General features: G+C 37.2%; 8 protein-coding genes, 1 long non-coding RNA gene, 6 other non-coding genes and 6 pseudogenes across 21 annotated transcripts; 14 read left to right on the top strand and 7 right to left on the bottom strand.

The window, feature by feature from the left end:
- Positions 1 to 9,794: 9,794 nt before the first annotated feature.
- LOC149028292 (ethylene-responsive transcription factor ERF098 pseudogene) lies at positions 9,795 to 10,265 on the top strand (annotated as a pseudogene).
- Positions 10,266 to 18,320: 8,055 nt separating this feature from the next.
- LOC149028293 (ethylene-responsive transcription factor ERF098 pseudogene) lies at positions 18,321 to 18,803 on the top strand (annotated as a pseudogene).
- Positions 18,804 to 22,348: 3,545 nt separating this feature from the next.
- On the bottom strand, positions 22,349 to 22,890 carry LOC149028294 (ethylene-responsive transcription factor ERF096-like). The gene has a single exon (XM_089148100.1). The coding sequence runs from the start codon at positions 22,883 to 22,885 to the stop codon at positions 22,463 to 22,465; it is 423 nt and encodes a 140-aa protein (XP_089004226.1). The 5' UTR covers positions 22,886 to 22,890; the 3' UTR covers positions 22,349 to 22,462.
- Positions 22,891 to 30,391: 7,501 nt separating this feature from the next.
- LOC149028295 (RING-H2 finger protein ATL16 pseudogene) lies at positions 30,392 to 31,954 on the bottom strand (annotated as a pseudogene).
- A 7,149-nt stretch (positions 31,955 to 39,103) lies between these two features.
- LOC149028296 (LEAF RUST 10 DISEASE-RESISTANCE LOCUS RECEPTOR-LIKE PROTEIN KINASE-like 1.3) lies at positions 39,104 to 41,526 on the top strand. The gene is given in 3 exon segments (XM_089150434.1): positions 39,104 to 39,419; positions 40,178 to 40,480; positions 40,610 to 41,526. Coding segments are annotated over 3 exon segments (1,536 nt in total).
- A 469-nt stretch (positions 41,527 to 41,995) lies between these two features.
- TRNAT-UGU (transfer RNA threonine (anticodon UGU)) lies at positions 41,996 to 42,067 on the top strand. Its single transcript has one exon. It is a non-coding gene; the product is annotated as a tRNA-Thr (tRNA).
- A 295-nt stretch (positions 42,068 to 42,362) lies between these two features.
- On the top strand, positions 42,363 to 42,434 carry TRNAT-UGU (transfer RNA threonine (anticodon UGU)). The gene has a single exon. It is a non-coding gene; the product is annotated as a tRNA-Thr (tRNA).
- Positions 42,435 to 42,608: 174 nt separating this feature from the next.
- Positions 42,609 to 42,685, top strand: TRNAT-UGU (transfer RNA threonine (anticodon UGU)). Its single transcript has one exon. It is a non-coding gene; the product is annotated as a tRNA-Thr (tRNA).
- Positions 42,686 to 42,859: 174 nt separating this feature from the next.
- On the top strand, positions 42,860 to 42,931 carry TRNAT-UGU (transfer RNA threonine (anticodon UGU)). The gene has a single exon. It is a non-coding gene; the product is annotated as a tRNA-Thr (tRNA).
- A 172-nt stretch (positions 42,932 to 43,103) lies between these two features.
- TRNAT-UGU (transfer RNA threonine (anticodon UGU)) lies at positions 43,104 to 43,175 on the top strand. Its single transcript has one exon. It is a non-coding gene; the product is annotated as a tRNA-Thr (tRNA).
- Positions 43,176 to 43,350: 175 nt separating this feature from the next.
- Positions 43,351 to 43,422, top strand: TRNAT-UGU (transfer RNA threonine (anticodon UGU)). Its single transcript has one exon. It is a non-coding gene; the product is annotated as a tRNA-Thr (tRNA).
- Positions 43,423 to 54,979: 11,557 nt separating this feature from the next.
- LOC149028303 (transcription factor ILR3-like) lies at positions 54,980 to 63,673 on the top strand. The gene is made up of 5 exons (XM_089135781.1): positions 54,980 to 55,323; positions 55,855 to 55,923; positions 58,183 to 58,260; positions 61,549 to 61,711; positions 63,052 to 63,673. The coding sequence occupies exons 1-5, from the start codon at positions 55,232 to 55,234 to the stop codon at positions 63,298 to 63,300; spliced, it is 651 nt and encodes a 216-aa protein (XP_088991907.1). The 5' UTR covers positions 54,980 to 55,231; the 3' UTR covers positions 63,301 to 63,673.
- Positions 63,674 to 64,815: 1,142 nt separating this feature from the next.
- Positions 64,816 to 70,490, top strand: LOC149028304 (uncharacterized; annotated as a pseudogene). The gene is made up of 2 exons (XR_016169947.1): positions 64,816 to 65,311; positions 69,938 to 70,490. The product of XR_016169947.1 is annotated as an uncharacterized LOC149028304 (transcript).
- A 94-nt stretch (positions 70,491 to 70,584) lies between these two features.
- On the bottom strand, positions 70,585 to 75,399 carry LOC149028305 (CASP-like protein 5B3). The gene is made up of 3 exons (XM_089135784.1): positions 74,851 to 75,399; positions 71,083 to 71,215; positions 70,585 to 70,991 (listed from the first exon to the last, which is right to left on the bottom strand). Exons 1-3 carry the CDS (start codon positions 74,979 to 74,981, stop codon positions 70,800 to 70,802), a joined length of 456 nt encoding a protein of 151 aa, XP_088991910.1. The 5' UTR covers positions 74,982 to 75,399; the 3' UTR covers positions 70,585 to 70,799.
- A 5,006-nt stretch (positions 75,400 to 80,405) lies between these two features.
- Positions 80,406 to 81,067, top strand: LOC149028306 (uncharacterized). The gene is made up of 3 exons (XR_016169949.1): positions 80,406 to 80,501; positions 80,575 to 80,686; positions 80,940 to 81,067. It is a non-coding gene; the product is annotated as an uncharacterized LOC149028306 (long non-coding RNA).
- A 91-nt stretch (positions 81,068 to 81,158) lies between these two features.
- LOC149028307 (transcription factor EMB1444-like) lies at positions 81,159 to 90,216 on the top strand. Of its 6 annotated transcripts, XM_089135799.1 has the most exons (13): positions 81,159 to 81,348; positions 82,382 to 82,552; positions 82,944 to 83,028; positions 83,158 to 83,199; positions 84,151 to 84,210; positions 87,046 to 87,165; positions 87,241 to 87,423; positions 87,523 to 88,081; positions 88,178 to 88,446; positions 88,548 to 88,649; positions 88,941 to 89,078; positions 89,176 to 89,301; positions 89,677 to 90,216. In XM_089135799.1, exons 1-13 carry the CDS (start codon positions 81,254 to 81,256, stop codon positions 89,749 to 89,751), a joined length of 2,025 nt encoding a protein of 674 aa, XP_088991925.1. In that variant the 5' UTR covers positions 81,159 to 81,253; the 3' UTR covers positions 89,752 to 90,216. The 6 variants fall into 6 exon arrangements, with proteins under 6 accessions (XP_088991925.1, XP_088991923.1, XP_088991927.1 ...); XM_089135797.1 differs by having other exon boundaries at positions 82,412 to 82,552; positions 87,523 to 88,446; XM_089135801.1 differs by having other exon boundaries at positions 87,046 to 87,066; positions 87,523 to 88,446; positions 89,677 to 90,214.
- Positions 90,134 to 91,440, bottom strand: LOC149028308 (1-aminocyclopropane-1-carboxylate oxidase homolog 1 pseudogene; annotated as a pseudogene).
- Positions 91,441 to 91,843: 403 nt separating this feature from the next.
- LOC149028309 (1-aminocyclopropane-1-carboxylate oxidase homolog 1-like) lies at positions 91,844 to 93,519 on the bottom strand. The gene is made up of 3 exons (XM_089135805.1): positions 92,866 to 93,519; positions 92,452 to 92,773; positions 91,844 to 92,316 (listed from the first exon to the last, which is right to left on the bottom strand). Exons 1-3 carry the CDS (start codon positions 93,417 to 93,419, stop codon positions 92,044 to 92,046), a joined length of 1,149 nt encoding a protein of 382 aa, XP_088991931.1. The 5' UTR covers positions 93,420 to 93,519; the 3' UTR covers positions 91,844 to 92,043.
- An 11,979-nt stretch (positions 93,520 to 105,498) lies between these two features.
- On the bottom strand, positions 105,499 to 106,922 carry LOC149028310 (1-aminocyclopropane-1-carboxylate oxidase homolog 1 pseudogene; annotated as a pseudogene).
- Positions 106,923 to 108,291: 1,369 nt separating this feature from the next.
- Positions 108,292 to 110,054, bottom strand: LOC149028311 (1-aminocyclopropane-1-carboxylate oxidase homolog 1-like). The gene is made up of 3 exons (XM_089148122.1): positions 109,375 to 110,054; positions 108,963 to 109,284; positions 108,292 to 108,829 (listed from the first exon to the last, which is right to left on the bottom strand). The coding sequence occupies exons 1-3, from the start codon at positions 109,926 to 109,928 to the stop codon at positions 108,551 to 108,553; spliced, it is 1,155 nt and encodes a 384-aa protein (XP_089004248.1). The 5' UTR covers positions 109,929 to 110,054; the 3' UTR covers positions 108,292 to 108,550.
- A 9,833-nt stretch (positions 110,055 to 119,887) lies between these two features.
- LOC149028312 (1-aminocyclopropane-1-carboxylate oxidase homolog 11-like) lies at positions 119,888 to 121,560 on the top strand. The gene is made up of 3 exons (XM_089135812.1): positions 119,888 to 120,453; positions 120,587 to 120,908; positions 121,011 to 121,560. The coding sequence occupies exons 1-3, from the start codon at positions 119,903 to 119,905 to the stop codon at positions 121,260 to 121,262; spliced, it is 1,125 nt and encodes a 374-aa protein (XP_088991938.1). The 5' UTR covers positions 119,888 to 119,902; the 3' UTR covers positions 121,263 to 121,560.
- Positions 121,561 to 137,724: the final 16,164 nt, after the last annotated feature.

The raw sequence follows: 137,724 nt of genomic DNA on the forward strand, positions 1-137,724 counted from the left end.
ATTATAGACAAAGTGGTCATTTTAGTTTCAAACTAACAAAAAAGTCAACCATGGGTAAGTTGCAATTTTACAAAAAATGTAAAATGAGTGTCCTATAATTTAGCTCACTTAAGTAGACACTCATGAATTATAAGCCCACTTAAGTGGACACCCTGCAAAAATACTCAAAAAATAATAATAAAATTTAAACTTTTAAGAAATGAAGGGGAAAAAATGCAAATGTATCTCAAATGGTACATAACTTTTCCAACCAACCCAACCACATTGGGGGGACAAGGGGTTCCATGTTACAATTTTTCCATGGAAAACATTAAAGTCTATCCCTTTCATTTTCGTTTATGGTAAGTCTATCCCTTCCATTTTCATGCTTCTATTAATACCTTCATCGAAAGTACAATTTGTTTTTGCCAAAAAAGGAAAGAAAGAAAAAAAGTATAAAGCTTCACATAGATAGTATAGTACCTCCTAAAATGATTTTGTTTGATAAAGTCAACTATAACTTTCATTGCAATACCAACTTGTGGAAGCTGGTTGTGATTATGGAGGATTTTGTTGTCCCTCGATATGAATGAAGGGAACGGCATGTATGCGATGAATCTTTTGCATGGGTCCCTGTTTGGAGTTTAAAATGAAAAAAATAAAAATAAAAATTGAAATTAGTGCTCAAAACAAATTTGCATTTTGCCAAATGAATACTGCTGTGCCTGTTTGAATGCATTATACGAACAATTTATTTCGAATTATAGAAAAACAGGTTGATAGGCCCTGATGAATGTGGCCACTCAATGCTTAGAAGGGATACCTTGTCTGAAATTGAACAGTGGCAAAGCCTTTGGTCATTATATCAGTAAACTGATCCTTGACCATAGATGATTTGAACTTGTCTCTCCTCTTTTCCAACCTTACCACCTCACATATTGATAGGAGATGTTACCTTTTTGTTTTTTGCATTAACTAAAAGGAGAGAAGGCCAAGGGGAGGGAAAAGAGTACAATAAGAAAGTGAAGCGTAAAGCCTAACTTAGCCAACAAAGCCCATGGCAAAACAAATCTGCACATAGAAAGAACTAGGCACTAAGCTGAGACCAATACAGACTCAAGTAATGAAACTAGTGTTTGCTATTCTTATCTTTTTTTCTTTCTTTTTCTTGAAGAGTTGAGCTCATCGATGAAGTCTTTGTCAAGATGGTGACGCTCTTTATTAGTGCGGCTGCATCTCTCGCTACCTTGAAGTGGAGGAGAGGGGATCTCAAAGACAGAAGTACCCTAGGACTCGGAGTTACAAGAGACCTCCTGCCCATTGTCAATGCACTTGCAGTCACCGAAGTGGGAACAATTAAAGGTTCAGCTGTGGGATCATGAAGAAAGAGGCGGGGAAGTAAGGGACGGGATGAGGGAAGGCAGTAGATGTTACTTGATTATCTATTCTTACAGGCTTATCCTGTCCTGCTGGACCCAAATCCTCTGTTCCTTCCATTGGAACAAAATGAAGAAAAGAATTTGAGAATGGAAGGCTGCAGCTTGATTAAAAAACAAAAATAGAGAATACTGTGAAGACTTTTATGGGGAAGGCCCATTTTACTCTTCAAGAACATTCGGGGATATATGCCATTAAGATAGCTCAGTCTGAAGGATTTGGGCTGTTCAAACTCTTTTGATGCTGTATAGCTTTCACTGGGGAGATGAAGATGCTTTGAGCATTAAGAATGCTTCCTTAGTCTCACTATGGCTTGATTATCACTCTCAATTGGTATGCGTGGTACGTGAAAGTCTATTGCCTAGAGAAGAGCTCTACAGATAGCTAGTGTTTCTGTGATAATAGATTCTTGGATGCCTACAACTTGGCTGAAAGAGAAAAGTATATGGCTTTTGTGATCCCGTGCTATACCACCAAGACTTGCATGTTGTGATGCATGTTAGAGGAGCCATCAACGTTGATTTTTACCCAGCCTTGACCTGGAAGTTGCCAACGCAGTAGTAGAGGTTTAGGGTTGCTGTTGGGAGGATGGGTATCAGTTGCATATTCAGCTACTACTCTGTGGATGTGAGGGACTTCCGACACTGATTTCATAGGAGATAGAGGATCAATAAGAGAAGGGTATTAAGTCCATGGTATCCATAATGAGATCAGAAGGTGAGATTGGTGTAAAAAGGGCGATTTTGTGACCCAATGATTGTAGATGACCCTTGTGATGATTTGAAAACTCTCATAGATTGTAAGAGGAGAGAGCAGATTAATCATCATGGTGTAAAAATGGCGATTTTGGCACATCCGTAGACTGGTGATGGAGAGTTCGATTGACAAGATTAAGGTATCCAAACAAAGATCGTCAAAAGCTTTCTATTAAGCCAAAAATCACCAAAATTGGAGTTCGGATGGGGGTCCAACTATGGAACAGTCGGTTGGGCCGGTTGGGTGACCCAACCCCCCATCCCTTTTTCAGATACGGGACAGAATCGGGATTTCGGGTTTTTAAACCCTATTTTAGGTTGTAACTCACCTTTAAACGCATTTTTGGATGCTAGAACAGACGGAGGCTTTTGCAAGAGGAGAAACCAAGGAGAAGAGTGGATCTCATCCAATCAAAGGTGCTCTACAACTCAGATCATTGCGGGAACGTTGAAGAAAGGTGAGAATTCCTAAACCCTTCTCTTTAGACATAGTTTGTGGGGTTTCTCTTATCTTCTTTTGTGGGATTGTATTAGTGGGTGCATGTTAGGTTTCTTGGATGCTCTTGATTTCTTGTTTTGAGGTTGCTCTTTAGTATGAGAGTTGTTGGTGCGAATCCTTGCAAAAGATTTCGCATTTTGACTCTCTGAGATGCCTGCGGGAGATTTGAGAGAGCCAATTTGGGGCTTTTTGACCTAGATCAAATTGGATCAAATTGAAGGCACCCTTTGGATCCTTTGTTGCCAATTAGATTGACTTTCCAAAGTCTTGTTTCAATTTGACTTCGAATCGGTGGTGAAATAGTGACATTCACGAATAAAGTTGAGACTATCCTTTTTAAGCTGTGGTTAAGATTGTGTTTTCGTAGGAAGATTTTGGGATATCTTTTGAAACCCAAATTGACTATATTATTAATTCTCTTGCATGAATAGGTATATGTATTTTTTAGCCACTAACTTGTGGGAGTGAATTTTGAGACTTCGAAGAAAAGATCAAAGTGAAATGTGAGGAATATACTTAACTTTATCTTGCATGTTTAATGATGTTAGTTAATTTTCATTATTAATATCTTGCCTTGCTTTAGTATTATCTTGTGATTATGTTTGTGACTGTTGAAAGGTAAGGAAATACGTTTGCTTCTATTTTTCAATATTCTTTGAATGGTGATATGAGAATGTATGAGATGGATGAGATTGGATGAATTGAGTTTTCCTTTTATTTTTAAAACTTAAATTATTGATATGAAAATATATGAATGATATTGAATTAAATTACTCCTTTTATTTTATGTTGCTAACTAGGGTTGTGGGTTCACCCATTACCCTAGTGACCTTATGTGATTTGGGAATGGGGAATGCCATTTTGGCATTTCTATCATTGGACACCAATGGAGGTGGTATGTGACACATTCCTATGGTGCATCTTGGCATTTTTCCTAATTATTAGTTGACATACCTAGAGCATGTCTAGAAATGTTTGACTATGTGACCTCATGAGTACTACTACCCTTTCAGCAGGGGTATTGAAGCCAGTTAACCCGTGATGTTAGTGACTGGGTCTTGAGTGTCAAGCAAACCCACTATCATCATAGAGCGGTAGGGTTGCATATAATAGATAAGGGCTCTTGGGCGCTCAAGACCGGTAACCAACCCGTGAGAGGACATGGAGAGCGTCTTGTCTATTATATGTGGATGACCACTGGGTTAAGGAATGTGATCCAACAGATGCCTCTCATTGAGGATTCCATTCATAGGTGGGAAAGTATCGAACCACTAGGCATGAGGGGAGATATTGAATACTGAACCGAGTTGGTTGGCCATAGGGGAAGTATCTATACCACATGTAGTACGAAACCATATGACTTTGCATTGGGCCTAGGATTATCTTTGACACGTACCAAATCTCATACCAAACGGTGATGTGAGAGAGTGGTGACAGGACTTTACTCAACAACCGCAGAAAACCCAATAGACCTCTCTTGTTGAGGGAGAGTGACTGAGATAGCCCAAAGGAGATTGGTGTATAAACTTAATGCGTGTCTACCATAGAGACCTTATGATAGAGTTAAGAGCATAATATCATAATCATTCATATATCATATCATTATCATTACTTACATTATCGATATTCATGTTATATGTGTGGTGCGGAATCTTGTGAACGAATGCATGATATGATGTTAAGTTGATCTCACTGAGTTCTGTTGAACTCATTCCTTTTTATATTTTTGTTTCTATTGAAATATACTGCAGGTTAGGAGGACTCTTTCTAAGTGGAGGATTCGTTGCTGATAGACTTTCTTGAGGGAGCAACTGAGAAGGTGTAGACTCCATGGAGCTTCATGCTAGTGCCAAGACTGTTCTTATAGGGTTGGATTCCATTAGAGAATTAGTCTAGTTTATTTTTTCACTGCGAGGAAAACTATCCTATTTTCTTTTCAAAACTCTGATATTATACCTTTTGATTTGAAGTAATGGATGGTAATCATTATTTCAGGTTTGATAGCTTTATATTTGAAACTTGATTTATTCTTGTCCGTTTGATTTTACTATATCATATGTTGTATGGAATTGTCACTGAACCTAGGTCCTGCGGTGTATCATCTCCACGGGTATTTGGGTATGATCAGATTCGACTGGGTGGGGTGTGACAATGAGGGGGGAGGGGAAGATGCCATAGCTTTAGCCAATTGAAAGGGGTTGAGAGACAGGCTATTGGAGAAGAAGTAGTGGTGGAAGAGTTGGGTTGTACGTCAAGGCAATAAGTTGATTTTATAGAGAAAAAACCCGAGGCAGTAAGCTTCCAAATGAATTTATCTTCGGTTGGGTGCAAAGGGATAGGGATGCTTAGAATTTTATAAGCTATTTATGGGGGCCATTAAAACAATACTATCTCTATCCTAGGAGGACGAACTCTATTGTATGAAATCTATGAGTTCAGGGGTTAGAGACTGGCAGGATAACAACCGAGATCCGGTGGTGTGTCGGGTTGAGCCAATTGGGAATCCAAGGGAAGGATAGCATACCTAACCCTAGCTGGAGTAGCAAGCCTTTCTTGAGGATGTCTCGAGCTTGCAGTATTGGCTTCCATCCCTAAGTGGCCGAGGGAGTATCAGTAGCTTCCAGAAAGGATGAATTCCTGAAGTATTTTTGTTTCATCAATCGACCCACTAGAAGTCAAGTGGAGAGAAAAGATCCCATGCCTCTTGAGCTAGAAGAGTGAGGTTAAAAGCTTCCAATTTTTTGAGGTTGAGCCCACCATCCCAAAGAGGGGTGCAGATCAAATCTCAGGAGATGGTGTGAAAGCGTTGTTTTTCTGCATTCAATCAATAGAAATCTCGTGAAAGTTTCTCTATTTAGTGTCGGTTTATTTTAAACCCTAAGCCGGGGTAGCTTGAAGCATGACATAAAGTGCGATGCCACAGCTGAAAGGGTGAATATGATCAAGATTTTTTTCCCCTGCCAATAATAGAGGTTTAGCTCTCCAGTGTTGCAATCAGTTATTGACTTGAGAGATGACAGTTTCACAGTGTTTCTTCTTGAGCTTGTCAGGGATGAGGGGAATGCCCAAATAGATGTTAATGTCTGATGTAGGGGAAATGTGGAAATGAGTAGACAATTCTCTCTCCTAATTCACTGGTGTGCTTAGGCTGTAGTGAGCCCTCATCTTCTGCGTGTTCAACTGTTGTCTTGAGTATGTATAATATTGATTGATGAGACCCATGAATGTTCTTGTCTCTGTGGTAGTGCCGTGACCAAAGAGAATTAAATTGTCAACAAAGGCCAGGTGAGATATTCTTTCACCTCCCCAAGAAAGTTGTAGGCTATTTTCTATTTTTTTGTAGTGTTAATTCCAAATGAGATATTAGAACTTCTGCATACAACACAAATAAGTAGGAAGAGAGATTACCCTGGCGAAGACCTTTGGTAGGTGTGAAGGGTTGCAATGGAGCTCCATTTAATAATACAACAAATTCTGGCGGTGTAGTGATGCAGTACATGATCCATGCTATCCACTGTTGGGGGAACCCATAGTGTGTTAAGGCTGAGGCTATGGATTTCCATTCTAGATGATTGTAGGTTTTATTCATGTCCAGTTCACTGCCATGATACCCTTGATGACTCGCTTGGAAAGAAAGATGGTGAAAAGTATCTGCTGGCTTGCTTGCCAATGGAACAAGACAAAACTTTCTTCTTTCTTTAATCTAAAAAACAGACGGCTTTCGAGCTTGATATCTGCAGAACAACTACACTATTCCAAAACCTCACGTGCTTTCTCAAAGCCTTGCTAGCTAAACGGCTGAACAATACTTGCATATATCTTTATTTCATATTTTATTTACCACTTTCACAAATATTTATAAATATTTTAATAGGTATTTACATATATATACATATATTCCCACCAATGTATGGCCCCATGCGATTCTCGTGTGGGACGCATCCTTGAGTCCATATATTGGTACCTCCAGATTTAGAAAATTGTAGTTGATCATTTCCCTATGTTTGGTCTAACCTAATTCCATTGGGGTATGAAACCTATGAGCATTGCTGGGGTTTGCCAAAATATAACTTTGGGGCATCTATATTATACTCTTTGCACAACTATTGTATCTCTAGGTATTTCAAGATATCGATACCCTTTTGTGTTTCAAACCAGTTTGTTACTGTCGATATCAGCCCCGAAATTTATGTCAAATCAACATGAAGAGATTAGCTGAATTTTTAAATAATCGAATCATACCTCTTCAGAAGGACTTTCCCATCCAGGGTGTCTGGTGGTTTATTTTTCAGTTCAGTGATGTTGACTTGAGGTTCAAAGGTTTGAGTCGATTTGTTAGCTAAAAACCAAAAGTTCAAATTAGACCAGGATTTTGGGGTGTGATTATTACAATAGATATAAAAAAAAGCTTGTGATACCCTTTTCTAGAAATTTTTATTTGATGTAACAAAGGGGTTTGAGTTCTTAAACCGTTGGATAGGTTGGGTACATGAGCTACTACTATTTTCAAAGATTTCGATTCTACTTAATAGAGGACCTATAGGTTTCTTTGAGGTTGAAAGAGGGCTACAACAAGGAGACCCTATATCGCCTCTTCTTTTTCTATCAGCAGAAGAGGTCCTATGTAGAGGTATGAAACTCTTGTTGCAAAAAGAATTGTGGAAACCACTGCCAAGGCCTAGAAATTTGAGGTTCCAACCATCTTGTTATATGTTGATGACATTTTCGTTTTCAATAATACTTCTATCAAATACATTAAGAATCTTGTGGTGTTTTTAAGAAGTACCAGACTACTCTGGGCAGCAAATAAGTCTTGAGAAAAGCAAGCTTTTCTTAGGGAAAATAACACCTCATCAAAAGCATAGGATATCTGACCTTCTGGGGATGCCAACCTCTCAATTCCCTACTTGATATTTTGGGGTAGATGTTTTTAAAAGTCAAGTGACCAGATCCAGGCTATTTCCCATAATAAACAAAATAAATTCTAAACTCCAAGGATGGAAGGGAAAGCTTCTTTCCCATGCTGGTCATGTGGAATTGGTGCATTTTGTAGTTTATAGCCTTCCTACTCATGTATTTTCAGTCTCCTAGTGGCTAGGGAATATTATCAAACAAGCATAGACTTGAATGAAGATTTTCATATGGATTAACAATATTGAGTCAGTTAAACAAATCATAGTCAACTTGGAGATAGTGTGTTTACCAAAGTAAGAGGGAGGTTTGTGGAGTTGGCGTTTTTGTAACATGAATTTTATATGCCTCTATAAACTGGCATGGATGATTAAACATAAGGAGACTAGAGGAAAAAATCTTTTAAGAGGTAGATTGTTGGATTCGACAGGAGATCTCAGACTGTACATTCAACACTCTTCTATTTTGGGTGGTACTAAAAAGGTTTGGAGGTTTGTTCATGAGAATGAACAGTGGGTGATTAGTGGTGGGAGAAACATTAAGCTTTGGTCTACGAATGGTTGGGAGAGTTTTCTATTACTGCACATGCTGGCCTAGATGAAGAAATGAGGTCATCATGATTGTTGGTTGCTAACTGAATTGTGGAGGGAATTGCGTTAATCCAACCACTCAATATCCAACTCTTAAGGAGATTTTTCGGTTCCCATACTTAATCGAAGCCTATAGTATATTTTTTTGTTGGAGGGATGGCACCAAGGGGAGTTTATCATCAGTTTGGCTTGGAACTTGAGTTGCAAATGAGGTCCAAAAGTGGGTTGGACGGCCATGGTTTGGGATTCAAAGTTGCTGCACCAACAAAAACTTTTTGTTTGGAGACTGTTTCATGAGAAACTTCAGTTGGATACCCTACTATAAAAAAGAGGTGTGATATGTGTTTTGCTACTGCTGAGGATATTTTACCCATCATTTTTACATGCCTTTTTGTTGTATCATGTTGGAAAAACTACTTTGTTTGTTTTGGTGTGTCTTTGACAGTAAAGACATTATTACAGGAGTACATTCAATGGTGGAGGTAGCAAGGAAAGCTCTTTGTGCTGGGTGAGGCCCAGATCACTAGGTGCCTATTGGGTGGAGTGTGACTCGGTTGCTGCTGCTGTTGTGATACTCTAAAATGATATTTCTTTGGTGGATTCAACAATGTTGGAGAGGAATTTGTTTGTATCTGTAGTCAGTGGAGTGGAAAATTCGCCACTTCTATAGTGAGATTAATACCATTGCTGATTTTTTTTTAACAAATCTGGTAGCCAAACATAAAACTTCAGGCTTGGAGGTGGCTTGGTTAGCATTTATACATGAAGATTTAGCTTGGGATGCCTTCGGACGACCAAGGTCTCACTTCTGAAGCTTGATCAGAATTGATCCTTATTCTTATATATTTTTGCATCATGTTTTGCTAACAAAGAATCAATGAGATAATGTATAATAGGCACAACTGATGTTGCGAGTTGAATGACAATGATTCCCCAACATGGCATCATGGTGCATATATTTTAAATTTTTTTGCTTCTTAATAGAAATGGCCTTTTAGAGAATAGTTTGTTACTTCTAGAAAGTTCCAGTGGCTGTCTTTGCATATAAAAATGCAAGAGCAGAAGAGATGCACCCGTTTGGGGGAAGAATACGTCATGGCGTGCAACCCATGGGTAAGAGGAATTAAAATAAATGGTTGACACACCGTCCGTGAAAAGGTCCGTCAACCTTGGGTTCTAACGTTTTAAGAAACTTCTCTCCAGTTTCCTTCCTTCCCAAGGGATTCCCTATTAACTGACGGATACAATGGATTTGACCTGCACCTGTTCTTTCTTTCTTCTTTTTTTTCTTGTTTTTTTACTTTTTTATAATCAAAGGAAATCACAATTCAAACGTAATTGCACAATCATATGAAGACAAAATGGATTAGATTTCAATTTTTTTTCACTATAAAATTCACGTCGTACCATTATATTGCTCCTTTTCAATTTCACTGGAGAAACGAGCCATCTAGGGCCTTGACCTGTAAACATCAATTCTTGAAACTTAACTCCCCAGTCGTAAAGCTGACGCACTTGCCTACCGCAGAGTCTCAGTCTCAAACACATTATTTTGAGTCAAAATGTTGTCTATAAATATATCACTGATATTAACTTACTTGTGTTAGCAACGATCAGGATATTATGGAGAAGGAAATCAAGGAGGCTTCGAATCTGGGTTCGATTTCAGAGAAGGCAAGAAATAGTCAGACACGCGAAAACGAAGAAAATGAGATGAAAAGCAAACAGGCTCGTTATAGAGGAGTTAGACGCCGGCCCTGGGGTAGATATGCAGCGGAGATACGGGACACTTCAAGGCGTGGTGGACGTCTGTGGCTTGGAACTTTCGATACGGCGAAGGATGCAGCAATTGCTTATGATCGAGCCGCATTTGCATTAAAGGGTCATCTAGCCATCCTTAACTTCCCCAATCAACAGTACTCCTTTCATTCTTCTGCATCTGCTAGTAGTACTGCACGAGAGAGTTCATCATCAACTGCAGCAATAATAAGAGAAAGAGACGTCGTTGAGTTTGAGTATCTGGACGATAACATTCTGGAGGAGCTTCTCGCAGTAGAGACTGTGGAGGACACCCTGAATATGACCAAGGGCTAGGAACACTGAAAACTTTGGCTTAATTACCGTTGTAGTCATTATCTTTGCGGGGTATATATTAGTTACTCGCTCCTTCCCTAACCATTGAGGCTGGCTTTCTGATGAGGATATCATAATCCAAGTCGCCATTTGTCTAGCAGGGGAGATTTCCGCCATTCTTCCTGCATCTGTTCTGGGATCCATGTTTCTGTGTATTGTTCTAAATCTTGCCCATTGGCTCGATTTCGCATTCTAGTCAATTTAATTTATTAATTCTAATGGGAGTTGGAGATTCGGGAACCGTGTGATTGATTGGTATTTGGTTGGTTTGTTTCTTCAACATTTTGTGGCACCTCTTCTTTGAAAGCCCTCCTTCGATCGTGGAGAAGAGAAACCCATTTTGGAGACTCCACTACCGGGGAAGTTTGGGATCACTTGGAACGACCCTACTCAACCTCCTCGATTCATAGCTCGTGTCATGCAACTTCGTCTCTAGCTTCAAAACATCGAATGCAGAGGTAGCTCCATCCATGAATTCCTCCTGAAAATCAAATTGGCAAAAGATTAGTTACCTGCAATTGGTAAGTTCAATATTAATGATGAGGATCTCCGTTTATGTGTGGTGAATGGCCTTAGTTCAAAATATGCCGTGTTTTTTACCTCTATAGATATATCCGCAATACCCTTATTTCTTATGTTGAATGGGAAGGAATGTTATGCGTCTTTCTTCCTGGCGTACTGGTATATATTATGGTATAGTGTACTGGTATATATTATGGAATGACAATGTGGGAGCTATTTTTGTCACAAGAAACATAGTATTTCACGCTCACAATAAGCATGTGAAAATTGATTTCCATTTTGTATAGGACAAGGTATCCAAATGCCAACTTAAAGTTTAGTTTCTGTTGATGAAAGATCAATTGGCAGACATCTTCGTGAAGCCCCTACGACATACATCAGCATTTCAACGTCAACACTCTCGACCATCTTAGCTTCATCAATGACATGGGTGCTAGCATTGGCATTCTATTCAACCTTATCAACGAGGTAACACCTCCTTGGGTGGTTCTTATCATTAACGAGGTGTTATGCTTGGAGGGGTCTATTCCCCAGCAAAGAATCAAATGGAAAATCGCAGGCGTTTGTGAGGGAGTAAAGGGTATTGCAGGGAGAGGTGACATGTATCAGGAGAAATGTAAGATTGAGAGGAGCGCCGACGCAGTTTTGTGCTTTGTTTTCTCCATTGAAGAAGAATAATTGAGGAAGAAAATGAGATGAGATTGTGGATTAGAGGCATATCGACTAAATTTAAAACTAAATTAATAATAGATCACCATAGAGAGTTTTTTTTTTCCCTAAAAATTGATATATTAGAGCGAAAAAGGGTAAGATTACTTATAAGGCTGCAAATTGAATAAATCTATGAGAAAGTGCTTTCAACTTCAGATTAGAAGAAGATGGGGGGGGGGGGTCTTCTGTGCGTCTGGTGCTTTATCTTTGTTGAAGGAAATCATCAATGATGAAAATTTGACTGAGATATCGGCACCAGGAAATTACTTCACTTGGACGAACAAACAGAAACCTCCCAACTTGACCAAGGAGAAATTGGATAGGGTGTTTGCTTCTCCCATTTGGCTTAGTGTATTTTCGAATCAATTGGTTAAGAAATTACCCGCTCTAGGTTCTGACCATAACCCCTTGATCTTTCAACCTCGTGGAGTCATCTTTGCCAGTCCTAAGCTATTTCACTTCCAAAATACCTTGTTTTCACACCCTCTGTTCCACTCTGAACTTCAGTCAGCTTGGGAAAATATTTCAACCGTTCCCTTCAATGAGCGATTGGTTATTCTATCTAGGGTCCTTAAGAAGTGGAATAGCTCCGTTTTCAGTCTAGTGGACAACATCTTTCAAAAGAAGACGCTCGAGTTGGAGGTGCTGGAACAAGGGGTGAACCCTGATTGGGATCTTATTCAGGAAAAGAAAAAAGAGTTGGCATGGGCCCTAGAGGCAAGAAAAGATGTTCGGTTTCAAAAGTCTCGAGGTATGTATATTAAGGATAGGGATAGAAATACTAGATTTTACCACCTTAATAGAAAAATTAATCTCCATAAAAGAGGAATTTCCGTGATCAAGGAGGGAGGCAATCTGTTTCAATCCCTAGTGAGATTGCTGGAGCGTTCGCTAATTACATGCAAACTCTTTATCAACCCTCGGAAACCCTTGACCCTGACTTTATTGAAAGTCTTTTCCCTAGAATTAATTTGGGTGGTTATCTACTCTCGTCTATCCCGGACATGTTAGAAATCAAGGAAGCGGTATTTTCTTTAGGGCCTCATAAAGCACCAGGATCTGACGGGTTTAATGGTTTTTTCTATCATAAGTCCTGGGATCTTTTCTGGCTATACATTGTGAAACTTGTTACTGATTTCTTTGCTACTGTGATCCTACCACATGGAGTAAATCATACTCTTTTGTGTTTTATCCCCAAAAAGGATAATGCTTGTGTTGTGACGGACTTCAGACATATTAGCCTGTGCAATGTATCGTATAAGATAATTGCTAAGATTCTGGCCAAAAGGCTGAGAGGCTGGTTACCAACCTTAATTTCTCCTTGCCAAAGGGCCTTTGTGGCCAATAGACAAATTACGGATAATATCATGGTTGCCCATGAAATTTTCCATTTTATGCATCAAACACGTAGCAAGCAAGGGTTCATCACTCTCAAGCTAGATATGTCTAAAGCTTATGATAAGGCAGATAGGTCCATCATTATCAAGATCTTTAAGTTCTTGGGTTTTGATGAAGGTTGGTGTAAACTCATTAATGAGTTAATTTCTACACCCACTTTTTCGGTTAAGATAAAGGGATCACCGTTCTCCTGGTTCTCGGGGTCCCGGGGACTTAGACAGGGATTACCCCCTAAGTCCCTATCTTTTTTTACTCATTATGGAGGTCCTTTCTCGCCTCCTTGATGAGTACAACTCTCTGAATTTGCTAAGTGGGATTAACGTTGGGAGGGGGGCCCGAAAATTTCTCACCTGTTTTTTGCAGATGACACTTTCTTATTTTGTAAAGAGAATACAGAAGAGGTATTGGCTTTGAAAGCAGTTCTGGAATTGTTCGCCGATCTAACAAGACAATAGATAAATTTTGAGAAAAGTGGAGTCTTCTTTAGTAGGAATGTCCCGACAATTGATAAAAGTGCGGTACTAGCAATCTTAAAGGTTCAAGAAATTAAAGGAGAAGCAACATATTTGGGGTCAAACTTAATCCCAGGCAAGGCCAAAGCCAAAACCTTACAAGCAGTGGTGAATCGGATGTCTAAGAAAATGGCTACGTGGAAGGCATCTAACCTTTCTTTCATAGGAAGAGTGTTAATGCAAGCATCAATCCAATCTATGACGCTCTATCAAATGCAATGTTTAAGATTCCCGAAAACCACGTGTAAGAAAATTGATGCAATCTATCAAAGGTTCTAGAACGGTCAACCAAATAGAAGCAAACAACTGAAACTAATCTCTTGGGGCAAATGTTGTCAACCAAAAGCGATGGGCGGATTGGGTTTTAAGAAAATGGAAAACTACAATTCGACAATGTTACTAAAGTAGGGATGTAGGTTAATCACAAACCCGGATGCACTTTGGGTAAGGGTTTTCAAAGCCAAATATTTCAAGAACCGAAGTATTTTTGATCCAATGGTTCGGAAAAAAGGGGATCATGGATTTGGAATAGTATTACAAGCATTATCCCACAATTGAAGAAGATGGTGGGAAGGAAGGTAGGGAACGGACGAGACACATCGTTCTGGTTCGATCCATGGGAACAACATCAAGCACAAGTCATAGCGACAAACCAGGATTTCAGTAGATTGCCAAGACACACATCAGTAGCTGCAATGGTGGGGGAATTACATCAAAATCGGGATAGGGAGATATTTTCAAACTCTCTTTCAGCAATAATCCGTTCCATTCATCTCTCGGATCACGAAGACTCTTGGTCTTCCTTTATTTCTCCAAATGGAGATTTCACAATCAGTTTGGCTTTTAAAGAAATGCTTAAACAAAGGTTTTCGACCCATGACCATCATTTTGCAAAGTGGTGGAACCAAATGTGGAACCTTCCTATACATCCAAAATTTAAAATGTTATTTTGGCGTGTATTAAATGTGGGACTGCCGGTCAGGGCTAAACTTGCTCAATGGTCAGACATGAATGCGGAATGTGCAATATGTGGAGAATCAGAAGAAATTATATGGCACATTCTTATTTCATGCAATTGGGGAAAAAGAATCCATGCTGCAAGACAGCTCGGGTTTCGCACTGAAAACTGGCAAAATTCATCGCTTATCATTTACTGTCATGATATGACCACACAACTAAGCAATGATGATAGGCGATGGGTTATGTCAGTATTCATAATAACTTGCTATTTCATCTGGAAAGAAAGAAATGAGAGGGTGTTTAACAACAAGATACCAAACCCAGTGAGGGTATTAAAAAGTACAAATCATTGGATTAAGGCGTTGAAATTACAAAATGAAAATAGGGTATCCTTGGTCAATCTTGAAAATGGGCTTAATACTATTGTTGAAGATGAAATTGCAAGAAATTGGTGTATGTATTTTCCTCAAACTAATATAAATATTTTGATATGTGCTGGGCTACCTACCAGCAACTAGGAGTAACAGGTTGGAGTAGTGGGATATGCAGAGACGGACATCTACAGACCGTCAATTTTGGAAAGAAAACTAGAGGGATTTTGGACACCACACTTTTTGCCCTACAGATGGGAGTGGATAAAGCATCAGATAGGGGGATAAAAATTGATGAAATTTGGACTAACCACTATCGGATTACAAAGCTTTTGCCATGCCCATCAATAGAAAAATGGCCTCTTAACAAATTAGCAACGTTAATGGAGCTGGCTAATGCTACAAAATATGTGAAATATGTTGAATTCCCCAACCCAGTGCTCCAATTGTTTTTTGAAAAGCATGCAACTTATGCAGATACACAAGCTAACGATTGTAGCCACAGTATAGACACTATATGTAAGTGCTTTCACCATTAATATCTTTTCTAATGAAACTTTTTATTTCACCAAAAAAAACTTCAGATTAGAAGGAGGGAAGGAAGGAAGATTAATAAAAAAATTATAAAATTATAAAAATTATAAAATAAAATTTAAAAATAAAAAAAGAAGGAAAAGGAAAGAGAAAAGGTGTTTTGAGCTTGCCGATTAAATGCCTATAACGATAGCAACTCATTGCAGCTGTTAAAGTATATGATACGTACAGACTCAAGGGCTTTTACTCCATAGAAGAAAATAATTGCAGAAGAAGATGGGATGTTAATGACTTAGGACCTATGGAATGAAAATAAATAATAGAATAGTTTTTGGATAACTAAATCAGTGATTTGTTGAACCTGTTTAGTTACATGAATCTAGAAATTTCAAATCCCTGGATTCAAAAAAGCTATATATTTGCATATTCACAAAAATCACGTTGATCAAATAGTTTTTTAGGATGAATCCACAGATTTCATTCCACAACCAAACATTTAATTTTATAAATTATGACTCCATAGAGATTTAAGAAACCTATAAATTTTTATTTTAATTTAAGAAATCTACAAAAACTTTCTTTTATCTCACAACATATTCTATTGTTATGTTATTTAAAACTACTAATAAAATATAATAGAAGAAAATGAAGTTTTTTTTGGTAATAGGAAAGTTTTTCGGAGATGATTAGATTATGATAGTAAAAATGGAAATAAAATACGCAGATAGAGTTTAAAATTTAGGAGAAGATTTTTTTTTTCTTCTTTTCTTTTTAAGAGTATATTTCGTTATTAGTAATTAAAATATCAATAATATCCAATAGAAAATAGGGAAAGAAACAATTGACGTTAGAAAATTAAATGTATTTCTAAGAAAACAAATGACAGAAAAAGATTTGTAGCGAAAGAAGAGTACATGCTTTTATATAATAATATGATATGTATAAATGTTTGAGAAAAGACATAATACAAGAGATGCCATACAATATATGAGAGTGTCCTACAATATACAAGAGAAGATGGTATATTATTCCCTAACACCCGAGTGGACCAGGAACGACCACAAGCGAATGACACCATGTTAAACTATAAACTAAACTGAATGACCATGTTACCCCAATGTGAGGTAAATCCACACACACATATACAAGAAAATAAATAATACAAGAGATACTATACGGTATATGAGAGAGTCCTATAGTATACAAGAGAAGACGACATACTATTCCCTAACACTATCTTTTCACATTTTTAAAATTTATAACTATTTTTAAATTTCAAGCGAGACTAAAATTGTTTATATCAATTTTATGGATTGATTTAGGTAGATCAATTATTCAAATCTCCTTCAAGCCAGGACTTCTTCCCTATACATTAGTTACCTCAGCTCGATTCCTCGATCCCTAATATATACAACCTAAAGTTTAAAAAGAAGAAAACGGGAGGGGGGGGGGGGATTATTTGCACCTTCTCAATCCATATATGTAAAGTAGGAGCCTACTTATAAATTTTCAGCCCAATATCAAAAAGTTATGAGAGGTCTAGTAAACATCTTGTCGGTAGAAAATGCTACTCAATCTAGCCCACTAATTTCCTCTATAGCCCAATCAGATAAGATTGATTTAGTTGGGCTACTCTTCATCATTACCTTAAAATTTCATTAGGCTGTCTTTGTTTGGGGTCAGAATTTCACTTTCACATTTCTAACTTTTGTATAAAAACTTTCTAACAAATAAATATTACATTTATGAAGTGAAAGTTATGATGAAAATTTGTCTAGAAAATATTTTACCTTTTTTTGTTGGTAGAAAGAAAAATATTTTACATTAAAACAAACAAATTAAAAGCCTTAAGATTGTAGTATTTTGATAAACTCTAACTTAATGGACTGATAATTATGTTATAACATTAAGCTCATAAAGTTACATGTGGTCCTTACAACCAAATGTAATTGTAACCTAAAGTATTATTTTAATAAGATTAGGGGAGAGATATCAAAATCATAATTACAATTCTTCATAGGATAATGAAGATTTCAAGTTTGGTGAGTGGGAGAACGTTTGACTACTTGGGTTTTAACTGGTGAAGATAAATGGTATGAATAATCTATTAACTAGCATTAAGCTTGACTGAATTTTTCTTTTCATATCATTTTTGTCAAGTAATAAAATAAATGCAATAGTGTGAATAATCATATATCTAGAAATATATATCTTTTAGCAGTTTAGTTGATGTAGACCAAGACCTCATGAATTCATATATCTTTTCTAATCAACAAAAGATCAGATATCTTTGAGGCCAGGGCCCTACCTCTATATATATATATATAGAAAAATATTTATATTAATGTTCACATATGATTACAAGTGAGAACTCATATCATAAGAAAGTTCATACACACATATATATATTTTGCTAACAATCACTATAAAAATTTTAAAAAAGCAAAATTTATTTGACAAATACAAGATTCATGACTAATCATATGATTGACCAACGGTCCATTGAATTATATAAAGTTGAATTAACATAAATTAAAATAAATAAATATTAAATTTGTTAGACTATACTTTATTTATTCAACTCCCAAAATAGGCCGGGATTTCTTTTTTATTTTAAATGTTTATTTATTATGCTAGGAGTCTATTATGGTATCCAAAAAAAATATTTTATATCGCCGGAATGAGATAGTTGTAAGACTTTTCCCACAAAAAAAAAATACAGAGACAGTTGCAAGACCGTCAACGTCCAACGACTCTAATCTCTTTCTTTTCTGTTGCGAGTTCCCAAAGAAACAGAATCGAATAGATCTTAAATTAGATGTGAACGACACAGAGAAGGAAAAAAGTGTTTAAATTTGGAAGTCACTTGTTATTTTAATCATAGGGTAGACAGCAATGTCCAAATTTGAAAATCAAACATATAAATACAGTTCAACTCGATCGATCTACAGAAAAAGCATCAGAATATCATCATTTGACGGAGTTGGGGGGTTTCAGTAGTACTGAACATGAAACAGTCGAATAGAGGAAAGGACAAAACTGATGATAGACAGGAAGAGAAGGGGAGGAGAGCAGAGAAAGAGAATCGATACAGGGGAGTTCGTTACCGGCCGTGGGGGAAATACGCCGCTGAAATAAGAAACCCACACAGGAACAGTGCTCGTATATGGTTAGGAACATTTGATACAGGAGAGGAAGCAGCAAGGGCTTATGATCAAGCTGCATTCACCTTTAAGGGTCATCAAGCCATTCTCAATTTCCCTGAAGAGTATTTTCTACAAAACCCATATACCCCTCAAAGCGAAGATGTTCCTGCCCCGTTATCTACTTCATCGGCTTCTTCTTCTTCTACTTCTTCTTCTTCTTCTTCGACGAACTGTTCCTGTGGAAAATACTTGATCGAGTTTGAGTGCTTGGATGACTCGGTGTTAGAGGAGCTTCTTGGGTCACTAGATTCACAACAACAAGAAACAGACGACAAAGACAACTGACACATGAAAAATGCATGCAAGTGCGTATAATGGTCTGTATGTACTTGAAGAGGAGCTGAGTTCGTCTAGTTCCTAGAGTGGTGTCCCTGGTGTGGTGTCCGATGGAAAGCATACCTATTTTTTTGCAGCATTTTTCTGACTGTAGCCTCTCAGCAATGGAGAGTTTTTTCGTCAGTTTTCTCCCGTTCTTGCATTTCTCTTTCCGTTTTCCTTTACCAATTAATTGAGTTTCTGTTTCTGTCAGAATAGTGTGATTTTGTTTCTTTTGCTTGGTTGTTTGTCCAAAATGAGACTGAAAAACGTGGGCTAAGGCAACATTGGAGATTGGAGCTTCGTTGCCGGAATCATAATACCAGCATGTATGAAGAGTAAATCCTCTTCATTTGCACGCAAATTGCAGAGAAACCATCTTAAATTAAAAAAAAAAAAAAAAAAAAAAAAAACTAACTCACCAAATGATAACGGCGGAAAAGAGATATGGGCCTACAGGAATATTAGCATGGATTAAAATTGTCTGCTATGCCTTGCCATGAAGCAGTAGAAGGCGTTGCCATGTAGCAGTAGAAGACAATACGTGAAAAATACGAAAACGGTGGGAAAAGATAAAAAAAACCCAAGTTGAAAGTGTTAAAAGGCCATTTTATTGAAATGAATGTATTTACCCGTTCAAATAAGAAAACCCGAACGAAAGTCTTATCGTGAGTGATACGGGAGGTTTCTATCTGACTGGTTTAAGCTCGGGCTGGGCTGAACCTGACACTTGGTCAGTACAGTTACTGACTTGCTAAGATAAGGTGTTACTTACGCTGGACTTATATGGCAACAACACTTAAGATGGAAGATCAACTCAAAGGATGATTGAGCGGGACCAACGACAAGGAGGCACAATCTTTGGAGAAACAACAGCCCTCGTCAGGTAAACTTACCAAATCCAAAAAAAGTAATACATACATTATAAAAGTAAGGGTTCGCCCCTCCGTTAAACATCCAATACATTTTGAACATAGTCTTGTGTAGCTCTTGCATGAGATCTTAATCTATTCACTGTCTGACTTAGCCATCGGAGGTGGCTGCCCGGCATTCGAGTCGGCCCGCATTTAACCTTTCGTGCAGGACTCATCGTTTGACAGATTAAAGGGGCTTAGTCGGAACCAGGATTATAACTGGACGCATCAGTGAGTCTTTGGAAAAACTAATTCTCCAGTAAAGTTCCCTAACCTAGGGAGAGATCTATCAATCTAAAGGAAGTCTACCCAAATCAGTTATAGATTATTTTATATCATATATAAGCATTCACCCAAAAACATGGGCAACCTGTCCCAACAAGCCAATAGAAAAACTCGGCCTTAGATTGTCCCAACCTGTCCATTTGAGTGTAACAGAATTATATATGATGGGAGGATCTGTGCATAAATTTTGTTTGGCACAAAGAATCAATTAATTCATTCAATAGATTTGAAATTTTACAATCTGAAGCATTTCACTATACCAATTTTGTATCCATTTCTAATAACAAATAAATAATAAAAATATTAAAATAAACAAACGCCCTCCACCCGCATAGACCTAAAGAAAAGAAAAGTCATCTGTGGAGTTCTTTCTCCAGTCTTCTAAGAAAAAGATAGAGGAAAAAAAATCTTTTTACCGATTTATTCAATTTTTTTATTTTATTTTTAGAACCCATTTATTCAATTCTATGTCACACTGTTTTCATATTATTTTGTTGTGTTGTCAAGCTTTTTTTAAATACCAGACATGCTAGGCACCGAGTAGTTCGATGCCGCTTCAGCTGACCAACTGGCCAAGACTTGTCCACCACACAATATAATATAGTCACCAAGTCAAGCCGCTTCTTCCTTCTTTCTCTTTTGTGTTCACATTAATTCAAGCTTACTTCACTGGACCACTCGTGGGACCCGTAAAAAATATATTATAGTTATAATATTTGTTTTTATTCAAAGCTTATATAACGCTACATAAATGTTATTATATATTGAACCTCACCATCATAAATGTTCATTTCCTATCATCATCATCTGACCTGTACGAGAAGAATGGTACTCACAAATATCTTATACTTTTCGCGAACAGGTGATGACAGCTTCCCATATAGAAGCAATGAGACCCATGAAGGAGGTCTTAATTACATTCCTTCACCCCCTTCCCCCCAATGGCCCCTTCCTCTCCACTTGGACTAAGGAGTACGTTAGTAGTTGTCTAATTTTGGTTGCATTTGGTTCATTACATCTTGTATTACGCCCTAAGTAAGAAGTCTGTAAGGAATTACTCCAGAATGATAAACTACCTGGTGCTGCTATATTGTGTAGTACAAAAACTTGCATTTGGAAAAAAACATCATATTAGAAAAGAAAGCAATCGAAACAAATAATGCAAAGACATGTACATGCCAACATTGCTTATGTTTATAGTGAGATATGTGAGAAGTTTTCGTTGGTATTGGAGAAAAGACTTAACTCGAAGCCTTCTTCTTACGCCTATCTCGAGTTCATAGAGATTTTCCCTGAACCCCTGAACCCCTAACAACCCAATCACTAATAATTAAAATAGAAAACAGAGAGAAGAATTTTCAAAAGCAATCTTCATCAACCTTGTCATTTCTGTGAGTCTCAACTCTCAAGGGGAATGGACCATGATGTACTAAAAGAAAAGGATAATTTAGATCATGATGTACACCCCCCCCCCCCCCCCCCAACAAAAAAAAAAAGGAAACAAAAAGAAAAAGAAAAAGAAAAAGAAAGAAATAAAGAAAGGTACGTTAGATCATGAAAATCTAGTATATATATATTAGAAACAAGTGACCCCCCAGACCAGCTCTCCTAGTAGGAACAGATGAAGACTTGAGGGTAGAACAAGTTAAAGCATGAGAAGGACGGAAAAGGGTATCAATTATAATAGACAATTTTTTACTTATCTGCACCTTCTGATCTTATGGCATTTTGGTTATCTAAATTTAAGGATTTGAAAATTTTGGATTCATGAATTGGAAATTTATATCTGTTTGGTTGTAAAACATTCATAGATTCATGATATTCAGGGATTTCACTTTTATGTTTAAAAACATGAATTAAGTCATTCTTGGGTATTGGGTAAGTATAAAGTAGATGAAATTTGCGAATTCACGTGGAGTAATCCGACTTAACGCTACGAACTTGTATAGATTTGAGGCTAACAAATAGTTAATATTTTGAATCGTGAATTTAGAGATTTGAAATCCCATTTTATTTCAAATTCCTGAATTTATATAACCAAACAAGCACTTAAATATTGATGTGGATTTTTCTATCTTTCCGTTTCCCTCCTCGTATATATAAATGAGTGATCACCAAGAAGCATGGAGTAACGAAAATACAATTGTAGTTGACAGTTACATGCCCTATTTCCCGTGGCATATAGACTGAACATTCTTATACCATGTCACGTTCAAGGTGGGGGCACCTTTGCCGTGTGAGAAGCCCAAGATATTGACAATTTAGACAACTTCCTTTGTTTTTCACATCGGAAGACGATAATATTATTCCTGCAAGTTTGTTTTTATTTAGGCAAGCCAGAAAGTGGCCGTCTATAATAATACAGTGCCACCATTTTATGTAATACTAGATTCTCTGGACTGAGAAAGACGAGGATGATCAAGAAATGACTCACCCTTTCTTGTTCTTATTCTTGTTCTTGTTCTTCTTCTTATCTGTCGTATCCTCAGAAGCAAGGAGATCTTCCAACACACTATCATCCAAGTACTCGAATTCAAAGACTTCTTTGCCTCTGTTCTGCTGCATTGATGACGAGGAAGACGAAGAAGGAGTGGCAGTGGCAGTAGGCAGAGAGTAAGGGTACTCATCAGGGAAATTGAGAATGGCAAACGGACCTCTCATACGATAAGCTGCCTGATCATAAGCTCGTGCCGCTTCCTCTGCAGTGTTGAAAGTTCCCAACCACATACGAACACCGTGCCTGGCGGAGTCGCGAATCTCGGCGGCGTATTTACCCCATGGCCGCCTCCTTACACCTCTATACTTAACACCATCTCCTCCTCCTCCTTCTCCTCCTTCCTTGTCTTCTTCCATGCTGTTTGTCCCACAACTCAGAAACACTCTTCAAGTTCAAGTAATTACATGCATAAGCTCCCAATTGGGTGGCTTGGGCATTTAAACTGGTGAGTAAAGCCAGTAATTGGGCACCATGAAGGGTCTTGATCAGCTGATGTGGAAGATCCAATTGAGGAGAATTCTCTCCACGTGGTGGAGAACCTTTGATAGGGATGGTTTGGAGTATAATGTGGGCGTGGCTGGTCAAGCGATAGCTTTCTCTTCCTTAATTAATCTTTCTTTCGATTTTAATTAGTTTAAAATTGGGAGAGATTCTCCAGTATAAAGGAGTTTCGATTCTCAGGAAATTAACCAGACAATCAAGAAATGATACAATCAGAAGATTACAAGAATATAGACACAAATCCTAGGGGTTATGTTTAATTTAGGCTTAGAGGGTATCGGCTGGTTAGTGGAATAGAGTAGAAATGGACGACGGTCTGGGATGGATTAATTTCCCCTCGTGCATTCTCATAGGGGCATCCATAATTTGGCGTTCACACTTACGTCAGCTATATTGGGCTTCTGCAACATAAAGGTCACGTGGTTATTTCTTTCATATTTTATCTAAATTTAAGACTACTTATTAGCCAACGTGCTCTTTTTGCTACACTCTCCACGTGGACATAGATTCCCAATATATACGTACCAACTTCGAGTTCAGATTTTCCATTTTCTAACATAGTGATTAGTGATTTTTATTCCTGATGAGAGAAGCCTAAAGTTTTTGCTCGTCAAAAGGAACACGGGTACAGGAATCGAGATGGCCGAATAGGCTGTAGCTGATTCCAGTTCTAGGAGATCTAGTCATCTAGGTAAGGTTTTTCTTTTAATTTTGAAAAATCGATTGTTCCTTGTTCCTGCACGGGTGAATTGAGCTTAGTCATCTCTTTACTGATTGGTCAAATCAGTCAGCCACTATTAACTAAATAATCAATTTGTATCCAGTTTTGGGAAGTCGGGGATGAAGGTTGGTGGCGGTGGTGATGGTGGATGCCGGAAGCCAAATAAAAACAAAAATCCTCTTAACATTACTCTTCTTTTTTTCTCAACCACTGGAATCTTACATATTTCTAATTAATTAATTTTGATCAATTGCTAGATCATACTCAATGGATGAAAAAGAGAGCGACAGTGAAATGGGAATTGAAGATGATTTGACCTCCTATTGATCAGACAAGATACTTGGCTTGGTGGCTACTATGCCAGTCTATACTTGCTAGACGATGCTCTCTTTGACTCTACGAACCAGAAAGAAAGAAATAGACAGTTTTGATATGCATTGACCAGAAATTTTGGTACATATTCTTTGATTGGAATTTTTGGGTTCTTTCCTCTAGAAATACCCTGTACGAGAAAGTTTCTCTTTTACCAACACCTCCCATCCTCCAATTCGTACATTCTGTAATTAGCATCAGAGCATTTCAACCCGCAAAAGAAAGTTCATCATCAAATCATAAACTTTTGTCCTTCCATCTAATCAACAGGAATCTTTGATTGGAACAGGTTGATTGTTTGATGGGAGGAATGTTTTTGTTTATTCCCATGTGGGAGATATGCGTGCAGGAATGAAAATGTGATACGCAATGAGTAAGTTAAAAGTTATGGTACTCTACTGTCGTTGGATTAAAATTTTAAAAGCCTTCCACGTGTCGCGCTTTTATTGTTACAGTAAAAAAAACTATGTTTAACAAGTTGGGATTTTCTTGCTTTCCTCTTTTGTGACGACTCCATTTAAGATAGAAAACTCACACCATAAAAATAAGTCATTAAGGATGACAGTTTATCATGTGCAAATCATCGAGGTCTTCAAATTAATATGGTGTGGACATTCAACTCTTAAGAGGTGGAGCCGTGGAAGGAGGTATTTTTGAGGATTTTATTTGCAGCAGCAGGCAGCTTCCAATGGCCAGGATTTGGCCAAATAAATCAAACGATTGTAATAAAAAATACAAAGGTATATGTATAAATATAAAAAATTTATTGTCAATGGTGGGTTAGTAAAGTGGTTAAAGCCTATGATTGTATAATCTAATATTGCAGAAGTTGAAACCTAAAAATTTGCATTGCTAATTTGTTTATTATCCATATCCTATTTTTACCATCTTTATCAAGACACCAGAATTGTAGATTTTTAAATAGTTAGTTTTTAGGAATTTGATATAACCAAGAAGAATATCTTGTTACAGGCTACTTGATCTAATTTTAGTAAACATGACTATAACATTGGCATTATGGTACTCAGTCACTAGAAAATTGTATTTAATCTTTAATTAGATTTGTGATTGGGTGCAATGAAGGATACGATATAGTTGAAATAATAATCTTTGGAAAACTTGTTAAGATGCCCAAAAGCTATAAACCCATAAATAGGTGTCTAAATTGACAATGATTTCTCAGTAAAGATTGAGAGGTTTAAAGCCATACTTGTAGCTAAATCTTCATCATTTATGTAGATAAAAAAAACATTGGCCTACTGCATGAGGACCAATCAATTGTATTTGAGAATTATAATATAAAAGACTTTGATAAGACATTTTTGTCCTAAGCATTAAGATCCATAGGAATTGTTTATGCCATTTATTGAATCTTTCTCAGAAGGCATTTATAGTTCATACTTAAAGAAGTTCAGTATGCTGGATTGCACACTTCGGAATGTTCTGATTCTCAAGAGAAATACACTGAGCTTAATACAATTGCCTTATAAATAATATTAAGAGAGAACAATTGAAAAAAATATCTTATTTTGAGATACTTGAAGAGAACAGATGATTATATGTTAATCTATAAGCATGTTCCAGACCTACAATATTAAGGTATATAGACAGTGGCGGAGCCACGTTGGGACCGGAGGGGGCCATGGCCCCCCCCCCGGATTTTTTTAAATTAGAAATATCCTTGTTTTTTCCTTATTTCTCTATTTTTAAATGTGAAATACCACTATTTGGCCCCCTCCAAAAATTAAAAATAAAAATTTAAGATAAAGATGATGGGTACAAATGTCATTCATAATCTCTATCTAATGGTTATCATTCAATCCCTAGTTTTAAGGAATAAAAAGTTAAATTCTAATTAAAAACTAACTCACGATCCATGAATTTCTCCTTATATATTCTCTCCTATTTTCATTTCTATTTATTCTCTCATTGATTTCCTCTTTTATTCCTATTTTTTTTCTTTTTTTTCCTCACACGTCTCACAAAATATTGAAGTAGTTAGCAAACTTTGGAATTTTCCTAAATCTTCTCCACATCAGGTATTCACTTTCTCTTTCTCAAATTATTTATTTCTCTCTCTCACTCACGAATTTTTTATTAATTTACCTAATTTTTAATGTTGACTCTACATTAAAATATAATAATATATTCTAAGATGGGACCTACAATGGGTCCCACATTGGCCCACATACATTCAGCCCCCCCTCCATGTTCAATCCTGGCTCCGCCCCTGTATATAGATTTTGACTTTACTAATTGTCAGGATAATGAGAAATCCACTTTAGGTTGTTTTCCTTGATGTCAAGAGGGACAGTATCATGAAAGGTGCGAAATGAAGTATCATTACTTATTCCATTATGTAGGTAGAGCTTGCAACATGATATGAGACATTTACTTAGATTTTTTTGACAAAAGAATCTCATCAGATAATTAACAATTTTATTTTAATATCGTGGATAAACCCATCCATTTGTACTGTGAAAACAATTTGGTTGTGTTGTTTATCAACAACAAGAAAGGTGTGATTATAGGATCGTCAAATATTTGATCACTAAAGAAAAAACAAAAAAATGTGACATTACAGAAGAACATATTTGTATAAATGATATGGTTACAAATTTCCTAACTAAGGGTCTCCACCCAAATGTCTTTCAAAGACATGTAGTAACTATGGGCTTAGGAGCATCCTTAGATGCGGTTGCTTAGTAGGAGTATTTATATTTTGCTCTATTATATAATAAGGTCTTTCATCTATACTTGTATGCATTGATAATCTATTGTTTAAATTCAACAAAGTTCTTTGGTGACATATGAGTGTTCACATTATTATTATGTTGTATATTATGCAATTCTTAAGGTATGTTTTAATTTTTAGCAAAGGCTGGGGCATATATGTATTAGCCTTAAGATATGTCATATAACACATAAAGTTAAACTCGAGTTATAAAGATGACATACAGGTTCGTGAGAACCATAATGTATATAGTTTTGTGGCATTGAGTCACAAGTTTGTGGGATCCATAATGTACATACTTTCATAGCATTGAGTCACAGGTTCCCACGTTCATGGGAACCATAATGTACATTCTTTTGTTGCATTGAATCACAGGTTCGTGGAAACCATAAAGTACATTCTCTCGTGGCATTGAGTCACATAAAATGAGAGATTTGGATCGACAATAGAATGACACATGAGGATTTCTATAAAGTGTCATCCGTTGCCACATTACCATATTGTATCCATTTTCAGTAGAGTTAAGAGTATTTGTGACCATGGATATTTCGGAGTCCTTCCTTCCACAAGGTATGGACATGGATGAGAACCTGCATGGTTCTCTGGCGAAGGTTTGCAGGTGGCGGCCGTGGAGGAACAACGAGGAGGTGGAGGGGAGGAGCACAGAAGGTTTGGAAATTTGGGGATCGGGTAGAGAGGGACTTGATTTTTGTAAATTTGAAAACTTTTAAACCTTTAAATATAAAAATAAAATTTAATATTTACACATATACCCTTGCACGTTTTATTATAACCGTTCGATTTATTTGGCCAAATCTTGACCATTGGCAGTAGCGGGCTGCCCGCTACTGTAAATAAAAATTCGTATTTTTTATTTACATTTTTCAATAATTTTTTAGCCTTAGGGTTTCTATTTTTTTTTTTTTTTTTTAAGTAGATGACTTATATGTTTGGAAAATGTAGCTGAAACGGAAAAAGAGAACATTTTGTAATTGTTTATGTTTCTTCATTAACTAAACCATCAATAGCTCGATTGTAGATCAAGCCTTTTGGAAGACAAAACAATTAGTGTGCAATGTGCATATCTCAAGAGATGGAACCAGGATTCAATAGTAGGGGGGTGAATAATGGAAGTCCAGATTAGGGAAGCACCAATGCTTTTTTGCCATACATATTGTGTGGGTCCCATTAGGGTCCCACCTATGAATTATTTTATTATATTAAGGAATACATCTACATATATTTTGTGATGCCCACATATATTTGACAAAAATAGGTAAATTATTGATAATGATATTTTTTTCCAACAAGTTATAGATAAATTAAAGCACAGTTTAAAAAAATAAACTTGACTTCAATCCTAAAATGTCAGTTGCAAACCAAATTTTTTTTTAGGGGGGCTGAGCGGGTCAATCGACCAAATCGGAGTATAATTTATAAAATTAAGTGTTTGGTTGTGGAAAGAGAATCACTAAAATTTATTTGATCACATGATTTTTGGGAATGCAATTGTATAGCTTGAATCTGATTTAACTCATTAACCATAAAGAATTTCATTTACACTATGAAAGAGGATGCGAAATAAGCAAATCAATGGTAGTTATTTAACTTATTAACTATAGATATTTTATTTATACTATAAAATCAAATAACAAAAATTGCACAAGAAATAAAGAATATAAAATCAAATAAAAAATAACAAAAAAAAATGAGTAAAAGAGAAAAAATAAATAAATTGAAAAAAAGAAAAAGAACTTAATTGTAGAGAAGATTTTTTTTCCTAAATTTTCCTTAATCCACGCTTATAGAATAAATAGAAAGAAAGAATGGAAGAGAATAATTAGAAAGAATAGAGGAGGGAGGAAAGATGAGATATGAGAATAAATAGGGATTGAGGAGTTTGTTTCCATTATAAATGACATTTTAAATATTTACACGTTTATAGAAGGAGAATAAATAAGAAGAAAATATGTGAGAGAAAAGAAAGAGGAGAATAAATAAGGATTGAGGAATTAGTTTGCATTAAAAATTACATTTTGAATATTTAATAATATAATTTTTCAAAAATTTCCCCTAATCCACGTTTATAGAAGGAGAATAAATAGGAAGAAAATATGTGAGAGAGAAGAGAGGGGAGTATAAATAGGGATTGAGGAGTTATTTTTTAACTAGGGATGACATTTATACCCATTATTTTACCTTTAAAATTTATTCTCAATTTTGGGGGACCAAATACTGATATTTCACATGTGAGAAAAGAAAAAACTAAAAAAATAATGAAAATTAATATAAAAAATAAAAAAACTAAGGAAATCATAAATAAATAAATAAAAAATCCGTGGGGGGCCATGGCCCCCCGGCCCCTTAGTGGGTCCGCCCCTGTATCTACCTCTGTTTTTCAATTGCTTTTTGTTGCTTTCATAACGTGAGAAGCCAAAATGGACGGACCCAAAAATAAATAAGTATTTATTACTAAATTTCACAATTAAACCATTTCATAGGCAATCATAAACATTGCTTAATTTGTATGAACCACATAATATTTGTCAAATATATAACGTCCCTCTATTTTTTCGGTCTTGCTAAATATCTTTCACAACTCGAAGTACAAGAAAAAAAATAAATTGCTTTTGTGTGACCAAGGGTATTGACTAGCTTCTTCAATTTTTGTTTTTTTTGATCGTCATCAACCCTTCATGGTGATTGGGGGCCCATGGGCCTGGGGTAGGAGGGAAGAGGTGGTAGGGACTGAAGTTTGAACCCCGACCTCATTGGATTTACTTGCCACTACTGTACTAAAAGCACAACCACATCTAGAATAGTGTTTTTTTTGTAAATAAATATTATATTAGAAAAGAAAAGAACTATTGAGGAAACCCTGAATTCACATTCTCTGTAATTCCTTTCCCTACAATTCCCTGTAATTCCCTCATTGGATTGTGCTATGTGGCATTTAAGTAATCCAATGGTTATCTAATTTAAACTAAATTTGAATTTTATTTAAACCCACCCATAAATTTGAATATTATTTAAACTCTTTTTTGTTGGATAACCATTGGATTACTTAAATGTCACATGGCACAATCCAATGAGGGAATTACAGGGAATTGTAGGGAAAGGAATTATAGAGGATGTGAACCCAGTTGACAACACACTACACAACTAGGGATCAGATAACGGCCAAACTGACTTACTCGGAATAGATAGAGCTTTCCTAGGTAGGGAATCTGCCAAACCATTGGCATCTCGACAAACATGAAAGAAATTACAAGAAGCACAAGTGGATGATAGAAGTAATGTATCCTCCAAAATACCCTCAACCTCACTATGAATATTTCCACTCTGAGTAATTAAAAAAGAAGCCACAGATTGGTTCTCAGAAAAGACACAAAGACGATGAAAACCTCGTTCAATAACATTCATCAAGGCTTGACGTATTGCTAATGCTTCCCTAAAAATCACATCATGGAAATATAGAGGTTAAGAAACTGTCAGAAGGACCTCTATTGTTGAAGAGATTAGAGCATAACCAATGCCTCCTGTATTGTCGTCCTGGGTTAAACTTGCATCACAAAACAACAAATAATCTTGATCCCAACAATAGAGAAACAATTGGACAAAAGATTCCAACCTCAGAGATTTAAATTCTTGACATCTAACTTATTTCTTTGGAGATACTTAAAACTTAAGCTTCAGTCCCCTCTTTTTGATTCGACAAATAAATCAGGTTTTACCAATCTCCATTGGATTACCGCTATCTAATTACCATATACATCATATCAATCTCCACAAACTATACCAGCATGCAACTTGAATACCACTGTGACGTAAAACAATAAAGATAAGCAAAACTAAATATGATCTGACTTTCATTTAAGACTCATTTTTTATGGGAAGAACTGAATTCCTGGATCCTCTGCTCTGGCTAAACGAGAAAAACTTTCTGCGGAGTCTATTGCTGCTACTTCCTTCACCAGTGCTAACCTCACTGAGATTCCTTTGCTGATGTATGATCTCTTGGACTGATAAGTAGATTTCCCGATCAGCCGAGAAGTCCAAGGAGAAAGATCTCCTGATGTGTTGGATTGCGAACTGATCACCTTTCCATCTGACATCGATCCATTCATCTCCCATGCTTGACATATGCAGCAACTCCTTTGCTTTATTGGGTACTGATCTCTCCTCTAGCTTCCTTGGAGAAGAGTTTATGGGCTGCTCCGAAAGCTCCCCTGAACTCTCTGGTACACTCTCTTCATCCCTAAGATCAATCACTACGAAATCTTCATCGCCACCCACAAATGGAATTGGATCCTCAGAAGAAGAGACGTCGGATGAAATGACATGATCATTTAGGATTTGGGTTGAGCCAGAAATGTTTGATCTGCAAAGAGGGCAGTTAGCATTGTTCTGAAGCCATATATCAATGCAGTCAATATGGAAAGGGTGAGTGCAATTAGGAAGAATTCTCAGTTTCTCTGCTTCTTGAAATTCATTAAGGCAAACTGCACACTCGATAAAGCTCATTTCATTGTTTTCACCGTTTACATCTCTTTTCTTGAACTCAATAATTGGGATTGCACGGATGAATGCTTCATCAAGACCTCGACTCACCACCTCAGGAGTGTATGCCGTCACAGAACTATCTTGACGTCGAGCTTGTGAAATGGAAAAGCGTCTTAAGAGATCAGAGCGGTGCAGGTTCAAACAGCATTTGACGACGAAGACATAGTAAATAACTAGTAAAATAGATGTGGCAATCATCCCTAGTACGAAAATGGCTAAGACAGGGAAGCTGTGAGACGAAGGGGAAGAAAACAGAGGAAGAGGAGGAGGAGGAGGAGGAGTAGGAGTAGGAGGAGGAAAAGAAGGAGTAGAAGGCAGAAAACCAGGAAACAGAAGAGGTCGGGACCCATTTGAACACATGATGATTAGGGAATGGATCAGGTAATCTACTAAAGAAAACTTAAATGGGTTTCAATGGATCAACTGAGACAAACATAATTGTGGGATCTCTGAAATGGAAAACATCTGCTCTCAATGACTAATGAACAGAGTTATGGGAAGACATTAATGGCTGTGAAATAGTGCAGGGTTGCAGAAAACACAGGTATGTTAAATTGCTATGATTTTGGAATATTTTAAGGTGGAAGCAAGAGCAAAAGTTTCAGAGGGACCTTAGAAGTCAGACAAAGACCAAGACCTCGACGGAGTCTAGACGTTAGAGATGATTGTAGTCAGTGATCTTAAACAAGTCTACACGATTGCATTCCCTAACTAGTGACAAGAAGAAACCCTAAGCTGAACTACACAATTAAACTAACGGTGGGGACTTCAAAAACGTGTTTTCTTATAAGAAGTCAAGACCGTGTAAATAGGGTGTTGAACTTAGAATGTTGTTGCTGTATTAAATATGCAGCACCTGCTGCAATCGGTTTCACAAGTGGGTAAGAAGCAAAACAAACGGTCAAGATTGAAATTTCAACTATGAACAGCACTGAACTGTACATTTAATGTGCAGTACTGAAGTATAACTTTTAAATAGAAGTGGTGAAATAATAACAGAACAGACAAAACTCTCTGGTTTGTAATGTCTTGCTCAGAAAGAGGAAGGAAGACTTTGAGACAGAGGAAAACGATCCTTGAATTATCATTTCATTCAAAGCTTTTGAGGACCGGCATAGAAACGGATGGAAAAAGGAAACGTGAAAGAGTTTTCCTTTACTGTGAATTTTCCATTTTGGAAAACCATTACCCAAAATTCATAGAAAGAGACTGGGTCACGGAACAGGGGAAGATAGAAAAAGTGGAGTTCTTATATGTTTTTTCCTTTTTTTTTTTTTTTTTTGGTTGGAGTTCTTATATGTTGCAGCAAGAAATTTTCTTAGAATGACTTTGCAGATAATAATATAAACAAATAGACGTTTTAAAACTCTTTTTGGGTTTTGTCGGGCTCTAATGAAAATGCCCATTTGACACGGCTGAATTATTGAAACCAGTTCACCGCGGAATGACCATTAAGGATCGTATGTATAAGAACCACATGAGTCACATGACATGTAGCACATGAACATGCTCAACACTTGAGTCTCTTGAACTGAATTAGGTTCCTTCATCAAAAGTTTAACTTCAGCCATCCTAAGTTGGAAAGATTATTAATTAATTCTCAAAGAGCCGCTACTAAGGCTCTTTTTGGTGATCAATTCTCATTCTCTATTACGCCTATTTAAAATAAATAAGTACAAGAATTCATTATTAAGTCAATGAAAATGGTTTGGTGAATTCTCTCGAAAATAAATTATGAAATGAAAAATAAGTTTGGTGTTAAGATAAAAAATTGTAAAAAGATAGAAAAAGAAAAAGAAGGAAAAGAGTTATAAAAGAAGTGTATTGAAAACTAAAACAAGAAACTACACAAATGAAAATAATGAAATTCTCATATAATCCATAATGGACAAAAAGTTCATTAGTAGGTTAATTAAAAAAAATAAAATTAAAAATAGATGCCAAACAATTTAAAATAATGGGAATTTTCAATCTTTTGACCTCATTCTACTTCAACTATTTGAACTTTCTACTTCAACTATTTGAACTTTGAATGCACCAGAGTCAAAAATATTAACTGTGTTCAAAGAAAAGCTAAAGAACAAGGTGTTTGGCCAAACTTTCCAATAATCTAATGCTTCAGGCCTGCGCTGGAGGATCAGGCTACTGTTGAAGAGCCGGTGGGTTATCTCTCTTAGCCATCGCAAGGGGTTGGGGTATCACAAGTACATTATGGACCTCTTAGCCACTATCAAGATGAAGTCTGCTAAGCCATCTCTACCCCTATGACCACTGTGGCACTTTTGGCAACTTCTAGTTCACCTCGGATGGTACTTTATATAGGCAAACAGTTGGTGCTCTTTAGTATCTTGTCATTACGCAGCTTGACTTCAGTGCTATGAAGGGTCAAGATCAAGATTTCGGCTGTTTGTTTCACAAAAGTGTGATAATACACTTTTTGGAAATGGACGATCGAGATCCAAATCTTGACTATTCGCTGCATTGCGCAGCACCCAAGCAATTTTAGTCATTACAAGACCAAATCTCTCTTATGTTGTTGGGCATGTCATGCAATTTATGCATGCTCCAAATGACACTCATTGGTCTCTAGTGAAACACATTTTATGTTATCTTAGTGGCTTTTCTAACCAATTTTTTCTTCGGGCTAACTCTTCTATGCGACCCCATGCTTATTCCAAGAAAAATCGAGATTAGTCCCCTGCTCAAGCAAGCCAGTACAATCCAAATTATTGGAGGTCTATCAGTTGTTTCTGTTATGAATTTCTTGGAAAAACTCACGACATGGAGTTCAGGAAATGGAGAAGTGAATCTCCCTTTCGTATCATATTGCAAGACATGCTCGTTCTCAATTGGATCACACTCCAGTTATGGATAATTTACAACATAAAAGAGTATTTCTTGAGCAATCAGTGCCTTTCCTTCAGTGTAATAAACTGATGAGAGGGTACCTCTGTGTTCGTAAGAAAAGCAATACTAATGGCATGACTACAATAATGTGTTAATGTGATGCTCAAGTTTTATCTGTTGTCCATAGTTGTCTTGGAGTTAGTTGACAGCAAAAGGTTAATGTTGTTTTGCTACGGATCATTCGTAGACAATATGCCAAAAGGAAATGTATTGAAACTTCCCTATTTGGCCTTGCTTATGACTTGCATAAATTGCTTGAAGTTGTCTTAAAGTGTTTATTGTCTTAAAGTTATTCTCGAATAATTTTTACTATTTATGATATTTAACTTTTATAAATGCGTCTTTGCAGTGAGTTGTCAAAGTTGGTTGGAGATGGATGATAATCACGATACTTTCCACACCTCGAATTGGTATGGAATTTGGGTTATATGAAGAAGCTTATAATTTTTATAACAACTATGGGTGTATTCATAGCTTTAGTATGAAGAGACAATATTTGCATAGAAACACAGCAGATAGGTGTTATGCTTGTAGCAAAGAAGAACATCAAAGAGAAAAATAAGTAGATGTAAAGCTAAAGCGTTCAGAGACTAGAATTGGTTGTCGAGCTAAGATGACTATAGTAAGAGTGAAAGATGGGCAATTTGTAGATGATAAATTTTTGTAGAACACAACCATGATCTTCAGAAAGAAGTTGTACATTTAATGTGATCACAGCGTGCAATAACTAGTAGCCAAGTTACTTAAATAAAACTGGCTAAGAGAACTGGAATGGGGACGAGGTTCGCATTTGATTTGTTAGGTTTGCAAGCAAGGGACAATGAAAACTTTGGCTTCACAAATAAAAATCTTCAAAATTATCTGAATACCAAACGCCAACGTGATTTGGCATATGGTGATGTTGGGAGTTTGATGTTTTATTTTAACAAACAATGGAACTTAAACCATGTTTTTGTGTATTGTGTACAGATGGACAATGAAACTAAGTTGACAAATATATTTTGGACTGACTTAAAGATGCAATGTGATTATCAACTATTTGATGATGTAGTTATTTTTTATACTATTTTCTACACAAATAAGGAAAATAGTCTGTTGGCTATGTTTTGGGGTTTAACCATCATAAGATTGCAGTTATCTTTGGAGGGGTTTTGCTTTATGATGAGACAGTAGAATCATTTAAATGGTTATTTGAAACGTTCTTTAGAATTAACGTTTACAAGAAGCTAAAAACAATTTTTACTGATCAGAATGTTGCAATGGCAAGGGCAATAACTAAAGTTTCAGCTGATATACACCATGCATTGTGCACTTGGCATCTTTTGCAAAATGCAAAAAAAATCATGGATATTTGATGCATGAAGGATCGTAATTCTCCAAAATTTTGCAAGAATGCATCTGGGGTTATACAGAAGTTGAGGGATTATGTACTGAAGAGAAAAATGGGCTCACTGTTATATGAAAATTTGTTTCACAATAGGTGTGAGGAGCACACAAATTGCTGAAAGTGTGAATGTTGATTTCAAAGAATGTCCAGGATATAAACTTGATCTTATAAGGTTTATGACACATTTTCAGGATGTTGTGGATGCCAAATGTGCTAATGAATTGAAAAAAGAATTGATGAATGAAATGAGTTTTCTTGGGAGTTCGCATGCAAGGATACCGTTGGTGAAACAAGCTTGGTCCACTTAAGCAAGATTCCGGTATCGAAACCTTGTGGATGAAAAAAATCCCCCCTGGGAGATTCACCCAACAGCCAGGTGTGCGACTCGGGTCGAACACCGGATTAGTCAGGGCAAAGCCTTGGAAACCGGGGTTGGCAACCAAAAAAAAAAAAAAAAAAGTGGTTATCACCAAATTCGCATCCAACAGAGTGATGAATGGAAAATCACTTCCAAGACACAAGAAGGACTTTATGAATGGCTTGTGATGCCATTTGGATTATCCTATGCACCAAGTACTTTTATGAGATTTGTTGGGAAATGTCATGTTAACATTGCCACATCAACCTCCATTAATTTTGATAATAATAAACACAAATTACTAATGTTTGCATTAAGTTGTAATTGTCCAACTCATTACTAAAACAAGTGGATCAAATCCGATTCATTGGACCAAACTCACCGGATGCTCAAGCTCAAGTCAAGACCAAGTAATCTTGGACAAGGAATCAAGGTCAAGATGAGTGTCAAGATCAAAGTACAAGAAAATGTGAAAATCAAGTCAAGTTCAAGACTTAGATGAATTCGGGACTTAGGACACATCCACATGCACTCATATATAATCGCATTAAACTATATGCATATCATGTCACTAGACTGACCTAAAACATATTAGGCGAGTGTATGAGGCCTAGGGTTGGCCAGAAATACCAAAAACCAAATCAAATCCCCTGTCGCACTTACTTGTGCACTTTGTGCTGCAGACGGACGTCCGTCTGGTCACAAAGAGCTAGACGGAATTTCTGTCTACTCTTGACTTAGCCCAACGGCTATTTTTAACTGCTAAACTTTTTAGACGAATCTCCATCTAATCTAGACAAACGTCAATCTGGACTAAAATATCACATATATTTCTATCCATTGGGAGGTTGGGCCAAGCAATTGAATAACATTTTTATAATCCCAACCACCCCCATTTGAGAATCTCTACCTTGCCTATTGAGCATTTACTATCTCACAATTCTCAAAGCTCTCAAATTGGTGAACAAGCCTTGATCATTTGCCTTCAAATTTCACTCAACTTTGAAAGACATTCCAAAGTTGTCAAACAAGCTCATTGGAATAAATCTTGGAGTGATTGAAGGTCATTGAGACTACATTAGTGGTGCATCTTTTCCATTGAGCATTCATATCATTGCATCACACTCGCACAAGGGGGTAAAGTATCACACCCCTTGTTAGGTAATATCTTTCAATTCTTAAAATTGTATTGATTGTTCAATTCTAGTCTAAGTTGATTAGAATTTGTAGAGTGTGCTCTTTCCCTACTTAGAACAAAATTTGTAAAAGGTACTCTAGGATAGAAATAGAGTCATTGTTCATCAGTGTTCTAGGAATCTTGTAGTTGTAATCTTCTAAATTCCCTGAATTACAGTGTTTGAATTTACATGAAAAAGAGTTAGATTACATAAAATATTGACCAGGGTTTTGTAAGAAAATGTAATCTATATCAAACTCTTCTTTTGACTGGTTAGAGTCCTTGTGAGTACCAATTGTAGTGACCTTCTTGAGTATAGTGGCTAGTATTTGATCAACTGTGAAACTATTAGAAACAACCATAACTGCATCAATTTGAGATGGAGGGGTGGCTAAGGTTTTGGTTGATTTTCCAGAAATATCCCTAATAAACGGCAGTAACAAATCAATTTTGAGAATAATCTCTGTCGAAGAGATTGAAGAAGAGGAGGAAAACCGAGCTACAAGGCCGGAAGACGCAGACACCATTGAAATGAAAGAGAAACAGCTTGTAGAAAATTCAAGAACCAGATAAAAACAAGAAAACCCGACAGAACAGGATCAGAGACTTGTAATAGGAAAAGGACAAGCTGATACCATGCGGAAAATGTATTTCTTTAATATAAATTAAATGTCATAAAGAACCAGTATATATAGTGAGGCAAACACACAGCTGGCAATACAAAGATTACCAGAATATTCTACTGCCTAACATGCTGGAGCTTCAGGCTGCTATTGATAAATGGTCACATACACAACGTAGACTAAGACATGCTTCAAGGGTTTGTTTTTGTAAAGCATATTCAACCTTATGTCGGCTGTGTTGATCAAGTATAAAGTCCTCTAATTGATCTGTACTGGGTCGACTACCATTTGATCGTTTTGTGTCGTTAACCCCTTGAGGTTGACTTTTGAAGCTTCCGTTCTCTTCTGGCTTTGTTGGTTCAATCTCTTCTTCTCTTCTTGTGAGGAGAAAGGATTTTATATACCATGTTTACTAGAAATGAAAATAATTTAATGGGTCTAAATTAGAAAGACGTGGGTGATGATATCGAAGTCATCTAAGAACAAGGAATTAGTCCTTAAAGAGTTAACGGGATGGTCTGGTTGCAAAGTCTAGGTTACAGGAAATTGGGATTACATCAACACCTTTACAGAACTTAATATTATAAGATTTTCAGTTCCAAGGATCCAATCAATCCTAGCTCTTAACTTCTTCCTTCTTCATTCCCTAGATCTGCCCCTGGATCTCTTCTCTCACAGATATCTCTCTCTGTGTGGCTCCAGCCCTGCCTTCATGTCTCAACAAGTACTTCTCTTAGGCCTCCGTCCTTGTCTCTGCTCTCTCCTTCTTTTCCTACTGCTGGTCATGAACAAGGCCGATGGAGTTTCCCTGATGAACTCATCCTCCAGTAGTTGCAATTCTGAGTTTGACTGTGGCAACGGCATTATCATCAGATACCCATTCTGGAGGGTTAACAAGATGACTTCCTCCGCCTTCTGCGGTTACCCTGGCTTTGGTATCTCCTGCTTCGAGGCCGGTAGACCACCCATACTTCGACTCCCCGCTGATTCCTTCTACGTAAGGAGCATCAACTATTCTTCCCACACGTTCACCCTCGTTGACGCGGATTTATTTGATGTTCATGCATCGTGTCCAACGCCAACTTACAATATTTCTCTCTCCTACTTACCCAACGTAAGCTACACCTCTTGGGATCGTAACCTCACTTTGTTTTTCAACTGCAACTCCTACCCTATGTATGACGGACACGCCAATTTCTCTCCCATCTCGTGTTTCTCCACGAAGCCGAACATGTCGTTTGCTTTGACGGAGGAAGAGTTCCTGAAACTCCAGCAAGGGTCAGATTGGAATTGGGATCTCCATTGTGAGTACAGTTTGGTGTTGCCGTTGAGTTGGTCGGCTTATAACACGGACCTGAGCGTTGGTTATGCTAGGGTTATACAATCTGGCTTCGAATTGAAATGGGGAAGAGCCAGAAACTGTGCTGACTGCGAGGATTCCGGCGGACGTTGCGGCCATAATGACATTCCTGTCGAGAAGGAGTTCCTCTGTTTTTGCTCCGATGGAGTTCGCGAGGGTTCTTCCACCACTTGCCACACCATCCCTGGTGGATTCACATCCTCTATAATTCCTTTCCCTACAATTCCCTGCAAATCCCTCATTGGATTGTGCCATGTGGCATTTAAGTAATCCAATGGTTATCCAATTTAAACTAAATTTGAATTTTATTTAAACCACCCATAAATTTGAAATTTATTTAAACTCTTGTTTGTTGGATAACCATTGGATTACTTAAATGCCACATGGCACAATCCAATGAGGGAATTACAAGGAATTGTAGGGAAAGAAATTACAGAGGATTTGGATCCGTCACTGGTACGTTTTAGAAGTTTTGATAAATTGCAATGCTACGCCAGTACACACCCCCCTGTCCGTTATATTATATTATAATTTTAGTCAACCTCAACACCCCACTAGAGTTTCTCTAACTCAAAAGTATTTAGTCTTTCCATTATAGGCTTATAGCATTAATCTTTCCATTTAGTGATATGTTTGTAGCTCACTCTTTGTAAGTAAACCATGAAAATAATAAAGGCTTAAACAGGTCTCAACTCTCTTTTGTTTAATTATACTCTGATCGATTTTGGGAGAGAAGTGTGAACTAAAAATTACTTGTTTCATGATCTTTTAATAGGCCACCATCTACATTTGGGATTGAAGCTGCTTATAATAGGTAAATTCTTGTTCTGTATTTTTAAACGATGAAATTAACTGTTGTACTTGTTATCATTTCTTTAAGATGCGATTAAGTTTGTCATATTTTCCCCACAGCTCTTATTGATAATCTCTTTTAATTCTCCTCAGCCTTTAGTTCTCTTGCCGGTGGAATTATTATGGGATGTGGAGCGTTCTTCATCTGCAAGAGATGTCGCTGTCGCAGTGGAGGCTTCTTCAATGCATCCAAAGGCAGAACCGTATCTTCTCCTTCTTCGACGCCCATCTCTGGAAAGATGACATCCAACCCAACGTTGACTGACCTTGAAAATGGAAGCGCCAACTTCAAGTTTGGAGTCCAGTTATTCACTTACGAGGAGCTTGAAGAAGCTACTAACAACTTCAATTTCGATAAAGAACTGGGCTGTGGTGGCTTTGGCACCGTGTACCATGGTAAACAATGAGAAAGATCCTGCGTTCTCCTTACTTGGTTATCATTACCACCCCAACACACCATAGTTATATTTATATAGGGAATCATGTATTCTGCTTGACGAAACCTGCTCCAATTTTATTTACCAGGCAAGCTTCGAGATGCACGTGAGGTAGCAATCAAACGCCTTAATGAAAACAACTACAAGCGTGTCGAGCAGTTCAAGAATGAAGTCCGCATTCTTACCCATTTACGCCATCATAACCTTGTCACACTCTATGGTTGCACTTCACGACACTGCCGAGAACTCCTCCTTGTTTATGAATTCATTCCTAATGGAACTGTGGCTGATCATCTGCATGGTGATAGAAAAATAGAGAGTGGATCTCTCAATTGGCCTACAAGGATGACCATTGCCATAGAGACTGCAATTGCACTATCCTATCTCCATGCGTCTGATATTATACACCGTGATGTGAAAACCAACAACATTCTCCTAGACAACAAGTTCAGGGTAAAAGTTGCAGATTTTGGGCTTTCCCGTCTCTTCCCCACAGATGTCACTCATGTCTCCACTGCGCCACAAGGGACTCCTGGGTATGTTGACCCCGAGTATCAGCAATGCTACCAGCTTACAGAAAAGAGTGATGTATATAGCTTTGGGGTGGTTTTGGTTGAGCTCATATCATCAAAACCTGCTGTAGATATCACTAGGCACCGGCATGAGATTAATTTGTCGAACTTGGCAATTAACAAAATCCAAAGTCAAGCTTTACACGAGTTGGTGGATCCCTGTCTTGGATTTGACTCAGATTATATAATAAAAAGGATGATGACAGCAGTGGCCGAGTTGGCATTTCGTTGCCTGCAACTTGAGAAGGAGATGAGACCTACCATGGATGAGGTGTTGGAGTATTTGAAGCAAATTGAGAAGGAAGATTACAGCGTGAAGCCAGAGGTAGCTCAGGAAGCAGACACTACAGGGCTGTTGTAGAATCCTATCCCACCAGTTTCACCTGATTCTGCAACTAGCGAGTGGGTTAGCCACATCCACCCTTATTACTAGTGCTTAAGTTTCCCCTTCTGGTTCATGCATCCAAGATACACTGGAGGTTAAGTTCAACTTTCACAATCAGATGCAAAATAAGTCGATAGCATTTGTGATTTCAACTTCTTTTCATCTCCTTGTGTGTTTTTGTGCAATAGTCAGGGTGTTAGAGAGTTGACTCAGCGAGTGACTCAGTAGCATATATTTCTACACTACTATCTCATTGTAACGTCACTGAAGCATTGAGCATTGAGGGCTTTGTAAATAGTTAAAATGAGTATTGTCATGCGTATAATTTCAACCATGACCCTCGTGTCTATCATTTTAACGAATATGTTAGCGCACAAATTGAAGCAAAACACAACATGACCACAAAGGCATAGTATAAGAGAAAAATATATTTTATCACAAAGCATTCCGCGACAGCAGGTGTTAACACACGGAATATTAAGATTAGATATATATTGTGTAGCTGATTTATACAATAGCCCCTATAGCTCAGTGGTAGAGCGTCAGTCTTGTAAACTGAAGGTCTGTAGTTCGATCCTGCATGGGGGCATTCTTTTATTTTTTTTTCCTCATATAATTCACTTTTATGGGACTAATTGTCATCTCACTTTCTTATGATAAATGACAAGAAGAAACGAAATCTAACGTGCCAAACATGGAAGAACCAACTAGCTTTCTTTTCGCAATGTAGACTTTCAAGTTCGACCTATGCAAGCATTAGCCCTGTGAACTATCAGTGCAAGTACCAGCCTCGTTAGCATAATGGGAGACCTAGTATAGTATACAAAAGCCAATAGTAATCTCATGCCCAAGCTAAAGAACACATAGCTCCACTGTGAGAAATAGCCCCTATAGCTCAGTGGTAGAGCGTCAGTCTTGTAAACTGAAGGTCTGTAGTTCGATCCTGCATGGGGGCATTCTTTTATTTTTTTTTCCTCATATAATTCACTTTTATGCAAGCATTAGCCCTGTGAACTATCAATGCAAGTACCAGCCTCGTTAGCATAATGGGAGACCTAGTATAGTATACAAAAGCCAATAGTAATCTCATGCCCAAGCTAAAGAACACATAGCTCCCACTGTGAGAAATAGCCCCTATAGCTCAGTGGTATGGTAGAGCGTCAGTCTTGTAAACTGAAGGTCTGTAGTTCGATCCTGCATGGGGGCATTCTTTTATTTTTTTTTCCTCATATAATTCACTTTTATGCAAGCATTAGCCCTGTGAACTATCAGTGCAAGTACCAGCCTCGTTAGCATAATGGGAGACCTAGTATAGTATACAAAAGCCAATAGTAATCTCATGCCCAAGCTAAAGAACACATAGCTCCCACTGTGTGAAATAGCCCCTATAGCTCAGTGGTAGAGCGTCAGTCTTGTAAACTGAAGGTCTGTAGTTCGATCCTGCATGGGGGCATTCTTTTATTTTTTTTTCCTCATATAATTCACTTTTATGCAAGCATTAGCCCTGTGAACTATCAGTGCAAGTACCAGCCTTTAGCATAGTGGGAGACCTAGTATAGTATACAAATGCCAATAGTAATCTCATGCCCAAGCTAAAGAGCACATAGCTCCCACTGTGAGAAATAGCCCCTATAGCTCAGTGGTAGAGCGTCAGTCTTGTAAACTGAAGGTCTGTAGTTCGATCCTGCATGGGGGCATTCTTTTATTTTTTTTTTCCTCATATAATTCACTTTTATGCAAGCATTAGCCCTGTGAACTATCAGTGCAAGTACCAGCCTTGTTAGCATAGTGGGAGACCTAGTATAGTATACAAAAGCCAATAGTAATCTCATGTCCAAGCTAAAGAGCACATAGCTCCCACTGTTAGAAATAGCCCCTATAGCTCAGTGGTAGAGCGTTAGTCTTGTAAACTGAAGGTCTGTAGTTCGATCCTGCATGGGGGCATTCTTTTATTTTTTTTTCCTCATATAATTCACTTTTATGGGACTAATTGCCATCTCACATTCTTATGATGAATGACAAGAAGAAACGAAATCTAACATGCCAAACATGGAAGAACCAACTAGCTTTCTTTTTCGCAATGTGGACTTTCAAGTTCAACCTATGCAAGCATTAGCCCTGTGAACTATCAGTGCAAGTACTAGCCTCGTCAGCACAGTGGGAGACCTATTATAGTATAAAAAAGCCAGTAGTAATCTCATGCCCAAGCTAAAGAGCACATAACTCCCATTGTGAGAAATAGTCCCTATAGCTCAGTGGTAGAGCGTCCTTCTTGTAAACTGAAGGTCTGTAGTTCGATCCTGCATGAGGGCATTCTTTTATCTTTTTCTCATATAATTCACTTTTATGGGACTAATTGCCATCTCACATTCTTATGATGAATAACAAGAAGAAATGAAATCTAACGTTGCCAAACATGGAAGAACCAACTAGCTTTCTTTTTCTTTTCCTCTCTTCTTTCTTTTCTTTTCTTTTCTTTTCTTTCTTTTCTTTTCTTTTCTTTTTTTTTTTTTTTTTTTTTTTTTTTTTTTTTGTGAAAAATAGGGGATGTAGCATTGGCAATCTTGCCCTCGCGACGCAATGTGGAGTTTCAAGTTCAACTTATGCAAGCATTAGCCCTGTGAACTATCAGTGTAAGTACTAGCCTCGTCAGTACAGTCCCACCAGAGACCTAGTATAGTCTACAAAAGCTAGTAGTAATCTCATGCCCAGGCTAAAGAGCACATAACTCCCACTGTGAGAAACGAAGGAATAGAGAAGATTCAAACCTAAGACATGAGGCTACCAAATCCTTTGGAAGTGACCTTGGGACCACTGACCATTACTGTCACACCCCGCCCGCCGGGCCCGGTTATCCGCCCGACAACCCGTGGGTGCGAACCGTCACAGGATCCATGGTTTTAGTCTATCAATAATAATAAATACAAATACATGAATCAAGAGCAAGAATAGTACAATAATTAATAAAAAGGTTACAGGAGTCCAAATACTCCAATAAATATCCAAGAAATAATCAAAGGAAAGAATCAATAATCAAATGTAATATCGAGTTCAGCGGAAGCAAAAAGAATAATTAAATAATCTTCATCTTCAGGAGGCTTCATGCTCTGCAAGTTCATGTATCACTGTCTGTGCCACATCAGCTTCAAACGAGAAGGCTCTTTCATACGAATCATCTCCAACTTTCAACGTTGTGCAACATATGTACAGTTTATATAATACATACATTGAAAGGAATGAGTTCCAACGAACTCAGTATGGAACAAACAATTCTCATATATATGTCAATACAATCCACGAATGCACATATGAAATGATATGGATGATATGCAGAAATATGAATGCTACTAAGATCTAACTATGCAAGTCTCTAATGGCTGACATGCTTTAAGATATACACCAGCCCTCCTTTGGGTAAGTCTCATCACTCTGATCCGGCAAGGACTGGTTACCTCTGTAGGGATCCTGGGCAAAGGGGTAAGTCCACACCTGGCTCTCAAAACCGTGGCTAGGGGTTAAGTCAACACTCTCTCACCACAACCATTGGCAATGAGTACTGGCGCATGTCGGGGTTTCTAAACCAATGCAAGGTCATAATGGTAACATACTATATGGAGTCCAGATACTTCCCCTATGGCACCGACCAACTCGGTTCAGTATCCTTCGCAACCTAGGAGTAAGAATCCTCACGGACTGGCTACCTCTGTTGGACTCCACTCCTTAACCCTATGGTCATCCACATATTATTGGGGCGGATGCTCTCATGACTCCTCACGACACCCGGTCCGTTCCTTGGACGTCCATGAGCCCAACCCTAACATATGCAACCCTACCATTACATGACCAATAGTGGACCACTGAGTCTCCGCACGGACTGGTTACCGCTGTTGGATGAAACATAGTCACGTCACCATTGTCACGGGTCACCCAGCTTCAATTCCCCTGCCGAAAGGGTAATAGCATGTGGGGTACCTAGCCATGCAATTCTAGACTCCCTAAATATGTCATCCAGTAATCATGATAGTGCTGGAGACATCAGCAAGCATGTGTCCCATTCCATAGCCTTCTGATATCCCAAGCTAAGATATCCCAAAGGAATACCCCTTCCATCACAACTACACTACAATCACTCTTTATCATACCATGGACAGTTGTGCAATATCATAAAAGATGAAGTACATCAAAGAACACCACTAACAACAAGTATACAATAAGATTCACATGCTTTATACAATTACAGCAAGTTACATGATCAAAGAATAATAAATAGAACAGCTGAATCATCATGTATATGTAATTGCATATAAATAAGAATGCATGTCCTTACCTGTAATTATGTAAAACTCCTCTAACTTGAATTCCAGAAACTATTATAAGACTTTTACTTGAAACAGAGAACACCTAGGCATAGGGTTACAAGAATATAAAAGAGTCAAGAGTCAAAACAAATCCAAAATCAAACTTACACAGACACTGGAAACCGGCCGGTCGCTTGAGCCGGTCGCTTAGGTCGAGCGACCGCCACTAGTGACCGCCCCAAAAACAGAGAGTTTCAAATCCGAAACTCAGGCTTCTGATCATCCGTTTTCAATCCGGATTTCGAGTGATCATGGCCAAAGTCTCGAATCTAACACTCCAAGAGACACTAGGTGAAAAGAAACCTAACAATTATCATAAATGGATTACCCAGAAACTCTCCCCTTGACTGGATCTATCAATTAACAAATGCACGGATTCGTTTCTGGAAAGGATCTCATCAAGAACATTGGAAAGGGAGTACAACAAATCAAATGGGTAACCACTAACAAAAAGGAGATGGGTTCATATCAATTAGAGGTTAAAAAGAAGAGAATTGCAGATGGAGATTCATTACCTTAATCAGAATCACCAAGAATAGAAGAGAAAAGGTTTCATATCATTTACAGCACTTCAGACCTGAATCCCGCACGATTCCACTGCCGCCTAATCGCCCAAAATAGCAATCCCGAACATAATAATGCGTTAATAGGGCGAGGGATGCTATTTATAACGAACATGGGGCAAAATAAGGCAAAACCTCGAAAACAGAACTGGGCGGTCGCTTCAGGCAGTCGCTTGGTTCAATCGACTGCCACTAGCAACCGCCCCCATGTATATTGCTATACAAGGGTGCTTTGCTCATGGGGTTGAAGACCAAGTACAACCTAACCCAAATGAAGACATGGGGGAGATCATAGTCCGAAAAATCAATCTCAATAGGTCAATAATAAAGGGGTTAGGGTTTCATCATAACATATGGCTGATGAAAAGGTTATGATCACGAAAAGAGAGGGAAAGATTGTTATCAAGAAATCATAGGAAATCTAGTTTATGTTAACAGAAAATTACCCATGAGGTTTCCCGCACATGGAAGGTTACAAGAGGCTTCCAGAAAGATCATTCAAGGGTTAGGGTTAAGGTTTCAAGAATCTATTAGCTAGGGTTAAGATCATGATGATGATCATAGATCTCAAAGAATAGAATGAGATCATGGAATAGATGGTTGCAAGGATGCATCATCTTTTTCCTGATCTCAAACAAGAACAAGAATGAAGAAAGAATAATTAGAAATCCTAATTAGGTTAAACATGGATCATGAAGAAAATATAGTGTGATCAAGGATAAAGAATTAGAGAATGATAGGTTACAATTTTAGTAAAGAAAACACATTGATTGGCTGTTAACAAGATCAAACTAAGGGTTCTTGGTTTGATCCAAGAGGTTAGGATTTCACCCTTTTTTGGCTCCCAATGAAAAGGTTGAGAGCACCGGATGAAGGGAAAATAAATTGATATCCAATAAAACAAGAAAATATAGATGATCAAGTTTAGGTTAACACAAATATCACCCAAGGGAAAGAGAAACAACGAATCAAGATTCACCCATGGGAAAGAGAAACAAAGAATGCACAATCTGAAAAAGTGTTGGGAAGTTTCTAACAAATAAAAGAACAATAGGGTTTCATATATGGTTACCTCTCATGAGAGTTGGTTACCTCCCATGAGAGTTACCCATAATTAATCCTCACAAAAACAATCCAAGATAGATAAAGGAACATCTCATTAGTATTTCAAAATAAAGAATGGAATTAGGAAGGGTCTACCAATGAGAGAAAATAAGGTTCTCAATTAAAGTGAAGGGAAAGAAATTCAAATCATACAATTAGGGATTACTAACAAGAATCCGTGTATCCCACGAAAAGACTAGGGAGGATAAAGATTCACCCTTAGGACAAAGAATTTACAATCAAGAAATGTTTTGGGGAGAGTCCAAAGAATTAATAGAAAATAAAAGGGTTGCCAATTGGTTACCCTCTCATGAAGGTTACCCAAGAATTTCCCCTCAAAATCTCTCCATTTTTGGTTTCCAAAGGTCCAAGGAAAATTAGGGATCAACCCCTCAATCATGAGGACACAAGGGAAGGTCATGGTAATAATATGAGACCTTCCCCACAATAATAAAGATAGGTAGGAAATTAGGGAAAGTATCATTAAGAGCTTTGGTGGAATCAAATTCAAGGATCATCGCCATATGGCTTCAAGATCATAGAGTGAATTGGGGGATTCACTCTAGGGCTAAAAGAATTAAAGAAGAGGTCATTACAGTAGTGTAATACCCTTCTCATGATCAGAAAATCAGAAGTAGAGAAAAAAGAATGAATTAAAGAATCAGCGAATTGAATACCAACCTTTTAGAAGAGAAACCGCTAAAGAAACCTGAACAGATACTAGAGGATCTTCCTTGACTTCGAAGGAGAGGTTCTAGGGATCTTCCCACGTTCTCCCAAGGCTTAGAAACAGATTGAGAGTGAAACACATGGAGTTCCCCCTTTTAAATAGGACAAAGAGTTCAAGAGTTACTAGGGTTTCACCAAACTGACCAAACTGACCCTGTTGGTTGATTGGTTGCCAAAGAGGAAGTTCAAAGGTCGATCCCACACTATCAAGAGGTTTAGAAACATGGTGGGAATAGTTTACCACGAAATTAAAAGAAATAAAGCTTTTGAAAACCTTCAAAACAGATATTTACCAAAATGCCACTGCCTGGACAGCTTATTCAAAACAAAGGATTTAATGGGCCTAACTTCAATATTTTTGGATGGGCTTCTTTCAATACATCATACTACTTATTTAGTATGGAGGGATGTCTTCAAACTAGGTCCAACTAAGCTTTAGATCCATCAACCAAGTTCTTCTTCACAAATAAATAGTTCAACACCAAATCAAGTAAGGTTTCCATAAGGAAACACCATCATCAATATCCATGGGTTTTGGGTCAAACACCATATCTTCTACTGAGATGGCCCACAAAGACATCTTCCTCATTTTGGGACATTGGATCAACTCTAAGGGAAATGTCTGACATGGCTTCCTAAGATTTTAAAAGATAGTAAAACTGAAATCACGGTCAAACTTCAAAGTCAACATTAAACAAAACCCGACTTCACCCAAAACAGATCGGGTCTTCGGGCTAGATTTGGGCTAGGTGTCACAATTACCTTGGTGGAAACCAACTACCTTATCCATGACTCTATAAAAACCCTTTTTTTTTTTTTTTTTCAAGGAAACTTCACTTCTACCTAATATTAATGCCACTCTGTAATATTAATAGAAATAATTTTATGGGGTAACTCAAGGGGTGGTGCTGAATTTCTTTTTTAATTGAATTTTTAACTACATGAATTGCCTTCGGACTAGGATAGCTTAGATAGTTAGTTTTTGGAGTTTGATGTAGCCGAGAATGATAGCTTGTATTCACATAGTGTGTGGTTTATTTGGGTGAATATGACTATAATATTGGCATTATGGTTGACCAAGGAAGCTATATATAATCCTTAATTAGATACGTAATTGGGTGCAATGAAGGGTGTGATCTAATTGTTGAGACATAATGATAATTAGAAGCTTGTTAAGTTGCTCTAAAGTTGTAAACCAATTAATTATAAGTGGGTAAGACCGACAATTATTCCGAATGAAAAATTAAGTTTAAAACCAAACTCATAGCTAATTAAGGGATTTACTCAAAAAGAAGTAATTGACTAGGGAGGTTTTCTCACTTGTCTCTTCTAAAGACTCTTTCAAGGTAATCATGGCTTTAGTAGCTCATTTTGATATGGATTTACACTAGATGGATATGGAGACTGTCTTTCTGAATGACATCATTGATAAGGAGGTTTATATGGTTCGATTTGAGGGTTTTGCAGTTGATGATTTTGATCATCTTGTGTGTAGACTCGAGAAGTCTGTTTGTGGTCTTAAGCAAGCTTCCAAATAGTGGTACACAAAGTTTTGTAGTGTTCTAATTTCATTCTGTGTTGTTAAAAACCTTGTAGATTAGTATATATACGACAAGGGTAGTGGGATGAATTTAATCTTCCTCATTATCTATGTTGATGACATTTTGCTTGCTAGTAATGACATTAACTTACTGCATAGAGACCAAACAATTGTTATGAGAATGTTGATATGAAAGACATTGGTAAGACATCTTTTGTCCTAGGCTTTAAGAGCCATAGGGATCGTTCACATTATTATTTGATCTTTTTTAGAGGACATACATAGTTTATATTTGAAGAAGTTCAATATGTTGAATTATAAACTTGAGAATGTTCTGATTCTCAAGGGAGATAAATTGATCTTATTATGGTTGCCCTATAAAGAATACTCTAAGAGAGAACGATCGAAAAAAAGATATACTATTTTAAGGCACTTAAAAGGAACAAGTGATTATATGTAGATCAACAGGCATGTTACAGACCGACAACTAGTAGGGTATACAGGTTTTTGACCTTACTTGTTGTCAAAATGATAGGAAATCCACTTTAGATTGTTTTTCTTAATGACAGGACAAGTAGTATTGTGGAAAAATGCGGAGCAGGGTTTAATCACTTCTTCCATTATGTGGTAGAGTTTGTAGTATGCTATGGGGCAACAACTCAAAAATTATTTTGGCTAGAATTTCATCAGGTAGTTGACAGTTTTATTTTAACATTATGAATAGACTCACCTAGTTGTATTGTGATAACAATTATGCCATGTTGTTTATTAACAACAATTAGAGTATCGCATGATCTAAACATATGAATGTCAAGTATTTGATCACTAAAGAAAATATTAAAGAAGGTGACACTACAATAGAGCATAATGATACAGATGATATAGTTACAGATCCCCTAACTAAAGGTCTCCACTTTGATATCTTTGACTTTGAGAGACATGTAGTGACTATGGACTTAGAAGCATCCTTAGATGTAATTGCTTAGTGGAAGTTTTTATATTTTACTGTATTGTGTAATAAAGTTTTCATCTGTACTTGTCTCTTAACTTTTATTTGTATACACATTGATAATCTATTGTTTGATAAAGTTCTTTGGTGACAATTGGGTGCTCACATTATTATCATATTGCATATTGTGCAAGTCTTAAGATGTGTGTTAACCTTAAGAAAAAGCTGGGGCATTTATGTATTAACCATATGATATGTCATGCAACACATAAAGTTAAACTTGAGCTATAAAAAGATGACATATAGGATTGTGAAAACCATAAAGTATATTATCTTGTGGCATTAAGTCATATAAAGTGAGAGATTTAGATCTACAACAGAATAACACATACGGATTTCTATTAAGTGTCATCAGTTGCTATACTATATTGCAACTATTTTCAGTAGAGTTAAGAGTATTTGTGACCATGGAGGATCCTTTGTCACTTAAAAGATGTAATTACTGTCATGATTTAGTAGTTAAGGCTCTATGTGAAATGATTGAGTTTTAGTATTATTTTCAAATCAATATAAAGTTGTACACATAAAGATCAAAATGTTTTCAATATGTTTTTCAACTGTTTTCTTAAAAACAAAAAGAGACTTGACTTTGGTTACAATCAATACAACCAAGTGAGAGAATGTTAGAATATTAATAAATATTTCACATAAGGTGGGCTTTATTGATCATATTTGATTCTGATTTCGTTGTCTTATTTGGAATGATATGGGAGATATACGATGATTAAAACTTTAATATGAGATTCTAGTGTAGACTAATAGGAATTGTTATATCTTGATGAAATATTTAATGGGTTTGCTTATATAAGGATATGCTACATCCCTCCTCTAAATTTAATTAATCACTCATTGTTCTCTGTACATAATGTTAGAATATGCTCTTTGAGTATGAGTAAATGTGAATGAAAATAATTCATTATGGAGAATTTGTGGAAATAAGTGCATGGAATACCTATGAACTATTTGGTGATTCATTGCACAAGGAAAGGTCATGAATGAAAGATTATGGGAATACCTATGGACCATTTGGTGTTTCATCTCCCAAGGAGAGTTCATGATTGGAGGTTATGAGACCTTTATTTCCTAACAAACAAACTTCTCATTTCCCTATGGTGATTAATTGAGAGTTTTGGGACTCTTGATTTCCCAAGAAACTTGTCATTTCCTAGCTTGTTTATTAAATTCTAAAGCTTTTCATTTCCCATAATTTATTTCATTAAGTTTGGCAATAAGTGACCATGGCTTTTTATCTATTAGGCTAGTTAAAGAGACATAGACCTCCTCTATAAGTAAGAGTTCCCCCTTGATGAAGATGGTTGTTGTTTTGGAGTTTTTCTTTCTTGTGTTTTAAGAATTTTACAAAAGAGCTTTGAAAGTCTTCATAGTATTTTCTAGTTTTTGTTAATGGTTGATTGAAGAAGGTTGATTGAAGTTCTTCTTTTTGACAAGAAGAAAGTTTTGGGCTTATTCCTTATTTCTATTTTTAGAGTCTTGCTAAAGTTCTTTGAGAGTCTTATTATTTTGTGGTGTTCCGGTGATAGAAAAAAAGACATTTAACAAGTTCGTCGTAGCGGTCTACTTTGTGCTAAGTATTCCGTTGTTCGTTGTTATATCCTAGGAGACAGAGAAGTCCGTTGAATCCTCAAGCACATTGTGGAGGGGACGAATCTGTTTTAAGGAAAGCGTCTGACGCGCCTCGACGATTTTCCTTTATTTTCTCCTTTCAGTTTAGGTTTTGTTTACATGTCTTTCCTTAATTCAGGTTCTGTTTACATGTCTTTCCTTAATTCTTTATTCCCCTGATTATATTATCAATTTTGGCTAACACATAATTTAAAGAATGGTTATTCCATTGAACCAATATACAGGGAAGAGCTTAGAGGAGAATATTCTAGTATGAAGTTGATCTTGAAATCAACTACATGTTGTGTAGATGACTCTTGATTTCCAGGCTCGTAAATGTGAGAGTGATCCTCACGACCCTTTCCTTGATTGCCCGAGTGAGGCACTGTCAAGCTGGCAACACCATTGCGAACAGCCTCGGTTCCCAAGGTTAGGGTATTCCCTATTATGAGCCTACTCAGATCTGTCTGCCCCATTCACTAAACCTAGCTCACCATGGCACGATGTCAGTTCCTTCTGTCTCCTATTCAAGTTATAGGTAGCCAGTCTTTACTTAACTCGGCCCAAGTGGGTTCGTTCTTCGTGAGAGATAGTATAAATGATTTTGCTGCATTCCATCTCTAATGGATCCTAGAGAAAATATGTTTTATGACTTTGTTATGTTACTATTTCGGTATTTTTAATCAATCTACATGAGCTTGGTTAAATTTAATCTTACACTATCCTCTACGTAGATCATCCTCTGCCAAGCGTTGGTGTAGATGGCGCCCATCAGCTCAACAAAAGCTTTACAATAACTTATCTTATTCCCATTCCAGAGTTGGTTCACCTTATCATCATTCGTGCACATCATGTGGTCATCAAGATTAGATTCTCTAAAGTGCCTAAAAGAGATGTTTGAGAGAGGCACCTTGTTATTGAGTTGCACAACGGAAGGAATAGGCCCGGAGAAAAAGATTTCAGAGATAAATTACAGACTTACAGGTAAATGGAGTAACTGTAGCCGAGGTTGGACGTCATCTTATATGCAGTTGGGTCTTAATCTTCGTAGGAAGCTCGGATTTGGATCATTTGGTGCACATATTATTAATTTGTTGCATATCACTTAAATGATGCCATCAATTTCAAAAAAGAAACCTAAGTATTATTAATTTGCACATGATATATCAATTTTTAAACAATGAATTGAATGTGTTGTTTTTTGATCATACAGTGCCAGGACAACAAGAGTATCATGTAGTAGAAAATCAATTTCATATTTGTGTGAACTCCTAGGGTGGTTCAGTTGGTGAAAAATCAACACTTTCAAGTAGAAGGTTAGAGTACATATCTCCTTAGGGCCAGGGGCAATGTCTTGCCCTCTATTATGTAATACCCCCTTCTCACCTGCTCAATATATAAAATCACTTGTTTTGGAAAGGAAAAAAAATCAAATGATGTGAGGGAGACTTCCTTTTGGACACCAATAAGGCTCAGTGATTCACTTTTACCTTTGACGTCAAATTAAAATCCACAATATTTACGTAGTTAACGCTCTAACATTTTGCACTTGTCCAAACCCTACATCTCCCATCTTGATAACAATTTTTTGAAGAACATCCAACATTTTATTATCCAATAAAAGCAATTTATATCTATAGTATGATTCGATTTTGTGCTTGTATGAAGAGTACATGAGACTTTACGAGCCAGCCACATGAATCCAATGCCTTAAAGAATAAAATCCTGCATCCCATGATTAATTTTATGTTGTCATCAAACCACTCTAGTGGTTTACCAAAAAAAAAAAAAAAAAAAAAACCACTCTAGTGAGTGGGGGCCCACAAGCCCATAGAAAAAAAGGGAAGGTGGACTCAAGAGAAAGGGTGAAAGTGTGTAGAGATTGACGGTCGATCTCATGACCTCCACATACTAAATTCTATGTGATTATTTTGGGTAAAAATTTTATACGGTTTTATCTCATGACCTCCACATACTAAATTCTATGTGATTATTTTGGGTAAAAATTTTATACGGTTTTTTTTTCTTTCTTTTTCAATAAATCCTATGTGGCTTTTTTTTTTTTTTTTGGGGGGGGGGGGGGGGAGAGGGGTTAAAATATGTTTTTCATTATTCAAGGCTTCAACCTCATGTCCATTACCGTGTTAAAAAAAAGGAAGTGCCACACGAGGCTTAGTATAATCTACAGAAACCGGTCATATAACTGTTCAATGCAAGAAATAGAAGAGCAGAGGGAATTCAAACCTGGGACATGAGATTTATCAAACCACTTGAGAATGAGCTTCGGACCACTAAACCACCACCCCGGTGGTCCTTCCTTCCTTAGGTTGAGGACTCTGATTTTAGTTTTATTTCCTTTGCGCCAGAAATTATCCACATTTGGAACGTGAAATATGCTACTAAATTATTCATTATTCCACTCGTCGGGTATATTACCCTCAATACCCTTGTCCACCTAACCTCATAACAGGTTGTTGAACAAAAACGAATAGGATAGTTTTGTCCTTGTATAATTTCTCAGTTTTACTTTATTAAATTAACAACAATCGTTTGGAGCTGTCATTTTGGTAATAATTGTATGAACTGTCAACTTCCGCGAAACAGAAAACAGCTAATGGAGTAATGGTAGTACATTGTCTCTCCAATTTCGAATCTAGTTGCCAAATCGGAAGGGATTCTTCGAATTCGCTCTTCTTTCTGGTTGATCTCACCCTTCAAGCTAAAAAGCAGGTGGTGGGTGAAGAATCGGGTTTTGATCTGCGATTGAAGGTTTTAGGGTTCCCGTGAAATCCAATCAATAGATTAGTTTTCGTCTTGTTTGGAGAGAATGGATTCTTTTCAGGATGGTAACTGGAACATCCTCGATTACAGTATAATTGAGGAAGCAGCATCCACCGATTTAATTTGGAACAATCAGAAGTATGTATTTCTCAAAACCCTTCTATTTTTAAGTTCTACTTGGAAGAAGTGATTATTCATCTGGCGGATTTGATTTCTCCGTTTTCGTTGATTAGAGTGGTTTCCCTTTGGGCTTTGAAGTGATTATTCATCTGGCAAGCCCTTTGGGCTTCGTTGTGACTCTTATTAGATTTTAGAAATTGTTCGGTTGCCCCCTTATATTGTGGTCCTGAGAGACAAAGTTATGCACTTTTGCTTTTGTTCGTCTTTAAGGTCTAGAACAATATTTAAAAATCGAATAAAAATTGGCGTTACTGATTGATAAATATGAGGGAAATCATAAAACTGTCTGTTTTGTATTTCTATGTTTTCAGTTGACCTATGTTGCTGTATTTTTGTGGGTTAAGGTTGCTTTTAAATTAATGCAAGTTTGTGAAGTATAATGTCTTAGAATGGCTGTTCTTGCTTTAGTACTGAAGTAATGTATCAGGGGAAGTCTGCAAAATAAGTGCTTTCACTTGCTTATGCTATAGTTCATCCTTTCTTTTACAGTTCTTGCCTGGACTTTGGCGTATCACTTCCTGGCACTGGCGCGCAAGAACAGGAATGCACGCGGAAAAGGTAACGCATATAACTTGTATGTGTTACCAGAGTGTTTTCCCCCTCCTGAAGAATGTCTTTTTCATTAACTTTTCCTTTTTGTCAGATAAGGTTGCTTTCCGTAGTTCCTGCATTATGACGATGACTGATGTCTGAATTCAGTTATTTGAAGAGTTAATCCAGTTTCATGGTTCTACTTATTTTACATAGTTTTGGCTATATTATAGGATCCACTTTTATATGTTGGAAAAGGTTTAGTGAACTTCTTATTCAATCTATGAGTTGAATACTATGTCGAAGCAATGCCTGATATTCTTTCTTATGAATGGTATCATGTGTGGGTGATGGATTGCAGCAGCTCTGTTGCACCATTTCAAAGTGCTGTTGTCTTAGATATTGGGGTCAAAATCCTTTTAAATGAATGAATCATTGTGTGTATAGCAGCAGCTAGTTCATTGATATTATATCCATGGTGATTGTTGTATGTGATGTAGGAGAAATCCTAGAAACTAGGGGACCTACAAAGTAGGCTACTAGACTCTTAGAATTAAACACCTATTCTTGACAGATAGTAAAGAAAGGAATTTGCAGCACTTGAATTCTAATTAATCATGCATGTAAGACAGCTAAAGTAGAGAAATAAACACTGTAAGTCCTACTGGTAAGCACAACTAAACAAGAATCAATAGGGAAACAAGGGGATGGGGATCTTGGCACCATAACACTAAATTGAATGCAAGGGTATTAAAAAACTTAAAGAAAATAGAGTTGTCCTAATCAATATTAGATTTCTAACAAAGAATTCAACAATTAACAATGTAAAGGGAGTCTTAGGAAGTTTTTGTTTTAAACAAAACTAATGCCAAAGAACAAATGAGAAATATTTAGGAAGGGATAATGTTATTTGCTGATCCTGGCTGCAAAACAGGGGTTAGAAAGCATTTAGGAACAGAAATAGGAGAAAGAAAAAATATTTTGAAGTAGTGGTGAATCCTAGGAAAGGAGAAAAAAATATTTTGAAGTGATGGTGTATCCTAGGAAGGAGAGTAGGGTTAGAATGGAGAACCACAGCAAGACTGCTGTACTAGAGGTGATAAAAGAGAGGGAGAGAAAAAAAAGAAATAAAAAGAAGGGAAGGGAGACTAATGAAAAAAAGAACAGAGACTGCCGTAGGGTAGGGAAATAAGGGAAAGAGGGAAGAAAAAAAAAAGAACAAAGATTTTTTTGCAAGAAAACAGAACAACCGTGGGGTTTGGGGAAGAAGAGGAAGATTTCCAGGAAAGAAACTAGGTCTTTTTCGAGAAAAAAGAGAGTAGATCTTTGTAGAGGAGAGCAAGGGCAATTTTTCTAGTGGGAAACACGGGTGAAAGGAAGAAAGAGAGGTTACTTGGAGAGAGAGAGAGAGAAGTGGTGGTTCCGCCAGGGGAGAGAGAGAGAGAGAGAGCAGCGTGAGTTCTTTTCTAATTCTTTCATTGATTGCCAAAAATGAATTCCATATAAGGTTTAAATAAAAAAATTGATCTCTCACAACCTTACATGTTTAATTCCCAAAATAACCCTAACTTAAGTTGTAAATATAATCCAAACCCAAAATAATTCAAAATTGGGCCAAAATAGACTCTAGGCCCAGCCCATAAAGACTCAAACATGAAATTAAAATATTTCAATAGTAAACTACTACCCAACCCACTAAGACTTAAGGAAAATAACATGACAAACTGCCTATGAGCAGTGTTTCTCATCGAACCATAGGATCCTAACAATTTGATAACCTCCAAACTCACATCATCCATCCACATAGATGTTGTCGTGGGATGATCTCTACGTCGGCGTCGCTGGTAAACTCAGAACTGCTCACTGATGTCCTCATCAATATGGCTCTTTGTTCTATCCCTCTTATGGTGTTGGATGTGTCATTGCAACCCCTCCAAGTCAACCTTCTATACTTGAAATCATTCTACAGTAGGTAGATCCATGAACCATACCAAGGACTCTAGATTTGGTTGCATGTATTACTTTATTAGCCTTGTGTCAAAGTTGTTGGCTATATGCACCAATCTGATATGGTATTTGGCTTGGCAATCCTATAATTGATTATCCATTAATTCAGTTAGAATCCATCCCTTGGTGGAGAGAGGCTCCTAAGTGTTGGTATTTTGTTGATGAGTCAGTTATTGTATCCACTTTCTTTTATATCATTATAGTGGGTATATTATTGTAATATTTCATTGGCATTTTTTTAATTGATTGGTGACTACATGGATGCTTCATTGATTATAGGGGGCGCAATGAGTCCTGCAACGGGCCAGGCTCTAAAGCTTGCCGTGAAAAGATGCGGAGGGATAGGATGAATGACAGGCATGCATCTGTTCTTTTTCTCTACTCTTTGTTTTGACCATATGTCTACAAATTTCACCATTTTGAAGTACATGCAATGTCAATAGACTAGTAACAATATGTTGTCAATTTTGTTATGCTAAGGTGACCGTATTCTACATGTTAAAATGTGTGTACAATTTCTTTCTGAAAATCTTTTTTTTTTTTGAAGGAGAATGTAAGGAGCCAGTTGTAGCTCTTTCTATTATCACCCTGTTTGTACTTTAGTAGTTAGTGCTCAATGACTTTCTATTCCTTGGATGATTGTTGGTGATTTAAATGTCAACAAAGATCCGTAGGAGAAGATTGTAGGACCTAAGATGTTCTTGATGCATAGTTTGATTTTTCCCCTTTTCTTTTTTGGTTTAGACAGCTACCTGTAGAAATAAACCAACAGCTAATTGAAACACATAAAACTTGGTCAATTGAATACTCAAAAAACCTTGAAAAAGTAAAGACATAAACTAGCTAATCCCGTATGTGACATTATTACCATATATATATTAAGTGGCCCATTACATTTCAAACTTTTAGGACTCTGGGAAGATGCCACATGGAGGATTATCGATTATCTTGTGTAAGGTTTTGGGCAGCTTTTGGCAGAGGGAAACATTGTCTGAATGCTATAGGGAGGAACTGGCACCGTCAACACCAGTGTATCTTTCAGTTTCTTGCTATAATTCATATTTTCTACTGTTGGAATTGGCCTAGCAATTGGTATCAGAGCCGTTTCAATCTCAAGGAAGCAATATGGGTATAGGATTATCAGTGTTTTTTGGCGAAGGGAATGTGTAGAGATGGTTGATGGAAGTCGTGTTCTTTTGTTGGGAATGCTAGGTTAAGTATGAACATTAGTTGGGTGTGGGTCGTGTGGCCCTTCAAAACCTAGAAGGGGATGCCTTGGAGTGGGTTTATTGAAGAGAATGTCTGGAGTTCAATTTGAAAAGTTTCATGGAAGCCCTGCAACTTGATTTTGGTAATGAAAATATGTCAAATCTGAGAGTGGAATTGGACACCACTAGATTGAGAGTGAAGGAAGGGTTGCAAAAGTCATATAGTTGTGGTTCAGAGGATTGATCGAATGTAAGAGGTTTTCGAAAACAAAATCTATAACCACCGTGTTGCAAAAGGGTATTCGAGCCTAGCTAGTGGCGAAGCATCGCCGGATTAGAGAGGGAATCGGAGGGGATGGCACACCGGCAAAACTCCTAGGGGATGAGGCACGAATTGCCAAAGGAGGCTTGGATGACTCCATAAAATTATATGATTTTGGGAAAACTTATGAATGCATGTCCTGCCTTTGGTGATGACAATAGTTTCATTTGTAATCCGACTTGGATTGTGAACTTCAAACAGGAGATAGAAGAGGCCGAAGGGAATGGAAAGTCGGGGAAACTTCAAAGGTTCAGAGAAAACGAATGTTGGACAGTGAGGATTTTGGCGAAACCTCCTTGGAGGGCGGTGACGATAGTGGGATGTGGTAGTCGATGACAATATCAGCTAGGGTGGAAACTGCTTGCAATGCGGAGGCAGTTACACATAAGATTTCGACTATCTTTCCTCCACTCACGAGATGGGGTGGTTACATCTAGTTCGGTAGCGGAAAATGGGGAAAGCAATAGCATTCTCTTTATAGGAGAAGAGAGGAAGAAGAAAAGGGTGGACTAAGAGGTGGTTGGACCCTAGTCTTGTTGAAATTTATGGGCCAGCTCATGGGAACGAAGAAGTGGGCTTTTAAGGGCCCAACTAAAGTGTGGGCCATAACGATGGAGCATCAGACCCGTGCCATGAAACCGCGTAACGGGACTTAAATATGAATTATTAGGTGCAGCTCATGTGGTGGGCTAGGAACCACATAGGCGAGGGCCCAGAAATCATTTGGGCCACTAAAAAGAAGTAATGCCCAGGGCTATTTATGGAAATGCACCAACTGTTCACCTATTATCTTCAACCCTTTGACCTAATTTGCTAGTCCAAGGGATGAGCATCGGAATTTCCTCAGGTCCTGGTTTAGGCAACAATTCCAGGGGGTGAAGGGAGTGCAATTCTCTCGTACAAACTTGAATTGAGATGTGGAGCCCATTCTCTATGTGACAGCTGAGGCATGAATGGCAGCAACATTGTATGGAAGGGAAGCTTGGCCAAAGAATGCCCACCAAGAGCACTGCTTTGTTGGTTCCCTATAGTTGCTGACGCTAAGGAAGAAGAAGGCTTCTGTGCCTTGGCTTGATTTCGAGGTTAGGACAAATTTGGTACCGGTGGAACCAAAACTGAGATCGTTTGCAGTTGGGGGCACAACTTACCAGATGTACATCTTTTAGGTTGAAGGTTTAATGTTCCAGCTGGTCTGTGACTCAGGTGACATTGCCTAAACCTCACCCGGCAACCAAGATTGAAGATGCCTTAGTTTTGGGCTGGTTGATTGTAGAAGGGTCAATGCAACCAAGATTCATATTCCTATCAGCGTGAATTTTTCAATCGAGAAAATTGTTGAAGGGTCTGCCAGGATTACTATAGGAATTCCTCAAGTGCTGAGATGTTCCAAGGGAGAGCTTTTACACGCCAGTACAAGTATGATGGTCAGCGTGTTCAAATTCTTCGATTAACTGATGGTCAGCATACTACATCAAATGGGAATAGCGTTGATAGGTTTCTTGACACTGAATTGACTTGGCTATGTGGCAAACCTGTAAAAACAAAGTTTTCAAACTTCCTTCACCTTGAGGACAAGGTGAAATTCAAGGGGGAGGGAATGTTAGGACTCTGGAAAGATGCCACATGGAGGGGGGGGAGAGAGAGAGAGAGTGTGTGGTTATCATATAGAAGGGGGGAAGATGTGAACAAGGTTATTGGCTATTTTGTGTTAAGGTTTTGGGCAGCCTTTGGCTGAGGGCAGCAGTGTGTGAATGCTACAGGGGTGACTGGCACATCAAAACCAGTGTATCTTTCAGTTTCTTGCTATAATTCATATTTTCTACTGTTGGAATTGGCAGGTGTCTACAAAAACTCAATGGACTGAAAACACATATGTAAACCGACCTACGCTTTTTTCCTTTAAAATAAGCGTATTTAGGTGATCTATCCACATCTCTGCAATTCCTGAAGCCCCCATCCCCATCACCACCATGTCCGCATGCATCCAAGTTTTGCACAGTGGATTGGGGTAACTTGAGAATTCTATCAGTTTATACTTCGCTTGTAATTTCTTTGGAGTTTCTCAAGGTGATTTGACAGGTTAATCATGAAATATCTCATCTGTCTTCTATGCAGGTTTTTAGAGTTGAGTTCACTTTTGCAGCCAGGTAAGCCTCCTAAAACTGACAAATCTGCCGTACTCTGTGATGCCATCCGTGTTTTGAATCAGCTAAAAGCTGAAGCTCAGGAGCTTAAAGAGGCAAATGAAAAGCTTCAAGAGGATATAAAAAGTTTAAAGGTTTGTCTGTAATCTGAATCACCATATGCTGGTGCATTAATCTTCATTTAAAAAAAAGAAAAGAAGAGATACCTCATCCTAAATCTTTAAGGATTAGTTTGTTGTTTTCTTCCTTGTCTTACATGAACAAGACGATAGATGTTTTCTTATTCAATGAATTGGGTAGTCCATTTGTTTTTGGTTACAAGAATGCTGTAGTAAGGAGGATTAAGATTTAAAGAGCCTCTCAAAGAGGGTGGGGAAAGTAGTAGATGATGGTGTTATGTGTGACCCGAATTCTTGTCCCGACTTTGAAGATGGACCTGCACCGACATATTTTTGTGGGCAGCCCGAATGACCCAATTTGTGAGACTCTATGTTCTCTTATGGAGTCAGTGTAAGCTTTGGGAATTTTGCCTTAGGGTTTTGGGTGAGAATTTTTATAATGCCATTCTGATGATTGGTTGAGAGATTGTAATAATCTTCCTACATAGTGAAAGTTCTTTGCCCGTGAATGTAACACACTGAATTGATGTGTGAACTTTGTTAAATCTCTGTGTTTCTTCGATTTGTTTTCTGTGTTTCTTTGATTTATTTTCTGTTTCTGTTCATGATTTCTTGTTGTTAGTTTCAGCAAATGATGAAGGACAGTTTGTGGGGATTATGTTGGCATGAAAGTTCTCATTAGATATTTTTCCGTGTAATTGTGATACTGATTCAGAATGCTACAATGCGTATTAATGGGGATACCAATGTTATTTATAGATTGTAAAAAGGAGGGATTCTACTGCAAAAATTGATGATGTTGAGATTCCACTGCAGTTTTTAGCCGTGCTGGGTCTTGCTGGATGCTTGTTTGTACAACATCATGTACAAAACTCAAGCCTTCTAGCCAAGAAATTCTTTTTAATGTCCTTCCAATGGAAGGCAGTAATAAAGTGTAATGAATATTCATTGGTCAGATATGGATCACCAGTCACTTGTATCTTGAGATTGCATGCTTATCACCATTGTTAAGAAAACGAAGCTACTTTATGCTTTCCTAAGCCACAATAACTTTTTTTAAGTCAAGTAATGTATCTTATATTTGTTGTTCCAAGAGGTTGGGGTTTTAATAGTGCGAGTGCAGTTTGTGGCATTGTATTTAGGTTTGAACTCTCTGAAATTGTAATGTGTACTTTCCCGTGTTGTGTTTAATTATAACTTTTATTAGTAACTATGACCATACAATAACAAGGCAAGTTTTGGGGTCCTTAAATCTTTGTGATATTACTCTGATCTCTAGCTTGATTAGCCTGTTTGTTGTTGACACTAATTCTATGAATTCAGCTAAAGTTAGTAAAATTTGTATCCAACTGCAGGAAGAGAAGAATGAGCTTCGTGAAGAGAAGCTTCTACTAAAGGCAGATAAAGAAAAGATAGAGCAACAGGTGAAGGCCATGACTGTTCTACCTCCTGGTTTTGTGCCACCACCCCCAGTTGCCTATCACGCTGGGGCAAACAAGATGGTGGCTTATCCCAGCTACGGAGGGTTTCCAATGTGGCAATGGATGCCTCCTGCTTCCCTTGACACATCACAGGATCATGTGTTGAGGCCTCCTGTTGCCTAGTCACTTAAAAGATCACCCTCATTTATGTCATTCCCAGTTGACTATGCAGATGTTAAAAACAGTAGCTCTCTCAGTACATGTAAATATTCCTGCCTTCCTAATATGATTGACTTCTAGATTTTATTAGGCAAGAATTTTTTGTGGAATTGGCAGGGGGTGTGAATCAACTGTGATTAATTCTTCAATAAAATTGGTCATCTCTTGACTTTCTTTTCCAAAAATAATGTTTTTATTGATTTTGTTTGATTGATTGTGAAGAATGTGAAACCACTAACAAGACAGCCCCGGGATTAGAAAAACCCACTTCTTCAGTCCGGTGTCCAATCCTGTGTATTGGTATGCATCCTTAGTCTGTCCTACCGTCCATACATGCTTATGGTATTGTAACTGAGACTTTGCCTTATTCTACTGTTTGATTGTTCATTTGCCATACCGCAGGCGGCAAATTTCATTGTGCTGAAGTTTAAAATACGAGAAGGGGAACCGTGGTCCGTGGGGTCTATGTATCCTAAATTTTGCTCCTCGCTTAGCTCTGTCATGGGTTTCTTGACTTGGGTTGATAGTGGAATATGGTTTAGCCTCCAAAGAGATCTGATGGAGATGCCATGGTTATAACAGGTTTGAATTGGTACGAAACGTGGATAACCTGCAGATTCATTGTTTTCTTTATTTCTTTGCACAGAAATTTTGTGAACCAAAATCCTTTTTTTTTTGTAAGACAAGAAAACTCTGTTCTGGGGTATTCTGGATATTTCCGGCGCTGAATGGTTACCCAACTCTCAAATTAATTTCATATTTTCTTTTAAGGAAAGTGTGAATTTTTTTTTTGTAAATAAGGAAAGTGTGAACTTGGCCGATGTGAAATATGAAGGTTGTTTTCTATTTCAGAGAACAAATTGTGGGTGTTGTTTTAGGATTTGAATATGAAGAATACGGGTTGCTTTTCCTTTTTCCCGTAGGCATGAAATTACATATCCTGCCCCCTTAAAATCAGAATCCTCATACCCTTGTGCATTCCGTTTCGTACTTCTTTTGGCATTTGCATTGATGGAGACTTCCATTTTTGTTGAAAATTCAAAGTAGTTCGATTTCAATTTTATCTATTCAAACTTTAATTGAACTGGACTGGACTGCTTAATACCCTCGACAGATACCCTACTAGTCCAGGTTGATTGGAAGACGAAGCTCCTCCCACAATTTCACTTTCATTTTTTTTTTCCGTCAACTCAATAAAGGGGAAGGAAAAGGGAAAAGGTGTGAAAGTATGGAGGGTCCAAATGAAGAGTCTGAATCATCAAGAATGCTTCTTGATGGCTTTTGACCTCAAATTACAGAGGCTCTACAAAATTTGGATGATGAATTATTTTATTTTTATATTTTTTATTATTTTTTATTTATGCTCCACATAATTTGTGGCCGTAAGTGGTAAGACGATCCACATTCGTATAAGTGACTGCCCAACAAATTAAGATTTAGCCACGATATTCTTCCAATTAATTCTTAAATTAGAATATTACACGTGAATTCAAGATCCCTTCAACAGTGGAAGACAGAGAGACAGAGATTTCTACTATTCCACAACCCACGCACCCTGTCTTTTTCTCTTGCTCTTTGGAGTTTCAAGCCTATAATTAGTCTGTGTCTCTGCGAAGAACGACCATACAAGGTAAAAAGAAAGCTTCCAGGCGAAACGCGTTGGAGACCTAGGCGGAAGAGATGAGCGGAGGAACAGGTGGAGAAAAGGGTTCGACAACCTCGACGAAGACCCCAGCAGATTTTCTCAAATCGATCCGTGGCAGGCCTGTCGTTGTGAAACTTAACTCTGGCGTCGATTACAGAGGTATTTTAGCCTGTCTTGATGGATACATGAACATAGCAATGGAGCAAACCGAAGAGTACGTCAACGGCCAGCTCAAGAACAAGTATGGTGATGCTTTCATTCGAGGAAACAACGTTCTTTACATTAGTACTTCTAAAAGGACACTTCCGGATGCGCCTTAGTTTCCAAGAGGTGTGTTTTTAAGGGATGCTACAAAAATTTCTTTCTGTTTTTTTTCTTCTTCTTCTTCTTTTGTTGGATTCAGGCTATCTATCTTCCTGTTAAGAATATGGTAGCAATTTATAGCGTTTTTTGTCTCCATTAATGATCTTCAATGTCTTATGGACTGTTGAATGAATTTGTCTACCAATGTTGTTTATTAATTAAAAGAAAGAACCTTGTTCAGAAACTGTTAGAGGTTTTAGTCACCAATGGCCACATTAGATTTGGTTCTTAATTCTGAGAAAATTCTTCTGTTCTGGTCATATTATGAAAGGAGGATGCATAGGAGAACGTTACGTTGGTGTTGCAGGTAACGACTAAATTTGGTGCACGGACTACAAATATCTAAGTGTGCTTTTGCATATCATGCCTGATCCCTTCTCCATGCTGTGTTGCTTTCCCTATATGGACTGTAATTTCTTTTAACTTACAGGGGTTCAAGCAATTTCGGCTGAAATTTCCCTAGTTGATACTGTAGTTGGACTTGATTGGACTCAACAAGTCCGCGCCCCCCTTCTGGTGAAATGCTTTTAGAGCTTGTTCTGAAAACCATAAAATAGAGGGAATGACCTAACTTTATTTGTACTGCTTATATGGTTGTTGAATTGTTCTCCACAACAGTAGTTCATTTTTTTTCCCACAATCTAGTGTGGTCTAGAGTTCTCCCTCTAAAGTGCCCTTCTTGTCCAATGTCATGACATGAAGCTTGTTTCTTGTTGTCTCTTTATACATGAGATGTTATGGCTCTTGGAATTTGATTTAAAATTCTTGATCTCCCTCTTTGCCCCTGCAGAATAAAGTATTGACTAATTACTCCAAAAATTCTAAAATAAAGACCAAGGGAAATCTTTAAAATGATTCTTTGCATCCTTGTGACTTGTATGATGTGTTTGGCTTTGAATGCTTGATGGACGAGTGCTATTGTTATGCATAAAGATGGGATGTAAACCTTGATTTTCCTACCAATATATAGTTCTTCACCACAAAGTAAATATTAGAAATGCCACTAATATTGTTGAAAGGGAGTTTATCATTGTGACATAAAAAGTGGTCCTTATTCTTTTGTTCACTGCAGTTGAACCATAGTACATCCAGAGCACACCACTACCTGTAATTTTCCATCCACTGCTTAGGATTAGATCAGATGTTGGAACATTGATTTTTTTAATTTTTTAATGGATATGGGTCTTGAACTTATTGCTTTAATGAGATGGAAGCTATATAGCATGCACCCAGGAGGGAAAAAATGGAAGGGTATAACGATCAGTCTTTTGGTGACTTAGTAGGGTGGTATAATTAAATGAAAAGAAGCAGGAAAACTCGTGGATATGGACTTAAAAAATGATGCTGTGGATATTGAGATTTCTTGAGATATGGTTACATCTATCAAGCTTGTGCTAAAGAAGATATGTTGTCATACAATCAGTGCTTATGTAGCTCAAGTAGGTTTGGATGAATGCCCAAAATCACATTTCTGGTAATTATATTTGGTTTAGTACGAGGTTTTAGCCAAGGAGAAAAGATTAATGATGGGGGTGATTCAATTTTCATGTTGAGAGGCATGTAGAGGCTATTGAGGCATTCATGTAGGTTATGATTTTGGCTAGAAAAATGAAGAACGGTTGTCAGTCTTAGATTGTTCAGTCATCTATGATTTATCCATTATAAGCACCTTCATTGTAAAGAGCAGATTATATTATTATCTATGTGAGTAAGCATAATAGTAGCCTGATAGTTTTTTTCTCACTGGGAGGGCCACTAGAGTACTATGTGAGGACTGTGAAGTGATAGTAGGGGATATCCTATCCACTCAACATAGATTAGTGGAATATATGATTCACTCCATAGGTTTGTGAGGGAGAGGAGCCTATTTTCCTTTGGATGAAGTGATGGAGCTTAAAGGTGATCTTAAATTCATTCACATAAAAAGCGATCAGCTAAGGAAAGTGGAATTGCATGGTAGACACTGATAATGAACAATGTGGAACAAGATGCTGACTTATATTAAGAAGGTTGCCAAAGATGTCCATGGGAAATTGAAGGGAAAGCATTACCCCCCCCCCCCCCCACTAGGAAGAGTTGGTGGTGGGAGGACGAGGTTCAAGCAATCATTAAAACCAAGAAAGCTAGTTTCAAGGCTAAGGATGTTGAGTGTTTCAAAAGTTATAAATCCACCTGAAATGAAGTGAAGTAAACTGGGGAAAAGTAAGGGCAAAGAAGTATGAGGTTTTTTATTTTGTATTTTTTTTTTATTATCAATATCTAAATGTAAAGAAGGAGAAAGCGCTATCTATAAGATATATGGAATACAGCAAAAGAAGAGTGGATTTTGATCATTTTAGGTGTATTAAAAGTGATGTTGATAGAGTGCTTACAAGGGATGGGGACAGTATGAAGAGATGGGAAGAATAATTTTATGGCCTACTGAACAGAGACAGCTTGAGTAGGAGCGCCCTGAAGAATGTGTTACCCATCAACACACCACATTGTCTTCACTACAGAAGGTTAGGGTTTTTGATGTTAAAGAAGCCTTTACAAAGGCGAAAGCAGGCAAGACACTAGGTCCAGGTGGGGTCCAAATTGAAGTATGGAAGAACATAGTAGTACGTGGTTTCTCTTGGCTAAACAGACTCTTTAAAATTTCTTTTAGTGCAAAGAAAATGCCGGAAGAATGAAGGAGAAGCATCCCTATCTACAAAAATATAGGTGATATACAGGCTGCATCAACTATAGAGGTATAAGATTAATGAATCATATCATGAAATTACTGGAAAGGGTTATTGCAGTCTACTTGAGTAGGGAAACTACTATCTTGGAGAGCCATGTGGATTAGCATCTTGGAGCACTAATTCTTTCTTGGGAAGCTGAATATGGATATTAGTGATTATGAAGGTATTATTTAACACCACAGCTTATAGGTATTAGTGAGCTATTGGAAGTCTATGAATATTGCAAAACAAGCAAAGAAAAGTGGATGCATATTAATACTCCAGGATTTTATTTTACTTTTGTGGTTTGGCTTCTTTTTCTCTCTCTTTTTTTTTTTTTTTTGGGGGGGGGGGGGGTGTTGAGGAAGCAAATACAGTTGGTGATTGGTTTTTCAATCAAAGTCCTGCAAGTTGTGTTTATTTTTTTTATGGATCTTGGTAGTTGTCTGTATTGAATGGATAGGTTCTTCAGGCATACGTTGCCTATGGTGATAGCTAATCCTTTTTTATAGTCATTCTGTGAGAAGTGGGAAACATGTGGCTCTTTACAAATTCGGATGCTTCAACTAGCTAACTCTTTTGAGTACCATCCCAAAGAAAATAAGACAGGTTCAAAGAGTTATGTACCTGTAGTATGTAAGAGAAAAATGATGTTATGCAGCTTGCTACCGTATGGATTGAACCCTTCAATCAGTTCTCATGAATTGGATTTCCTGAGACGTGTATTACATTACCCCCTAGGTTTCTCATGATAGGTTTGTGTAACGTAATGTTTGGTCATAACACCAGCCAAAGGTCTCAAGAGAATTTTCCTATCCCATAATCCCATGATGACTTGAAGCATCAGTAGTCTTTGTCCTGTAATTCTGTGTTAAACCTATCAAAATCCTTTTAGGAGGTCCATCGTTTATACTATTATTGGTGACATTTAAAACTTGCTGGAAATGCTAGGATCCTGGACAAGTGATACACCTAGGCATGAAGCTCTGGCAAATCCTTGCCAAGCCATGGTTGCTGTCACTTTAGCTTTTCTACGTAGATTTTTCTCTAAACATGGATAGATTTACTTTCACTGATCTTCACAAAAATGACATGAAAAGCAGAGACTTTTAAATTGAAGTGTTAAAGAGCCACAGTTGCTCTTGACTGTCAAGGACCAACATCCACTTTCTGAGACAGATGGCATCATTCCGAGAATGTGGCTAGGTCAGTTTGTAGTATTCACGATTTGTATAATGCTGTAATGTCTACCAAAAAAAAAAAAGTATAATGCTGTAATGCAATAGAAGGCTTTTATTTCATGATCATAGGGGCCAAGATGAAATGAGCAAGCTTAGGGCTTGTGGAGTTCTACCGCCGGAGTTGGAATCTTCTTCCGGTTTCTTGGTAGAGCAGAAACTAACATTTCTCTTCATACTAAGTAGCAAGTCCCATTTTTCTCTTTTCTAGGCATATGTGCGCTGGATCCATCTTCCTTGAACCAAGAGTTGACGAACAGGCAGTAGCATTTCTAGAAATGGTTGATCATTCCGTTTACATTTGCATTTTGATTATGGAAGAATCATGTGTAGGCAGAATCTATCCATTCATACTGTTTAGTGGTCGTTGGACTGGATGAGCATTTGGATTTCATTGATTGAGACACTGTTCAATATAAGCTAATTTTTCTTGTTATGAGAAATCTTCAGTCTTCTGAAGCTAGTTCAATTTTATGTCAAAATGTATAAGATGCCTCCCCTGGAAGATGGGAAACCAAATCATTGATCATGAACCTGTGAGATTTGTCAACTATTACAGTGTGCATGTGATATTTTATTTTTGAAATATTCCATCCTTTTGCCTGGTGTTGAAGAATAAATGCACTGAAGAAAATTCACTCTTGCATCAGGCTTTCTTACTTAAGGGCGTAATCCAACAACTGTGCATCAATTGGCCTTGGCTGATGTGGCTATCTGCTGTTGGACTAGTTATAAGAAAGAGGCACACTATTGTCGAAGATATCTTTTCTTGAGCTCGGTGTTTCTCAGTCCTGAAAGTCCATGTTTGGGAATGAGTCCGGGTAATGAAAATCTTGGAAGATGGTACCATTGCTGTAGATTGTTTTCCGTATGAGTTTGCTTTGGATTTAATTGAAGTGGGCTTTTTATTTTTAGTTTTTGAACAATGGCGCTCTAATTTCAATCTGAAACTCAGGTAAGAAGGGAAAGTTGGTAGCAGAGCTATATTTCTTTCATTTGCATCCGGTATTTATATTTTTATTTTAAATCCTTTTATGAACTAGTAGCCAGACATGATCTTCTTCCCTGCCGAGAATGATTTTATTCACATTCACATTCTGGTGGTAAGAGAATCTGGAATCTACGGTTCATCATGTTTCGGGAAAATCGTGTTTCGTGTAGCAGTAAAGAGATGTTCTTCAGATGGTAAGCACAGGGCCATGGACCTTGTTCTTAATCAGGAAATGACGGGCATTGAAATCATGTTGGAGAGAGAGAGAACGTCAGATGATTAAAATTGGTAACAATCTTCATAATCTCTTCTTTCAATTCCGTTGCCCAGCTGTATCAGATGTATAATACAATTTTGGCATTGCAATGCCAAAAAAAATTAAAAAAAAAAAAAATGAAGGCTCTCTATACTTTTTGTTTGTACATTTTATTTTGGAAGCATGGGGCGAAGCAGTGCCTGGGGGTTGATTGGAATTTCATTTGGCACATCACTTGAATAGGAACTATTAAGCAAACGCAGGTTTAACCTCCAGCCAGAAGCCCAAACATTATTAAAGATGATATTCCAACCATAATCCAGCTAAAGAATGCCAGAGAAACTGATATCTGGTATTTTATGCAGTCCACTCCCTCCCAAAATCCAAAATCTTTAGTGTATAAGACTATTACACCTGCCGCTGAGGATGCTGCTGAGAGAGTGATTGTTGCCGTAACCTGAAAATTGTCATTCAAAGCTATTAACAAACAGCTTGTGGACCACACAGTAAAAGAATAAGAGAAGCCAAAGGGTTTGATCAAGGCTAACCCAATCTCCAACAACAAAGAGGCAGACCAAAATAGGATTGTGGAGCACAGTCTTTCTTGCCAAGGCATATGTATCCAAACAGGCAAGCGCGAAGCTCCAGATGACTTGCAAAACCAATGAAGCAATCAGATAGCTGCAGAGACCATGGTGGCTTCAACATCAGGTTTAAGAAGTCATAATAAAGGGAACAAGTTGTACAAGACTGAAAATGCTGCAATTGAAATGAAGGATTCTGGGGACTTCAATGATATGTTTGCACAAATATTCCTGCTGCCCCACCCATGCCACCCCATTCCCATCTCTTCTTATCTTCCCACTTTCGAGTCCTGAAAGCAGAAAAGGAATGAAAAATGACCTAAAACAGCTGGACACATAAGACTCATACTTCCTCTACCACCCTCTATCCAAGCATGCTTGTATGGATAAACAAAGACTAGGACAAGTATACAAAGAGTATAGCCAGTTACAGAAATCACTTCTTGAACTACTACTTAAAAATCAGGCTATCAGCTATCAGGTACTGAAGATAGCAAGTTTTAATTTATGAGAGCTGCCCTTCAAATGTATGTCAATTCAAAGGTACTCGGGATCCATACATCAGGTTATGTGATCATGATCCTAGGACTAAAATCCTCGTCCTTTGACTGATATGAGTCGAGAAAACCTGAAACCTAGAGCCCATTATTGAAGTTTGAATGCTATAGTAAAGATGATCTGATCTAGAAGAGGAGCTCAACACCTCTGCCACCCCACCCCACCCCACCCCCCCGGCGTGCGCCCCTATAAATGAATGTCAACCACTTCAAAAGCTATTCAAAATCTAAAATCAGGAACTCTTTGGCGTGAACTCCCAAAAGAAACTCCTGCAACATCTGGAGTTGCAGCATCAGATAACAACTAAAAGAATTTGAAATCTTATCATCTGCTATTCTACCAAAAATATTGGTATCCAGAAATAAAACAGCTTCACAAGATTGTGACCTAGTTTTATGCACAAGAAAACCTCTTAAAGCTCCACTCTGCTTTTGTTTTCATCCATCCATGAGCTCTTTCAAGCTCTAGTCTAATCCAGTTGGCTACCCTAAGTAAGTTGATAGTACAAGATCTCCTCTCTCAAAGCTGAAATTTCAATCTATGCACTTGTAATCTTTATCATGCTGCAAAAGCATGAGCATTTCATATTCAGTTTATTTGTAACATGGTAATAATAGAACCGAGTTTGATCTGATCAACAAATGCATCTCAGAATCACTTTTCTGGAAGAATGCAGAGATTCAGATCCCTAGAGCCCAGCTCTGCCCAAAAACAGTTGCAACCCAAAACCTTAATAAGTAGTGCTCAGAATCAATCCAGGGCGCTATAGCTGGAATATAACTAACCAGGGAAGTTTACCTCCACACACCATCAGTGCTTCCAAAGTAAATATCCTTTTCCAGCTTTAGTTGCCACCATATTGTTGAAGCTATCATGCTTCAAAGTTCTGTTCCACAATATCAGCTAGCTCCTCCAACTGCAATCGACAATAGATTGCATATTCAACCAAAGGGAGGCAAAATGCTCCGTATTCCAATTGATCAACATTTGCATTCTGATATTGATGACTGAAGCATGGGAAAGGGAACATGAAGTAGAAAATCCAAAAGTAAACAATGGATAAGGTGAGTTTGCCCCATCTACATTAGTAATTTTTCCTTCAAACCAGTACACAGCATCATCCAAGTAAATGGGGTTGCCTACATGGATCTCCTTTCTCTTATCAACCACATTCAAAGACAGTTGTTATTCCTCTTGACCTATGAATGTCTTTCCTCACTTGTTCTTCTATAGCCATTTTAGGCCTATCCCTGGCTCCTTTAGCTCCTCCAATCCAGATCATATCACCTATACTAGTGGGACAGTCAACAAGTCCTACACTTCTCAAAATTAGAATTGGACACAATCTTACTAACATGAACCACAACTTTATGTCCAATAGATCTCTTAAGTATGCCTCTCTTCACATCAACAGTATAACTCTTATTCAAATGCTCCCTAAGCAATAGTTATGTAGCTTCTAAACTTAAATTCAATGTTTTGTGTACGGCTTTCTATGATGAATGATATTTCACAATCTATTTTGATGCTATTCAAAGTAACAGGATTCTAAAAAGACATTACCACTTCAAGAAAGTTATTTTTTTCTCCCTTTTGAAAAACAAATTCCATTCTGAATCTTATATATTTTCCCTAACTTGTTCAAATTGCAGGTAGAGAATCTTTTTGGTTTTCTATACTAACTGATGTTCACTAATCCAAAAAGATTAACATTCACAAGGGATTACTAAAGGACCAAATTTCCTCAAGTGACTATTTTTTGTTAAACTGTATTTAGTTACACCTTTGTTCCCTCCCTAGATAATAAATTCATGGTGCAGCCTTCAGTTCCCATAATCATATACAGGAAGAAACCAGATTATAAACCTCTGACGGTTCTCCAAGCCCTTTTCCTTCTCAAATGATCCATAAACAATTCCTTCAACCCTGGATCGTCAACAGAAGTAGAATGTCGAAGAATTATAGACTTTCCATCAAAGGTGGTATCACTTACTAATACAATTCTTGCTCCAAGAGAAAGATCAGAAACAATTTCTTTGATTCTCTCCCTATTCCTCAACAACTCGCTTAAACAGCATGTAAGGCAAGGAACCCCTATTGATGTAGCAAGAAGCCAAGATATGAAAAGAACAAAAGCAATAACAAAGTCAGACAGAAAGTAAGAATAAATTGGAAAACCCGTAAACATGAACATCATTGACATCTTCAGCCTCACAGCAACCCATGATGGTGCTACATGAACATGTTGACATTCTTTCTAGCAAGGTTTTGGAACCATGAAAGTTCAAAATGCCATGGGAATTGCATCATATGGTTTTACAAGGTGACCTGATCCACAACATGTTACCTGGAGTCACAATGTCCAACTCTGATCAATTACAGGATCATCTCCTGAAATTGAAATTTAAAGTTTTAACCAAGTCAAAACTACTTTTTGAGTATTGAGTAACCAGCTATCATATACTCAAAAATTTAGCTCCAAGGATCCAAACACAGCCTATTGCTCTAGTGAAATGAGAATTGGTGTTAACTGTAAAAGGAAACTTCAGCATGACCAGCCCTGGGAACAATACTCCCTAGTGGATCTTATGCAGTACCAATATATTTGTAAAGCCTAATATATTGCATATCCATAAAAGAGTGTAGGAAAAGGTTCTCTTTAGCATGGTAAAAGTGCTTCCCTTTCCCACCCCAATCCATTGTTCCCCCCTCCAAAACATATGTCGCCACGGAGAGGTTGGTGGGGGGTTTCCCTAAACTTCCTACTCACTTCATTTATAAGCATCCTATATTTCAAAAACTATAATTCAATCCATAACCAAGTTCAATTATCTTTACCATTATGAACCCTCTGAGAAACTCAATGTGGTTTTGAGCCCCTTCCCACCACCCCACTCCCCAAGAAGGGAAGGAGGGGGGGAAGCGAGCGAGAGAGAGAAAGAACGAGAGTTAAAAAGCTTCTAACGACCAAACCAAGCAAAATTCCCAAAAACCAAATGATGAGTTTGTCTGAATTGAATGATAAAACTTCACGTATACATGATGAATTCTTTCACAAAATAAAAATGAATTTAAAACGGAAGTAGCATCTCAGACATATTATGAATTTGCTGAAAAAAGAAGTTGGGGGTCAGAGAAAAAAAGGAAAGTTTTGAAGTAGGCAGTAGGAAATACCAGAAAGCTGTGTATCCGAAGAAGTTGGATGTAGTAACCATCAAAGCTATTGAACCCACTGCAAATAGACACTGTAACACTCGAAGGAAGACGGCAGTCCAAGTTCCAGGTGTTCCTGGAAAATCTTTCATTTGTTCCAGCAACAACCCACCTCCCCAAAATTTAAAGTTGTGGAGGGAAAAAAAATCACCTCCTCGAGAACTAAAATGGAAGAAAACCCCTCATTCCAAGCATCAGGGCATGCAGCAGATAGCTAGTCCCAACTCAAAGGTAATCGTCGCCCAGAATCTGAATCTCAGACCCAAGATACGACCAAGGTTCACACTTTCGCTCTCAACCCTCAGCTGGACTGCTGGGAGAAACTCCTCCAAAAGAGAGAAATTGATACCCAGATAATCAATTAAACTGGACTTTGGAGGAGGAGGGCAGAGGTAGTTGAAAGGAGAATCACTTTCGTAAGCAACTACAAACAATTCTGATCGAGTATTCAGAAGGGAAAAGCCATGTAACTTGTCTTCCATGGATGTTGAGAATCAAACTGCTCATGAAAATGCCAACCTCACGCTTTGTTAGCCTCATGTTTTTTTCTTTTAATTGGTTGTTAACTTAAGGAAAATATATTAATTAGTGATAAACAGTGACGGCGATCGGGGGTTGGGAATCTTGGGATATCGTCCGCTCTCAACGCGAAAAAACCAAAAAGAAGAAGAAGCAGCAGCAACCTTAGCTTTTTCTTATATTTTAATTTATTTTTGGGGAACTAGGAGGGAGAAGAAGGCAAAAGATTTAAACCCTTGACCTCATGAAAATGCATTTACTATTTAAAATGAAAAGGCTATGAATACAAAATAAAGAATTTTGATGACCAAAGCTGAAATTTTGAGATCAATTTAAAGAGAAATAAACACAATTGATTACACTATGAAAATTTCTCCTTCCTTCCAAAGTATCTTTATAATCAAACAAAACTAGTATGTTTACTAGTAAGTGATAAAAGTTGGTTAGAATAAAACTCTAGCTCTGCCCTTTTTTCCACTCTTAGTATAACATCTTAACAAGTCTTTCTTTCAATAGAGACAAAACCTTCTCATTCGGTATGTGTGTGATATATGATAAGTCATTTTAACTTTGATTTGTTTTCCGAAAGACCCATTGACTTGATTTTGTTGAATCTGGTCGAAGTGTGTCTACATTGAAGCTTAATCAAGGCAGTTAGTTGCCACCAGCATGCTTACATATGTAATGTAAAAACATATGATGCATGTCTCATCGGGACACATGTGACTCACATACTTGTTGGTGCATCTCCGTTAGCCTATGATGAGTGCACTCTAAAGACCTTCATATGAATATATATATATATATATATATATATATATATATATATATATATATATATATATATATATATATATAAATTTAAAAAAAATTTCATTTGAGTATTAATTAAGTTTTTAATATTTAAATTGTTGTCTAAATGTGTAGAAAATGTAGGTACTAGAGAAAAGCTTTCAAAATATTTTGAAATTGAATTATCACTATGTTAATCTTAGGAACTAAATATTGTATTTAACGTATATGTATTTTGCTTTGAGCTATTGACAATAGCAAAATCGTGAGTCACTTTCAAAATATTTTAGAACTTTTTATATGTTTAATCTATATTGATTCATAAGAAGAGCCATAGAAGGATATCATTAACTTCACAATTCCACACACGTAGGTGCCAACAAAAAACAGTTTTTTTTTTAATTAAATAATTAATAACCATAGTTGCTTCCAATTAATGGTGGACTTCCAAACCGACTTATTGAATTCCCATAATTGCCACCTACTTCTCTTCTCTTATTTCACAGACCAACATAGATAATATAAGTCTGTGGACCATGGTGTATGTTATATATATATATATATATATATATATATATATATATATATATATATATATATATATATATATATATATATATATATATATATATATATATATATGCATAATATCCTCTCCAACTTCACCTGAAAGTCTTGCCAAAAAAAATCCTTTTAACCAAAGAAAAATTCAGTGTTCCTATCTTTTTTTCTTTCTTTTAACAAATCCAATAAGACTTGTCATGTAAAAACTTTAAAACTCATATCATTCAATAGTTTGACTGACAATTATATCATAGGTCAAACTATACTAGGTACTGCTCCAGTTGGACCACTAGATGTGTGGAGATGCCTAGCAAACAAATTTGAATTTTGATGAGATACAATATGTCAAATTTATCTCAATGGGTGATACATGAGGGATAATATTGTAAAATTTGTAGTAGTTTTATTGATCTGATAGTTCATGAAATGGTATCAAAGGAGATGATTTTTTTTTGGGGGGCGGGGGGGGGGGGGTGTTAAGAAAAAAAGGACATGATCTAGGTTCCACTCAAAAGGGATCAGATGACTGAAACTTCAGATATTTTTTTTTTGATCCTCCTCCATATGGGCTTTATAATCCATATGAAAGACAATAATAACGAAAGTGTCAATGGGTTGGGTTGGGTCCTATTAGCTTAAACCCTAACCTTAACTGTCGGACCTAAACATAAATCCAATCTTATTAGGGCTTAAGAATCAGTGACCTAAATCCTACTAAGTCGAGGTTCTTGTATGTCCAATCCACCCTGATTTACCCCAATAGGATTGAGTAAGGTTGAGTAGCAATGATTTACCTTAATCCTAATCCTGATTTTTGTCCATGCTAACAAACTTATATGATGTGCTTTATTGACAATAAAAGAGCGAGCATACTCTACAGTCCTAATTATCTTTTGTTGGAAAATTAACTATTTATTCATCAATTTCAGATAAGGGTGACATATTATCCTAGAATAATTTTTAAACTTGTTCATCTTATACAACCCAATCATTTACTTCATTTTGAGATTGAACCTCCAATCCATTTTTTCTTCTAAAATTTCCTGGCTTTCTACAAAGCTATAGTAGTTGCAATCTTGGAGAGATTTGAATTCTTTCTTTTTTCTGTTTTTGTTGGTAAGAAACTTGGATTCTCTTCCATGGCAATTGGAGTCGAAAAGATTGGTACGGCTATTGAAGTGAGAAAATGTTTAGGTCATCAGGTTTAGTGGGACATGTACTTGGTTATCTAGTTATTCATCCAAAGACTAATTAATTTGTAATCCAAATACATCCTTTAGGTTGAAAAGTCGGGCTGTGATCTGGATGGGTTTAGGTGGATTCGACTCAATTGGATTTTATTGACACCCCTAAATAATAAAATATCATAAACAACTCGACTCAATTGTAAAATGTTGAAACCAAGTGACAATGAAATGGGTTAGGGCTTGTTTGGTACCATGAATTCAAGGATTTGAAATGAAATGGGATCTCAAATTTATGGATTCATGGTTCAAAAAATTAACTGTTTAGTTAGCTTCAAATCTATTGAAGTTCGTAGATTTCTGTCAGGTTTATCCACGTGAATCCACAAATTTCATCCATTTTATACTTAGGGTGAAAATACTCAAGAATAACTTAATTCATGTTTTTAGGAAAAAATGAAATCCATAGATTTCATAAATCCATGAATGTTTTACGACTAAACACGTATAAATCTTCGATTCATGAATACAGGGATTTGATTTAGATAAGTAAATAGACACTAACGTTTCTTGAAGACTTGGAACTACTTTTCATTGAAAAAAAAGAAAAAAAAAAAAAGACTTGAACTACTCCAACTCTTAGTAGACATTCCACTCAGCTAGTGCCCAGCTGCCGTCTCATGCCCATCAAAAAGAGCTTCTTCACGCACATCTAAATTGACTTGAGAAAGAGGGAGAGAGGGAGATCAAACCATCATTCATTACTATGGAGATTAAAGGTAGCAGTGCAGCTCAACTTTGGATTACATGTTGGTAAAAAGCAAAGCTATAAAATCCACTAATTGATTCTGGTTCATTAGGACATCAGAGAGACAGATCTGAGTGCCTAACTACTCTCTTGACGATTAGATCCAGGAAAGGGAAAAAGAGACACAAGAGAGGGATTCATGTAATCTAAAGGTACATGGTGGAATCCTCACATGTTCCTCATCTCATATCAACACTTGGTTGGATTTACTCGATGGGAAATTGAAACCCTTCTTCCCTATTGTGTTAGACAGATATATCATTGTCCTTTGTCACTTTGTATTCATGATTCTACTCATTTCACTTCTTAATTCTTTTCAATGAAAATGATGTATCATTTGCATCACTAACTCATCAGCTAATTAGATCATGTATGTTCCTTATATATAACCATTGTTCCTGCTGCTTTCATTCAATTAATGAAGCTTAAGATGCCCTCCTCGTTGGCATAATTGGTATACAGTAATTAATAATAGATCTTAGAGGCCTTTCTATGATTAGTGATTTCACTAATTTATCCAACCTTATCATCACAACCACTTCATCATTCAAAACATTAATGGACAATAGAATCGAGCTCCCAAGATCATAGTGATAACGGGGAAATGAGAATCATGGGTTTCGGAGTACTTAATTTGCTGTGTTGGTGAGGTACATGGAGAATTAATTTGTAGACAAGCCATGAGATCGAGCATAACAAGTTACTCCAGTCAGTTCATGGCTCTTTGGTTTAGAACTATAGATAGATGCTCAGAATATAAGGTTTATGTGGGTGGAAATATTTGTTTCAGGTCAGTGAACCCAGAAAACTTGATCTTGTGGTTTCCAACATCATTGGACGGCCAGTAGCTAGTGAGGAAGAGTATTACAACTGGAAATTATCCATCTGGGGTAGGAAAATAAGCATGAAAGTTCATCAGAAAGGATCCCTTGGATTGAATTTGTGAGTCACCTTTTAGTGTTATTAGAATCATTACAGGTTAAAGAAAGATGAGACCATAAAGCATGGGAAGGTAAAAATTCATGGTTGCATTATATATATATCTGAGTGATGTAAGAGAATGATGGGAGGATAAGAAGCAATTCTTGACCGTAGGCCATAATGTTGTTGGCCAACATATACTGTCATTGCTTCCCACCTTTGCCAAACACTTACCCTCTTATGAGCAAACACACTCTTATTATTCAAACCCAGTTCCATGCATGCAATGTATCTCCTTTGTAATTCCCTTAGTTAGCATTGTTATCATAGCTTCTCTCTCTCTCTCTCTCTCTCTCTCTCTCTCTCTCTCTCTCTCTCTCTCTCTCTCTCTCTCTCTCTCTCCTTGAAATGCTTTGGTACTCTTCTTCCTCTTATCCACCTAAAGTCTCAGATGCAGATGAATGTGGATGCAGAAACGAAGAAAAGTATTTAGTGGAGGTATTTTAGACATTTCACCCATACAGATTTTACTTGTGCTTTTAAGTTCCCAACCTCAGGTCTCTAATCTCATCTCTATATATGATTATGATTCAGACATTCAGTTACTTCAGAGGTTCTCAGAGGTACGGCTATATGATACGCGAGATGCATGGGAGCTGCCAGTGTCTATGGAGGTGGTTGCGCATGGATCCTGTATTACGTAGAGGACTGAAGCTGTAAGAGGGAGAGAGGGGGGGGGGGGGAGAGAGAGAGAGAGAGAGAGAGAGAGAGAGAGAGAGAGAGAGAGCACTAAGCATCCTGTGATGAATCTCGAACAATGAAAGGTTCTTTCTTCGATTGTTTTAGCAGAGCCTGAGAAAGCAGCAAGACCCTAAGTAGATTTCTCTTCTGTTTCAGAGATTCCACTTGCGCGGGAGAACTGTTGTTGATTGCTTGAACTAGAAGGGCGAGACCCTTTCACGAAGATATTCAACTAGAGAAGACGTTAATCTTCATTCAACTTGAACCAGTAAGCTTAAACATTAGCACTTTTATTTTTATTTTGCTTCATGCAATTCCCATGACGTTATATGCCTTGGAATTCGTTCGTGCTTTTGGGTATGTGTTGATATACAGTAGATTTACCACTCATTTCTCTGTGAGTTCCTTTTGAAGCTACAGTTTTGTTTTCCCAATTGTTGAAGTCTAATTGAAAGAATTCTGAGGGGGAGGATCGAAATACTCTGCGTCCATTCTAAATTAATGGCTAAATGCTCTGACAGGCTGAGCTGTTGGGTGGCTTTCATCATTGATCTGGTTAGTTTGTTGGAATTTTGATTTTTAGAACCATTTGGAGCTTTGAGGATTCTAAAAGAGACTTTGGTCTTGGGACTGGCTGTCTGAGGGCTGGGAGATGGACCAATTGCTTCTGCCTACTGTTGGACCACCAATAACACCACAAGCGGGTTTACGAAGGAAACAAGCAGGAAGAGGTTCTTACAGAGGCAGCTAGGGTTATGCATTTGAGTAACTTAGGGTTCTCTGTGGTTTAACTCTGGGTGTTCACAGCGGAGTAAGAAATTTCACAGTTTTCGAGATGGGTACTTACTTGAGGGAAACTCTCAGGAGCCTCTGTCTCAAAACAGAGTGGAAATACGCTATCTTTTGGAAGCTTAAACATCGAGGCTGCATGTAAGTTAGCTTCTGCCTTTTTTGCATTTCTTTGAATAATCCTGGTCATCACTCACACTATTGCTTACTGTCAAAATTATACAAGTTGAAATTAAAAATTGAAGTTCTTGGTTTTGGTTCTGTTATTGTATTGTTTAGTTGTTCCCAAATATTCTCGGACAGAATGCTAGATTAAGCGCTGTGTACCTCTCGTTACTAGTAAGTGATAACGGTTACCATTCATAGTTTGTGATTATAGTTTCTGGAGAGCTTCTGTTTCTTTACTTCTGATAATGATTCATTTTATGTTTGCAGTTCAATTGAATATTGCACTTGAAATGAATATTATAATTTCTGTATTGGAAGATATGATCACTAATCATGATTTCACATTGCTATTTTCTGCATCTTGTCTACACTGATCTATTGCTTCCATTCTTAGGTTCTGCTCCTCAGATTGTCAGGTTAGAATTAGAGTTAGCTGATGGAGTTGAAACTAAATCAAGCCGACTCAATTAGGAAATCGTTGGAGTTTCAACCTCCAAAATATATATAATAAAACTTAATTTCCCTTTGGTAAGCACCTTGATTTTCATTTATCATTGTTTTCAAAATCTGGAAGCACATGGTTATTCCAAATGTTATAGGTGGAAGCCATGACTTACTGCTCATGTGTTTGAATTTGTTATGTAGGATAATGGCCTTTGTGTTGAAAATTGCAAAGATCTGCTTAGCTCATGATTTATTCTAATATATTTCTCGATGAGATTAATTTTTTTTTTTTTAGAACTTTGTTTAACCATTTTTAAAATTTCTATGTGCTAAATAATATGTTGCTATTAATCTGAGACTTGAGGTGATTCCACTTCTATCCCTTTTGGGTGCAGGAGAACAATTTTCTGACTTGAATTATCATCCTCTATTTTCCACCCTTACATTATATTGATTTTTATGAATTATTCAAACGATCAATCTTTTGTTTTTATTTTAAATAATTAGTTGTTCATCCTTGGATCTTCATCTTCTTTCTGTGGGGGAACTGAACTCATTTCAGGAATTTGACTTGGGGGGATGCTTACTACAGTAACCATGAAGTTCCTGACCATTCAGAGAGCATGTGCTTTATAGATACCATTGCGGATATCAATGACGGGAGGTATCAACAAGACCCACTTGGATTAGCCCTGGCAAAGATGACATATTCTGTATATCCTTTTGGTGAAGGGTATGACTGCACACTTCTTTTTTTCTCCGTTGTTTCTTTTATTTTATTTTGTTTTATTTATTTGCCTATTATTTTTCTGTTGGTTGATAGGGGTATGGGATGGATGACTAGGTGCTATCTTAAGGCTTTATATTCCTGATGTACAGGAGTTTGTGCTGTCTTGTGAATCAGTAAATTTAATGTGGACGGAATTATGTTCAAGTTATAGTGGACATAGTTTTCTTTTGGGGTTTTCCTTATTATTCATATTGGCTGTGGCATTGAAGTATATTCTGAAAATTTTTCTTCCTACATATTTTAGTGTATGCTTTTTCATTTTCACTTGACTGTTTTCTCAACTGAGATTACATTTAATCACTTTTGGGCTTAATATCTGTACTCTCTTGAGCAGGATTATTGGCCAAGTGGCAGCATCTGGAACACATCAGTGGACTTTCGCGGACAGGCTTGCATCTGGTTCGTGGTCATCATCTAAAGTAAGGATTTCTTGTCTACCAGTGAATGAATAATTTTCATGTATGTTCATTCTGCTTCCAGAACATATGAGGATGGTCCACTTATGTTATTACCACATATTCATATTGCTTATTTTTGGTGATTCCCAGTGCTGTGATGGATGGCAAACTCAATTCTCAGCTGGGATTAGGGTAAATTTCTTTGTCTATCCTTTATTGTTTTACACATGTTCTAGTTGTGCATATACTTAACACAACATGTATGATGCACCAAATATATAGATGGGCTGGGAGTTGATCTCACCAGCTAGTATGGTTAAGACTTGTTTCTGGCAGTGATACTCATTTTCTTCTCTGTTAAACACCCCCCTTCCAACCTTATTCTGAGCAGATTGATCAACTGGGTTCCTAGTGACCCCCATCAGATCACAATATATATAAGATCCTAATCATATGCTCTACACTATTTGGGATACTTATATTTTGCAAAATTAGTTGATCAGATTAGTAGATTACATTCATTTGGTGGATGTGGCTTCAGGCTGTGGTCTTTGAATAGGTTCTTTCTGTTGATTTGATGGCCCATTCCAATGACTTCCACTATTAACTGCAACTGGTGTATGATGGGAGCCCTACCCATGATGGCCCACCACATCATGTTATGTAATTCTGGCTGAGTTTAGGTTGTTTGTTCCATTTAAGTTGCTGAACATTTTTAAATTTGAGATTTTTGCAAGCATGAATTTCATCAATGTGGAGTATTTGTTGTTTGGGACATTAGGACCATCCAACCGTGTGTAAATTTCCATCATGAAGATTAGAAATGAGAATGGTAGGGGGAGATTTTGTATCATGTGAACTGTGAACTGATGACTGCCATTGATTCTGATGGCAAATGATGGTACTGGAGTAAATGCTTGGAATTTCTGCTGGCCTTGCTAAATTGATGACATTTCCAGTCCATGAGGCATTATATCATTTGAACAGTCAAGATTTAGTGGGTGGCTGGGTCCCATGTTTCAAATTGAGAAGAGGGGAGGGGGAAGGGGTTTGTGTCCAACTGTTTTGAGTTTTTTAAATTAAATACCATTTTTGTTACCACTTATGACACTATAATATTGCCATGATTTACTTGTTTTGTAGACCATTGCTGTTGTTGCTGTGACTCCTCTTGGAGTTGTACAACTTGGCTCTTTAAATATGGTAAGTTAAATCATAACTTCTTGTAATCTGACCTGTTAATATTCGAACTATGATTATTGAAGCGACAAAACAGTAGGTCACACTAGTATCATAGAAACTATCTAGCCCACCTGTAGATGCCTTTTGATTTTGTTTCCTTTTGTCATCTGACCGAGTTAACTAGTCATGGTAAATGCTAAAACTTGTGTGACTATAATTTCCTTCTTGGCATTGGCATGCTTATATGAAGGACAAAGGTGTGGCATGGGTGCAGTGCATATTTGAACTTTCCACATAACTTGATCATCTGAAAGCAAAATTTGTTGAATTTATTGATGAGAAAAAGATATTCATGGATTTTTATGTTTAGTCACAATTACGTTTACATTGTCATAATTATTTTTCCGTTATGCTAAGGGCATTTCACCAAGGGTGTGCGTGGAAGTTGCTGGATCCAACCAGCTCAACCACTTTCTTCTCCGCCCCCCCCCCACCCCTTTTCTTTCTTTCAAACTAAAACTTGGGAAAGAAGAGGTGCACAATCTAGAGAGCTACTCTTGAAAATGAAAATTTTAAAAGAAAATAAAGGGTGAGGAAATCAAATCATAGTTAAAAAGCACTATTTTGTGACTCATTTGTAATCCACTCTGATTCTCTATCAAGCAAGACCCATGCTGTTGGTCCGTTAACATAGTTAAAATGAATTTGATGTTCAGAGCAGCATGTTAAATTGTTAATCTTTCTACTACTATCTTGGTGTGCATGCTTAATGTTTAGTGTGAGTGGCTTAATCTTTAAACATAGTAGGAGGTTTTTTTTGGATGAATAAGAAATTCATTACCAAAGGAAATAAAGGGGGAGGAAAATTGAAGTTTCAGGATATTCCAATAGGGTAGGGGACCATTTAAATGTTAGATTTAATGCTTACCGTTGTCTTGTATGTTTTCTATATGAGGTATAAGAGAAAGGGTAGGAGTTGTAACTCGTAGTCTGAAGGTAGAAAATGAAACCCTTTAGCTGTCTTTAGTTCCTTCAAGTGGATATAGAATAATAGAGGAAATTATTCATATCAAGTAAGTTGCAACAATGGGTTTGTGTCTCTGACATATGTAGGAGGTGAGTGGTTTCTATGTCTGCTGGAGATTCCAGCAACAATAGAACCAGGAACAGAGAGCTTTTTCCCCTTTTCCTTCCGACTCTTTGGTTTTAAGAATGCTGGTTTTAAGAATGTGTGGCTGCCCTTCTCCGACCCTTTGTGCAACCTGAGAGCAGACTATTAATGTGTTCCACTTATTGAGTAGACATCAGTACACTTTGTTAACTATGCGGCATATGCTACTTGGGAAAAGGATTGGATTGGATTACATTGGATGGTATTGACAAAATTGAGCGTGTAATACCATTTTTTTTTTGGGTGAGGTGTGTGAACACCACTTTGATTATGCGTTGGATGTTGAATTGTCCAATCAGTAATGATAGTATCTTCTACCTGAACTGGTGGCACTTTTTCCCAGCAATAAGGATGATGACCAAAACATGCCAATCAAAAACTATTGACATAAATATGGGCTAGCTTAATTGTAATGAATCCAATGCTTGGATAACTAAGGGATTCTGATAAATGGGGTTATAAATCAACTGTGTGCTTAGACTCCGACTCAAGCCCCTCTTGGAATTTGGATGTCTTCAAAGTCTAAGCATTTACTATTCGCTTTGCATGCCCATTGGAGTTGAAGACTCCTAGTGGAAAGTATTTCTCACAATTTAGACATGCTCATTCTAGTGAAACTCAGGATAAGAACTCTGCAAGAGTTCAAAAAATGTAGTTTGTTTCTCAGATATTCTGATTTCCTAGAAATCAGCTTCACCGCAACATGGATGTAGTTCTGACTTAATCTGTAGGAATTCAGTACAGCTTGGTTTAATTAAGCATTACTGTGAGCAATGGGGAACCCTCAATTCTGAAATCTCAAAGCTGTTGTCCTTTTCTTCTATAACCACTGGCTGAATCTGTGAGTTTTCTATTGATTCTCCATCCTCTGTCAAGTTTGAATCACTGGACCCTTGAACTAATTTATGTCATCTTGGACCTGCTTCATTATCCCCAGCCATCTGTGGCCAAGTTAAGCCTTCGGCCTTTCCCATGCTCATACCTAGTCTAGGATGCAAATTACAAAACTGAAACATGTGAAATAACCAAATGAGTTCAACAAGAAGCATGGGATAGAATAAATCTTAATCCCTCTGAAATTTTAGAAAACTTTTTTGACTACTAATAAGAAGTTCCATGTTTATTTCAGTGATACCTTGGTTTTCTCTCTCTCTCTCTCTCTCTCTCTCTATCTTTCTATATATATGGGGGTTTTGTTTCATCATTGCATCTTTTACCAGATATCCAGATATTTATGTATGTGTTTTCCAAGTTTGGGCCATCGGGGATGCATTATTCCAATCCATATTAATTCCATGATTTTTTATGCATCAGTGAAATGCTTGGCTTCCTGATGAAGATCACATTTCTTTTTTGTAACTTAAGTCATCAGATTACATTCTTGTCAAGTTGTTTGAAATAGTGAAAGTTCAGACAGACTTCCTCTTAGGAAGACTGAATTCAGATCATGAGTTGGCTAACTGACCGGAAGTTCTATAGCATATCTGATGTTGCTATAGTGTTGGCTTTTTCAACTGCACTATTCATGATACGCTTCAACTTTTTTCAGTCGTATAATCCTGTTCTTTGCCAATCCTTTTGATGAATCATTACACATCCATGTTTTCTCCTATATATGATGTCACACAATCTTTTAACTTTAGCTATGGATCACTATTTTTCTTCTTCCCTTACGAGAGGAGCAGGTTTATCAGGATTTGAATTTGGTGAGTCATATCAAGGATACATTTTATTCATTACGAATCCTCTCTACAAGGTTTCTTCGAGACCCAGTACAATATTTTGTGAAGACCACCTCATGTCTGGTACATACCCATTTCTTTCAATCGAAGGGCTGTCTTGTTATAATGTATTAGCATCTGATGTAGCTTCTCTCACAGTCAGAAATACCGATGAAAACTTCAGACTCTGAGATCATTAAAGATTGTCTTGGCATTCTAGATGAAGGTGTAGACAAGTTAAAGGTGGATGCTGGACCTAATTCATTGCCATGTTTTGCGAAACACAATATTATCCCTCATGTTCCTGTGTATAATCTTGGCCCAGAAGCTTTTGAACTGCAGGTAGGAATTGAATCAACCACATTTTGGGATTATGCAAGCTCTCTGTTTCTTTTACATTCATTGGGAATCTTTGCTCCTGAGCTTCAAAAATGTGTGCAGATGAAACTGCTCAAGCACAGAAAGGGTAGGGAGGATACAAATGGATGGAAGGATGTATCTGTGAGTTCAACATGTGTTTGTCAGAAAATATCACATGATTTCTGTGCTGAGAATACAAACTTAAATAATTTAATGCTAGGTTCTACAGAGCATTTCCCTCTCCAGCCTGCAGATTCTATTACATCTATGACTTCAATGGGAGTTAAGTGTGATAGGATTTTCAATCTTCAAAATGAGGGACCATATGCATCTCAGCTACTTGAAATGCAGCAACAAAAACATTTAGAGCAGAAGTTGGGGTTACAAACTAAAATTGAAAATGTGGATGCTGTTAATAATTGTTTAAAATCTTCTGCTGGATTTGAGCTACATGAAGCCCTTGGTCAGGCTCTTATTCAACAGGAAAAGAATGATGATGCTTGGGGCAAGGCACTGATGAGAGAAACTGATGGACTGGTAGAACCATTGGTGGGGATGGATATCTGTCAGATTAGATCAGAGTATGATTCAGATGATCTTCTAGAAGCAGTGGTATCCAATGCTTGCCTTGGTGTTAAAGGTGGGACTTCATTTTGTGAGTTATCAGAGTCCGTAGTGACAACTGAAAAATGCCCACAGACATCGTTGCAGGCTAAGCATGCTTATGTTTCAGCAGGGCCAAATGGTGAATTCTCTCTTTTAGAGGATTTAAATTACAAGACTTCTGCTAGTGGTTCAACTGAAGTACAGGTAAGGTCTCAAAAGGAATCATCTTCCACAACTCTCACCACATGTAGCGAACAGTTGGGTGGACAAGTGAAGCCAGCAAAAGGCAGCAAAAAGAGGGCTAGACCTGGGGAAGCTAATAGACCTAGACCAAGGGACAGGCAATTTATCCAAGATCGTATAAAGGATCTCAGAGAGATCGTGCCTAATGGTTCGAAGGTAACAGTTTATTTGTGATGTTCATAAATGTATCTCTTTCATGTAAAAATCTGTCACCTAAATATAAACCAAGTATCTTTTGCCTTTTGTTGGTTGCACAGTGCAGTATTGATTCACTTCTGGAGCATACAATCAAACACATTCTTTTTCTGCAGAGTGTTAGTAAGTATGCTGATGACTTAAAGAAGTGCGCTGAACCAATGGTAAGCATCACAGTGGGTGAAATTCTTAAGATTTGTAGTTGTGGCACCCAAAACATGGCCAGCTTTTGGCGGTTCAGTATTTTGTGACGCTAGAATGTTTTCCAGGATGAGACTGGTTCTCATGTTTTTATTCTTATCTAAAACCTATATGGTTTATTGTTCCCACTTCTTCAGTCCCTTCTACCATTACTCTTGAGTTTTCAAATTATTAGTGAATGCAAAAAAGTTGACCATGTAGGTTATTACTGATATGCATATATGAAAACTTACACATTCATTTTGAATATGCAGTTGCAAGATAAGGGAATTGATTTAGTAGGATCTGGGGGACCTGAATGTGGTTCAAGTTGGGTTGTTGAGGTGGGAAGCCAGGCAGTTCGTCCAATAATGGTGGATAATTTGAATGTGAAAACTCAAATTCTTGTACAGGTTTGCTCTTCTTGAATATGCACAGAATACCAACTTCCTTACTGATTGTTTTTCTCTAGCATATTTTTTTCCCTGATATGTTGGTCAACATGTGTAGATGCTATGTGAGGAATGCAGCCTTTTCTTCATTATAGCAGATGCTCTCAGCTGTCTGGGTCTCACAATATTAAAAGGTGTAACAGAAGTTCGTGGTGAAACGACATGGGCATGCTTTGTTGTTGAGGTATGATTTTAATTGAAGATAATAGATTTTGTTCATCATAGGTGGAGCAAATCCATTCCGTGTCTTAGGTTGTAAGTCACAGGCATCTCAAACAAATAAAAGCTTTTGTTTCTTTTTGCATTGTGATAGTATATCAAACGTGTTCTTGGGATTTGTAAAAAAATGTCCTTGCCCATTTCTGTAGACTTTGTTTATCAGATTGATATGATTATTATGCATGGCTTATCCAAGGGATGGACCAGCAATTTGATACCTTGGTTCTATCCCTAAGCCAAGTATAACATAACGCTAAAATATAAAGAAGTCATATTTCCTTTTGGTATTGTTGTAGTTCTTTTAGAGCGGCAATGTTTAATTTTGTTGAATGGGATGCAGGGTAGCCAAGGCCTTCATAGGATGGATATCTTGTTGGCACTTATGCCATTGTTGCAAACCAAAAAAAATATCTAATGGCCCCACTATTGGCAGTCATGGGATGATGGTCCAGAAGGTTTGGTGTCTAATTTCTAGCAATCATATCTTTTGAGTGTCTTAGTTGGTTTTTCTGAGTCATGTACTTCTTTGTTGAGTACTCTGTTTCTGTTGTTCCATTCATGTGCAAAGGTGACCTACACTACTCTGTTTGATGGTCTAGTGATTGCAAATTTGGGAACAAAACATTGGAAGTGTATTAAGATCGATCCTTATATTTCCTGTATAGAAATTTATGGGCATTTTCTGATTTTTCATTGATTATATGCAGTAAAATTATTATGTATTATTGAGTTGTATCATTCGGTGAAATTACAAATTCTCCACAACCCCAGAGAAAAACTGAGGTTATTTTAAGCTGTCACTCTTTCTTTTCTTTTGGAATTGAATTTTGCAACTTGAAATATTCCAATGCAGAAGTACCATCCAATCCCTTTGTAAGGTAGCGTATTGTGTATTCAGTGACGGTTGTTTCCCTGTAGATTGGAGGATTGTCCTTCACTAGCAACTCTTTGATAGGCCCATATGATCTTCTTGATGGTAGATAACTTGTCATGAAGAACCATGCTAGCGATAGTCTTGGCGCTACTTTATGAGCTAACACTTGATGTTCAGCACTTTTGAACTTATCATTGGATATAAGCTGTCACAACCATAATGCGATTGAACAAAATTACAATTAGAAATAGGAATCCAGAATCCTATTAAAATTTGGGGAGCAAGAGCTTAGCCAAAGATGTACTAAATCGATGAAAATATGATTTAGGTGTAGGTAGCGCCCGGTGTCAATTCTGGTTTAGGGCATGTAGGATAGTAGTGATAGATTAAGAGTTGTCCCTCTTCACAACCCATCTCCCTCAGATGGTTAGGATTTAGTCCTAAAGCCTCTGATACTAATTCAAACAATGCATTTTCCAATCTTTTAAGCTGATCTGAGTACTCCATCAATATATCTCTACAAATTAATCAGATCAGCTGAGGAAAAACTCAGTTGAATGGGAAAGATGATGCAAGTAGAGTTCTATAATCAATGAAAATATCACCTACCTGCAAGCCTTAAGCAACTCTTCCGGGTTGAGAGGTTCAGGACCCATGATGCAAGAAAAAGTGTCCCTCCAATTAGCAGTGGTAGAACTGTACAGATTGAAATTGGAATTGTATGCAACCCTTATGTTCGCATATTCACAGGTGTAGAAATGTTTCTTCACTTGAATGTCTTGCTCATAAAACCTTCTGATTCCTTGTAGCATCTCATCCATAATGGTTAAAGTAATTCCATGATTCACCACCTAGAAGAACCCTGATGTCTCCGATGTATGAAGCACCTTCCTTGAGGTTTCATCTTTATCGATGATGCTGTCCCCCAAATCTATGATAGGGACGCAGAAGCTAGTTTGGCTGTGGTTGTGGAGGGAAGCATGAGACCCTTCATGGAGGGGGTCAGGAGGGTGGACGAAAATACAAGGTAGCTTCACAACCCCAGCGTCAACCAGTCCCTTGACCCCAACTTTAGTATCATCAAATTCCTTCAGCTCCTTTTTCCAGTCATAACCAGCTGAAACCCCCTCTTGGGTATCAGAAAGTACCATTCTATTATTTACTTTGCTGTAACGATGACCAACCCAGAGCTGTTAAATCCGCCTAAATGCACAAGTAAGCGGCATGTCTTCTGGCTCCTATTCTAAGCATCGACCAGTACGGAGAGACCGCTAATGGTAGGTGGGGGCTCGGCTGGGTGGAAATTACATGGGGACTCTGCATTAGATGTACGGTACCGTGTTGCGTACGGTCGAGATTGAAATCTCAACTCTCGTTTCGATATAGACTTTCACGTTGCTGCACATTAATTACATGGTACGCAAACATTGATGTTTCTGTAGAATTAGGCGCATTATTTTGGCCTCTCAGATTGAATCGTTTTTTCAGAACAAAGTAGTATTATGTCCATCATCCTCACGACTATCAAAGGGTTGTTTAATTACCAATTACTAACGCTTTTTAGTAAGTTAGTCATAAATTTGACTCTCTCTAATGATATATTTAAATTGTACATAAAATTGCGTTCAAGATATAATCAAAATGCTCTGAAAGAAAGAAAAAAAACTACTTACCAAACTAAGGATTTCTCGCAGAAACGAAGGTTGGAAAGTGGGGTGAGGGGAGAAATGCAGACGGTGTGCAACATACATCCATAGAAACAAACAAAAAACCAAAGCAGCACCAAGTTGCAATAGCAGCAATAATGATAACGAGGATTTATTATTGCTCTTGTCATTTATGTTTTTCTGAAGTTGAAGTTTGCAACTTGAAATATTCCAGCGCAGAAGATGCACCTGCAGGTCGCTTCGTTATGTAGCGCGAAGTGTATTCTTCGACAGTGGTTTCCCGATAGACTGGGGGAACGTCCTCTGATAGCAGCTCCTTGATAGGCCCATAGGTTCTGCTTAAAGTTGAACTAAAGAAGCATGGCAACGATACCCTTGGCCCTACCTTTTGGGCCAACACTCGATGTTCAACACTTTTGAACTTATCATTGGATATGAGCTGCCACAAAGCACAACCATCATATGAATCACCAACAATAAGAAACAGAAGGAACTAGAATTGATCCAAGGAAATTAAACCATTAAGGTTGTATCTGAGCAGTTCAAGCTAGAGCTTAGCAGACAAAAGACTTGCCTGCAACATATCCCCGATGTTGATGATGAGAGCCCCAGGTGTAGGTGGAACATGTATCCATTGGTTCTGATGAAGAACTTGGAGGCCACCAAGGTTGTCTTGTAGAAGGACAGTAAAGAAACTAATGTCAGAATGCTTACTGCCACCTAAGGTGAGTTCTGGTTCCGGGCATGCAGGAAAGTAATGACCGTGAAGAGAATGTCCATCTGCACAACCCATCTGGCTCAGGCAGTTGGGATTTAGCCCCAAAGCCTCTGATAGTAATTCCAACAAGATTTCCCCCACTTTCTTAACTCGATCAGAGTATTCTATCAGTATTTCTCTGCAGATGAATCAGATATAAGATGGCAAATTAAGTTCACTTGTACAGAAAAGAAAATAAGAAAATCCCCATGATTGATGTATCAGTATTACCTGCAAACCTCAGGTAACTCTTCTGGGTTGAGAGGTTGAGGACCCATGATGGAATATAAAGTGTCCCTCCAATTAGCTGCAGCAGAGTTGTACAGATTGTAATTGGAATTATATGCAACCCTTCTGTTAGCATAGTCTTCACGAATGTAATACTGTTTCTTGACTTGTGGATCTTGTTCATGGAACCTTCTAACCCCTTCAAGTGCTTCATCGAGAACAGTTACAGGAATTCCATGATTCACCACCTGGAAGAAACCCGATGTTGCAGATGCTTCACGCACATTTTCGACGATTTCCTTCCTTACATTGACATCTTTATCGATGGCGCCAGCGCCCAAATCTATGACCGGAATCTGGGAATGGTTTTGGGTCTGGATGGAAGCAGTAGACATTTCACGGAGGACATCAGGAGGGTTGATGAAAATACGAGGTACCTTCAAAACCCCAGCATCAACCAGTCCCTTGACACCAGCTTTAGTAGCATCAAATTCCTTCAACTCCTTAATCCGATCATAAGAGGCTGAAATCTCCTTTTGGTTGCCCGAAACTACCATTTTACTATCCGGAGCAGCTCTTAATCCTCCTCTGTGTGGAAGAAAAGTGAAAAAACCAAATTCCTGCTTGCCTCTATAGCAATAAGAGATAACTGATGGGTTAGACAATCAAAGAAACGGTGCATATATAGGATGGAACGCTACTTCACATGGACCTCACTAATTTCCAGTGACAAACAGGAAATAGCTAGGGAAATAAAATAATATGCGTTTGCCGTTTGGTGGCCAGCGGCTGGTGGCCGTGATTTCAAGTTTCAACGACCTTGACTTTAAGATAGATTGAAAATGCACCCATCCTAATCCCAGTGGAATCTTTTGTAATTTAATATTGAGAAACTTGTTTAATTTATTTCTCGAGTAATATTAATTGTTAACGTCAAAAGACCGCGACAAATATTACTCAGTAAACACCACTAACGATAGAAATAAAATTCACATGGTGACCGGTGAGATCATAACCATTAGATTTAGAAAATGTTAAGTGTCACGATGCAAAAACTCTAGAGGTTATTGAAAGTAATACTTTGTGGATATGATGAATGGCACTGGATTAGGGAGAAAAACGTTTTGCTTTTTTTTTTTTTTTCTTTCCGAAAAAGGAAAAAGAAAAAGAAAAAAAAAACGTTTTGCTTGTTGCTTTCATAATGATCTTGGTTGTTTTTTTCTTTTCTTTCCTTTTCAATACGAATATTTTATATATGTGAGGAGGGATATTACATATGCCCGTAATAATTGAAGTGGATAGACATGAAAAAGGATCAAGAATGAATAGAAATTACTAGGTGTTATAAATAATATTTATTTATGGATGTCCATTACTCCAAAGAGATCATACTAAAATATGTAACTTCTAAATGAAGATCCCAACCATCTCAGTGTGCGATCTTAGTGATCTGCATTCCCATATTAACCGAATATTTTAGCAATCCCTCATTCTATATCAAGATTATGTTATTGTATTTAGGGAATCATATATTGTATTTATTTGTAGACTCGATATTTCCATATCCAGAGAATATGCTAGTTCCATTATAAATATGTAAGAGCAAATTGCACAGAAACCCCAAATGGAGGCGTAAAAGCACTGACACCCCAAAGTTGAGTTTCCATTGGACACATTAGTCCATTCTGTTAGTGAAAATCGTTAAACCCCTGTTTATATATTTTTAATTCCAAAAATACCCTTATCACTCCACTCTCATCTCCTCCCACTCCGGCTCCGGCAACACCAGCCTCACCCGTCTCTGCTATAAATGAATTAGCTGCCTTAAAATTTATGATTGTATCAAGTGTTTCTTTAACTAGGTTTGAATCCACTGTAAGATCCTTACCAGAAAACACAAAGAAAGGAGAAGAAATTGAACTGTAACGGTGATCTTGCTTTCAGGGCTTCTGTGCGATTAGCCGACCAACTGAATTTTCATACACAAAGGAGAACAATGAAACCCTTCAGAAACTACATTAGTTATATAAATGGTTCATCCGAATAGAAAGAAGTCTTTCATCCAAACAGAAAAAATGAAATCATTTTATTCAAGCTTGAAAATCGAGAAGATGTGGAAAAACATATCGACTCTGATCTCTGTTCTTCTTTTCAAACCGGTCGCACACTCCAAGCAGAAAACCTTGTGCACTTGATCTGATAAAAATCGCCAAAGTCTTACAAGTCTAATTAACTAGCTAGTGGGCAGTCCTCACAAGAAAAGAAACATTTGACTATTGTTGTCTCTTCAAATTACGATCTGGGAAGAGTAATCAAAGTCATCAGTTATGTTGGAACTCAAAAATTGCAAAGATCGGGGAGAAGAATCAAACTTGGTCTGGAACGTGGGAAACTTCATTTAATATTTCAAATTTACAAATTCTTCTTCTTCACCGGCTCCAATGATTCTCTCAGAGCAAGAGATGGAGACGATTGAGGAGCTTGGGCGATTGAAAGAAAAACGTTAACATCGAAGATCATTTGAGGTTGCAACTGTTCGGGTTCAAGCTAACGAACAAAAGAGCAACTGATCGGAAATGATTAGGGATAGGAAGAAGCCATCTTGCAAGGAGATATGCCTGGGTAAACACTTGACTCATCCATGATTAGTTGCTTTTCTTTATCCACATAAAAAAGACACATCGCAAAACTTGTAGGGTTTTGGCAGAAAAAAGTAGTAAGAAAAAAATTGCATTCATAATCACGGTGAAACAAAAGTTAGGGTTCATGAACAAGGGCTCTGATATGCGATTCAAGGACATACTGAACAGAGATTTGAAATAAAAAAAAAAATTGATCAAGAGTAAATTAATGAAGGTCAAGAAATGGTTCATCCAAATCATCATTTCGGTTAGGTGCAGAGAAGTAGGTTAAGGTGATGAGGTCGATGCTGCCGGAGCGGAACAGGGAGAGGCAGAGAGCCTAGAGAGGAGAGAATTAACCATCGAGCGTGAGTCGTTAGGTTAGGGCATAATGGAAAGTAAGTTTGATTGAGGGTATAATGGTCTTTTTAATTGTACAATTAACCATTCTAACGGAATAGGATCTATGTGTTTTTCAAACATAAAGTGGGGTGTCAATGTTTTTAGGTTTACATTTTGGGGTGCCTGTGCAATTTGCTCAATATGTAATGAATAACTCAATAGAAGAATTGAACTCATCTTGTTCTAATTTTTCTTCTTTTTATTTAATATTATCTTCTCAATTTTCTAACACGTTATCAGCACAACTTCGCTCAAAGTATTGTATTTTGAGAAGAAAGACGACAGACTATGTATCATTATACTTTCTATTTCAAGGTGAAAATGATGATCAACCTCTCCACGGCTTTCTATAAACAAAGAGTTTGCCTTGTCCATCTTGTAATGTGAGTACATCGTGATTAAGGTATGTGATTATTTATTAAATCTAAGAGTCAAACAAATTATAAGAAATTAAGTTGCCTTAACAATTGTGGTTTATCATTAACCAATCTCAACATAATGGTTTTATTTATTGTATATAGTGGTTGCTAGGTTTATAGGACAAATATTGTTGAAGTTGGAAGATTTGAAACTGTAAATGAATACAGTTCTGCAAATACACATAAAGTTGTAAGATTTAAAACTGTAAATAAGTACAGTTCTACAGTTTTTAAAATTAGTTCTCAATTGAAATTATGTAGAAAAAATATTATAAGAGAGAAAAACGTTTTCCTTTTTGCTTTCATAATGGTCTTGGTTGTATAATTCAACAGTTTTTAAAATTAGTTCTCAATTGAAATTATGTGGAGAAAATATTATAAGAGAGAAAAACGTTTTCCTTTTTGCTTTCATAATGGTCTTGGTTGTTGGGTTTTTTTTGGTTTTTCAATACGAACATTTTATATATGTGAGGAGGGATTCTACATATGCCTGCAATAATTGAAGGGGGTAGACATGAAAACTGTCGAGAATGAATAGAAATTACTAGGGTCTTTAACGTTTGGTTTTTAATGAAAAGAAAAGAAGAAATTGTTTATTACAATTTTGTTTACAGCAAGTGGTATAGGTACGATGGTAAAAAAATCATTTACAATTTCATGGAGAACAAGCCACTGTAGACATGCATGGCATGGAGACGAGAGGGGACCAAAGAGGGAGGACATATTAGGAGATCAATAAGGACAAAAAGGGTTCCCACCGCTCTCAAGGATTATAAATCACAAAATTGGAAAAGGGAGGACAAACTAGGATGATTCAATCGCAGAGGAATATTAGGTTTTGTTGGACATCCCTCTCCAACCCTTTAACTTGGGTTTTGTTAGCAGTGTAGGGCATGTCCTTTCCTCCTTAAGGTTTAAGTTGGCCTGATGAGTCCGCTAGTCTATTCTTCAGTCCCTTCTACCATTACTTTGAGTTTTCAAATTATTAGTGAATGCAAAAAAGGAGACCATGTAGGTTATTAATTATTGATATGCATATATGAAAACTTACACATTCATTTTGAATATGCAGTTGCAAGAGAAGGGAATTGATTTAGTAGGATCGATCTGGCGGACCTGAATGTGGTTCAAGCTAGGTTGTTGAGGTGGGAAGCCAGGCAGTTCATCCAATAATGGTGGAGAATTTGAACGTGAACACTCGAATTCTTGTACAGGTTTGCTCTTCTTGAATATGCGGAGAATACCAACTTCCTTACTGATTGTTTTTCTCTAGCATATTGTTTTCCCTGATATGTTGGTTAACATGTGTAGATGCTATGTGAGGCGACCTTTTCTTCATTATAGCAGATGCTCTCAGAGGTCTGGGTCTCACAATATTAAAAGGTGTAACAGAAGTTTGTGGTGAAACGACATGGGCATGCTTTGTTGTTGAGGTATGATTTTGATTGAAGATAATAGATTCTGTTCATTATAGGTGGAGCAGATCCATTATGTGTCTTAGGTTGTAAATTACAAGCATCTCAAACAAATAAAAGCTTTTGTTTCCTTCTGCATTGTGATAGTATATCAAACATGTTCTCGGGATTTGTAAGAAAAATGTCCTTGCCCGTTCCTATAGAGTTTGTTTATCAGATTGATATGATTATTGTGCATGGCATATCCAAGGGATGGACCAGCAATTTGATACCTTGGTTCTATCCCTAAGCCAGGTATAATAGAACGCCATAATATAAAGAAGTCATCTTTCCTTTTGGTATCGTTGTAGTTCTTTTAGAGCGGTAGTGTTTAATTCTATTGAATGGGATGCAGGGTAGCAAAGGCCTTCATAGGATGGATATCTTGTTGGTAGTTATGCCATTGTTGCAACCGAAGAAAAATATCTAACAACCCTACTATTGGCTAGTCAATTCCCACGCATCAAAGGGGCCTATTAAACGCTCCAAAATACTGTTGAGATCAATGTTGTTGTACCCAACCATATCAACTTGAAATTGATGCCATTCTTCATGATAATTCCGATCACGCCGGCGTGAGTACAAATCTTGGTCTATAATCGTGTAAACAAAATGGCTAGCATGATAAGCAAGATAATGGTTTTGATCAGGGGGAGTTGGTTCCATGAAATTCGGATGAATATGGTCCAGGTCACGGTGAAATACGATGATTGCATTTTTACCATAATGGGATGGGAAGAAAGTAAGCCATTGTTCAAGTTGTTAGAATTCTCCAGGAAACCTGTCAAGATACCCTTCTTCGGGTCTGGGAGGAGGTCTGGGAGAGGGAGTGCCATAATGCAGAGGACCTTGATAAGCTGGTGGAAATGGATGAATATCTTAGAGGCAGTGTTGAAGGCAATGTGTGACAGCATGGCAAGGGAAGCAAAGGGCTATTTTGTGCACAACAAATTGATTTTGAAAGAACACATAATATTCCTTAGGGAACGAGCAATTATAATGGATAGTGAATAGGGTGAGATAAGGAAAAGCCAGATAGCACTTGAACCAATCATCCCTTATGTCATATTTAGAGATGAGAACTGCCAAAGTATCTTGATAAGTGGTTTTGCATCAGCTAATGATAGTTCGACAGGAGATGTCACTATAAATTGGTGGAGGTAGGTTAGAGAGATGAGGTGGTCCAATGTCATCATCATCATGAGATCTTCCCTTTGGAGAATTCAGAGGTGGCCTTGAAGATGAAGTACTATGAGTGAATGGGAAACAAAGAGGGAGGACAGATTGGATGCTTGGGGGTGGCTCAAGGGTCTGGATAAGAAATCTGCTAGCACGCTATGTTTACCTTTGACATGTTTTATTGTAATTGACCATTTACTAAACCATTGCCCCCACCTGAGTAATTGGGAATCTGGAAGCATTTTTGGCTTAAATCGGAGCATGTGAGGCAATGCTGTCATATCCATTTCAATTTGAAATGTATGACCAATGAGGTGGAACTGAAACTTTTCAATGCCTCTTTTGACAGCAATGATTTCTTTGAATGTGCTATGGTATGATTGTTCAGCTGGAGTGAAGATGCCACTTTTATAGCCACAAACCTGTCTTTTTCCACGAAGGTCTTCTAAGAGGACTACTACCCATAACTTGTCACTGGCATCTATTTATAAAATATGGGTACCTGTAGAGGGAATTGCCAATGGAGGGAGATTTTTTGGCAATTTGCTTAATCTTTTTTATTGCCTAGGTGTGCTGTTCTGTCCACCTGGGAGCATTTTTCTTGAACTGACCATACAATAGCTGGGTGTATTCAACCTTGAGGGGAATAAATTATGTCATGTAGTTCACAATGCCAAGAAACTTGTGAAGTTGGGGAATTGTGAGAGTGTCAAGGAAGTTAAGGAGAGACTTGCCAATATGGGGTTGAAGAGCATAAGATCCATTGCTAATGGTAACACCTAGGAAATCAGTGGAGGATGTAGCCACAGTGAACTTTGTGGGGGATAGCATCACGCTTGCTTCTTTGGTGATCTTGTAAAATTGTTCCAACAACTGTTCATGCTCTTCAAGTGTATCCAAGAACAACAAGATGTCATCAATGTAGATTAAAGCCTGGTTTTCAATGGGAGCACATAGTCGTAACATGGCCTTTTGAAAAAGTGAAGGAGCTGTCTAAAGGCCAAAGGGGCATGACTCTCCATTGGAGATGGTGACCAGGAATGCAGAATGCCGTCTTGTGCCTTTCATCTGGATGAATGCCAAGTTGCCAAAATCCTGCCTTCAAATCAAATTTGCTAAAAATATAAGCAGAGCACAACTGTGCTAAAAGTGTTGGCTTGTGGGGCTGAGGAAATTTATCATTTGCAAGAAAGGCATTTAGAGGCTGGTAATTAATGACAAGGTGGAGTTTGCCTCGTATTTGTTTTGCTCTCTTATTGACATAGAATGCTTCACAAACCCATTGGGAAGTTGTGGGTTCGACCAATTGCTTGGCCAATAGTTGCTAGATGTCTTGTTGGCCATGGCAAGATGTGCAGGGTTCATCCTGGAATGACTCGCTTTAGTTGGATTGACATCCTCATTTTTCTCAAAGGAAGCCGGATGAAAAATGCATAATTATGCTAGAGGGGGTGTGCACACTTCTGGAGGAATTCTATATGATTGAAAGCACAACAATCCCTTAAAACCTTTGACAGAGATCATCAAGGGGGAGAGTGAGAAAAAGCTGTGGAATGGTGGTCCATGGAAGAAACTGTTTTTTGTAAGTAAGACCTGTATGTCCCCAACAGAGTGATGACAACTTGCTAAGGATGCCAATCCCTAGGAGAAGATCTTTCCCTAGAAGAGGATAGCCTAATACAGTATGATGGAGGACCAATGTAGGAAAGATTTTGATTTTGATGGGATTCTTGGTTACAAGATTTACAAAGAAAGATTCTCCATTTGCAGCTAAAAGGGGTTGATGGCAAGATTTTCCACAAATCAAGAGGGAGAATATTAGGAGATAGCATAGCGAAGGAGGCACCAATATCAAAATATGCAATAACCTTGATTGGTTTCGTCCAGGCGGTTTCTTGAATGGTGATTGGGTTCAAGGGGAGAATGACAGGAGCTGATTTGTAAGTGGGTTTGGATTGGGAAGGGAGAGAAGATAAAACATTAGGTTGAGTTACCTGGTATATAAGGCCAATATCTTCATCAGAAGTAGAGGATTCTTGCTCCAAGAGATCTTCTGGTAGATCAATCATGAAGAGAGTCACTTCATCATCACCATTACAAAGACTATAGAGTGATTCAACATTAGCATCAATATCATCGAAAGATGTGGACTCCAAAAGGAACTGATGAGCCATTTGAATGAGCTTCTCTTTCTTTTGCTTAAGATCTTTTATGGGGCAATTTTTGGCAACGTGACCTTTTTGCCCACAAATATAACATTTATCAGAAGTTTTTCCTCGAGACTTCTTTCATCGGAGAAACTTCCAATTCCTGCGGGGGTTGCGTTTGAAAGCAGACCTGGCCTTGAATTTCTTTGCACTATTCTTCTAAGGTTTAGAGGAATTTGAGAATACCTTCTTGAAGTGGGATTTTTTTCTTAGTAGGACACGTACAATTGGAATCTTTGCATTTGATTTAGAGACGGGATGTATTGCAAGAAGTACCAAGTTTGACTTGGGTTTTTCCCCATTGTTGCAAGAATATGTGTTGCCGACATAGCTTATCCAAAGAGGATAAGATGGCCTGATAAAGTTGGCCAACAAAACTAGAATCAATAGTTTGTCCTTTGGCTACAAGATCTTTGAGAGCATCAGTGCCAAGGGGTTCAGGAAAGGAGTTGACAAAGATTTGCTTAAGATTCTGATCATCAAGTCTACCAAGAACAAAAAACTTGGGTAGCATGCGCTTGTAGTGTTTTTGGAGGTCTTTTCTGTCCAAAGAACAAAATTTCATTTTGAGAAAATCCTCTCGTTCTTGGACACTATGTTCAGCTAAGTCTCTAAGAAGCTGACTTTATAGGGCAGAGATGAACTGAGACAGGGGTAGTTGAGCCCATTGCAATTGTTGGTATGCTCCAAGATCAAGATACCATTCTCTCAAGGTACCAGTAGCACAAGCTAGAAATTTACAAATGGTTGTGCTATCAGTGGAACCTTCATGTAAGTGTTCTGCTGTAAGCCAAGCATGGAATTCTTGAAATCTAGCAGGCCATTTAGTGACTGGAATGTCATCCAGGGTGAAAAGTGCTTAGGCTCATAATTGCCAAAGGGGGAATAAGCAGGTGTGAATGGTACTTGCGGAGGGGCTAGAGGAACTGGTTCTTCTGCCATAGGATCCTCTCCATCATCCATAGTAGGAGGATTTGGCATGGAAACATCTGGATTAGCCAAAAAAATATGTTCTAAAATAGAGGTTTCAAACTCATTGTCAAATTCAGGCTCAGATGAATCAGGGGATATTGGCATTGTAGAAAGTACCAGGGGTTTTGGAGTTTGAACAAGGGTGTGGAGAAGTGAAGTTAACACAGTTGAATTTGTCAGAGGCTCAAGGGATCCATAAGAAGGAGGTGTATAAGATTTGGGTGGAGGCTTTCTTTTTGCTAAGCTTCATTGCTGTTCACATACTTCTAATAAGAGGTCTGTGGGAAACTCTCTATCATTAGAAGAAGGACTTGGAAAGCCGGAGACTAGTGGAACTGGAGTTGGAGAGGATTGTTGGGCAAAGTCCTGAAGAAGATCAAAGGAAGGGTAGGAAGTGATGGTGGAAGATACTAGTACGGTGTTTGAACCTTCTTGGGCATATACTGAGGAACTGTAGAGACAGGAGGGGAGACAGATGTCTGAAGCTTCTGTAGCTGTTGTTGCCTATGCTGGAGTTGAGATTCATAAAACCGTTTCTCCTTCTCTTTAGCAGCCATAGTAGAAGAAACTGCTTGGACATTGGGATTCATGGCTAACTGCATGAGCTCATTGTGTAAATGTTCAACTTTGCGGCGTAAGAAACGGAGATTGGCACTGACTTGCATAAGTTGCATGGGGGTATTTTCTTGATAAGCAACAAGCTTTTGCAAGTACTGGTTCTGAACAAGGGCATTTTCTGCTTGCCAGTTCAAAGCCGCTTCAAGAGTAGGATTCTCAATCCTATGGCCATCTGGGGTAATAGTGTTGGGAGGAGTAATTTTCCACACATGCCTTCGGTGTTGTTCATCTTCAAAGGTTATAGTTGCTGGGAAAGACTTGCTAATAGAGGAGGAATTTCCATGCATCATGAATGATGGATGGTAAGGTGGATGATTGATGAGGATTCTTCTAGAACTTGGCAACAACCAAGGGGGCATGGTTTCTTGGATCCATATTCAACAATAAATTGGTATTTTTCGGGTGTATCTCCAAGAGGACCCACATTAGGGCATCCTTGACAATATCGAGTCCAAAGGGATCATGAACTCGAGGGAAAGGGGACTTCTTTTTTGGGTTTAGAGAGAGGGAAAAAGAGGCACCTTCTTTACAAAGATAGTCTTGACAATCACATACATAAAAAACTTGTGTCTTGAAGAAGATTTAAAAGCATAAACAGGAGACCCATTTGAAGAAAAAAACTTTATTGACACTCGGGATAGTTACGGTTGCTGAGGGAAGTCCAAAGGAAGAATCATGAAAGCAGCTGGCTTGGGGAACTGGATCTCAATTTGTCTTTCTTTAAGCTGCCTATACGTTGGATTTATGGAAGTTAAGGCCGGAGACTACTCTGGTTAAGCATGAATAGCCTCATAATTGGTGATCCATGAATTATGAAGAAGCTGTGTAAGTTCTTCACGAGGTATTTGCCGAGGCACTTGAGTTGCAGCTCTTGACTGGTTGGCATTTACCTTGATGAAAAGAGCATCTTTGGTATGTCCAGTATCCAAATTAAAAGAGTGTTCTAGAGCCTATAACACATCTGATAATGGAAAGTTGCTGCAATGGACCCTGTTGTCTGAGTAGCGCCAGTAATATGTACTAGAAGTTTAAAGGTTGAGGAAGTAATGGATCTGCCAGCGGAATACTGTAGTTGGAAAGATAGTGAAGCACATTGTGCTAGCATTTAAAGTAGTCTGAAGATGATTGATAATAGCACGTTGGTACTTAAGAAATCTTGAGCCGAGAACATCAACACGAGAGACTGCCGAAATACCTTGTCTTCCATGAAAAGTGATGGAGAGACGGAGCGCACCTAGATGAAGGTGTGTATAACCTTGAATAAGCCATTGCTTGATGAGATCTGGAGGCACATCAATACTAAAGTACTGTTCTTTGCCTGACAAATCCACATGAAACTGCAAAAAACTACTGGCTTGAACAATCTCCTTAATGGCAGGTGTCTTGGGAGGCTTGAGCAAGGTTTTGATAGTTTTGGATTCTGAAATTTTTGGAAAAACATAATATTGGTTTAAAAGAGGGAAATTAGTGGAATGGATTTGATTTGTAGAAGGGACCTTTTGCTGGTCAGGAACATAATTAATCTCATAAAGGAGATCCACCTCAAGGTTTGAAGAAAGTGTTACTGGTGTTAAATTAGAAGCAGAGGACAAAGAAGAGATAGAATTTCGTGGGGGTTGAAGAAGACTCATGAAAACTGGACACAACCTTAAGATAGGAGATGTAGAAAAAAGATCACAGACATAAAGATCAACAATATCTAAAAGAGTAGTTAAATGTGTTGCTTATTGAAATCAGAAGAGTAGATGATTCGTTAGCTAAGATTCCAACTCATTCCGAGATTATCCAAGGCTATAAACGCCAACAGAAGAGAAGCCCTCCTTTGCTCAAGGACCTTTGTGGAAGAACCCTACATAAATGGACCAGGCACCAGGATTTCGAAAGAAACACATAAAAAAACTTAGATAGCCATAGAAGTTTTAAGATGTTGTAGATCTAAACATTGCAACATCTATCTTAAGAGATGCAACAAAATTAGAACATAATAAAAGAAGAAAAATGCATGCAACACCACCCATCATCAAGTTAGGCGGCAGAGCCGTCCATGTCTGGTTATGTGGTCCAAAATACGCAATGCAGTTGTATGGCTTTGACACCAAACTATGAACGGATTCATCTAGAAAACATTCATTGAAGAAGATAACCAGGAAGAAGGGCACACAACACACAGAGATTTACTATTTTCTCCAAACTTGAAACTATTACACACCGGTAGCCTCTTATATACAAAGGAGCTTCGGAAGAAATGCAGATACAACTCAAACATACATGAAATGCAAATGAAAGCCACTCAATAATGCAAGGATGACACCAGCACTTGCATCATTATTACATCACACTTGTAAAGTACTAAGCAATACCTTGCAGGTATACAATACCGTAGGAATACAGTCTACAATACCGTAGCAAGACAGAACCTGAATACTCAGAATCTAAATCCCATTCCCAGAAGGTTTGGTGTCTAATTTCTAGCAATCATATCTTCTGAGTGTCTTAGTTGGTTTTTTTGAGTCACGAACCTCTCTGTTGAGTACTCTGTTTCTATTGTTCCATTCAAGTGCAAATGTGACCTACTCTACTCTGTTTGATGGTCTAGTGATTGCAAATTTGGGAACAAAACATTAAGTATACTAAGATTGATCCTTATATTTCCTGTACAGAAATTTATGTTAGCATGTACTGATTTTTCATTGATTATATGCAATAAAAATATTATGTATTATTGAGCTGTATCATTCAGTGAAATTACAAATTCTCTGCAACCCTAGAGAGAAATTGAGGTTATTTTAAGCTGTCGCTCTTTCTTTTCATCTGGAATTGAATTTTGCAACTTGAAATATTCCAATGCAGAAGTACCATCCAGTCCCTTTGTTAGGTAGCGTATTGTGTATTCTGTGACGGTTGTTTACCTATAGATTGGAGGATTGTCCTTCACTAGCAACTCCTTGATAGGCCCATATAATCTTGTTGATGGTAGATAACTTGCCGTGAAGAAGCATGTTAGTGATAGTCTCAGCCCTACTTTATGAGCTAACACTCGATGTTCAACACTTCTGAACTTGTCATTGGATATAAGCTGTCACAACCACAATGCGACCAAAAAAATTACAATTAGAAGTAGGATTCCAGAATCCTATTAAAATATGGGGAGCAAGAGCTTAGCCAAAGATGTACTAAATCGATGAAACCATGATTTAGGTGTAACAAAGAGTTACCTGCAAAAGATCCCTGATGTTCACAACGAGAGCTCCAAGTATTGGGGGTACATCAATCCATTGATTCTGATGAAGAACTTGGAGGCCACCAATATGGTCTTGTAGAAGGACAGTGAGGAAACCACTATCAACATGCTTGGTGGCGCCCTATGTCAATTCTGGTTCAGGGGCATGCAGGATAGTAGTGACAGATTAGGAGTTGTCCCTCTTCACAACCCATCTCCCTCAGATGGTTAGGATTTAGTCCTAAAGCCTCTGACACTAATTCAAACAATACACTCCCCAATCTTTTAAGTTGGTCTGAGTACTCCATCAATATATCTCTACAAATTAATCAGAAAGTTGAGGAAAAACTTAGTTGAATGGGAAAGATGATGCAAGAAGAGTTCTATAATCAATGGAAATATCACCTACCTGCAAGCCTCAGGCAACTCTTCCGGGTTGAGAGGTTCAAAACCCATGACGCAATAAAAAGTGTCCCTCCAATTAGCAACGGTAGAAATGTACAGATTGAAATTGGAATTATATGCAACCCTTCTGTTGACATATTCACGAGTGTAGAACTGTTTCTTCACTTGAGTGTCTTGCTCGTAAAATCTTCTAATTCCTTGCAGCATCTCATCCAAAATGGTTAGAGGGATTCCATGATTCACCACCTGGAAGAACCCTGACGTCTCCGATGCATCAAGCACCTTCTTGACGATTTCCTTCCTTGAGATTTCATCTTTATCGATGATGCCATTGTCCAAATCTATGATAGGGACACAGAAGCTAGTTTGGTTGTGGTTGTGGAGGGAAGCATGTGACCCTTCATGGAGGGGGTTAGGAGGATGGACGAAAATACGAGGTAGCTTCACAACCCTAGCGTCGACCAGTCCCTTCACCCCAACTTTAGTATATCATCAAATTCCTTTGTCTCCTTGTTTCGGTCACAACCAGCTGAAACCCCTTCTTGGGTATCAGAAAGTACCATTCTATTATCTACTTTGTTGTAACGATGACTAACCCACCACCGGGGGTGGTGGTCTAGTGGTCCCAAGCTCACTCCCAAGTGGTTTGGTAAACCTCATGTCCTAGGTTCGAATCCCCTTTGCTCCTCTGTTTCTTGCATTGGACAGTTGTGTGCTCTTTGGCTTGGGCATGAGTGCTACTGGCTTCTGTGGACTATACTAGGCCTCCGGTGGGGCTCCGCTGACGGGGCCAGTGCTTGTGCTGGTAGTGCACAGGGCTAATGCTTGCATAGGTTGCACTCGATAAAAAGTCCGAACATTGCGTAACGGGGGGTGCTAGGTCGCCACTCCTGCATCCCCTCTTTTTATTTACCAAAAAAAAAAAAAAAACGATGATCAACCCAGACCTGTTAAATCCGAATGCACAAGGAAGCAGCATGTCTGTTGGCTCCTATTCTAAGTGTTGATCGGTAGGGAGAGATCACTAATGGTAGGTGGGGTCTAGGGGGAAATTGCTTGGGTGCTCCGCATTAGATGTCGATATTGAAATCTCAACTCTCGCTTTGATATAAACTTTCACACTGATGCACATTAATGACATAGTACCCAAGCAAGATTGGTGCCTCTTATCCTTAACCACAAACAATAGCGAGAATGGGAGATACTCATGTTTGGCCTTTTCTGCCATTTTTCTTTTGGGTAGAAAAGGGAAAAAAAGTAGGGTGTCTTCCAAAAAAGGAAAGGACAAAAAAAAGTGTCTAATCTCTTCAGTGCTTACCCAAAAAATCAAAGTAGTCTTCAGTGTTGCACGGTGACTACAGAAACATCAATGCTTTTTGGTTATAAAAAAGAAAAAACCATTAATGTGTTTTCTCTTTTTCATTTTCTTTTAAACAATAGCGAGAATATTATTTTAACTAATAACGATAGAGTCTTCTCCCAAGTTTCTTTTCCTCCACAAACGACTGAAGAAAAATTACAAGGCAAACGAAGCTAGTCCTGGAAGTCCGTAAATAATGTTTTGTTAAATGAGGAATTCGTCTCCTTAATCACGTGATTTAGTGTCAAAAGGATTTTGGTGAAGTAAGAAAAATATTTCCTTCAGTTTGTTTTTCCAATCATTCCATATATAAAATATTATTATTAAGTTTAACATAATTTTTCTTTGCATTCATTTCTCTTTAAACTTAACGAGTAAAGAAAGATTGCATGTAAAAGTAATAGAATAATCTTCATTTGAACAATGAAATTTAACTCAAGTTACAAACGTTGAATCATTTTTTCAAATCAAACTATCATTATGTCCTTCATCCTCATGACCAATGTAAGGGCTGTTTAAAAATAATTAGCAATAACCAACGCTTTTTAGTGAGTTAGGCATAAATTTGACTTTTTCTAATGATATATTTAATTAAGCATAAAATTCCCTTCAAGATATACTCAAATTACTCTGAAAAAATTTATCACATTAAATTTATTTAAAAAAAAAAAGAAAGAAAAACTTACCAAACTAAGGTTGGAAAGTGGGGTGAGGGGAGATGCAGACGGTGTGCAACATACATCCAAAGAAAAAAACCAAAGCAACGCCAAGTTGTAATAGCAGCAATGATAATAACGAGGATTTAGCTAGGTTATATTCATTAAGCTGTTGTCATTTATGTTCTTCTGAAGTTGAAGTTTGCAACTTGAAATATTCCAGCGCAGAAGATACACCAGGTTGCTTCGTTATGAAGCGAGAAGTGTATTCTTTGACAGTGGTTTCCCGGTAGATTGGGGGATCGTCCTCCGATAGCAACTCCTTGATAGGCCCATAGGTTCTGCTTGATGATAGGAAAGTTGAACCAAAGAAGCATGGCAACGATACCCTTGGCCCTGCCTTTTGGGCCAACACTCGATGTTCAGCACTTTTGAACTTATCATTGGATATGAGCTGCCACAAAGCACAACCATCATATGAATCACCAACAACAAGAAACAAAAGGAACTAGAATTGATGCAAGGAAATTAACCATTAAGTTGTATCTGAGCAGTTCAAGCTAGAGGTTAGCAGTGAAAAGACTTGCCTGCAACATGTCCCCGATGTTGATGATGAGAGCTCCAGGTGTAGGTGGAACATTTATCCATTGGTTCTGATGAAGAACTTGGAGGCCACCAAGGTTGTCTTGTAGAAGGACAGTGAGGAAACCAATGTCAGAATGCTTACTGCCACCTAAGGTGAGTTCTGGTTCCGGGCATGCAGGATAGTATTGACCCACAAGAGAATGTCCATCTGCACAACCCATCTCGCTCAGGCAGTTGGGATTTAGCCCCAAAGCCTCTGATAGTAATTCCAACAAGACTTCCCCCACTCTCTTAACTCGATCAGAGTATTCTATCAGTATTTCTCTGCATATGAATTAGATAAGATGGAAAATTAAGTTCACTTGTACAGAAAAGAAAATAAGAAAATCCCCATGATTGATATATCAGTATTACCTGCAAACCTCAGGTAACTCTTCTGGGTTGAGAGGTTGAGGACCCATGATGGAATATAAAGAGTCCCTCCAATTAGCTGCAGCAGAGTTGTACAGATTGTAATTGGAATTATATGCAACCCTTCTGTTAGCATAGTCTTCGCGAGTGTAATACTGTTTCTTGACTTGTGTATCTTGTTCATGGAACCTTCTAATCCCTTCAAGTGCTTCATCAAGAACAGTTACAGGGATTCCATGATTCACCACCTGGAAGAAACCCGATGTTGCAGATGCTTCACGAACCTTTTCGACGATTTCCTTCCTTACATTGACATCTTTATCGATGGCGCCAGCCCCCAAGTCTATGACCGGAATCTGGGAATGGTTTTGGGTCTGGATGGAAGCAGTAGACACTTCACGGAGGACATCAGGAGGGTTGATGAAAATACGAGGTACCTTCACAACCCCAGCATCAACCAGTCCCTTGACACCAGCTTTAGTAGCATCAAATTCCCTCAACTCCTTAATCCGATCATAAGAGGCTGAAATCTCCTTTTGGTTGCCTGAAACTACCATTTTAGTACCCGGAGCAGCTCTTAATCCTCCTCTATGTGGAAGAGAAGTGAAAAAACGATTATTCCTGTTTGCCTCTACGGTCGACAAGAGATACCTGATGGGATGGGATAGATAGTTAACGAAGAAATGGTACTTCTATATAGGACGGAATGCTACGTCACAGTTCACACTAATTTTCTTAAAACAAATAGAAAATAGCAAATAAAATACCATGCGTTTGGTGGCCGGCGGCCATGATTTCAACGACCTTGACTTTAATATAGATTGAAGTTGGTCTAATCTACATTCTATGCCATTACAAAGGCACCCATCCTAATCCCAGTGGAATTTTTTGAAATTTAATATTGAGAAACTTGTTTTATTTATTTCTCGAGTAATATAATATGGAAATAATTAATTGTTAACGTAAAAAGAGCGCGACAAATATTGGCATACCAAACACCACTAACGCTAGAAATAAAATTCACATAGTGACTGGTGAGATCATAACCATTAGATATAGAAAATGTCAAGTGTCACGACGCAAAAGCTCTAAAAGGCGTTGAAATTAATACATGGAAATGATGAAAGGCACTGGGTTAGGGAGAAAAACGTCTTGCTTTTTGTTTTCCTAATGATATATCTTAATTATTATTATTTTTTAAGTACAGAAATTTTATATATTTGAGGTGGGATGTCACATATGCCCGCAATAATTGAGGGGTAGACATGAAGAACTGTTGAGAATGAATAGAAATTATTAGCGTCTTTGAAAAGTTTGGTTTTTAATGAAAAGAAAAGAAGAAATTGTTTTTTAAAATTTTGTTTAAGGCAAGTGGTATAGGTACGAAAACCATTACCAATTTTATGGAGAACAAGTCATTGTAGACATGCTTGGCATGGAGACAAGAGAAGAGAGGGACCAAAGAGGGAGGACACATTAGGAGATCAATGAAGGACAAAAAGGGTTCCCACCGCTCTCAAGGACTAAATATCACAGAATTGGAAAAGGAAGGACTAGGGGTGCAAGTTTGGCCCTGACGGCCCTGACCTGCCCTAAGCCCGCCCTGAGCCCAAATAGGGCTTGGGCTAAAGATCTTGGCCCTAAGGGCGGGTTAAGGCCAAAATATTCTGGCCCTGAACTAGGGCCAAGGGCGGGCCTGGGATTATTCTTTGCCCGCCCAGCCCATTCCGGCCCGTCCCTGATTTTGGCCCTTATCTTGGCCCTGTACTTGGTCCTGATTTTAGCCCTGATTCTGACCCTGATCTTGGTTCTGATCTTGGCCTTGATCTAGGCCCATGATTTTGGCCTTGATTTGAGTATGGACCTTCCACCCATTATGGAGAAGAATTAATTATAATCCACATGGAATGAATATTTGACACGTGTCAAATTTTAAAAATATGATCATGTTTTGTAAAAAATTAATAAAAATAAATTATATCTTCATTACCAATGTAGTAAGCATCCACCTGATTTTGGCTCGATCCTGACCCTAATTTTGACTCTAGTCTTAATGTTAATTTGACCCTGATCATGTATTAGATTTTTACCCTAATCTTCACATTAACATTGATATAACTATAAGTCTCAACTCTGACCTTTAATCATTTTGATCATATTAGACTATGAATTCACTTTTTATATTATTTTTAAAATAATTTTTATTTTTCGAACTAAGTCATTTTTAGTTGTTAACAAATGCGAGATAACATATTATAAATAATAAAAGCTAGTATATAGAAAATTAAAATCTCACAAATCTACACCCCAACGTCTCATCATGAACATTGACATATTTCTTTTGCCTCCAATGTGATATTTCAAGAATTTTTTTTAGTAAGGACAGATAGCTATATTTGTAACTAAAATATAATTTTCTTTAACTATGAAAAAAATATCAATACTAAATTATCGTTGATTTACTTATAAACAAAGTTTTGAACATGATTTTTTTTTGTTGAATAAGGATATCAATGGGAGGGGTTTTCAATTTTCATCACCAAAGTAATGGGAGAGGTTTTCAATTTCCATCACTAAAACAATGAGAGAAATTCAGAGATCGATATAGAATTATGGAGTATAAATTTTTTATGTTTAAAGCAACACTATCAACTTATTGACTATTTTATAATTTTGTATCAGTTTGAATCATCTTATATTTCTATGAATTTTAATTTTAGTTTACTTATGATACTTTTATTTTGATTATTATTATTTTATGAATTTACATTTGATATTTTAGGTCCAAGGATATGACCAATTAAGGTTAGGGCCAAGATAAGGTCAATCAGGGCCAGGGACAAGGCTAATCAGGGTCAGGGCCAATTAGGGCCAGGAACAGGGCCAATCAGGGTCAGGGCTAGAGCCAATTAGGGCTAATCAAGGCCAATCATGGTCAAGGTCAGGGCCAATAAGGGCCAATAAGGGCCAATAAGGGCCAATTAGGGCCAACCCATCCTGACCCGGGCCAATTAGGGCCAATTAGGGCGGGAATGGGCTTGGCTTGGCCCTGTAGGGCTTAGAGCCAAGGACAATAATCATTGGCCCTGAACTAGGGTTAGGGTGGGAATAGGCTCAGATTAGAACATATAGGGCTGGGCTTGGGATTGCAAAAGCCCGGCCCAGTTGCAGCCCTAGGAAGGACAAGCTGCCAAGCTAGGATGATTCAATTGCAGTGGAAATATTTTTAAGGTTCGCTGTCTAACCGACGCATCACTTGGCAAGCTTTCACCCGAGCTTTGAAAAAGCTTCCTTGACAAAACCCCCCTCCAACTTCCTCCCCACAACCATCCAATCCTTCAAATCGCATCCCTATTGAATGCCTTTCTTTTTTTCTTTTTTTTGGTAAACCACACTTTAATTAGAAAAAGAGCGGTTACATAAGCCCAACTCCAGGGACAACAAGTCCAAGAGCTAGGGAGAGCTCACAGGCCAGACAAGCCTGGAGCCAGAAGAGAGACCATGATGGGCCAAAGCATCAGCAGCTACATTGTACGCCCGGGAAATCCAAGAGAAAGAAACACGGAGCGAGGGAACACACAAAGAACAGATCTCTTCAACAAGAGGGGAACAGAAAAGGAACCAGAACACCTTTTTTGAAGACCAGAAACAGCAGCTAAGCAGTCAGCCTCCATCATCACACATCTAAAGCCAGCTTGGATAGCATATAACAGACCTTCCAGAATAGCAACCAGCTCACCCTCAAGAGCAGAGAACATCTTCTCACCCAAGGACACTGCAAAGAAAATAGAGCCCTTGTGATCCCGACCAATGAAACCAACTCCTCCCATAGCCTTATCAGCACAAAACGCAGCATCAGAGTTAACCTTAACCCAACCTCGAGAGGGGCAGCACCATCCCAGCAAGTAATGTTCATCAACAATAATCGGCTGAACAGTCCAAACCATTACATACTCCCTAGCTGTAGCCTGAGCAGCAGAGATAACATCAGTAGGAGATGAAGACAAACCCGAAAAGTACAGAGAGTTTCTCGCAAACCAAATGAACTAGACGAGGAACGAAGCAATGCAGAAGGGAATCACTACAGCCTTCTTATCCCTGCGATTCAGCCTACACCAATCTTGCAGCCAATTAATAGAGACATGATCAGAAGAAGAGTCTATGAACTGTGATAATTAGGAACCAAACCAAACAGCCTTAGCAAATTGGCATTTGAAAAAAATATGATCAATCGATTCAACCTCAAGGCCACATCGCAAACACAGAGGATCTACTGGAATATTTCTTCTAACCAACTCAGAACACGAAGGCAGCCCCTGTGCAAACATCCTCCATATCAGAAATTTGATCTTAGGAAGTGTATTAGCTTGCCAAATCAACTTCCACATCGCAGGTGACATTAATTGATAAGAATGCACATTGGACGACGAAGGAGCCTCATTCAATCTGTCCCGCAGTTCATTGTATAACATCTGATAAGTCGATTTGACATAAAAAATACCATTTGAAGCAGGCTCCCATACAAGAAAATCTTCTGATTCCTGAAAGGTGGGACGAATCTTCAAGATTTCAGCCACATCACAGGCGTTGAACAATTGATTCAGGGTCTCAACTTTCCGCCGACGATGAGAATCTAGCAAGTCTTCAACCCACAGAAGCAAACAATCAGAAGGCTTGAACGACGATACTCTGAAATCTTTTGCAGATGGAATCCAAGCATCTTCCCAAAAATCCGAATAGATTTTCCATTTCCAACTCTCCATAATACACGTTCTTGTTCCCCTAACTCAAGATGTAGTTCATTCTATGCATGGCCATACATGATGGAGACGTGGGATTTGCTTAGTCCAATTATAGGGGTGATCGGGGGAGAATGATATTGATCAGTTGGTCGGCGCAACCGGGAACTCCATTGTGACCTAGATTAGGGTTGGACCGGGTTTTTCCAAGTCTGACTTAACAAGTTCTATCTTATAGTGTTATTATTATTATTATTATTTGGGGGGTGGGGGGTGTAGACTTCTAGTGTTTTTTGATACCAAATATATCTTCTTAATTGGCAAAATGTCTAGCATTATTTTAAAAGGGTATATTATCTATCTCGCTCTAGTTCGTAGGATAATACTATTTTCACGTCCTTTGCCGTACATTTAGGAGGAAGAGTCCACCTTGTGTTCAGAGATGAGCATTTCCTGAAAGTATGATAGATTAATATACAAATAATATTATCCTTTCTCCTCAAGGATCGAAGGTCCCAACTTTTTCCATGGAAGTCAGAGACTAGGTTTCCATATGATCAGACTCTGATGGTCTCATGTTGCTCCAATCATTATAGCTTTATTTGAAAATGATGAAGTGATACAAACCAGCAAAAGCTTTGCCACTGAGGGGTTCACAAGGTTTCTCAAACACGATTGGCATGTCTATTACCCAAAAAAAAAAATTTACGTGTGGGTCCTCTTAGTGAGACCTAAACTATAGTTGAGTTTCCTTAATACAAAAAAGTACGTCTAGATCCCAAACCAACTAACACCATTTCCAACCATTGCCTCATTCAAAATTCAAATTTGAGATACTAAAATACCCCCAACTTGTTTGATAAATATTATAAAACTAAAATACCTCCATACCTTATTATTATCAACCATATAGGTGTGTGAAGGGGGAAGGGGATTCCCCTTTCACCAATATTCTTCCTTCGCCCTACCAAAACCACCGCCAAAAACCGCCCCCATAAAAGAAAAAAGGGATAATTATTGTTGTCCCCTTGTACTTTGATTTTATTACTAATAAAACCCTGTTCTTTATGAAATTATTGTTGCCCCCTTCCTTATAACAGTGTTAAGTAGCCGTTAAGTTTGAATATGTAATGTCTAATTTGCCCTTCATTAAAATTAAGAAATCAAAAGACAATGCTACCCATTTATAAAAACCAAATTAAATGTCAATTTTACCCTAAACTTCATTTATTTTGAATTAATGAAATGGACAAAATCCAAATCCGATTTGGTTTCCCACCTTCACTAAACTTCATTTATTTTGAACTAAAGAAATGAGCAAAATCCAAATCTAATTTGGTTTCTCACCTTCACTAAACTTCATTTATTTTGAAAATATTTTAGGTGATATTTAGTTTCCAATTTGAGTTGAATCCAAGGAACGATATCTCGCCGGGATTCGCCAGTTCGCCACCCGGCGAAATCTCGGCGAGATTTCCCCGACACCGTAGCCAGCGATATCACCGCTGCTACCACCTCTTTCTTCTGTTTCTTTTTCTTTCTCTCTTTCTTTTTTCTTCTTCTTCTTCTCCTTCGGCGATGTCGCCGCTGCTACTACCTCTCTCTTCTTTTTTTTTCTTCTTCTTCTTCTCCAGCAATGTCGCTACTGCTATCAGTTTCACGATTGAAAAAAAAAAAAAAAGTTTTGAAGTTTGTCGAAAAATCGTCGATTTTCCAGCGAAGTTTTAAAGTTTCACCAGAAAATCGTAGTTTCACCGAAAAATCGATTTTCCTTCCTCTTTGGTTTTTATTTGAGTTTTATTCAATCATTCTTTCTTTATTTATTGTTTTTTATTATTTTTTATTAAAGAATAAAACGGATTATAGTTACTTTTTTCTCCATAATTAATAGAGGGTACTACTGTAACTTGACAAAAGGCTAAATAAGTAAAGAGATAAGTATAAGGGTATTTTGGGGTTTTTGAAAAAATATAAAAATACCACATCATCAGTAAGCTAACGGAACTTAACGGTAGGGAGGCAATAATAATTGTAGATAAAGTTAAAGGTTGGATTAGTAAGTTTGAAAAGTACAGAGGATACAGTAATAAAATCAATGTAAAGTGGGGCAATAGTAATTATCCCAAGAAAAAAATACATTGCCAAAAATGGTTTCTAGCATGTAATTTTCAAATACCACAAAGTAAATATCCTCTTACGGATTCCTTGCCTTTTCTTTCTTTTTCAAATCCTTTAAAACCACTTGCCAGAGGTGATATTAATGCAAATTACTTCAGCATTGCACAATTAATGGGCAACATGGTGCATCCTATGGTCCAAATCAAAATTTATGTTGAGATGAAATCTCAACCACTCTTTGTGCCTCATTTCATGTGAGTTATTTTTTTAAGTAAAATTTAACTATGAAACGAGTGGTTAAGATTTTGTTTTGACCACAAATTTTGATCTGAATCGTAGGTTGCACGAACTAGATAATACGCTGATTACATTTCATATTTCTTCCCATATTTCAAAACACGAAGCTACTTATAAATTTGCCTCATCATTGTCCCTCGCAAAACTTGTCATTCTCATTCTCTACAATTTTTGTCCCTCGAAATCATCCTTTTTCGCTCTTTTCAATTCTTCTACATTAGAAGTATATGGGCAATACACTTGTGAATTATGATTAAAAAAAAATGTTCAAATCCTCACTTGAAATGAGATATGGAACATTCTAAACCTTATTCGAATTCAAATCCGAAGTTTTGTAGTGGCAGGCTCTAGAAATCATAGAAGCAACAAAGTTTCAACCTTCCAAGAAGCCGTGAAGAGCTAGGAGATAGAGAATAAAATCGCCGCGAAAGAGGCGTTGCTAAGTGTGGAACCATTATTTTTTTCATCACAATTTCAAACGACAATCAAATCACTGGAAATAGCGACTAGGTTTGCTCGAAGATTCATATACTAGAGATTCCAATCTCTATCCTCTTTGAATTCTTTCCCCACTCCCTCTTGTTTGCCAAATTGACGTAAATTTACCCCAAAAAAATTCCTTTTACTTTTTGTGAGTTTGGTTCTCCACCGAATTGATCTAGACTTCTCTCTGGTTCTATCAAGACCGCTGCTAGAGTTTACATAGAGGAATCAAGGAGAGTAATCGATGGTCTTCCAAGTTGGGGGGAGAGGGTGTTTAGCCGAATTGAGAAAGGATTGATTGGAAATGGGTTTGGGAGATGGCAGAGGGATGAAGAATTTCCAGCGAGATTGGAGAGAAAGTTTTTCTAAAGGTATCACCTATGAAGGGTGTGATGAGATTCAATGTGAAAGGAAAGCTTAGCCTTCGTTTTATTGGACCTTTTGAGATTCTTGAGAAGGTTGGACCCATCGCATACCGTTTGGCCTTACCCCCATCTCTTGTCGGAGTTCATAATGTGTTTCATGTGTCAATGCTTCGAAAATACATAGAGAACCCGTAACACATACTACTGCAAGTACCTGAAGGACTTAGTGTTGATCTTTCCTATGATGATCAAGAGCCAGCCGAAATCCTAGACAAGAAGGACAAACAGTTGCGGAATCGTACCATTCCATTAGTAAAGATTCGGTGGAAGAATCACACCCCTGAAGAAGCTTCATGGGAGAAGGAAGAAGACATGAAGGAGAAGTTTCCTCATCTTTTTGGAAGCTCAAGTATGCTTTCAATTTCGAGGACGAAATTTCTTTTAAGGAGGGGAGAATGTGAAATCCAGCCCTATCCTTACCCTGACCCTGACCTGGAATTCTTGATGTTTGTAGGTCCGAAGACCCACAGTGGAGGAAGGAGAGAATTGTGGGCCCTCTTAGTTGAAGAGTTGGTGTTTGGTTCCGAGCCCATGGACGTTGACGATGGTGCCCCTTACTTGGATGCACTGTCAGTGTTTAGTGAGAATATGCACCTAGAAGAGGGAAAGTTTAGTTGAAGTACCTAATGTGCTTCTGGACTTGATTCGAAAGTAATACTCTAATCTAGATTTGTTGATTGACTTGTAGGAGAAAGCCCAATCGAATTTGACTCAATCTGGCCTTCCAATTCTCTGACCAAAGCTTGCTGTACTAGCTTGGTTGACTGGGCCAGTCGACCAAAGGATTTACAAATCCGAGAATTTGATTCTTTTTGGATACTCCACTCTCTACTTAAGTGAACCTCGTGATTAGAACCCTATTCTACTCATTTAGTCTCCTGGGAACTTGGAGAGAGCTTCCCAAGACATTCCCTTGGTAGTGGTGAAGGATTCTTGCATCAATCATTGCCAATCATTGTCTTTCATCCCCAAAGTCATCTACAAGGTATTTCTTCTCTCTCTCTCTATTCTACTCTAATCCCTTCTCTTACTTGCTGTTGAAACCATGAAGATGGTACTACAACCTTGCAACCACCACTTCATGTGTTCATTCCTTGCTAATGCATAAGCCCCTTTCATTTCTACCTATGCTATGCTCCTATTTTTGCGGTTTGGGGCAGTTTCAAGCTGTAAAACACCTAGCCCAAACACGGCCCATTAGCAAAATAATGGTTTTGGGCCGGTTTCGGTTTTGTGCGGTTTGGGTTCCGACTAACTAACAGTTTGGGCTAACCGTTTAGATTCGGGTTCAACAACAGTTTATGGTGTGTAAGAAAAAGAACAAAAAAAAACAATTGAACATCCTACAACAAAACAAAAGCAAAAACTATATGGAAAGCAAAGTTGTTATTGGTTAATTTCCATTAAAAAAAAAAAAACCACCCATTCTACAGAAATCAAGAACCTAGATATTAAATAGTAAAATGACTATTTGATCTTTGAATTCATGCTTAATTTTTTTTTTAATTGTCTATACCAACTACCTAATGGTAATACAATGATTCAAATACTATTTAATATAAAATTACAAAACGGGTTATAACGGATTGCGGTTCGGTTTCGGGTTGGTGCGGGCTCCATAACCCTCAGCCAATTATAGCCCATTAAGGTTCAGTTCGGGCTATAACGGGCCTATGCGGTTCAGTTTTAACGGTTCGGGCTATAAATTGACACCCCTAGGTTTATGACAATGGTTTCTGTAGGGTGAAAGAAGAAGATATATATCCCTTCACTCATTTGTGTGATTGATAACAATTCCATTTCTAAATGAGTTAGGGGGTGTTTCAGTTCTTTTAGATTTGACATTTGAATGAGTTTTTTTTTTTTTCACAAAAGAGAAGGGAATCCAGATAGATTCATATCCTCGACAATTCCCGCCCCTGTAATTCCTTATAATTCTTATCGACGACTGTGACATGTGAGAGTCAATTATCCAAATTTTTACAGTTAAAACCTAACTAATTATTGAATTTAATAAATCAAAGCTTCCTTTCTCTAAAAATAATAATAATAATAATAATAATAAATTTCTAAAATATCTTTCAATTTTGTCTCTTCGTTTTTAGAAGCTTAATTTTAAAAATTTATTAAATTAAATTTTTAGTTGGGTATTAATTGTGAATACTTAACTACCACGTTGCAATCTTAGATGAGAATTACATAAGATCATAATAAGTGGGAATTGTAAATGATGTGAACCTGGATAGATACAGAGAACCGATGCCTAAGCTTTTCCCGAAAACGACATGGTTGGCATGGTCCATCGATCCAATAAAAAAAAAAGCTGGAAATGAAGTTGACATTTTATATTTTTTTAAAATTTTGGTAGCCATCAGGAATTCAAGCACGTTGATATTGAGCAAATATATAAAGTGATGATGGGACTTGGGAGAATGGGAGGAGCAAGAGGGAAGGAGTTAGAAAGAAAATATGGTGGATGTTTCAGACGCCAGCGAATTTTCATGGTGGAGTAGTTATGAGCGAGAAAAAGAGTTGAAAGAATTCGATGAAACAAAGGCCGGAGTGAAAGGACTTGTAGATGCAGGAGTGGTGAAGGTACCTCGTATCTTCTACAACTCTCCCGATGTCCAGAATCAGTCGTCTCACGCTCATACCCAACTGAGTTTTCCAGTCATAGACCTGCAAGATTGCTTTACTGACGACGATAAAGCCTTCACTCGAAGAAACCAAGTGATCGACCAAATCCGGGAGGCTTCAGAGACATGGGGTTTCTTTCAGGTGGTGAATCATGGGGTCCCTGTCAACGTGTTGGAGGAAATGCTTCAAGGTATTCGCATGTTCTTCGAACAAGAACTCGAGGTCAAGAAACAATTCTATTCTCGTGATGCACCCAAGAGAGAGGTTTTATACAACAGCAATTTCTCTCTCTACAGCTCTGCCCCTGCCAACTGGAGAGACTCTTTGTACTGCCTCATGTCTCCTCCTCCTTTCAACCCTGATGAATTGCCTCCAATTTGCAGGTATATATATCTATATATCTATCTGATCTGGATGCATTAATTAGTGATTCTGGTTTGTTCTCTATCTTCATTTCTGAGTCGTGAAGACTAGAGGATAGAATGAAAATACTAACTGGTTTGATTCATCTGGTAGAGATAAAATCATGGAATACAACAAGCATGTGATTAGGATGGGAGATATTTTGTTTGGGTTACTGTCGGAGGCGTTAGGACTAAGGCCGCACCACTTGAGCGGCGTGGGTTGCGCTGCTGGGCATTCCCTGGTGTGTCACTACTACCCTGCATGCCCCGAGCCAGAACTGACCATCGGCACTGGCAAGCATGCCGACAATGGTTTCCTTACTGTCCTCCTCCAAGACCAGATTGGTGGTCTCCAAGTTCTTCACCAGGATCAGTGGGTAGATGTTCCCCCAAACCCTGGAGCTCTTATTGTCAACATTGGAGATCTTCTCCAGGTAAGTTCTACCATCTTCCTCTTCCCTTATCTCTTATTAATTAGTAAAATCCACTGCAAAAATGGTTGCTAATATTGATTCGTTGAACTGTGATTTTGGCAGCTTATATCCAATGGTAGGCTCAAAAGCGTTCAACATCGAGTGCTGGCCAATAAAGTGGGCCCAAGAATATCAGTGGCATGCTTCTTTAGCACTGGCATTACACAGTCTACAAAGATCTGCGAACCAATGCAGGAGTTATTGTCAGAGCAAAATCCTCCAATCTATAGGAAAACTACTATCAAGGAATTTACATCATTTGCCCTTGCAAAGGGAATCAATGGGGTCTCCGCATTGGAACATTTCAAGATCTGAACCTCAACTAGTCAACTTCGCATGGGACATACTGTGTTTAATCTTTCTGTGTTTATCTTGTATACTTTTGACTAGGTTCCTGGCCCAAAATGTTTGTTTTGTTTGATACGTTAATTTTCTATCTTCTGATTTGTTGCGTGTCGTGAGCCTTATATATGTAATTGATAAATAAACGTGCACCTGGGCACAAGTGTTCGTTTGCTTTGAATTTTATGTATGGGTAGGGTCTAAGGCACCATGTATCCGTTTTGGATAATTATTTTGAAAAAAGTATACGTTAATTGATCAAGTATATTCAATATGCACCGTAGATTTGTTGAAATGAATACCATTATAAAAATGAAAGGGATGAAATCTGTGATCTCAATAAACATGTGAGAAAACATATTTGACATTGAATCCATTAGTTATTCAGAGTGTACAAACAATGCTCTACATACGTGTGCAACAAGACTTTGCTATGATTTTTCTTTGGTACAAAAAAGTAAAAATCATGTGAAAGAGAGACTACCTCTAGAAGATAGACAGTGGTTAGAGGTCATTGTCTCTTATTATATATCTAGTGAGTAATGAGCATATGGAAGAAGAAAACTAAACTTTACCTTCCAAGTATATTACTTTATGTTAAACGAGTCATCATCCCTCTCTTCAATTCACCAAGAAAAAAAGATTAATCGTTTAGTTGGTTAATACAAAACTCAGTTCTCAAAAGTGGGGAAAAAAATTCTAAATACCTCATATATTTTGAAAAACTAAAAATATGTAATAATTAACCTTAGGATAAAGTTTAATTATATTTAAATTCATTTTTTCGGTACAAAGACGGGACTAAACAACCCAAATGAACAAACAGAAAATTTAACTTAAACAAGACTCTCTATCCACCATGAGAATCCATTCTAATCCAGCTGGTGGATCTGGAAAAAAAGCCCATGGGTCTAAGGGACAAAGTTGCATCCTAGACATCCAATCAGCAGCTTTATTTGCTTCTCTACCAAGATGAACAAACATCAGCCTTCCATTAATGCCTAAAAGGATTTTTATTTCCTCAATGAGGCGAACAATACTCCCTTGTGCATGCCTACAAGGATCGAGGAGAAGATATACATCCCCTCAGTCTTTTATATGATTGATAACAATAGCATATAGAAGTATTTAGTCAAATTATCCTTACAAAACAAGTTGGGGGCATTTTATTTCTTTTAAATTTGAAATTTAAATAATAGTGGTTGGAAATGATGTTTGATGGTTTAGGATTTTTTTTTCTCTGGTCAAAAGATGGATCATTAGCTTTTTAGACTAAGAGAATCCAGCATTTTTCTTTGTTTTTTTTGGTTTTTTTGTGAGAAGGGGGTCCACACAGAGGACCCATGCCTAAGCATTTCCCAAAAACAACATGGTTGGCATGGTCCAATGATCCAATGCAAAACTAGGAATGAGGTTGACTTTCTATATACTTTTTTAAAGAAAATATTCGGAACCATCAGGAATTCAAGCACGTGGATATTCAGCAAGATATACATTGGAACATTTCAAGATATACTGATTGTTTAATCTTTTTGTGTTTATATTGTATACTTTCGAGTATGTCCCTCTGGCCCAAGAGGTTTGTTTGGTTTGATACGATGTAGATTTTTTGCGGTATTACTTGTAACATAAAAATAATCGTGAGCACACGGTATTGTATAGCTAACAGGTTGATCTCAAGGAGATGTACCATTTTAGAATTAAACATCTTAATGGTAATGCGAGAGTATAATGATTCTATAACTAATTAATTAAACTAAATGAGCAGTTCTAACACATACATCTAATGCGATCGAATTGAGACAAAAGTTAAAACAAACATAACCTAACCATTCATTATCTAATAAAAAAATACATAAATAAAAAGACAGAAATAAAAAAATATACGAATAATAAATAAATAAACAAATAAAAAGGAAGTGGTCCTAGTATCAGCTCTAGATCGAGGGAATGGGAGTATAACTAGGTTAACTTTGACCGTGGACCCTTTGTCGTAACTTACAGTCCACTAATCTAATCGGAGGAATAGATATTAAAGAGAGAAAAAAAAAAAAATATATATATATATATATATATATATATATATATATATATATATATATATAGAAACTAAATAACAAAGCAATAAAAAGAAAAGAGAAACTTTAACCAAATAACTATAAGCATCTTTAATCAAGGACCCAAGGGGAAAGGAAAATAATAAAAATGCTGAAAAATAAATCATAAATTAAGAATATGGAGGGGTAGACAGAAACTAGATTGTATGAAGGAGAGAAGACTATTGAAGAAAGCTACTTAATTGCATTTTTGAATCTTGAATGACAAAAATAATCTTTGAACAATTGATTTGAATTTCAACCAACCCTAACAATTAGATCTAGATGATCCAAATCTATAATTGCTAGACCTAGAGAAAAACGAATCCACTTGAAAATTGAAACTCAAAACTTGAAATTTGAACTTGAAATCGAACTTAAAATTGAAATTGCATTGATCAAAAGAAAAGAAATATTCTACATAAAATAAGCTAAACAATTTCAGTATTCCTTACATTACATAGAAAAATTGAACCTAAACATTAAATGTAGAAACTAGAATCCCACAAAGCAATCAAAGAACTACAAAAAATTTAAATAAACTAAAAAGAAAGAAAGTGTAAAATTTAAATAAACTAAAGTGTCAAACCTAAGTCTAAGAAGGGATGTTGTATTTATAGGAGATGGTGAATGATTTACAAATAAGAAAATAAATAATAACATTAATAACACTAATAATAATAAATAAATAAAATTAAAAAAAAACCTAATTTTATTGAAAAATCAAAGGAATAAAGAGAGATGTATCAAGAGAGAGAGAGAGAATAAAATAAAAATAAATATATTCTTTGAGTTAGACGTTGGAGAGTAAAGAGGAGAAGAAAGGAAAGAAAAAATATATATTTTTAGAAAAGTAATGTGGCTAAATTAATGAAGGAAAAAAAATAGTAAATTAAACGAAATAGAAAATGGGAGAAAAAATAATTAAGGAAAAGAAATAAAATTTAAAATAAAATAAAATCTTCTAGAAAATCTATAGAAAAAATATAAAATTTTAATCTTTGATTACTTGTGGGCCCTATGTATTTTTTAATTACAATAAAGTAAAGTAAAATAAAAATCCTAACTAATCTCAACAGTAGATAAAAATTGGTTTCTTTATTTCTAAAATATTTCGGAGTTGGCCCATAATTGCATCTGTAGTCCATCATACTCCAAATCAGGTCATTTTCGCATTTGATAATTTGAACAAACTTCTTGACGTGTAAAATTGCATGTTTTATACCCAAAATTCCAATTATTTGTTCAAATCCTGAAAAATGTTAAAATTTGCAAAAACAACATAAAACTTGTGGTGTTTGTTTGCTTTGAATTCTTTTAGTAATCTCATCTTATTTTCTCTCTTAAGCTGCATGCTACTTTAAAATAATCCAACAAAAAATCATGGATTCTATTGATTGCTATTAGGGATATTTCTGGAAAACCAATTAAAACCCTAGTCGTCACTCCATCTCAAGCTTATGCGGTTAGGGTTGCTACCAAGAGTTTCACAGTTGTTAAGAGTCTCACAGCTGATCAAACACCAGCTATTACATCCAAGAAGAACTCTACAATTGGTACTCATAAAGACTCTAATCAACCCAAAAAAGAGTTTGATACAGATTGGTAGAAAATCCTGGTCAATATTTTATATAATCTAAAATACTTATCTATCGTCATGTAAATCCAAACACTGTAACTCAGAGTCCTAGAACACTGATGAACAAAGACTCTATTTCTATATAAAATCATGTATACAACTCTTTGTAATTTTCAGTAAATACAATATGTAAGAGTCTCGTTCTCTCTCTCACATTTCTCTCTCACTTTCTCCTTCAACGTCTCTCTCTTTATCTGTTTCTCTCTCCAACTATCATTATCTAATAATTGAAAAAAAAATCTAATTTATTGAAAACCCATATTTGATTCTCTTCCCTCTCTAATTTTTAAAAGACAATCTTACAAAAGTTTTCTAACTCTATATATTTATTATTTTTATTGGTTATTAAATGATTATTATATTTTGACAAAAATAATTTTCAACATTAATCTTTAAAAGAATAAATAGAAGATAAAAATGACATAAAAAAGATTCTTAAGACTATTTTCTTAAGTACAATTAAAAAGCAAAAATCATGTGAAAGAGAGACCACCTGTAGAAGATTGATAGTGGTTAGAGACTATTGTCTCTTATTATTTAAATTAATATATAATAATTAAATTTCTTTTATTATGATTTTTTATTTTTTTTTAAATAATTGAAAGTCAAAGCATGTAAATATATATCTAGTGAGTTTTGAGGCACATGAAGGAAGACATAAAAAAACTTGTCGTTCTTTTAGATTTTATTTTCTCAGTAAATTACTTTATATCAAATGTGTTCATCTCTTTCTCCAATTCTTCAAAAAAAGAAATTAATCGTTTAAGTTGACAGATAAAACTTAGTGTATATATATAAAGAAATTAATCTTTTAAGTTGACAGATAAAACTTAGTATATATAGATATCCAAAGATCTCAAACATTTTGAAAAGATAAAAATATTTAATAATTAACATCTGCCTCCCTTTGGTAAAGTTTAATTATATTTTCATCTATTATTAAAATAATTTTACAAAATTCAACTTCATCAATCAATTTTCACTAGTGTCCGTTTCTTCTTTCTTTTTTCTACACAGAGGACCCGTGCCTAAGCATTTCACAAAAACAATATGGTTGGCATGCTCCAATGTTCCAATCCAAAGGTGGGAATGAGGTTGACACATTTCATATACTTTTATAAAGAAAATATTCGTAACCATCAAGAATTCAAGCACGTGGATATTCAGCAAATAAGGACGGGAGAGTGGGAGGAACAAGAGGATAGGAGTTGAGACTTTAGAGAAAATATGGTGGATGTCTCAGACGCCAGCGAATTTTCAGAGTTAAGACGTATGAGCGAGAAAAAGGGTTGAAAATATTCGATAAAACAAAAGCCGGAGTGAAAGGACTTGTAGATAGATGATGACTGGTGTAATCTTTGTCAGAGAAAAAAGGACATGTGTTTCATGATTGTAAACTGGCGAGAAGAATTTGGTACCAAGTGGTAGCTTCATGCAACCAAACGTGTTTTTTGGTTGTGATCGGTATGAATGGCTCAATATGAATTTGGGTGGACATGCAATGAAATGGTCCACTTATTGGGCAGAAAAATTTAGATGTACTGTATATTTTTTATGGAGTTGGAGGAATATTAGGCGTGCTAAAGATGATTTTTCATCTTTTCCTTAATTGCTTCTCATTTGATTTTTTTTTAAATGAAAAATCATCCTTAGCACGGCGCTTAATAAAGAATAAAGTAGTTCATGATGAAGCTGATATCAGACCCAAAAATGGGAATGCTGTTCTACAGGATTATTATGTGATGGTAAAGAAAGCTTGGGAGTCAAGTAGAATAGTTGCTCTCCACCCATGGTAGGAAAAAATGTGACGGGGTTGGATGTGTCCTCATAGATGATAGTTCAAATGCAATACTGATGCGTTGGTGAGCACTCGGGATAATATAACTCAGTTAGGGTTATTATTCGTGATCAAGATGGCAAATTTTGGGCTGGTTTTGCTAAAAAAGAGAGAATGTGTGAAGTTTTGAAAGCTGAATTGCTAGGGATTAAAGAAAGACTAAGATTTGCTCTTGACATGGGAGCATGACTAGTTCAAATGGAAACGGATTCGTAGAAGGCAATTATTATGCTCGAATCTCAAACACTAGATATAGGGAAATATCAATCCTTATTAATTTCTATTCAGCAACTAGCTAGTGGCTTCAAGGTGCCATGTTAGATTTTCCTTCGAAGGAAAAACAGATAATGGAGCAACATATTGAGCCTCAAGAATGAGGCTTGCAACAGGCGTTGCCGTGGTTATATACTCTCCAAGACCCACCACCCCTAAACTTGGAGGCAATTTTAAAGCAGAGGCGAGCGAAGGGCCGGCCGTTTAGACCAAAAAAAAAAAAAAAAAAGGACTTGTAGATGTAGGGGTGCTGAAGGTACCCCGTATTTTCTTCAACTCTCCCGATGTCCAGAATCAATCGTCTTAAGTTCATACCCAACTGAATTTTCTAGTTATAGACCTGCAAGATTGCTTCACTGACGACGATAGAGCCTCCACTCGAAGAAGCCAATTGATCGACCAAATCTGGGAGGCTTCAGAGACAGCAGGGTTTCTTCCAGGTGGTGTGAATCACGGGGTCCCTGCAGTCAACGTGTTCGAGGAAATGCTGCAAGGCATTCGTAGGTTCTTCGAACAAGACATCGAAGTCGAGAAACAATTCTATTCTCGTGAAGCACCCAACAGAAGGCTTTTACACAACAGCAATTTCTCTCTCTACAGCCCTGCCCCTGCCAACTGGGGGGAATTCCTTGTACTGCTTCATGTCAAATTTGACATCGAGTTTGTGAGTTATCCAGAACGTACAAGCTGCGTGCCACTATAAAATAATACAACAAAAAAAATCTTGGACTTTATTAATTGCAAAAATTTAATTTATTGAAATCCTGTTGGTGGGGAAAATGTAATCATAGCTCCATGATCAGCTCTTGATCCGAGTCTTTGTTCTTGAAATCAAAACAAAGTGAAAATGGGCCGCCTTTGAGGACGGAAAATCACCTCCGATGATCGAGTTAGTCTAAGCCAACGAATCATAAACTCCATTGAGGAGTGAAGACCCCAAAAGATGATGAGGATCCCACCACTCATGGCCCATTAGAATAATCAAATATAGATAAATAAATAATTAATAATAATTAATAAAAAAAAAAAACAACAACAACACGAACAACCCGAAACAACACAAACCAAAACTTGTAGGAGCAAACCAATGATAGTTACCACAACAAGACACTATTCACGATAAAATCAAATAACAAAAATTGTAAAAAACAAATATATAAAATAAAAAAAATAGAAACGAAAAAAAGAGAAAGAAAGAAATAAAAGGGAAAAATAAAAGAAAGAGAAAAGAGAGAGAAAGAAAACGGATGAGGAGTTAATTAATTAGGAATAAATTTAATACCTAAAAGATTTTTTCAAAATTTCCTAACCCACGAAAAAGATAAGAGAATAAATAGAGAAAACAGAAAGAAAAGAAAGGGGAGAATAAATAGGGATTGAGGAACAGTAATTTGGAATACATATATCCATATATTACCCAAAATGGTTCTCAATATTGGGGGCAAATAGACATTCACATGAAAAAAAAAAAAAAAAAAAAAAAAAAAAACTAAGGAATTATACAAATTTAAAAATTGGGGGGGGCATGGCCCCCCGGCCATGGTCCGCCCCTGAGGATCATGCTCTTGAAGGGTTCGAAAGCTAAAGAGTGGTGGCTGGAATGGTTAGAGTTGGGGGTTCAAGCATGGTGATGGGTTTATATATTTGATTCATACATCCAAAGACATCATGCTTCTCAGCCTTTGGATGGTCATGTCATGAGATGGAGGGTTGAGACGGCTTCTGCAACTTGAGGACTCAAGGCGCAAATAGGTGAGTCGCCTTAGTAGTCAGGGGGTTCCATCGGAGGGGAACACACCTGTCACGCCTTTCTGTCAATGTAACTGAGGCCAACAAAAAGGGTGTCAGATCCACTGTGAGGGCTCAAGGAGATCCTTGAGTGCACAAAGATCCTGAAGTCTACAACAGTGGCACTGAGCTCATTTAATATGGTCTTGCCACGTAGGACCTTCTTCCCAAATCACATATTGGTGACTAATATAGACTTTTAATTACTTCTCGATCTGTGGGTCTTTGGTGAGACATCAACCAGAGAAAAGCCCAGGCCCAACGTGTTGCTAAGGGTTGGCCCCAAATCTTAGTTCTTTGGACCATACAAAAATGTCGATAACAAACCCTTATTTGATTCTCTCTTCTCTCTTTATTTTTTAAGAGGCAACCTTATAATTACCAATGATTTATGATTCTATGTTTTATTATTTTTATTTGGTTATTAAATGATTATTGTATTTTGACAAAAATGATTTTCACCATTGATTTTTTTTTTTTAAAAAAAAATTTTAAAATGACACAAAAAAGATTCTTAGGGCTTGCTTGGTTATATGAGTCTGGAGATTTCAAATATTTAGAAATTTCAAATTTATGGAGTCATAATTCATTAAATTAACTATTTGGTTAATCTGAATTTGTGGAAATTTCATTATGAAAAATTGTTTAGTCGACGTGATTTTTGTGAATGCACAAATGTTTAGTCTGGATTTCACCCCATTTTTTAGTGTAAAAGATAACTTTTTAATGAATCTATGAATTTCACAACCAAACGAATATAAATCTCGTATTCATGAATCTAGATATTTGAAATCTCTTGATTCATATAACCAAACAGGCCCTAAGGCTTTGCTTGATTTTTCTTTAGTACAAATAATAAAAAGCAAAAGTTCATGTCAAAGTGAGGTCACCTCTAGAAGATGGATAGACAGTAGTAAGAAGTCATTGTCTCTTATTATTTAAATTAACATATAATGAGTATTTTTCTTTTGTTTATCGTTTTTTATTTTTTTTTCAGTCATGGGAAGTCAAAGCACGTGAATTTTTAGGCACATGGCCGAAGAAAATCAAACATTTCCCTTGAATTTTATCTCCAAGTAAATTATTTTATGTAAAACGTGTTATCATCCCTCTCTCCCGTTTATCAAGAAAAAATTAATCATTTAAGTTAGCTAGAATAAAACTCAATTCTGAATAGAAATTAAAAAAATAAATAAAAAAAATTCACCCCTCTTCAACAATCCACAGATCTCATACATTTTGAAAAAGTAAAAATATCTAATAATTAACATGTGCCTCCTTCAAAGTAGAGTTTAATTATATTTTCAATTATTACCAAAAAAAAATCAATTTCATCAATTAATTTTCTCTACTTATATGTATCTCTTTTATTTTTCAAAATAATTAATTATTAAACCTACTCCCATTACTTCATGGTATACGTAATAGTTTTCTTCCTCGTATGTATAACAAGTTTCCTTATACCTTTTTCATCCCCCATATATAAAAATTCTCCCTTTAGCTGAAAAAAAAAAAAATTCATTGTCTCAAATTATCATCATCAAGCTAAGGTTCAAATATGAAATCTCATTAATTTTAATGTATGTGTATAAGAAGCTTACCACCAATGTGCTATAAGCATTTTCAATAATTTAATATATATATATATATATTAACTAATATATTATTATACTAAAATAGATCACCTAGTTTCACTGTTTATGTTGTACTAAAGTCAAAATGAAAAGGCCTTAAATGTTGCACGAGCTCTACATCGTGAGTCTAGATCCTCTCCACCCAACCTGCCTCATACAACTATACAAACACACTCACATGAGTAAGAGAGCTACACTCACATGGGTTACTTGTGTCAGAGCATGACAGCATGGGTCCCACACTCATGATGTGTCTGGCTGTATGTGCAGGTTGTGTGGAGAGACCTAGATCATCTACTCGAGTTCGAATGATTTATAAAGGATCTTCAATAAGAGATACACCAGATGTGAAGACTGGGGAAGGAAGATTTTTTTTTTTGGGGGGGTGAGAAAAGGGGAAGGATGATTTAGCAACTTAACAAATGTGGCCTCGAACCCCTCCCACCCACCCACCCAAACATACAGAAAGAAAAGAGGGCTTATTGTTGCCTTAGGACTCAGTTTGATAACTGACTACATGTTTATGTTTTAAAAAACACTAAAAGTAGTATTTAATGTTTTTTGAAGTAGAAACACTTCTATAAACATTTGATAGAACTTGCTTTTAGGAGTACAAAAAGTATTAGCAGATGGTTGATTTATTGTAATAACCAGAGATAGAAAAGACAGAATAATGACCTTTTTCATAAAGGCAAGTGCTAGAGTTTTCGTCAGAGAGAAAATATTAAGAAGAACTTTGGTCATTAAAGATAAAAACGATGAAGTATTTAATCCTAGTATGAAACTATTTGTACATGATACTTATAAAACATCAAATTTCATGAATACTAGCTATTTTACGATTAGGTCTGCTTATTTTGTGGAGTTAACCAACTAATTGGGCTTATATTCTTGAGGCACCGCTTCTGCCTCTATGACTTTTTGGAATTCAATTTGGAAAGTAAAGACGTTGCCTAAGATTAAGATGTTTATTTGGAAAGTAGGACATAATGCTCTTCCTACAAATTTAAATTTGTTTCAAAGAAGTGGTTGCTATACTCCGTTATGTCTTTATTGCAAATGTGCCCATGAATCAATTATTTATATTTTCTTTCATTGTTCTTTTCAAAACTTTGTTGGAAAGTCTCTCCACTTCGGTTGGATACCGATCTTTTCCATGGCCATCACATTGAGAATTGGTGAAATTTTATTAAATCCTTTTTTCGGACTACTGGTAATTTAGATTGGGTGCATACTATTTGGAGTGTAGTAACTTGGTTAATTTGGAAAGCAAGGAATGTTTATGTGTTTGAAGGGATCGAGCCTAGCTTAAATACTTTTCTTTGGTGCTTCAATGGTTTATTGTAGGATATTAATGGTCTTTATTTTGAAGTTGCTTCTACTTTAGCCACATCTGGAATGTTTGGTTCTAATATGTTGATTGCTTCATTAGAAATTGATGATACCTATTTTTTTCATGTTTTCTCAGATGGGTCATGGGATCCAACAACTTCTCGTAGTGGTCGTGGAGGGGTTATCAAGACATCCTCTAGGTCTTTTATCGTTGCTCGCATGAAAGCAGGATGGGCTCTATCTGCATCACAGGCGGAGTTGGAAGCGATATATGACATCCTTCAAGTTGCTCTTATTATAAGATCTAAAGAAGATCAAGCTCTTCTTTGATTGTAAGGCAGTGATTTCCAGTTTACATGGTGATTCCACTACTTTGGATTGGCCTTGTTCTAACTTAATTCAGCTTATCAAGAACCTTTTGTTGGAGGTACGTTTGACCATTGTATTGTATTTCATATTTCTCGTACAGACAATGTTTCTGCCGATTTGTTAGGTAAAGAGGCCCGTTGTTGGGATATGTCTAAAGTTTGGTAGATGCAGCCACCACGTGGACTAGAAGATTTGTACAATGTATCTGTTGGGAGGATCTCCCCAGACTTGTTTCTTTGAATGAAGTTTAATGTGTTTGGCAAAAAAAAATTTTCATGAATACCTATTCTAAAATTGTTTCTCTATGACACAACTGGTACTCATCTTTTGCTTAAAAAATAGATGCAACAATTCAAACATGTTTATTGAAATAAAGATTTTTATATATTTTTATTTATGTTACAAAACTCACCCGGAATAAAATAGTTTATTGAACTATTTTCGACCAAATTTCTTTTCCTCAAAACAAAAATCAAACCGATCCTTAGTTGTAGACTTGTAGTGGATTTTTTTTTTCTACAACCTCGGTGGTTTTTTTTTTCCTATTTTCTCAAGATATTTTCTTAATATGATTTGTCAATCAAACCGTGAAAACGAGAAATGATGACAAGAGCACCTACTAGCTAGGGGTCGTTGTCTCTTATCTCTCTTATCATTTAAGTTAATATAAAATAAATATTTTATTATAATGGTCTATCCATTTTTGTTTTTTATTATTTTCAAAAAGTCGGGCATGAATACGTATCAAGCAGGCTTTTAGGCACATGGAGAAAGAAAAACATGAATGAATCACCCTCAGGCTCTTTTTGGTATCAATTCTCATTCTCTATTATGCCAATTTAAAATAAATAAGTACAAGAATTCATTTTTGGTCAAGAATGAAAAATGGTTTGGTGAATTTTATCGAAAATAAATTATGAAATGGAAAATAAGTTTAGTGTCAAGATAAAAAATTGTTAAAAATGATAATAAACAAGTGAGAAAAGAAGGAAAAAGTATGGTTGTTATAAAAGAATGTGTATTGACTATTTTACCCTCATCTTACTTATAGAACTTTAAGTAAACTTACACAAATGAAGATAATGAAATTCTCATCATAATCCATAATGGACAAAAAGTTCATTATGGAATTTGGAGGTTTTTCTATTATTTTAAATAAAAATAAAATTCAGAATAGATGCCAAACAATTTAAAATAATGAAAATTTCTCATAATTGACAATGATAATTGATACCAAAAGGAGCCTCAGTCTTCCCCTGCTCAATAAATTATTCCCAAACAAAAAAAATCACCACCCAGGCTCACCAATCCAGAGATTCCACCATATTAATTAATAAATATTTTTATGTAAAGTTTAATTTCATTTTCATTTATCAATTTTCATATTCCTCTATTGACTTTGAACTAGTCCATTACTTAGATCTACAAATTCTCATCCTCTCAAGTTGAAATGCTCATTATCTCCGGTGAATTTTGGCTAGTTCACCAAAGGATGATACATTTCTTTTATCAAAATCAATATTTCTAAAAGTCGTCGATCCAGTGTAGAAAATTCGGCAATTTTTCCGCGAACCGGCTGAAATTGCCGAAACTTTGTAGAACTTAAGATCTTTTGCAGCGGCTGCCACCGCCTCAGCCATTGTTGGCATTTATCGAGGTGGATTAGCAGACACTATTGGTGGTGGTGGTGTTGCTTTGTCTCTGTCGCTGTCGAGAGATAAATGAAGAAGAAGAGAAATTTGCCATCTTACTCTTGGGAGTTGGAGAATGTACTATATACCCTTGTGGTGATTTGTATTTTGCAACTAGAAAGGGGGGGGAAGCTGAAACAGAGAGGGAGAAGAGTGTGGAACTAGACTTGGGTGATCCTCAAAATCATGTGATATCGATTTCGACATGAACCGAAAAGCTTACCAGAATCTGGTAAAAAACTTTTTGTTGCTTCTCTTCTCTAATTGACATTTCAGAAAGATTCTTCTGACCATCCTTTGATCAGCCGGAAGAATACCTCACTAGAGTCTCTACCAAATAATATGGTACCGAACTTGTCTACATTTCGGAGCTCCTCAAAATCCCTAAAACCCGTCGGTTCCTTATTTTGTGATTGCCTTCTACTTGGTCGTCGGACTCAAAAACCCATTTAAGTCCATCAATTGTTGACGTGGATGAATAGGAAGTGACGTCAAATAGTCAGACTAGTGCTGGAATTTCGGCCGCCAAAATGTTGGCAAAATTCGCCCAGGTTCAAACTTCGCCGAAATGTCGGACCTTGGACTCAATTCAATAGAGTTAGTTATAATATTATAGGGATAATTACTATTGCCCCCCTGGACTTTGATTTTATTACTAATGTATCCCCTGTATTTTGCAAAATTACTAATCCAACCTTTAACTTGTCTATAATTACTAATGCCCCCCACCGTTAAGTTCCGTTAGTTTACCGATGATGTGGCATCTCCATATTTTTAAAATCCCAAAATACCCTTTACTTATCTCTTTACTTATTTACCCTTTGTCAAGTTACCAGAATACCCTTCATTAATTGTAGAGAAAAAATAATCATAATCTGTTTACTCTAAAAAAATCACCAAAATAAAGAAATAATAATTGAATAAAATTAAAATAGAAACCGAAGAGGAGGGAAGATAGAATTCAACTCAAATTTGGAACCGAATATCACCTACCGTTAATCCTTCTCCGGCAAGATTTTGTGGTTTCGCCAATGGTGGGTTAGTAAAGCGGTTAAAAGTCTAAACCCCCATGGGGAGGTGTACGTCGCTCCAATATTAAAAAGCACCAGCCCCCCCCAAAAAAAAAAAATTGTGGTTTCCTTCCCACGATGCTAGAGGAGAAGGTGGGAAACCAAATCGAATTGAATTTTGCTAATTCTTTAATTCAAAATAAATAAGTTTAGTGAAGGTGGAAAACCAATATTTTTTTAATTCAAAATAAATGAAGTTAGGATAAAATTGACATTTAATCCGGTTTTTATAAATGGGGTAGTATCGTCTTTTGATTTCTTAATTTTAATGAAGGACAAAGTGGACATTACATATTCAAACTTAACGGCTACTTAACACCGTTATAAGGAAGGGGGGCAACAGTAATTTTGTAAAGAACAGGGTTTTATTAGTAATAAAATCAAAGTACAGGGGGACAACAGGAATTATCCCAATATTATATTATTATACTACTATATAAAAGTAAAACTTCAATTCAATGATAGTATGTTTTTTCACTAGACTAGAATATCCTTTCCTAACTACAGACATCCCTTCCCAAAGTATACATACCCTTTCAAACATCTTAGATTCATGTTCATAATCCATCCCTCCATCCCTTCAAAGTACCCATTTTTAATAGTTACGACTTTTCAGCAAAAATCCCAAAAAGAAATACTTAATTGTACAAATTTAAAAGCCCTTACTTGTTCTCCAACGTCATATCTTTTAATAATTAATAATAATAACTACTTACTATTTATCCAAGAAAGTTAATACTATTTCTCAAAAGTTAGACTACTACAAATAAATGTTTTCATTCCAATAGCATGACATGAGAAATTCAAAAGAAGAATTTAAACCATTTAATTTACGGTCCATGTAATGAAATCAAATTCTCATAAATACCCTTACTTATTATTCTTATGAGGCATAATCCTTCAGAGTACTCCTCCTTTCAACCGATACATCTCACCTCCACTATAAAATCATCCTATTGTCCTATGGGAGGTAGTGGCTGATGATTGTATTAAGTGTTATGAAGCAAGTTTGTCTTTCCTTATTAAATGGGGATACAATTCACTCAACATACGTATGTTGACCATATATATCCTAAGCAATAATTGTATAACCCAAATTCAATCCAAGATTCAAGTGCACCCTAGAATTGGATCCAAATCCTAATCAAATGGGTTTCGGTTTGGTGACAGATCGAATTCGACGTTATAGTTTGGCTCCAAATTCATCCAAATCATGGTTATAATTGGCTTCATACACCTTATATACTATATGGTATGGTTAACATGTTGAAGCTTAATTTTAAATATCAACAACTATTGATTTTACCAACTAAAGGAAACCAACAACCACAACAACAACAAAATAAAAATAAAAATAAATTCCATTGAAGGGTTCCAATAAAAATAATAATTATTGGGTAGGATGAATGTGGGTTAAAATTACATGACAAATTAACTCATTTTCTAATTAACAAACAATAGAAGATAAACAAATGAATGGAAGTCATGGAACTATATAGAAGTAATATACTCAAACAAATGAATGGAAGTCTTTTTGTTCCCAGGTGTTTTCGGCCATCATCCAGAAAGCTGAAACAGAACACTTAACAAGAGGAATTAGCATCAAGAATCGGACCCAACCAATCTCACATCTTCTTTTTGCCGATGATTGCATCCTCTTTTCGGAAGCCAATCTGAACAAAATTTGCATGCTAAAGCAATGCTTAGAGTACTAATGTCAAGCTAGTGGTCGGGCTTTAAATCTCAAAAAGTCTAACTTGACTTTCAGCTCGAACACCCAAGGAAATTCAAAGCTTGGTTTTCTAGAGTATTGAAGGTGAAGTATGGCGAGGCCAGGGGAAATATTTGGGTCTTCCCAATCGGATTGTCAAAAAGGAGGTCTTTAAGGAGGTAACTCCGAAAACCCGCAAAGAATTAAAGGGTGGAAAAACTCTCTCATTTCCCTCCGAAGGCGGGTCACTTTGGTCAAATCAGTAGCAAGTGCTATATCCACTTATAGCGCTTCACATTTTTCTCCCCCGCGCTCATCATGATGAAGTGAGAAAAGCCATGGCTAATTGTATTTGGGGGCAAAAGGATGAAGAAAACAGAATTCATTGGGTATCATGGACTAGACTATGTAGATCTAAAGAGGATGGTGGCCTAGGTCTACGTGATCCTCAACTACACAATAGAGCTCTTCTTAGTAAGATGGCATGGAAACTTTGGGCTAACCCGGAATCACTATGGGCACAATTCATGAAAGACATATACTTTCCTAAATGTTCATTCATGGAAGCTAAACCAGAAATTGTCCTTCATGGGCTTGGAAGAGTATCCTTATCGGTCGTAATGTGTTACAAGATGGGTTAACCGCAACCGGGAAAGGAAACAAAGTTCCAACGGGGTGCCAACCGGATTCCTTCTTTACCGCAGTTTAGGATTTCAACGCCCAAGCCTACAAGGTGTGATATTAAATTTGTTGATGAAATCATTGACCCCGGGACTAAAACGTGGAAAACATCACTAATGCAAGAGCTTTTCAGCCCGATTGAAGTTGAGGCCATCCAAAAATTATTTTGCCGTTGAATGCTTGTGAGGATAGGATGGTTTGGGGTGCAGCTAAGAATGGAGTTTTTTCTACCCGATCAAGATATCATCTCCTTCTTAATCGTAGAGATGCTCAAATGGCATATATGCCTTCATCCTCAAGGCGACACGGTGGGA

Source organism: Hakea prostrata, chromosome 1 (genome assembly GCF_041222555.1).
Source record: "Hakea prostrata isolate BN-2017 chromosome 1, UWA_Hpros_2, whole genome shotgun sequence".
NCBI lineage: Eukaryota > Viridiplantae > Streptophyta > Magnoliopsida > Proteales > Proteaceae > Hakea > Hakea prostrata.

Excerpts from the sequence above, each read along its gene's own strand:
- LOC149028309 (XM_089135805.1), bottom strand. The coding sequence starts at position 93,419 with ATGGTAGTTTCGGGCAACCAAAAGGAGATTTCAGCCTCTTATGATCGG. Across the intron at positions 92,774-92,865 it reads GAGTTACCTGAGGTTTGCAG|AGAAATACTGATAGAATACT; the intron begins GTAATACTGATA and ends ATTCATCTGCAG. Across the intron at positions 92,317-92,451 it reads ACATCGGGGATATGTTGCAG|CTCATATCCAATGATAAGTT; the intron begins GCAAGTCTTTTG and ends GCTTTGTGGCAG.
- LOC149028307 (XM_089135789.1), top strand. The coding sequence starts at position 81,254 with ATGGGTACTTACTTGAGGGAAACTCTCAGGAGCCTCTGTCTCAAAACA. Across the intron at positions 82,553-82,943 it reads GTATATCCTTTTGGTGAAGG|GATTATTGGCCAAGTGGCAG; the intron begins GTATGACTGCAC and ends TCTCTTGAGCAG. Across the intron at positions 88,447-88,547 it reads TCGTGCCTAATGGTTCGAAG|TGCAGTATTGATTCACTTCT; the intron begins GTAACAGTTTAT and ends TTGGTTGCACAG.
- LOC149028311 (XM_089148122.1), bottom strand. The coding sequence starts at position 109,928 with ATGGTAGTTTCAGGCAACCAAAAGGAGATTTCAGCCTCTTATGATCGG. Across the intron at positions 109,285-109,374 it reads GAGTTACCTGAGGTTTGCAG|AGAAATACTGATAGAATACT; the intron begins GTAATACTGATA and ends ATTCATATGCAG. Across the intron at positions 108,830-108,962 it reads ACATCGGGGACATGTTGCAG|CTCATATCCAATGATAAGTT; the intron begins GCAAGTCTTTTC and ends GCTTTGTGGCAG.
- LOC149028303 (XM_089135781.1), top strand. The coding sequence starts at position 55,232 with ATGGATTCTTTTCAGGATGGTAACTGGAACATCCTCGATTACAGTATA. Across the intron at positions 55,324-55,854 it reads TTAATTTGGAACAATCAGAA|TTCTTGCCTGGACTTTGGCG; the intron begins GTATGTATTTCT and ends TTTCTTTTACAG. Across the intron at positions 61,712-63,051 it reads AGGATATAAAAAGTTTAAAG|GAAGAGAAGAATGAGCTTCG; the intron begins GTTTGTCTGTAA and ends ATCCAACTGCAG.
- LOC149028312 (XM_089135812.1), top strand. The coding sequence starts at position 119,903 with ATGGTGGATGTTTCAGACGCCAGCGAATTTTCATGGTGGAGTAGTTAT. Across the intron at positions 120,454-120,586 it reads GAATTGCCTCCAATTTGCAG|AGATAAAATCATGGAATACA; the intron begins GTATATATATCT and ends TTCATCTGGTAG. Across the intron at positions 120,909-121,010 it reads ACATTGGAGATCTTCTCCAG|CTTATATCCAATGGTAGGCT; the intron begins GTAAGTTCTACC and ends TGATTTTGGCAG.
- LOC149028305 (XM_089135784.1), bottom strand. The coding sequence starts at position 74,981 with ATGAAAGATTTTCCAGGAACACCTGGAACTTGGACTGCCGTCTTCCTT. Across the intron at positions 71,216-74,850 it reads TTCGGATACACAGCTTTCTG|CTATCTGATTGCTTCATTGG; the intron begins GTATTTCCTACT and ends TGGTCTCTGCAG. Across the intron at positions 70,992-71,082 it reads TCTTTGTTGTTGGAGATTGG|GTTACGGCAACAATCACTCT; the intron begins GTTAGCCTTGAT and ends GACAATTTTCAG.
- LOC149028294 (XM_089148100.1), bottom strand. The coding sequence starts at position 22,885 with ATGGAAGAAGACAAGGAAGGAGGAGAAGGAGGAGGAGGAGATGGTGTT.